Below are 142,273 nucleotides of genomic sequence, written 5' to 3' on the forward strand. Positions count from 1 at the left end.
GGAGGCCTGAAAACAGCACCGGGTTTCAAAATCACAAGTAGAAAGACCTGACTCAGGTGAAGTGCCAGGCTGAGGGTCGAGGTGAGGCGGGGGAGGACAGCAGGGAATCGCTGCAGGCTTTTGCGCAGAGAATGACAATATTGAGAGCTACATTCTGTCTCACTGTGGCTGGAGCACGGACTGAGTGGCTTGGTATCTAAAGGGAGCAGGAATAGCTGCAACTAGGTAAGAAATTCCTAGGGACCGTGGCAACGGGAGTAAAACAGGGTAGGGGAGAGCACTACACTGGAGTTTTGCAGAGTGGGCCACCCCTTAAGTTTTATTCTTGCTGATTGCTAAGAAGTGAAGGGCCTTGCAAAAAAATGAAAGCGCCCGCCGGAGCAGAAGCTCAGCAAACATGCATTGTGCGGGAAGGAAGTGAATTCAGGCCGCCTGCGGGAGCTCGGGCTAAGGCCACACACCAGGCGGCCAGGGCCCGGACCGGGTCCCCACCGCCCGCTCACCCGGCTCCCGGGGCACCCGGCTCCGCCCAGGGCAGCCCTCAGCGCCTTTGCCTTCAGCCAATAGTAAACGCGGTCGCAGGTTCTTCCGCCGGGGCGTGGGGTCAAGGGTCACGCAAGATGGCGGCGCCCAGGAGCCGCTGAGGCGAGAAGCAGAGGATGGCGCTGGCGGCGCTGGCGGCGGCATCTCGGCCCGGGCGTTGGCTGCGTGGGCTGGGGCCGGGGCCGGGGCCGGGGCCGGGGCGAGGGCACTGGACAGCGGCCTGGCGCTCGCGGAGCCGGCGCGAGGCGGCGGAGGCTGAGGCGGACGCGCCCGTGTTCCAGTACGTGGGCGAGCGCGCGGCTCGCGTCGACCGCATCTTCGTGTGGGGTTTCAGCTTCTCGGGGGCGCTGGGCGTGCCCACCTTCGTGCTGCCCGGCTCCGGGCCCGAGCCCCGCGCCGGCTTGCGGCCGCGCCGCAGGATCCAGCCCGTGCCCTACCGCCTGGAGCTGGATCAAAAGGTGCGGGCCGCCACTCCCCTCTCCCTTCTCCCCCCTCCCGAGGCACGGGGCCTCTTGGAGGAGTTAGCGATACGGGGCGGCCCCACTTCCGGAGGACGACCCCCGAGGGGGCAGTAGGCCCAGGCGGGGAGGGCGGTAGGGGCGCCGCGGACATTCACCCAGAGGCTGAACCAGGGGTGGGCAAACTTTTTGACTCGAGGGCCACAATGGGTTCTTAAACTGGACCGGAGGGCCGGAACAAAAGCATGGATGGAGTGTTTGTGTGAACTAATATAAATTCAAAGTAAACATCATTACATAAAAGGGTACGGTCTTTTTTTTTTTGATCCGGCCCGCGGGCCGTAGTTTGCCCAGGGCTGCAACTGTGCCAGCTGTTGGGGCCCGCTGGTGTCATTCGCCCGTCACCCCGGGAGGCGGGGCTGTCCCCCCAGTTAGACAGAAGGAAAGGGAGGCCCCACAGGGGGTAGGTGCACGTGCAGTGGGATTCGCACTGGGACCGAGAGTCCAGAAGGTCCGAGAAAATGTGGGCCAGCTGGAGTCGGTGAAGAAGGGAAAGGAAACGTTAGCTGGGGCGGGAACGGGAGTGAAGGGGGCGTGTCCGAACACACTAGTGATTCTCACAGGAGGCCTTCACGCCTCTCGGATGGAAAAGATCGCAGCGAGGGACCGCTTCCGCCCCTATTCCGCCTGGCGCGTATCCGGAAGCCAGCGCTCAGAGAAAGGGAGGCTTAGGGATGGATGGTTGTGGAAAGCTCGGTGGGGGATGAAAGAGAAGCAGGTTTAACCAGTTTGGCTCCTGACTTCTGTCAAGGATAACAAACGATTTTTTAATGGAAAAGAGGAGCTCAAGATAAACAGGGAATTTAAGCTCACGGTGAATGAAAAGTTGGGTTGTTTACTTCTTAATATTGAGTTGTAATTGATGTATTCTGGCTATAGGTCCTTAATCACATATAGGATGTGTGCAGATATTTTCTGCCAGTTTGTGGCTTTTTAAAAATTAACAGTATGTTGCTGTATTAACAGTATGTGTTCTTAAATTGAATAAGTTACCGGTCATAAATTGCTGAATAAAACTTGATATCACAAATTGGGAACTCTTTTTCAGATTTCATCAGCTGCTTGTGGCTATGGATTCACATTGCTGTCCTCGAAAACCAAGGATGTTACGAAAGTTTGGGGTATGGGCCTCAACAAAGATTCTCAGCTTGGATTTCACAGGAGCCGGAAAGATAAAAGTGAGCATTCTCACCTTGGATTCTTTCTGCTGTAACTAGTCTGAGAGCTCCCTTTGGATTTTCATGTGTATCTATATATATATATAAAAGGCTAATATGCTAAGTGTCCCTCCGAGTCTGACTGGTCGCTATGACATGCACTGACCACCAGGGGGCAGACGCTATGACGCGCACTGGCCATTTACAAAGAAACAGCACCGTGGACATGTGCTGACAAAGCAACACTTGGCTTCCCCCAAGTGGGACACAGGCCCCAACACCACCCTGAAGTGACAGCCCACCAAATCGCAGCCGACGCTGTCAAGACCCCATGGCACAAAATGCGGCCCACAGCTCAGCCCAGCCCAAAACGGTGGCTGTGGGCGCCGGGTAATGACGTCACGTAGCAACATCTGGCTTCCTCTCCGTAGCGACGACTAGCCTCCTTGGAGTTTCTTCCACCCAGGAACACGGCTTGCTTTATAGCCAGGTGCAAACATTTTACACTTTAACCAAATGTCTGTGAAGCATTTTCCCATGTCTCATCTCATTTGATCCTCAGAAGTCCTGGAGTAGGTAGATAGGAGACTTGGTAGAATCCTATTTTCTTTTCATTAGCCGAAAAATGGAGATTTAGAAAGTTTAGAAACTTGACCGACTGAAAAGAAGTAAGAAATGGTGGACCTTGAAAATGACTTCAGGTTTTCTGAATATAGTCAAACACTGCTGCAGTTAAATATTTTACCCTTTTGTTCTCCCTGCATGATCTACAATAATAATGTGCTTCGTGTTGATATTTACCGCTGTGTTGCTGACAATTACCTGAAAGAGAAGTTGGGGTGCTTCACTGGGCTGGAAAAAGTTTAGCTACATCAGAAAGCAGTTCTAATTAAGCAAGTTTATTCTATCCTATATAATAAAAGGCTAATATGCAAATCGACTGAACGGTGGAACGACTGGTCGCTATGACTTGCACTGACCACCACGGGGCAGACACTGAACGCAGGAGCTGCCCCCTGTTGGTCAATGCGCTCCCACAGGGGAGCACTGCTCAGCCAGAAGCCCTGAGCTGGGCTCACTGCTGGCGAGTGCAGCGGCGGTGGTGGGAGCATCTCCCATCCCCGTGGCAGCGCCAAGGATGTCCAACTGACAGCTTCAGCCCACTCCCCATCAGTGGGACATCCTCCAAGGGCTCCCAGACTGCAAGAGGGTGCAGGCTGGGCTGAGGGACTGCCCCTCCCCCCCCAAGTGGACGATTTTCGTGCACTGGGCCTCTAGTATATATATATGTATATATATATATATATAAAAGGCTAAGTTGACTTGCACATGCGCGATACATATAAAGCATGCTTGTGTTTCGATCTGTCATTGTCGATTGTGAATTTGGTTGACACTTCTATTGTAGAGAAAGGGCGAATAGCGATATTAAAATATTTCTTCTAATTAATTTCCTTTCAGTGTGTGAATCTGTGCACCAGGCCACTAGTCATTACATAAACCAAAGCATAACAACAAAATAGATGCAGTCTTGAAGGATGTTGTTTGAAATCATTTGGGCTAGATTGTTTTTCAGCCTCTTTGGTGTAATTAAATTGAATCTTTAGGCAAAAAGGCATTTGCTGATAAGTGGAGATGTTCCTTTTTGACCCCTAAGAGATGACCTTTCTTTTCTATCTTGCAGAGAGCCTGCAATACTTTACAGTACCTAGGATATGGTCTGGGGGGGAAATTCAATTAAATCCTTAAGATGGAATCTTTATTCCAGTTGTTTGAAAGTTGGATTGTAAAAAATTATTTATAATGACATTATAAAGAAAGTATTTATAATGACATTCTTAAAAGTACACATTATGCCCTGGCCGGTTTGGTTCAGTGGATAGAGCGTCAGCCCACTCCCAGGTTTGATTCCGGTCAGGGGCATGCACCTTGGTTGTGGGCACATCCCCAGTAGGAGGTGTGCAGGAGGCAGCTGATTGATGTTTCTCTCTCATCAATGTTTCTAATTCTCTATCCCTCTCCCTTCCTCTCTTTAAAAAATCAATAAAATATATATATATTTTTAAAAAGTACACATTAGCCAAACAGTATTTTAAGAACAATAAGAGACATTTTTTAAAGTAAGGGAGAAATTACCTAGATATACATACTAGAACAGACCTTTTTGTTCATTTTTTTCTGTTTTCTCATTCATATACAAATACATATTTTATTTTGATCACAGCATATGTTTAATTTTCTGCCTTTTTTCCCGCTTAATTTTATATCAGAATTCTTATTTAAGTTAGTATTGAAGTCTTATTAGCTGTAAGATGTGACATTACATTTTTTATACCATTAAGAACAATTTTAGACATATGCAGAAATGGACAGAATAGAGTAATGCATCCCGTGTACTGTCACCAGCTTCGGCAGTCATCAGCTCATGTTAGTCTTGTTTTATTAATTTCCACCACCTTCCCCTCAATACATTTGAAGCAAATCCTAACGTTATTGATTTCATTCATGAATATTTCAGTACATATCTAAAAAAGTAAGGACTTTTTAAAAGAAAGTAAAACAACATTGTCACACCTAAAAATAATTAACAATAGCCCTGGCCAATGCGCTCAGTGAGTTGGAGCTTCGTCCTGTACACCGAAAGGTTGAGGGTTCAATTCCCAATCAGGACACATACCTAGATTGTGGGTCCGATTCCTGGTCAGGAGGCAACTGATCAATGTTGCCTCCCTCTCCCTCCTTTCCTACCTTCCTTTCTCTAAAATATCCTCAGGTGAGGATTAAAAAAAAGGAATATATTTTTAAAAGTTAATAATATAATTCCTTAATATCATGAAATATCTAGATAGTGTTCAAGTTGCTAGTTGTCTCACAAATGTCATTAAATTTTTATTTTAAAAATTTATTTGAGTCTGGCCTGTGTAGCTCGGTGATTGAGGATTGACCTGTGAACCAGGAGGTCATGGTTTGATTCCCAGTTAGGGCACATACCTGGTTTGTGGGCTTGATCCCCAGTAGGGGGCATGCAAGAGGCAGCTGAGTAATGATTCTCTATCATCATTGATGTCGCTACCTCTCTCTCCCTTCCTCTCTGAAACCAATAAAAATACATTAAAATTTTTTTTATTTGAATCAAAATCCAGATAAGATCCAGCCATTGCAATTGGTTGATAAGACTTTTGAAAGTCTTTTAAGTCTGTTTTAATCTTTTTCCTTTGAAATTTATTTATTAAAGAAATCAGGTTGTTTATCCTATAGAATTTTTCAGTTTGGGGTTTGCTGCCTGCATTTCTACTTAACATGATCCTTTATATTTCCTGTCAACTGGTAGTTGGATCTAGAGCCAGATGCCCTTTAAATGTTATGTATTTACAGCTTCCTGGCCCTTAGGGGTCTAGACAGATAGTAGTGGGGCATGTGAGTCTCTTCAATATTCTAAAGTACTGAAAGACTCACATGCCCCACTACTATCTGTCAGCTAATAAGGCTGTATAAACTAACAACATTGTCTAGTTTCTTTGATTTTTGCCTAGAGTCATATAATTTTACTGTGATAAGCATATTATTCCATGCTGATCAAAAACTGTCTGAAAATTATATTAGCCACTAATGAAACAAATGGGCAGGTCTATTGCTAGAACAGTAATCATTTATTTGGTAGGCAAATTTTTTTTTGTTTTTTTCCCTCCTAAATATATTTTGATTGATTTTAGAGAGGAAGGGATTGAGAGAGAGAGAGAGAGAAACATTAATGATGAGAATCATTGATCGGCTGCCTCCTCTACTGGGGATTGAACTTGCCACCTGGGTATGTGCCCTGACCCGGAATCGAACCGTGACCTCCTGGTTTATAGGTCGATGCTCAATCATTGAGCCATGCCGGCCAGGCAGGCAAAATCTTTTTTAGCATGGGGTTCAAAAGAGAAAAATAGAGTGGTTATTTAGTGGAGTATAAGTTGAGGAGTAGTACATTTGCAGATTTTCTCCTTAACTCCAGCCTACATTTTAAATATTCAAAAGCCCATCATTTAAAACCTACAAGAGGAATTCTTTACATAGACCAATCTGGCTTCTTTAGTAGGATTGTAAAGAACAGTAAGGTTCTTCTGTAGAATGACTTCTAAAAAATTTCTCCTCTTATTGGAATATTAAAATTTTCTTCTTTGTATAATTCAGAATCCTAAAGGCTGTGTAGAATATATGATGAAAAGTCTGCTTTCCACCTCTGTCCTCCCAGCCACAGGTCCCTGAAGACAGCCTGTGAGTGGTTGGACTAGGATAGTGGTCGGCAAACTCATTAGTCAGCAGAGCCAAATATCAACAGTACAACAATTGAACTTTCTTTTGAGAGCCAAATTTTTTAAATTTAAACTATATAGGTAGGTACATTGTTATTAACTTAATTAGGGTACTCCTAAGGCTTAGGAAGAGCCACACTCAAGGGGCCAAAGAACCGCATGTGGCTCGCGAGCCACAGTTTGCCGACCACGGGACTAGGATCACTTTTGAGACCCCCTTCCAGTCCTGACATTCTAGGATTCCATGAATCTGAAGAACTGATTTAATTGGGGGTGTTACTTTTTAGTTTTTAGGTTATCCTTCTACAGTGATTTAATGTATATGCAAGTAAATGCATCTACGTATTCTTTTTGCTTCCTCTTAATATAACAATGTTTATTGTTGTTCACAGAAGTTTTAGTTGGTATTTCAGGAAGAAAATGCTTTTACTTTCCTTAAAAATGCAAATGGTATTAAAAGATTATTATGCTTTTCAATAACCCAATGTGTAATGGAGGCAATGGGATGCAGTGGGTTGGGAGTTGGGGACCAGTCCTAGCTTGGCTACCAGCTTATGTGCCTTGAGTAAGTCATTCCGATGTCTTACTGAGTGAAAACGAGGCCGTTCAATGATACGATTTCTAATGCTGGAAGAGCTGTGACTCTCAATCAGTGTAATAAACCCGGTTGTTTTTGTTCCAGCGAGGGGATACGAGTATGTTTTGGAGCCCTCGCCGGTTCCACTGCCTCTGGACAGACCTCAGGAGACACGGGTGCTGCAGGTCTCTTGTGGCAGAGCCCACTCGCTTGTCCTCACCGACAATGAAGGAGGTAAGGACTAATGGAGGAGGGGGACTTCTTTCTTGCCATTGGGCCCAAAGTGGCTCATTTGATTGAGCCAGGTCTGTTTAGTGAAGCTGTTGGCATTTCCTGAGCAGATCAGTAGGATGCTCAAGAGAGCTGTATTGGGCAGACCTTGCTAAATCTCTTATGCTCTCTGCTCTCTGTGGTTCTTTTTTTTTTTTTTAAACATATTTTATTGATATTTTTACAGAGAGGAAGGGAGAGGAATAGAGAGTTAGAAACATTGATGAGAGAGAGAGAAACATCGATCAGCTACCTCCTGCACACCTCCTACTGGGGATGTTGCCTGCAACCAAGGTACATGCCCTTGACTGGAATCGAACCTGGAACCTTTCAGTCCGCAGGCCGAAACTCTATCCACTGAGCCAAACCGTCTCTGTGGTTCTTGGAAAACCTAGGTTATCTATAGGTGTGACAACACACATCAGGCAGCCTTACCAAGGCCTCTCCCTTCCTTTGCATAACTCACCGAGCTGGGCTGCTTCTGAAAGAAGTCTGTTTGCTAAACACTTCTTCCAGGTGGTGGGGCCTTTTAGTGTCCAGACTTCTGGGTAACCCCCACCCTCTCCAGAACAGCAGTCTCTATGGAAAGGCCAACTTGACTAAATTTTTCAAATTTCATTTTCTGGCTAAGTGTGCTTTGTAGGAAAAGGTGAAGAGAGTGTTTAGGAGCTTTTTCAAGAGGAATTTTTGCATCAAGGGCAACCTAATGACAGGTTTAAGAAATGGTGGTGCTGAGGCCTTCACAGGAGGTGCTTACCTTGTGTAAGGTGGGATTTCTGAGAGGTGGAACTAGGGCCCAGAGGGGAGGGCAGAAGGGACAGTAAAGGTGGCGCACACTGCTGTGGCAGGTCTAGACCCCAGCATGCCTGTGGCTCTGCCTGTGCAGGATGCGAATGTTGGAGAAGGAAACGAAATGGCAGGTAGGGTGAGTGGTTGGACTGGGTTCACTTTTGAGACCCCCTTCCAGTCCTGACATTCTAGGATTCCATGAATCTGAAGAACTTATTTAATTGGGTGTGTTACTTTTTAGTTTTCAGCATGGGAAACAATGCTTATGGGCAATGTGGAAGAAAAGTGATCGAAAATGAAATTTACAGGTAAGTTCCTGCTATCCCTTTCCCCAGTTGTGTTAAACATTAAACATTTCTTTTTTTTTTTAAACATTTTATTTATTTATTTATTTTTAAAAATATATTTTATTGATTTTTCACAGAGAGGAAGGGAGAGAGATAGAGAGTTAGAAACATCGATGAGAGAGAAACATCGACCAGCCGCCTCCTGCACATCTCCCACTGGGGATGTGCCCGCAACCCAGGTACATGCCCTTGACTGGAATCGAACCTGGGACCCTTCAGTCCGCAGGCCGACGCTCTATCCACTGAGCCAAACCGGTTTCGGCTAAACATTTCTTGAGTGATAGATCCACAGAGCAGTAAGAGGGTTCCTCATGTGTGTGAGGAGCAGTGAGAACTCACTGGAAAGCTGTGGAGAAGATTGTTCCATTGCAGGTTGAGCGCCATGCATTAGCTAGATGGGAGGGGAGGGCGCATGAGCATTGATTGTGATGTGTAGAAGTTTTTTAAATTAGTTTTGTATTTTTAACCAAATTGATTAACTTAAAAAATTCCCCTCTATTTCAGTCTTACTCATTTAGTCTAAAAAAACAAAAAACAAAACATTTTCCCTCTAGTTCATTGCATTGTGCTGGTGGTTCTGAATACTACCAGTCTCAACTCTGGCAGCATATGAAAATCATCAAAGGGTTTTGTTTGTTTTGTTTTACTTTAACACCTTGGCCTAATTCTGCCTTATATTTGACCTTGAAAGTTTCTCTAATAGTTACTATATATGGGGGCCACAGTTAAGGGTGACAGGGGAGGGGCCAGAACCCCACAGTGCTTGCCATGAACATACCTCTTGCTTCTCCCCAAATTGCTCCTGGTGTAGTGAAAGTCACAAGGTCCATAGGATGCAGGACTTCGATGGACAAGTGGTCCAGGTAAGAGGCATGGGCTGAAAGCCACTCATCCTGCTCCCTGGGGCACTTTGAAAGGGGGAAAGATGGGTGGAGTGATGGCAAACTTGGTAGGCGGATTTTCTGAATTAATAAATCATTCAGTAAAAATTACTGCTTGCTTACTGTAGCCACAATTCGCTTACTGTAGATCGCCAGCAGACAAAGTTTAATCAAGTTTGGGGGATAACACTCTAGTCTGAGACACAGGTTAAGAAAGCTAGCTGTATCAGAGCACTGTGTATTAGAGCCTGGCTTTATGTTATTCCCATTCCTGACGTAGTGCCTGGCACATGGTCGGTACTTATAATGAATACCCAAATAAGTGAACGTATACAGAAAATGCTATAGAAGTAGCAGCAGGGGAATTGTTAAGTCTAGCAGGCATGGAATGGAAGGGAAAAAAAGCACCATGGGAGAGGTAGCAGAGGAATTGACCAGGTAGACTAGGGAAGGATGGGAGGAAAAGTTTTCTGGCAGAGGGGAGGGAGCAGCTGGAGGCGCTGACTGCTGAGAACGTGCAGTGGGGCTGGAGTTTGGTATACTTATGGGGGAGTGGTGTGGGATAGGCTGGAAGACAGGTTCAGAGTGGACAGTTCGAGGTCTTGAATGCCTTGCTAAGGAGTTTGGACTTCATCCTCTTGACCGTTGGGGCCTATCAAAGGTTCTAATCAAGGGGAGTGACAGCCAAATCAATGTCTGTTTAGAAAGGTAACTTTGGCCATGGTATGGAGTAGAGGGGCGAGGAAGGGATGAAGGTCACTTGGGAAGCTGTGGGGAGAAGGAATGGTGGGAGACAGATAAGGAGAATTGACTAGTTTGGGCCTTGATTAGCGGGGCAGGGAGCGTGCTAGAGGGAGCTGAGCATGATTGCATAGGCAGATGACTTGGCTGCTCATGTTCTCAGCCTAGATAGGGACCTATTGGAGGAGGCGCAGGCGTGGGTTGGCTGGGAGAGGGGGTGCCCGGAGGAGTGAGAGAGTGGGTTTGCACTGGAATGTAGTGTTTCAAAGTCACAGGGATGTAAGTTTAACTCCTTGCTTCTCCACATATTAACTGGGTGACTTTGGATAAGTTACCAAACTTCGCAGAGATTCAGTTTCTTACTGGGTGGTCTTGGTTATTGACTTAGCACAAAGTGCCTGACATATTAAGTGTTCAGTAAAGAGTGCTTTCCATTAGACAGTTAGGAAAATAGGTCCAAACTCAGTAGATTTGGTGGAACTGGAGGTAACAATGCGGAGGTGACAGCGAACGCCTTGGGAATGGATGCAGTCTCCTGGGAAATGTGAAGGCAGGAGAGAAGAGGGCAGAGGACAGAACTTTGGAGGAGTCCACCACCGAAGGGTAGGAAGTAGAGGCTTAGAGAGGCAGAAGGGGAATAGTGAAGAGAAAGGCTTTTGGAGGAGGGAGTGGCTCCTCAGGTCTGGAGGCAGTGGAGGAGCTCTTAGGCTTGCTCCTTAGGACACCTGGCACTTTACTTTAGCAAGAGCAGTTTCATTGGAGTGGGAGACTGCTAGGTGCAGTACATTGAGAATGAATAAGAGATGGAGACAGTGTGGGGCATCCTCCCTGGCTGGACCCCGTCTGCTTGGTGCTCCGGAGCGGTAGGGAATGCTACTGGGCTCAGGTCCATTGACTAGGATGCTGGGCTTCGAAGAATTCTCATCAACCTTACCTCTGTTTGTCTGATAGGTCACCTGTGGTCAGGACCATAGTCTCTTCCTAACGGATAAAGGAGAAGTCTATTCTTGTGGATGGGGTGCGGATGGGCAAACAGGTATTGTACCTTTCACCCCTGGGGATAGTGCAGTATGGCACTGTGAGCTGTAGGGTTCTCATAGGCTAGAACCCATCTTCCTTAATTTGATTCTTACTTCTCTTTATACCTCCTGGGGAACAATAATCGTTTCTCCTGTCCCCGTTCCCATAGGAATGAATTATAAAGAATTGGATAGAGGATTGGAGCCACTTCTCAACAAAGGAGTTCTGAGCCTTGTAAAGAAACAAGTGCCGCCTAAAAGGAGCTCCATTTTAACTGATTTCAGAAGAGTATCATTAAGGGAGGAAGGAATGAGGGTTAAGCTTTCACACCTTGTATATTTAATCTTTTTGTTTTTGAAATTTATCTGAAGGGCCTTTAAATTTAAGATTTAAATCTTGTTTAAATCCTCAGTAATCCTACCATCACCAAATTGTCTTTGTTCCGTCTCATGTTTTCTTCCAGTCCTTGTTCATATAAGTATATCTTTTTATGTTGTAATGATAGCATTGGTGTGATTTTTATATGTTTGTTTTATCATTTAAATTTATATAAAATAGTTTTTCATGTTAATAGAACTTTCACAGTTAGGGCTCCATCTGAACCATTTCGAGACGTACAGTTCACTGATATTAAGTAACATCTGCATTGTTGTGCAACCTTCATCACCATCTATTTCCAGAACTCTTTCATCTTGTTAAACTGGAACTTTATTATACCCATTAAACAGTAACTCCCCATTCTTTCCTCCTCCAGCCCCTGGCAACTGTTGTTCTACTTTCTGCCTCTATGAATTTGACCATTCCTGGTGCCTTGTATAAGTGAATCATACAGTATTTGTTCTTTGTGTCACTAGCTTATTTTACTTAGCATAATGTCTTCAAAGTTCATCCATTGTGTAGCATCTGTCAGAATTTCCTTTCTTTTTAAAGCTGGATAATTTTCCCTTGTATGTATATAACACATTATGCTTATCCATTGATCTGTGGATAAACACTTGGGTTGCTTCTACCTTTTAGCTATTGGAATAATGTTGCTGTGAACATAGGTGTACAAATATCTCTTTGAGACCCTGCTTTCAACTCTTTTGGGTATATACCCAGAGGTGGAATTGCTAGATCATATGGTAATTCCACGTAAAAATTTTTGAGGAACTGCCATACTGTTTTGCACAGTAGCTGTACCATTTACATTCCTACCAGCAATGTATGAAGTTCTACTTTCTCCACATTCTCCCTAACATTTGTTATTTTTGTGTGTTTTTTGTACTAGTGGCCATCCTAATGGGTGTGAAGTGGTATCTCATTTGTGATTTGCATTTCCTTAATGATTAGTGATTTGAACATCTTTTCTTTCTTTTTTTTTTTTTTTTAAATATATTTTATTGATTTTTTACAGAGAGGAAGGGAGAGAGATAGAGAGTCAGAAACATCTATGAGAGAGAAACATCGATCAGCTGCCTCCTGCACACTTCCCACTGGGGATGTGCCCGCAACCCAGGTACATGCCCTTGACCGGAATCGAACCTGGGACCCCTCAGTCCGCAGGCCGACGCTCTATCCACTGAGCCAAACCGGTTTCGGCTTGAACATCTTTTCATATGCTTATTGCTTGCCCCTTTGTATATTATCTTTGAAGAAGGTCATTTTTTAATTGGGTCATTTGTTTTTGTTGTGGTTGTTGAATTTGTTGTATATTCTGAATATTAATCTCTTATCAGATATTTGATTTGCAAGTATTTCTCCCATTTTGCCTTTTTACTCGGTTGGTAGTAGCTTTTGATGCCAGTATGACCCTGCTTTGAGCCCCTTGTGAGGAAGCCCCTGGTAGCCAGAGTCTGTGGTTTAGTGTTTTGCCTCCCTATGCTGCTCAGGGATTACCCTCCATTGAAGTGCTGATAATGACATTGTCCTTCAGGCAAGCCCTGTGTTGTCCTGTTTACTGTTTACCACGCTGATTTGCCTGTTTCTGTTTACTTTTTTTGGGTGGCTGAACTGTAGAGATTTCCTTGATTTTTCCAGCAAGCTCAGCAGTGCATTAGAAATTGCTCGTTTTAATATATGCAAGGTCTCATATGTTCATTGTATAGTGGGCTTTCATCTTGAGAACTTTTCTAACTTGAATTGGACCTAGAAAAGTCCAGGAGTTTTCATATGATCTAGTTACACTGATGCCTTTTTCTGCCTCTGAGAGCACATGGAGACGGAAGTTGCCTGGCATGCAGAGGAACAGTTAGGGTTTTTGATATTTGTAAAGAGCTCAAAATGTGTTTGGCATATAGTAAGTCTGTGTAAGTTGTAGAATAAATTATTAAAAGTATTTTCTATTGTATTAGGTCTGGGTCACTATAATATCACCAGTGTACCCACCAAGCTGGGTGGAGACCTTGCAGGAGTGAAGGTGGTCCAGGTTGCCACCTACGGTGATTGTTGCCTGGCTGTGTCGGCTGATGGAGACCTCTTTGGTTGGGGCAACTCTGAGTATCTGCAGCTGGCCTCTGTCACGGACTCCACACAGGTATGAGGTCGCTTATAGCATGGTGCTAGGAGGTTTGTAAATATAGCGTGTTAAGGACATTTCTAAGAGGTTCTTCACCAAAGTGTAATGTATAAAGTGCTAGAATGTTAGGACCTAACCTGTTGTAAGACTGCCTCTTCAAGGCTCTAAGATCTTAAAAAAAAAAAAAAAAAAAATATATATATATATATATATATATATATATATATATATATATATATTTATATTGATTTTCAAAGAGAGGGAGAGAGAGAAACATCAGTGATGAGAGAGAATCATTGTTCGGCTGCATGCCCCCTATTGAGGATTGAGCCCGCAACCAGGGCATGTGCCCTGACAGGGAATCGAACTGTGACCTCCTGGTTCATAGGTTGACACTCAATCACTGAGCCATACCAGCCGGGTAAGGTTCCAAGTTCTTGACAATTTCATTGGAGCCCAGAAAGAAAGCTTAAGTGCAAAAGCCATTTTTTAAATCAATACTTTGACGAGATAGTCCTGGTTTAGGGCAGTATTTTAGGTATGCCTGGATAACGAGGCTATTTACCTAAGTTCCTACGATGTCACACTGTTGTGTTTTGTTGCAGTGTAACATATGCCCCAAAAGCACACAGATCGTATGCATGCAGCTCGATTAAGACACCTGTGCAGCTTCCACCTAGGTCAAGTAGTAGAATACTAGCAGCCCTTCAGAAGCCAGGCCTGCAGCCTCTCCTCACCACTAGCCCATCCTTCTCACTGAAGCAAGCCACCATGATTACAATACAGAAGAATTTTAAATGTTTTATTAAGGAAAAATTCAAATTTAAACAAAAAGTAGAGCTCACTGCTTAATTAATCTTTATATACCCATTACCCATGTTCAACAATTACCAACTAATGGCCCATTTGAAAAATTGAGATATAATTCACAATTTTAAAATATATAATTTAGTGGTTTTTAGTATAGTCACAAGGATGTGCAACCATCACCACTATCTAATTCCAGACATTTTCATTAACCTCATCTGCCCCCCTAATAGACCCCCCCCCCCCCTAAAAAAAGCCCATACTCCCTAATGGCCAATTGTGTTGCATCTATAATTCCATCTACTCTATCCTAGGATTATTTTAAATCCTAGGTATCATATTTCTTTTATAGAAGTTTCAGTATGTAGCTCTGAAAGATCAGGACTATTTAAAAAACATACTACATTCTTTAATATCAAACTTTGACAAATACAGAAGGTTGTGTTTGTTTTTTTCTTCAGAAGGGATTTTAAATATATGTTAATGATAAACTTGCACAAAGGAAAACTAAGATCAGCTAAGATGAAAAAATGCATTCTCTGTGGTCTGGCTCAGTGGCTAGAAGTGGTTGCAGATTTTGTCTGAGTTTCCTAGTAGCCAAAGCAGAGAGAAAATGGTCAGTGAAATGATTCATTGTTTCTATAAAATAAATAGCAAACAAAGTGTTCAGGAGAAGTACTGCTCTTCCTAATGCCGAGGCCTGAGGAAAAGGTCTCTCCGGCCTTCCTGTGGGGGACAGGTCCAGGTCCTGTCATTGCTGCATATTGCTGCATAACAAATGACCCCGACACTTAGTGGCTTAAAACAACACACATTTATTACCTCACAGTGTCTGTGGAGCAGGAATCTTGGGGTGGCTTACCTGGGTCTTCTGGTTCTAAGTCTTTCAAAAGCTGCAGTCATCTTAGGGTTCACCTGGGGAAGGCTCTGCTTTCAGGACCACACTGGGGTTGCTGGCAGGATGCAGGTCCTTGTGGACTATTGGACTGGGGCCTCACTGCCTTGCTGCCAGTCAGCCAGCTCAGAGTTGTTGGCCAAGCCTCCCATGGTTCCCTGCCATGTAGGCTTTTCCATGTAGTCACTCGCAACATGGCGTCTGGCTTCATCAGAGTGAGCACATGAGAAGGCAAGAGAGTGCCAGTGAGACCGAAGCCAGTGTTTTATCACTTCATCTTGGCAGTGACTTTCCCTCCCTAATGCTGGTATTCTGCTCATTAGAAGCAAGTCAGGCCCGAGCCAGTTTGGCTCAGCAGACAGAGCGTTGGCCTGTGGACTGAAGGGTCCCAGGTTTGATTCTGGTCAAGGGCACGTGCCTGGGTTGCAGGCTCGGTCCCCAGTAGGGGGCGTGCAGCAGCCCATCAGTGATTCTCTCTCATCATTGATGTTTCTATCTCTCTCCCTCTCCCTTCCTCTCTGAAAAAAAACACACAAAAAAACAAAGAAAAAGAAGAAGCAAGTCAGTAGGTCCAGCCCCCACACAGGGCAGGGATTACACATGGGTCCGAATAGGAGGGGACTGGGATTATTAGGGGTCATCTTAGAAGTAGCCCATCACAACCAAGATTCTTTACTGTGGTCTAAGCCTCATCCTGTCAGTGACAACAGTGGTATGTTCCAATGGCTCTGTGCGAGAGCATTTCTCAGTACTTGCCGAGGGCCTCGTGCCAGGGCACGGTGAGGTAAAGCAGCTCTCTGAGAGCCAAGCAGCAGAGGCCCAGCCCCATCCTGACAGCCCCACTTTATCTAGGCCTACGTTTTCTGGGTTGGTAAGCTCCTTTATTCCTTTGGAGTCAACTTAGGGACTGTTATCTTTCAGCTGTTTCCGTTTGAAAGTGAATCTATGAAGATTTGTGGCTCTCACTGAAGCACTTACAATCTATCTTTCCAAAGTTATTTCTCAGTAGAGGCGCCAAGACCAAATCCTGCTGGAAGGCTAAGCTGGCCACATTTCACTCTCCAAACCCCTGACCCTCCCATCTCTCACTCTCAGCAGATCTTGCCTCCTGTTTAATAGAGAAAACAGATGCTATTGGATGAGAATGCCCTCAGTTTCCTGCTATGGCTCACATACACGTGCCTGTGTCTATACCACCCTAGACCCATTCCTTTTCCAGCGGTGGAGGAGGTGTAGCTCTTCCTGCTGAAGCGGATTTTTCTCTCTCTGCCCTGGATCCCATCGCCTTCCACCTTTTCAGGAGCCATCCTCTATCTGCTGGGCCTTCTTTCCCAAAACTTTACCCTGTCCTTCTCTGCTGGTGCCTACATCTGTCTTTTCACCTGACTTGTATGTCTTCCATCTTAAAGCCCTAGGTGGCTCCTCCATTTCCGTCCATTCTCCCCATCCCTACCCCTTTGCTTTACGGCCTGCTTCTCAGGAGCTACATTGACTTACTATCTGTTTCCTCATTGTCAGTCCATTCCATTTAGTTTCCACCCTTATGAGTTTGCTGAGTGGCTCTTGATAGGGATACCAGTGACATCCATGTTGCAAAGAATAATAATAAAGAATCTAGAGAACATTTCCACTCTGTATCTTTCTTGACCTCTCAGCAGCATTTGACATTGACAGTGACATCTTTGTGAAAACCATTTTTCCTTTTGCCCTATGACTAGACTCTTCTAGTGCTCTCTTAGCTTTCTCAGTGTCCCTTTCTGGTCTCATTTTTTAAAAAAATATATATTTTTATTGACTTCAGAGAGGAAGGGAGAGGGAGAGAGATAGAAACATCAGTGATGAGAGAGAATCATCGATCGGCTGCCTCCTGCATTCCCCACACTGGGGATTGAGCCCACAACCGGAGCATGTGCCCTGACCAGGAATTGAACAGTGACTTTTTAGTTCATAGGCCAAAGCTCAACCACTGAGCCATGCTGGCCAGGCCCTTCTTGGTCTCATTTACTGTGTCTCTTCTTGTGCCAGGCCTTTAAATGTTGAAGGTCCTCATGGCGTGGATTTTGCTCTTCTTTTCTCCATAGTCCCCCTTTAGAAGATCCTAGCCATACCCATGGCTGCACTTACCATCTGTGCTTACCCATCAGAGTTCCAGACATCACTAAGTAGCACTTGACATTTCCACTTGGTCATCTCTACACACTGCGAGTTCAATACATTCAAGAGTGAACTCATGCTCCTCCCCACGCTCTGGTCCTTCTCCACTGTTACCTAAGTCCACGATGTTTCTTCCCCTCTAGCAATTCCACAGCATCCTGCATGATCCGGCCGCCCTCTCCCCACCGGCATCTTGTACTATGTGTCCCCTTTCCCCCGCCCGTTTCCCTGCTTTAGCCACTCTGACCTTGTTCAACCTTCCCGAATGTGCCATGCTCACCTCATTCCCTTTACACATTCCATCTCCCCTACTTGGAATATCCTGTTCTTCTCCCCTCCCCTAGTTACCTCTACTCATCCTTCAGATAGCAGGAGAAAAATGAAGCCTTCCCTGACTGCTCCTCCCCTCAGACTAGGTCGGTCTCCCTGACATTCATTCTCAGAGATCGTGTACTTTCCTTCATTGCATTGAACACAAATTACTTTTATGTTAATTTAGGCTGGCAGCTCCTCCACTAGACTAAGAGAGGGACCAGGTCTCTTGTTCCTCCTCATTCCTAATACCTAGTTAGATAGGTAGCATATGTTCAATGTTTGGGAAATACTTGTGGGATGAATAAATGAACTGGGTCTTATACACTCTGTACACAAGACCAGATTATTTCCAAGTTCTCACTGGTTTGTGTTCCTAACAGTGTGGACCCTTCCTTTGATTTAGGTGAATGTCCCTCGGTGCTTACCCTTCTCAGGAGTGGGCAAGGTGAAGCAGGCTGCGTGTGGTGGCACTGGCTGTGCTGTGTTAAATGGTGAGACCCTCTTGCAGAGTCACTGGGCAGCTCTAGGTGGGTTGCATAGAGAAAGGTCGGTGTCCATTGGACTCACAGGCAGCAGACCTTGGCCTGAGGAAGGGAATGTGGCTGGGGGGAGGAGGGGGCGGGAAGATCTAGTTAGATTGAGTTCAGCTAATAGAGGGTGCGGTGACATTCTTGACAGAAAGATAATAGCCGTGATATATAAGTAGACAGCACAGAGCTTAGTAATTCTGTAGCAGACCTCTGAAATGGAGAGTGAACTTTCTCCCTGTCCCTTAGCCTGGGCCAGAGGCTCCAGCCTTCTCCAGGGAGGCTGCCAGGAAACAAAGGCAGAGAGGAGAAGAGCCTTAGGGTTTAGATACTGAGATCCATGGCTCTTGGATTAAACATCTGGTACCACTGATGAGTATTAAACTTTTTATAACCAAAAAATCATTTTTAGAGTTTTAGGAATCTGCCCAAAAGTTGTTTAGTTACTTGGCTTGGTCTTTTGATCACTGTGAAACACAGAGCTGTTGGGAGAAACTGTCCTTCGAGGGCTCTCCTGTGTTCACATGGGGTTTCTGGGTGATTTATGGATTCGTCCTGTCCAGGTTACTTTCAGGATGTAGGAAGTTTGTATTCTGAGATTGGTGAGCTGGCTAGACATACTCCACAAACAAGAATTTGAAAGAGGAGAAAAGAAACATGAAATATCTGTCAGCATGTTCTTGCCAAGCAAGGAGGGGAAAAATGCATGTGGATGTAATGCTTCTTGGTGGTGCAGTTTGAATTTCTAGTGAGTGAGGGCTGCTCTTGGTTTGACTTACTGACCGTTGTTTTTCCTGTAATGTAGGAGAAGGACATGTTTTTGTCTGGGGCTATGGAATTCTTGGGAAAGGACCAAACCTAGTGGAAACTGCTCTTCCAGAAATGGTTCCACCCACTCTCTTTGGCTTAACGGAGTTCAACCCAGAAGTCCAGGTTTCCCGCATTCGATGTGGACTCAGCCACTTTGCTGCCCTTACCAGTAAGTGACCAAGCCATGCGGCCCCGGAGACTGACAGAGCTTCACTCTCTCAGGTTCAACCTCAGACTGTGGCAGCTCTCAGTTTCCATCCATCCAGCGGTGCGGTACCCTTGTATGGATAATTAAAGAGAGCGGCTAATCCAGAAGTTGTTTGGCCTGGGGTTGTATAATGTGTATCTTTTTTTCATCCTGGAGTTTTGTCTTGGTTCATTTGGTTTGTGGTCAGGCTAATGTGAAAGTGAGTTTTCTCAAGAGGATGCCAGTTGGTGGTAGGAGAGGGGACCCGTGAGTGTGTTGGGGTTTGGGGGGAAACCAGCAGAGGTTTGGCAAATCCATGGTAGATAATTAGGAAATGAATGTGTGGGGCTTAATCCCACTGCCTGACGAAGCCCAAACCCCAGTCTGACCCAGGAACGTGGGATGGCAAGGGGCAGACTTGTAAGACTGTCCGTGGTTTTGTGGAAGTAAATCTGCCCAATTTCTCCAAAGTGCTGGGGGAGAGAATGATCAAAGGGAAGGCTGAAATGGAGATTTTTGCAAAGGTTTGCCAAATGACACAGCCATAACATATCCAGTTACTCTGCAGACCTCTAGAATGTGTGCTTTTCTTGATTACATCTCCTGTTCCACCACAGTGACTGTTGGTTCAATTTGTTCCTCTTTAGTTGACTTGAATCATCAGACTGTATTAATTTAATTTCATTTTGTGATTCTCAAGCAAATTCACTATTTCCTTGTCTCATGGTAAGTAATTGTTTTCTTTTAAACATCTGGCTGGGACAGTCAGTTCGGGTCATTCTTGTTTGTGTGCTCTGGCCCCATGCTATGTGAGGACTGCTCCAGATGATCACCATTCAGGATTGTCTGAGCACCAGGCTTCGGGGCTGCAGTGCGGACCATTGTGCTGGTGGTCGGAGTCTTGCCTGACTGTGTGCATTAAAGCACCAGGTGGTAGCAGCGCTGATGGGTGGAGGATCGCTCACTGCCACTCAGGCAGAGTCAGCCACTGCCATTTGCAAATGAACCTAATTCCTGGGAGTTTTTAAAAGCTACTTCAACTTAGTAAATAAGAGTCATTGTGGACTAATTCTGGAGGTGTCAGTGATCTATTTTCCAGACTGTTCTAGGTATGCGAAGCCACATACCTGGAAACCCACATGAAGTGTTCCCCTAGAGTAGACTGTTCCTGTTTGGTGTCATCCGTGTGGTCATTTTGGGTCACACTGAAATGAAATCCCTAGATAGCTCTCCCCCAAGTGCCAGTTACTGTCCCTCAGTAGAGAGAACATCAGAGCTTGGGTTTCTCCCCTGACTGTATGCTCAGCGTTTGCATAGGCCAGCTGGGAGTTGGGATAGGTTGGTTTACCCTGAAGTCTAACAGTTTGGGACCAGACTGAATTGTTCTGTTAAACACGTAAAATCTGAGGCTGGAGGACAAGGGTGTTGGACAGACCAGAGGGGCTCTGACAGCTTGTAACGAAAGGATTCCTTATTTAATCAGCCCAGATTATTTTGGTCCTGGCTTTCCCCTGCCTTTTCTACTTCTGCTTGCCAGATGTGGGGGAGCTAAATAGGGCCGCTGCATCAAGGAGTGCCCAAAGCTGATGGGGATAGAAGTCAGAACTGAAGGCTGGTTGTGGGAGGCTGCCCTGCCATGTCTGGGTCCTTTCCTGGAGGTTGACATTCCCAGAGCTCCGGTCTAGATGCAGTCCCCTGGGCTATCTCTATAACAGCCTCTTGGTCCTTTTCCTTCTTGGTACCGTTAGTGTGTGAGCATGTATGTATTGGTTTGATCATTTGTTTATTTCTAGCTGTTCAACTAGTCCCATGAGGACAGGAACCAAGCATGTGTAGTCACTGTCCTGTCCCACCTGCTAGCACACAGACCTAGACCTGGCCCATAGAGGTACCTAGTCACCATGTGTCACTCACTTGACATGCGGAAACCCAGACAAGGAATGGCAATCTTCCTACTTTGAGGATGCTCGTATTTCAGGATTTGTGGAAGCAAGGTTTAGTTGGACATAGCTGTGGGTGAGGGGCCACATGGGGTGCGAGCAGAGTGGTCTGTGCAGGAGCCTCCTTGACCCTCTGCTCCACGCACATTCTCATCTCCCACATGATGGACACTCTAAGTCTGGGCTTGGACATGGTTTTGGTATGGGGCAGTATACTTTCCCTTCAAAAGGAAGCATTACTTGTCTGGTAGAAGTTGAAGTTTAACATTGGACTCTGTCTGTACCAGGTTCTGGAAAACCTGTTCTCATGACCCTTCCTCTTCTTGGAGACTTGGCCTTGGCCTAGTCCCAACCAAGCCACCATTTTCCTTTCTTTGCAGACAAAGGAGAGCTGTTTGTTTGGGGCAAAAACATCCGAGGGTGCCTGGGAATTGGCCGCCTAGAAGACCAGTATTTCCCATGGAGGGTAAGACTGGGTTGGGCGGGCTTGCGGGCGGGCCCACAGGGCAGATGGACCTGATGTGGCAGCAGCGCTCCAACACCGGGTCCCCAGGACTGCCTCCCCGCTTCCGGGTCCCAGCTGCCCTCCTCCTGCTCTGTGGCATCAGGTGAGGCCTCAGAGCCAGCGCCCAGCACCAACTTCTCTGGCTGTGGGCTCATTGCCCTTTGCTCCTTCCTGTGGCCTGTTGAGTGAGCAATGGGAGGAATGGCCTGTGTGGGTTCCATCCCTTGGTGCTCTGTAAGAAGCCTCATCGGAGGCTGTCCTTGGGGATGTGGAGCAGGAAACAGAAGCACGCCTCTGAGAGGAGCTAGCTGCAGGCCGGGTGCCGTGAGGCTCCGATGCTGACAGGGAGAGATTTGAAATGGAGAAGTTGGCATGCCAGGAGCTGTTTGCAGAGGCCTGTGCCGAGGAATGTTTACAGTGAATTTAAAAGAAAGCCGGATGTTTAATATTTAGAATGCCTGACCACAGGCACCAAAGTGAAAAAATAAAGGTTTTTCTTAGGGGGAAGATGCAATTAGAAAAAAAGGCTCATTTCAAAATTAAAGGAGAAAAAGTTCTTTCTTCAATTGTAGTTTATCTTAGTGTTGTTTACTAGGTTTTTTAAGTTCTAAAAAAAGCTATTTTTTTGAATACAGAACATATGTCCTTGTACAAAGTGTATTATGAAAAATCAGTTTCCCATGTCTTATCCCAGAGGCAGCCACCAGAATTGGTGTCTGATGTTCCCTCCAGAGACAGCCTCTGCCTATGGAAGTGCGTGTGTGTATGCGTGCATGCGCGAGCGTGCACATGTCTAAGTATTTAACAAGTTTGATTTTAATAATGTGCTTTGAAATTGTGTAAAATATCTTTTGAAAACACATGTAAAAATGAAAAAGAAATGAACTAAGGCTTTGTCCAGAACTCACTGCAGAAGGTTTTGAGGCTCTTTGTTATTTTAGGGCAGTGATGGCGAACCTTTTGAGCTCGGTGTATCAGCATTTTGAAAAACCCTAACTTAACTCTGGTGCTGTGGCACATATAGACATTTTTTGATCTTTGCAACCATTGTAAAACAAAGATTTATATTTTTGATATTTATTTTATATATTTAAATGCCATTTAACAAAGAAAAATCAACCAAAAAAATGAGTTTGCGTGTCACCTCTGACACGCGTGTCATAGGTTCGCCATCACTGTTTTAGGGCCTTGTTTCCACTGGCCCTCCCCTCGGCTGCTGACTCTCCTGGTCCCTGTGAACTTGGCAGGCCATGACTCCTTTATAAAAACAGTAGGTGCAGTTTCTAAGAGAATAGGTCAAAATAGAGACTTTGAACTTGTTAGAAAAACTGGTTGTGGACCAGAGTTGTCCCTGAGCTGGCTGGCGCTCCCTCGCTTATTCCCTGAGCTAGGAAATGTCATCATGTGTGAGGAATGAAGAGGCAGCTGACGGACAGTGGATGGTACCGCAGGTAATGGAAATGCCAATAATGTGATTTAAACATCCTGCTTGTTTTCTTGGTAGTTCCTCACTGCCCTCTCTCGAACCCCACCAAAAGGCCTTTCTGCAGGGGAGCTTAGGAAACAGTAAAGCACCTGGGGTTTGGAGGAATGACTGCAGTGACGAGGGGCTCCTCACCTGCCTCCATTTCCTCCAGATTAGAGTGAAGACGTGGGACAGCCATAAACTGAGATTTGAAATCTGATAGCATGTTCCTTATTGAAATGGCTGGGCCAGCCCTGCAGTGAAGCTGGAAGGAGCAGGCTGCTGGGGGCTGACACCACTTGCCACTCAGACCAGACCCCCCTTCACTGACTCATCACCCATCAAACCTCCCTTTGGGAATGTTGTTCTCTGCATCTGTACCATCAGCAAAGGGACAGTTGGCTGCTTTCTTGCCAAACTATTGTCCTCCTTCTTGTACATTTGTTGAGCTGTTTGTGGATGGGTGAGGAGAGAGCTTGAAGAATGGTGCTGAGATCTGGTGACCTGGCCTTTCTACTCTGCAAGCTTGAGGTGCAAGGCTGAGGCTTGAGACAAAGGTGGTGGCAGGAACCAGGTTTTGGATCAACCAAGCTGGATTCCTTAAATATTCAATTTGTCTGTTGTTGGGTAGCTGGACCTTCTGTCTGTTCTGTTGTATTCACTTAAAAAAATTACAGGAGGTTTTTAAGCTTTAAAGCACTGTATTTTGTTCTTAATCTTCAGTGGGGGCTGTGTTACATCATTTAAAAAGGATTCCAAGAAAGAAAAAGGAAGAGTAAAGTCTTATTGATAGCACCTACAAGGCACTAACTAGTTGTTCTTGGACTCACAGAACCTGGGCTTCTCCCTCAGTTTGTAGGCCCATGTAATGACATCAGAGCCCCCCGATTTAAACCTCTCCTTCCGAAGCTTTCCAGGATGTTTTCCTGCTGCAGGCGGTGCTGCCCCCTCGCCATGACTCCTGGTCAGTACCAGGTTGGGTTTGGGAGCACAGGCTGGGAAACCCTCCGGCCTTCAGGCCTCCTTCTTACATGGCCACCTCGGGAGAGAGGTGCACTGTGGCAGCTGGGCGCTCTGGGGCAGTGCCTCCTTGCCGGTCAAGCTCTCTTCCTTTCTCAGCCTGCTCGCTTGTGCCAGGAAGGAAATTTCAGAAGCAGCCAAGTGGGAGCAGCAAGTCTGCTGGGCCCGGCCACTGCCCAGGGGCAGTGCTCTCAGCCTTCCCGTGTCTTTCACCTGCTGGGCGCTTGTTTCAGGAACGTGTCCTTGTGGAGAGAGATGTTCCTACACTGAGTTTGCTCAAACCTTTCAGTCACTCAGGCTAAAGGTGCTTTTGGTTTTTAGAACTGTTTCCATTTGCAGTAATGTTGTGAGCGTAAATTGGTTTAGAATAGAAGCTCCATTTAACCTTGACAAGGACAAAAATAAAACATGGCTGAGGGCATTCTTCTTCTGGACTCGGTTCAGAGAGACTGCGAGTGACTGCGCCACAAAGAGGGGGGCCTCCGAGGCCAGGCCATAGTCCTGGCAAGTAAACCAAGGCAAGTGGTCTACTCTGCATTGGGCACTAATGGCTAGAGCACTTGGGGAACAAGGACAGAGGTGGTAACTGCAGTAGCTGGGCTGCAGGTTAGTGTGGAGAGGGGCACTTCCCCCGCCCACAGTGGTCAATGAAATGTGCTCTAATGGCCCTGGGGGGTTGCTAAGAGTTCGCCTGGGCCTGGTCACCACAGAGGCGGCATGCTTTCCCCCGCGTCCCTGGCCAGCCTGGAATGCTTTCTGCGTCTCCGAGCCTTTGCGATGAGCTGGGGCAGGGCTTCTTGTTTGTCTAGTGATTTCTCTAATAGGCTTTGCCAAAGACGTTTGTTTAGGGAGGGAGGGAAGGGGAGCACAACTTGGTTACTAGCGTCCATTTGTTTGTGGCCAGGAGCCCTTAATGGACTTGTCTCTCCATGCCAAAGGCGCCAAGCTGCAGGGTCGGCAATGCTGCCTCTGGGCTTTTAGGCCAGGCCATCTGGAGTAGGCCTCTCCCTCTTAAGCTCAGTAAACTCCACAGGCTGTTACAGGTCCCCTTCCAGCTGTACACTGCCCACCCCGGCAGGATGGCAGGATTCGGATCTGGTCAGAAAAGCAGCATCGCATTGTAGCTGAGGGCTGAGGGCTGAGGAGTAAGTGGTACAGGTGCGCTGTCCTAAAACTTGCCATCTAAGAAAACAGTGTACGTGGCATTTGCTTCTCTTTGCACCAAGTAGAAAGTGCCCCTTTTCTGGAGAACTGGGGTGGCCATGTGGGTGTGGAAATCCTTGAGTCGTGGACACACCCATTTCCAAGGCCAGGCTATGAACAATGAGTCATTGAAAAAAAAAAATATTTTATTGATTTTTTACAGAGAGGAAGGGAGAGGGATAGAGAGTTAGAAACATCGATGAGAGAGAAACATCAATCAGCTGCCTCCTGCACACCTCCCACTGGGGATGTGCCCGCAACCAAGGTACATGCCCTTGACCGGAATTGAACCTGGGACCCTTGAGTCCGCAGGCTGACGCTCTATCCACTGAGCCAAACCAGTCAGGGCACAATGAGTCATTTTAAAGGCAAACAGGCAGGCCCTGGCCAGTGTTGCTAAGTGGTTAGAGTGTTGGCCTGTGCACTGAAGGTTTGCAGGTTTGATTCCCGGTCAAGGGCACATACCTGGATTGCAGGTTCCATCTTGCACAAGTGGGAGGCAGCCAATTGATGTGTCTCTCTCACATCAATGTTTCCCTCTTTCTCTCTCTCTCCCCCCCTCCCTCCCTTCTACTCTCTCTCTCTCTCTCTAAAAAAAAAATATCCTTGGGTGAGGATTAACCTAAATAAATAAATAAATAAAGTCAAACAGAGGCCTCCACATCCCAGGAGGCTGCTGTTACCTTGAGAGTCGGGCCTTCCTGTGCCGAGTGTTGTCAGCGTGGATGGGCAGTGTCGGCAGGACTGCTGGCCAGGCCTTGGGCGCCTTCTGAGACACAGTCAGTGTCCCTCCTTGAGGGTGACAGGACTCACGTGCCCGTGTCTGGAGCTGGAGCTGGGGGCAAAGTGGGTAAAGACCCGGGGCCAGGGGCCTAGTTCCCAAAGTGGACCTGAGAGAAGGAGAAAGGGTTTTTCTGGCCGCTCTAGTGAGCCATGGTGGTGCTACTCAATACCTGGCCGGAGAACAGGGTTGCCCTCTGGCGGGGTCATACTCGCAGGGGACTGACCTCTGTGGGATGTCACTCAGGGTTCGTGCTTGTGCCCACAGCAGCCTCTTGGGGGCTGGACAGTAACGCCCACTGACCAGGTGGGGAGTTCAGATGGCCTTTCCTTGGTGATTGCGTTTGCTCGGCCCAGCAGACCTGCTAGGTAGGTTGTAAGTGTCCCCATTTATCACCCAGAGGAGGGAGCCAAGGCTCAGAGAGGCTAAGTCACCTACCAGGATGCAGGGCCCGGATCGGGCCCAGCTGGGGCCACCTCCAAGCCTGTCTGTCCCCCAGTTGGCCATTTCCCTTCACTGTGTGCTGGCTCTTGTTTTTCAGGTGACGATGCCTGGGGAGCCCGTGGATGTGGCCTGTGGTGTGGATCACATGGTGACTCTGGCCAAGTCATTCATCTAAATCTCCTGCTGACCCAGGTGAGCCTGCCCTGGCCTCAGACCCACTTGGATTGCTCAGCAGAGGCAGCCCGCGGGGTTCTGATGGGGCTCAGAGACGACCAGAGCCCTCCATGAAGTGTGACACTCTCTCCTAAAGCCCTTAGGAGGTGCAACCTGAAGTCCGGAGACGTGGTCCCTGCTCCGGTGAGACCTGCCAGTGCAGCACCTCACAGCTGCCTTTATCGGGCTGGTCCGCAGGAAGATGGGCCCCAGGCCCTGCGGCCCCAGCGTGGTGAGGATCATTAGAACGTCTCGGCTCTTTCCTGGGAGCACAGGATGGCCTCTGGTGTCACGTCTGGCCCGAGAAACTGGTTTTCACAAATATTTGCTCATGATATGCATTTTGTTTGATCTTGAAAGGAGCCTGACAGAGTGCAGTGCTCAGGGGGCTTCTGCAGCTCCTGGAGCACAGCAGAGTTAGGGTGAGCGTGTGTGGGCACGGGGCAGCCCAGCCTGACTGAGGGAGCCGGCTGGCTTCGGCCTGGGGTGTTCATTTAGGTCTCCCCTCCCAAAGTGGACCCTGAAAGCCAGCTTGCTGGTGGGACATGCCGAAATCCTTTGCTTGGATTGGGGTTCTCCCTGAAAACATAGTGGGTGCCAGCTCGGCACCCCATGGGCTCATGGCTGTCATCAGCCTCGTAACCATTCTCACTGCCTGGCTGGGAGAAGTGGAGAAGCCCCCGCGGGAAGAAGATCGAGGCCAGATTCTTGTGGCTGAGGGCTCCGAACACATCCGCAAAAGCTTGGCTGCAGTGCCAGTCCTGGAGAAGAGATCCAGAAATTGTGGAAAACAAAGAGTAATGTAACTTGTCTTATTCTTTAAAAAAATATTTTAAAAACCTCTTTTGGAATAAAGTCTATTTTCTGCATTTTTATTCTTAAGAGCTGGAGAGGTCTTTTTATTTTACTTGCTCATTTATAGAGATTAGCTTTCAAAAACAGGGCATTTGATAAAGAGGCTACTAGATGCCAGTGAAAAATACAGTAGAAGACAGTCCTGTTTGAAAACTATTTTCTAAACTGTCTACTCCCACAGTTCAATTGGAAGAAAATAATGAAGTATAAAAATAACTTAATGAAGTATAAAAATAATCCAGTTAAGTTATTGGTTATAGATAACTTGAATGATTTGGATATTTCAGCCTTTAGGTCAAAAGATTGTCTAGGACTAGATTTAGGAGTAGATGTCAGAGGACAAGATCCCCTAGGCCAGCGGTCACCAACTGGTGGTCTGTGAGGTCCGAAAGGTTGGCGACTATTGCCCTAGGCCAGTGGTCGGCAAACCGCGGCTCGTGAGCCACATGCGGCTCTTTGGCCCCTTGAGTGTGGCTCTTCCACAAAATACCACGTGCGGGCGCGCACGTACAGTGCGATTGAAACTTCATGGCCCATGAGCAGAAGTCGGTTTTCGGCCTGGGCGAGTCTATTTTGAAGAAGTGGCGTTAGAAGAAGTGGGGGGTGGACATATAGAGAGGATGAACGAAAGGAGATAGACGAAACAGGTATACAAGATGAGTGTGGATGGGAGAGTTGGAAGGGGTCGACCTCAGCAAACGTACCTCAATCAGATTGAGGACGTTTTTAGCAAAGGCCAGCTTAGGAGTACCCTAATTAAGTTGATAACAATGTACCTACCTATATCGTTTAAGTTTAAAAAATGTGGCTCTCAAAAGAACTTTCAATCGTTGTACTGTTGATATTTGGCTCTGTTGACTAATGAGTTTGCCAACCACTGCCCTAGGCCACTGCTGCCATCGTGCATATAGAAGTAGGATGTAAGGGAACGAATGCCTGGGTGGGATGGATTAAACATTCTGTACACGCCCTAAATAAAAGTGACTTAACGTTTGCACGGCAGGAAGGCCAGAAACCCAGGTGGTCCCATTTCCATCCGGATGGACCTCAGACAGTAATGGGATGGGATATGTGCTTGCCCTGTATCAGGAGGAAACCGCCTGGGGAAATGCTTCCTGCAAGATTCTTGCCCTGTTGTTCCCATCCAACCGAGGTAAAGAGCAAGGACCCCCCAAAACTATCCGGCCCCTGTCCTCCGACGTAAACTATACCTCCTACCTCTCAAGGGTGGGGAACAGAAAAAAACCCACCTGGTAATCATGTCACAGACTGAGCTCTCACTGTTGCCTTGTGTGCCAGGCACTGTTTATCACTGAGTCATGGTAACAAGAGTTTCTGTAAGCAGGTCTCATGAAACTCACATTTTAGGGGGCAAAGTGGACAGTAAACAAGCAGAATGCAAAGTATGTTAGATGGTTGTGTGGGCTGTGGCAAAAAACAAAGCACAAGGAGAGGTGATGTCAAGACAATTGCAGCTTAAAGTGGAATTGTCACCGAGCAGATTGCTGTGACCTGAGGCAGCAAGAAGCAACCATGTAGTGTCTGGGGGAGTGGCCCCAGGACCCTTACCTGGGCTCACTTCTTTGTGGGGTCCAGTTCTTACGTTATTACAGCAAGGCTTTTCCATAAACTTGAAATAAAATTGAAAACGATTTGTCATATTTGTCATTTTCCTTCCTGAAGCTCCTGGCTGGGCCGAGTACCACATGCCCCAGTGGTGAAGAACGGTCCAGCACCTGAGGGGGCCTGGCCTTTCCTGACCAGCAAGGGAGCCGCTCAGACCATTCTGAGGGACCTCCTGGTTCATAGGTTGACGCTCAACCACTGACCCCAGTCCCCACCCACCTCCCCCACAGGAGAAGCAGCATGGTTTAACCACGCAGTCTGCTGGGGGACACCCTTTCAGATGGTCTTGGGGGTAGCACCCAGCACTGGTCCCCGAGAGGCAGCCATCACCCCAGGACCTGTCCTGCCCTGCGATGGGACCCCAGCGGCTTACCCCTTCCCCAAACCCTTTCTCTCTCCCAGGTGCACTCCCCAGCTGCCCTTGGACTCAGGTTGTCCCAATTAAGGAATCAACCAATGAATGCATAAATAAGTGGAACAAATAGATGTTTCTCTCCCTCTCTCTCAAATCAATGAATAAATTAGAAATCCCAGTCCTACTTGGTTTGGTTCAGTGGCTAGAGCCCAAGGACTGAAGGGTCCTGGGTTTGATTCCAGTCAAGGGCATGTACCTCAGTTGCAGGCTCAATCCCCAGGCCAGGTTGGGGTGTGTGAGGGAGGCAACCAATCAATGTGTCTCTCACATCGATGTTTCTCTATCTCTCCCCCTCCCACTCCCGCTAAAAATCAATGGAGCCCGGCAGGTGTGGCTCTGGTTGAGCATCAACCCACGAACCAGGAGGTCACACAGTTTGATTCCTAGTCAGGGCACATGCCTGTGCTGTGGGCTCAATCCTAGTAGGGGGTGTGCAGGACACAGCCAATCAATGATTCTCATCATTGATGTTTCTGTCTCTCTCCCCTTCCTCTCTGAAATCAATTAAAAATATTAAAAAAATAAAAATCAATGGAAAAATATTCTTAGGTGAATATTAAAAAATCCTAGGCCTGTATGTAGTTCAGTGGTTGGCCTGTGCACCAAAGGGTCATGGGTTTGATTACCGGTTAAGGGCACTTACCTGGGTTGCAGGTTTGATCCCTGGCCCAGTCGGGGTACGTGCAAAAGGCAACCAATCTCTCTTTCTCCCCTTCTACTCCCCGCTTCTACTCTAAAAATCAATGGAAGGAAAAAAATCAATGGAGCTGGGGACCCAGATGAATCTGATGTCCGGACCTGAGCTCCACAGTAGCCAGAGCTTCCTTGGGCTCAGGGCGGGTGCACGGGTGCTCCAGCCCCATCTCCACTCCCATCTCTAGTGCTGCTTCTCCTGTGGGGGAGGTGGGTGGGGACTGGGGTCAGTGGGCCGAGGGCCTGGCAGCGTGGCCCAGTGTCAACCTATGAATGAGAAGGTCACGGTTTGATTCCTGGTCAGGCTTTGTGCGGGTTGCGGACTCAAACCCCAATGCAGGAGACAGCCGATCAATGATTCTTTCTCATTGATGTTTCTCTCTCTCTCTCTCTCTTCCTCTCCTTTCCTCTCTGAAATCAATAAAAAATATTTAAAAAAAATATATCCTCAGGTGGGGATTAACAACAACAACAACAAAATGCCGGCCTTTCACACAAACGCTGCTGTTGAACATGGAGCAGCAGCAGCTGAGGTTACACTTGGTCCGGAGACAATGTCCGCAGTACTAGCTGTGCTGTTCTCAGATTTTGGGCCACACGGAGGTGCATGCTCAGCAGTCAAGTTTAAAAGGATAAATCCAGACTGTTGTCACCTCCTCACACCAGGGGTTGTGTTGCTAGGGAGGCCAGCAGGTGGGCTGTAGCTGGTGGTGGGGAGGCTGCCCCTGGGGGAGCAGAAACGTCTGGCTATTCCTCTGGTGGCATTAATGCAGCTGAGATGCCAGGAGACCAGGGAACACAAGGCCATGGCCATCAGACAATGCCCGGTTGGAGTCCACCTTGGAGCTGGAAACAAGTTCAGGTTCATGGCTTTAGGATGTCCCACAGCTGTAGCTGTCGGCCCTCATTCCAGCGAGAATATTGCGGGTGATGCAGAGGCTTGAGGGGAATGTATCCGTACTCCTGGGCACCCACTGCACTCCAGGCCCTGCCAGTGCTGGGACGCGGTGGTGAGGTGTCTGTTCCAGCTTGTGCATCGGGGGCCTGGCTGCCTCTGGTCGGCCTCCAAGTGAGGCCACCTGCCCACAGAGCTGCCCAGGAGGGGGAGTTCATGACAGAGCCGTTGGGCAGACTGTACCCTTAACCCCGGCTTCTCAACCCTGGCTGGACCATGGGGTCACTGGGGGAGGTTCTTTCTTTCTTTTTGATATACCACATTGGTTACTCATTCATCAGTTGATGAATGTCATTTGGTTCCACTATTGTGAATAGTGCCAAAACATTCATGTGTCAGTTTTATATTGGCCCAGCTTTATATTTTTTTGTACATTCCCACACAAGCATTTGTGTGAATGTTTTCAATTTTCTTAGGTCTATGCCTACGAGTGGAATTGTTGAGGCATTCAATTAATTTTTAACGTTGACACTTGGATCAGGTAAACCATAACACACCGTTATCTTGAGTTCCAAGACACTGAATATTTCTTTTCCTGAATCCAGTGTGGCTGTTCCCCACCGGCCGGCTAGGGGCTCTGCTGCTTCTACAGGCCTCTTCCCATCAGGACCCTCTCTGCGCCCGCCCGGGGCTCCCCAGTGTGGAGACATGGGCTGCAGGTCTAGCTGACAGCTTCTGCTGGTTCAGCTCAGGTGCAGCTCTGGGAAACACATCGCAAAGGAGGTGCTCCCCTACCAAGCTTTGCAAGGTAAGGACCTCCCTCCGTGTTCTTCCCTTCATCTCACTCCCCCTCCTCCGCGCTGTGCTTCACGGTGTTTACAGGAACTTCCTTTAACTGCAGAGAGTGGTCAAGCAGCACACAGTTCTTTCTTGGCCATCCTTCATGCTGTGCATCCACACCTGTTGTACTTTCTACCACATTCCCTTTTTCAAAAAACTGCGATGTAAGTAGCAGAACATAAACCATTTTATGTTTCTGGTCTGCAGATACCCCTCTGGAGCCATGACATCCACGGGGACTCTTCATTGCCCCCATACTCTCCAACCAGCTGCAAAGGCCTCCCTTCCCACCCCTCACTCACATTCACGGTCACCCAGGCGGTGCCAGACCCGGGCCCGGAGCTGGGGACCCAGATGAATCTGTGATGTCAGGGCGAGCTCCCCAGTAGCCAGAGTTTCAGGGGGGTGCACAGGTGCTCCAGCCCCATCTCCACTCCCATTTCCAGTGCTGCTGCTCCTGTGGGGGAGGTGGGTGGGGACTAGGGTAGGTGGGCCGAGGGCAGGCAGAGTCCTGCCCTCCATGGAAAACATCAGAGAGGTCAGGGTAAAGGATGTCCAAGTCCCAGGACCTGCTGGTCTCAGGCTTCCTGCCAACAGGGCAAGAGCCAAACGTCAGTGCCCCTGTGTGTGTGGGGGGTGCTGATCCCCCCATCCCCAGCAGGGCCCTTCCTGCCTGACCCCCAGGCCCACCTCTGGCAGAGGCTTGGGGACGAATGTGGGTGTTGCAGCCAGTCTCCAAGATGGCCCATGATCTGGGCCTCTTGGTTTTCACATCTTTGTGTGGTCTCCTCCTGTGTCAAATCAGCGGGGTGAGGAGGGTGGTGATGGGGCGTGGATTCTGAGCCTAGGGGAGAAAACATTGGCCTTGGCCCTTGAATCCTGTGCTCCGAGGGAAGCCAGGCACCATACTGGGAGGACACTGGGGCAGTCCTATGGGGAGACGCGTGGAGAGGACCGGAGGCCTCCTGCCAACCCAGCCGTGGAAGGGATCCTTCATCCCAGCCAAACCTTCAGACTGCAGCCTCGCGAGGGGCTGAGCCAGAACGGCCCAAACGCTCCCGAACTCCCCACCCACAGAAGCTGTGGCATATAAACCACTTCAGCCATTGAGTTTGGGGCAACTTACTCTGCAGCACCCGGTAACGAATACCCGCCTCTCGCTCTGGGGCTGGTTCCTCTCCGATTCTGGTGTTGGGCTGGAAGGCTTTCCTGCTTCCTCCCAGCCCCTGGCCTGTGCTCCCCAGACCGCAGTATGGTGAACGGGGAGATGAGTGGTGGCTCTGGGTCCGAATAAAGTCAGACAGCTGTCAGCCGAGATCACTGTTTTCTCCATTTTAATTAACACTTTACAAAGTACAAAATATACTGTCTTTTTTGGGGAACATAGGTATGTTTTTCTCTCCGTCATACAGTACATGAATCTCGAGGGTTCTTTTTTCTTCAACAAAGTAAGCGTGAGGGGCCTTGGTGTAGGGCTGCCCACGTTTCCCCTCACCCAGGGCCGGGCCCAGGTCCAGATGCCAGTGAGGGCTCGGTTCCCCAAGATGAGGCCTGGGCAGGCGGAGGCCCCTCAGAGCCCATGCACCCAGCATCCACTCACCCCCATCTCAGGATAACGGAAATGGTTTTGGCATAGAGTAAGAAGAGGGCTTGTCCACTGCCCCCACCCCAGTTTTGGAGCCAACCCTGCTCAGTTCTTCCTGGACCATTTTCTGAATATAAATAGGTAAACCAAGGCAATGGACAGAAAACGCAATGAGCTTGGTCTCTGAATTTGGCCTGTTTTTCATCTTTCTGCTCCCCTGAGCCCTGGTCTCCAGCGTTGCTGGATGCCCTTCCCAGAGGAGCCCAGCAGGTGAGGGCCCGGCACCCACCGCTCTCCCTGGGAGACCTCAGGACTCGATGCTTCTGAGGCGGCGGCTTGGCAGGCCCAGGCTTTCAGGCCGGCTGTGCGGACAGAGTCCCTGCAGGGGACACCTCTGCTCCGACCACAGGGCTGTGCTAACAAAACCAAGAGGCCTGGGCAGCCCTTCCAGGTCTGCCTCCACCCCCTCCACACGTGGCCACAGGTGAGAATGCTACCAAGGCCGCAAAACACGGTGTGAGGCAGTCCCTTAGCTCAGACTCGGACTCTGCACACGTGCTCTTACACACACTAATGTGTCTGACACAGCACACACACACATGTGTAAGTGCAAACATGTGTGGCCGTGCACAGACCAGTGTCCTGACTCTCACAGCCTCCCATCCCCTTGAACCGAGAGCCACACACTCCCTCACCGCCAGGCCAGCCCTGGTGCCATGAGCCCCAAGGACAAGCAGCTACCTTAGCCAACAGCCCCCGTCTTCACCTTCCCAATTCATCAGGCTTCACAGGAGTGTGCAAATGTGAAGGCTGAAGGCCACAGCCCACCCTTCTTCCCTCCACAACCTATGCAAACGGTATGACAGACAAGTAAGGGTGTCCTTTGGCTGCCTCTAAGTTGAAAATAAAAAACAAAACTAACCAAACCTGGGATAAGCTCTGAGATCCAGCTATACCAGGGCTCAACTCTCCTGGCGACAACCCTGGGCCACTCCTCCCAAGCCGGCCTTCCGCTGGCGTCTGGGTTGGCTCCCCTCCCGGGCGGCCTCTGAACGGAGGGCTCCTGCCTGAGCCTGCTGTAGGCCTAGCCCCTCCTTGGCACGGCAGCTGGGATGCCTGAATAGCCAGTCTTCTCATCCTCCTCAACCTGACCACCAACTCCATCGCTCCCCAGCCCTGACTTACAGCGGCACAGATACACTGGGGGTGTTTTCTTCCTACCCCCCCACCCAGTGTTCACTCAGGAAGTGGCCTCAACAACTTCTCAGGACTGGCATGCTCTGCTGTCAACAGGGAGACAGAGCCCCAACGTCCCCTCTCTTAGCTGGGGCTGTGAAGGGCCCTCGTTGTCCCACATCCGGACCCAGAGGCTCAGAAAGGTGGTCCAGGTGGCCGCGGGGAAATGTGACCAGGAGGGACCGGTGGTGGGTAGGCAGGCTTATTATCGATTATCAGGCAAATGGTACCCTTGGCTTGACACTGGCCTGGCCCCTCCCAGCTCTGACTTCCATGGCATTCTGTCATCTCAGAGGGTGAAGCCCCATCAGACTACACTGGTCCCCGAGGCCGTGCTGCCTGCTGGGGGGACCTGGGGCCTGGGGGGGTGGGAGAGAATGCTGGTGCTGGGGGGCTCTCGACCCCTTGAATCTTGGGGAGGGGGGTCTGCATGCCTCTCCAGCTTGGGTGTGTACCCTGAGCTGAGGGCAGTGGCCTGGGTGGCACCTCTTGCAGGGCTCTGGAGATGCCCGGGGAGGAAGGAGGTGCAGAGCTGGCACTGCCTGACTTTGCTGGGTCAGGACTGGGGGGTGGGGGGCAGGAGTTTCCCAGGAACCAGGGTAGCCGGGCTGAGGATGGAGCGGAGGCAGGCTTTCACAACTGTGGACAAGGGAGAAGGGGTGGTCATGTGCCCCTCCCTCCCTCTCCTCACTGTAGTGTATGGTGGGGGTCGGGTGGGCAAGGGGCGAGGGTGGCATTTAGACAGTTTGAGCTTTTCTTTCCAGGGAGTGGCACCGCAGCAAAGACACAGGGCCTGCCTACTCCCCCCGAGCCCAGCTTCCCTCCCCTGTTGCATGCCCACCAGCCAGAGCCAAGAAACCCTTGGGGTCACCTCTATGGCAGGTCTGGGCACATGCTCCCTCACAGGAGAGCCTGGGAGGGGGTGAACAGCTGGCCACTGGGGAAAAAATGCTCACTCCCACATCCCAATGCTGTGGACACCAGACCACAGACCCTGCTCATCACAGGCACGCACAGACCCGAGGACTCGCCTGCCCGGCCTCCGTGGCCTCTTCACACAGCAGGATCGGGACTGGGAAATAAAGGGCGGGTTTCCGGGTGGAAGGCGCCCCATCCCCTCCCTGGACACACATCCAGGGCACACAAGGGCCAGCCCCGGAGGAGACCTAGGAAAGAACCCGAGGCTTCTAAGCTGCAGGTGAGATCAACCAGGTGAGCCGTCAGCATGAACGGAGCCATGCGGGGGGGTCAGGCCTGGGCGGAGACTCGGGGTGACCACCCAGCAGGCGGGGAGAGCTGAGAAGGGGCCTGTTCTGTTCCACGCCTCCTCTCCGGGCTCTACCATCTTGAAATACAAGGATGTCAAGGGTCTTGGCCATGGAGATGGGAGTTCAGGAAGGGGTTGAACCCAGCTTTCAAGAAAGAAGGGGGAGAAACCCTCGATGCCCCCTCTGGGGCTCAGCCCCTGGGCTGCTGGTTTTGTTTTTCTGTCAAGTCAGGGCTGAGGCAGCAGCCAGCTTCTTGCAAAGTCGTATTGCCTATATACTTGAATTAAAAATACACGGTGGCTCAAACGTGCCTGTGTGCACGGCAGACACGGCAGACGGAGGCCCTCACGCACACACGCATACACACATACGCAAACGCACATACACAGTGGGGTCTGCGTCCACGTACCGCACACACACACATGTGCGTGCCCACAGTATATATTAACATATATATTGCTCAAGTATATATGCTATTTACAGTATATATCTATATCAACATAAAACACAGGTATTTATACGTGTGTACAATAGATACGCCCTAGGGGCCTGGGGAGCACGCATTTCTGGGGTCACGGGGCCTACACACTTGCTCAGGAAGGAGGAAAGGGCAAGTGACGTGATTAGGGGGACAGACAGGAAGGGGCCGGGAGAGGTGCGCCTCAGAAAACCAAGGCCTTCCAACGACAGAGAGGGGACTCGGGGCTTCAAGTGCCGCCCTAGCCACTTGGCCACCCCCATTTTGGAACCAGCAAGCAATTTACACGTTTTGGTTGTTATGGAGTTTTGTGCAAAATGAATTAACTTAAGAAAAAAAGGTGGGTTCCTACTCAGTGCATGAGCCCCCGAGATCTGCCAGGATCCAGCTGCACAGCTACTGCACTGGGGCCTCCAGGGCACGAAGGGTCCCACAGAGCTCAGAGAAAGGGGTGGGGCTCACGCAGCCCCCCACCAGACCAAGAGACCGGCCCCCCTCCTCCGAGCTCCTCAGGGACAGTGCGAGTCAGCTCATGCCCGAGGAGGAGCACCAGCAGGGCAGTGGCCACGGCAGGCCCTTCGCACACAGAAAGCACCCCCAAGAGAGAGGAGGCCGGGGCTCACCCTGTTCTGCCTGGGAAGCCTCCAGGGGACACACCTGCCTCAGCTGCCTGCCGCCTGGCTGTCACCTCCCTGTGGCCCTCGGGTCCCGACACTCACGACCACAACTGCCTGGGTACCTGTCACTGGGCCCGGCGGGGCGCCCGGGGGCCCGTCTGGTAACAGACCTCTGCTCCCAGGGTGCTGCTCTAGAAAAGGCTGCCAACCTCAGCCTGGGCACAAATACATTAAATACGAAACTAAAACAAAGTACGGTTTTCTCTATTAAGGCTCAGTTAAGCTGCCTCCCAGATCAAGTACTCATGAGTGCCAGTCCCAGAACCGAGGGGCGGGCGGGCAGGTGAGTTAGGCAGAGGCCTTCTATGTCCCCCAAAGCGAGGCAAGGGAGACAGGACGACAAGGGAGCCTGTGCTGGTCTAGTCAACTGTTGGGGAGGAGGGGGTGATCTAAGAAACCCCAGGCCCAGAATGCTGGGAAGCCGAGGCTCCGCCTCCTGAGTAGGGTCCAGGGAAAGCGGAGGGTCCAGGAGCTCACGCCCTAGGCTGGTGGGTCTGCCAGGCACCACCTCCCAGGAGTGAGTGCTTGTGGTGGGGAGGGTCTGGACAGGGTCCCCTTGGCAGTCTTGCTGGGAGTCGGGGCACAAGCCCTGTGATTGGCAGGTGAGGTTCTGGGTGGCGCGGGTCTTCCCCAGCTCGACCCCCCCCGCCCCCCAGCTCTGCCGGAGCCTCACCAGCATGTGTCGCGAGGGCCGCCCAATGGCCTCCACTCCGGGAACCAGCCCTGAGCTGATGGAACCAGAGACCAGCAACCACAGTATCCAGCTTGCCCCCTCACCGAGGCCTCCCCAGGCTCCATGAACTCAGTCCTGCTTAGACTGCTCCCCAAGGTAACATGCAATTGGTACCCCAGTGTCTTGTAGGAGGTGCCAGCTTACGTCAGTGTCTGCCCCTGGCTGTGGGCAAGGCCGGGTGAGGAGGCGGGTCAGCTCATCAGCTCCCCGGGCCTCAGACATCATTTTCTGGAGTGGGGGTGGGGAGCACGGGGGGTTATCTGGAGGCTCTGGGAAGGGAGGACATGGGGAGGCCCTGGCCTGGGCCCCAGGCCTGGTGAAGTCAGCAATTGGGGGTGTCTCTGAGGCCCCTTCTTTGGGGGACCTGCGGCTGATTTTCCAGTCTGTTGAAAATACTACAAGAAGAATCTTCGGGCAGGGCGACGGAGGAGTGAGACCCTTCTAATGCTTCTCTGCTTGGCTGACCTTCAGGGCGCTGATGACGCCGTTAATGTTTTCTTCTGGTACCTGAAAGGGCAGGAGGCAGCCAACACGTGAGCCCCTGGAGCCAGCTCCCCTGCCCCGGGCCAGTGCAGGACACTCACCAGTGCGTGGTCGAACTTGAAAGTACTGATGTAGTAGGCGGGGATGTCCGCAGCGGCCAAGGGCTCGGAGATCTGGGCCACGATGCCACACTCATCTGGGGACAGAGGGGGGACTGGCTCAGCCTCCACGTGGTGGCATCATCACCCGGGGTGCCAGCCAGTGCTCCCTCTGCCCTCTCCCTCCCTCTGCCAGCGGTGCCTGTCCCACATCCACCATCTTCCCGGGGAATTCCCCCCACACCCGAAGGCTTAGTGCAAAGGCCCCTCCACCAGGAGCCTTCTTGATGCCCCCGCCAGCAATGAGCTCTCCACTCAGTTCTGTCTGACTGGCCACCCTCTGCCTGTTCCATGCTCTGTAGCCACAACGCATCTTCCCTGCCAGCCTTCGAGGTCTCTAAGGCGGGCCTGGAGGCAGTGTGGGCTCGAACACATGGGCCAGGCCCCATTTCTAGTCAGATAACTGTGGCCAAGTCACTTCCTCTCTGAGCCCATGTCCACAGCGGAGCCCCACTGGCAGTGTCAGGCATTTGGTGGGGCTGGGACGTGACTTCCTACTCCCTGTAGCATCTGAAGTGGGAGTCTGTGCTGCTTTTCTCGTCTACCCCAAACCTTATCTGATAAAGCAACCTTAGGGTTGCCTGGGGCTGGTCTTATCCTCATTGGCAGCTTCCTCCCTGATTTAAAGGCACCACTCAAGGCTTCCTCCTACAGGAAGACCTCCAGGAGCTGAGGACTATCTCACTCCAACATAATCCTGTGTGTTTCCTAAAAGCTACTGTTATGATTTTGGTGATGATGCCTTTCCCCAACACTGTCCCCACAAATGTGGGCGAGGTGCTGGGTGGAGCCCAGGTCTGGTCGCCAGCTCCCATGGGATTCTGAGGCCAAAGCCTAGGAATTACCCCGGGTTCCACCTCCATTATCACTAAACCCAGCGTCTGATCTGACGCTCCCCTCCCTGGCCCTGGTACTGCTCGTTGGCCCACCCGTGCAGCGACCCTGTAGGTCTCTCAAGTTCCTGCTTCCCCTTGGTCTGCGGGCTCCTGGCTGGCCCCCAAGCCCCTTTGGTGGCTGTGCAGGCCTCGAACCTACATTCCTGGGGACTGTGTGCTACATGGTGGAGACTGGCTGTGTCCTGGACACCTGCTCTTCCTATAAAAGGAGGAGGGGAGGAGACCAGGGTCTAGAATGGTGCACTTTAAACTGCAGGCTGTGGCCCACCTGTGACATTAGTTTAGAAGGCTGGTGACCAGGACAGGCCAAACGGCACAGAACCTGGCTAGGTGAGTGTGGTGTTGTGAGACTGCAGATTGAGTTGTTTGGGTATGTGTGCGTGCTGGGCTATGATGTAAAATATATTTATTCTAACCACGGCCAAACACATGCAGAACCCGCCGGTCTAGCCCCTGTCACAGTCTGTTATTCTTCCTGCAGGACTCTCTGTAGCCATAAGCACGGCTCTCAACCCGCTACGTCCTGGCAAGGCAGCTGCTGCCTGCTCGGCTCATGCTGGAGTCCTACAACCTCCCTTCCCCGTCCCTATCCACAAGGCCGAGCAAACAACTCCCCTACAGCAATGGGCAGAGGTCTGCCAACGGAGAGACGGTTGTTTCATCTACTATCCCACCCTTATTGCTTCTTCGTTGGCCTCTTGATGTGAGCAGAGTTAGGGGCATTGTCCGTCCATCTGCGAGCTCATGAGAAAGGTGAGGCAGGTGGCAGAACCTGGCTTCCTCAGGGACCCCCTCACCAGGTCCAAATGCCCTGCCAGCTCCATGTCCTGTCCCAGGGGAGAGCCCTCAGGCTGCCCCGCTGCCCCTGGGGCAGTGTGAGGGTTATCAGGAGCACTCTGCACCCCGTCTATGAGATCAGGGTGACCACACCACTGGGCTTGCCGAGGGCCTCCCTGCAAACAGCCGCTCTGATTTACCAAGCCGCTTCTGGGTGCAGCTCTGGGTCTCACAGTCTAGCTCAGTGGTCGGCAAACCGTGGCTCGCAAGCCACATGCGGCTCTTCGGCCCCTTGAGTGTGGCTCTTCCACAAAATACCAACTTCTGCGCATGGGCCACGAAGTTTCAATTGCACTGTATGTGCGCACCCGCACATGGTATTTTGTGGAAGAGCCACACTCAAGGGGCCGAAGAGCCGCATGTGGCTTGCGAGCCGCGGTTTACTGACCACGGGTCTAGCCCAAGGAAATCATTTCTAATCACGACCGAGCTCTAGTCCCAGGCACACTGCAGTCACTCCCAGCAGGGCGCAGTCTGCACCCAGTGCTGAAAGGGTGCGGGCCTCGAGGGGTCCGAGGCCTGGGGCCCCGCAAAACGCTTATGGGAAAAACACCACAGACACTGCGTGGGGGACCGTGGAAGCGCTGCTAGGCTGAGTGTGGGGAATCACGGCGATTTCTCCCGGGAGCAGGTCGCTGGGTTCTGTAGGAGGAAGTCTCCTTCCCAGGACAGAAAAGGGTAAGTGCTGGGACGTGAGATGATCCGAGAATACTTTCCTCCAGAGGCCTGTCCCTCCCTCCTGCACTGGTCAGGGGGGCCTCAGGCTCCCCAAGCTTCCGTCTCCCCATCTGTACCCCAGGGCACAGACAGGCTGTGACTCCGGGTGACGTGAGTGCCCCAGCACTTGGAGGCACTCGGCAAGCCCCCCCCCCCCCCCCGAACCCCACAGGGCTCACCGAATCCCAGGGGCTGGCCTCCGATCCGCACCATCTTCCAGAGCTCTCCGGATGCGCTCGTGAACAGCAAGTTACTAGGAAACCTTCAAGGAGCAAGGAAAGCCCCAGAGGCTGATGTTCAGCTGCTCCCTGGCCAGGGCTCCAACCGCCACAGGATGGGCCCCAGGACCCTGCCGAGCCCTCCACCCATTCTCTCTGCACCCCCCTCGCCTGGGGGTGGGGGGACAGGAAGGCAAGGTTGGGACTGGCTGTGCAACAACTGCCCCTCCCCAGCTCCACAGAGGGGACTGAGGGGCAAATGGTACTCGAATGACCCAGGGCCCTCGTCTCTGTGAGTTGCCTGTCATCTTGGAGACAGGGCCCACCCACCTGCAATGAAGGGTTGTGGTGAGGAACTATTAGGGACAGAGTGGGTGATGTGCCCACCACGGAGCCCAGCCCACCCTGGGTGGCCCGGCTCACCTCTGCTGGGTCTGCACGTCCATCACCAGGGAGATGTAACCCTCGATGAGGGAGAAGGAGAAGAAGCGGATGTGGCCACAGTCGTCACTGGCAGCCATGGGGTCCTTCACGCTGGGGGCGGGGGGTGCTGGTGAGGATGGAGTGGGGGCCCCAATGCACCCCAACCCCTGCCTGTCCTGCGCGGTAGCTTCAGCACGGGGTGTTGGGAAGAGCACTGGCCTGGGAGAGCCCCTACCCTGCCTTGCTGAGTAACCCCGAGCCAGTGTCCCCGCAGGTCTCTGTGCAATGCACACAATTCCACGCATTCGTGGAGGTGAGCCCCCGCCGGCCCCCAGGGCAGGCTGCACGGCCCCTTCCCGGCAGGTTCTCTGTCCTTGTGCTGGCCCACACCTCAGGGCACGGTCTGTGGCCACTGCCAGCTCACTGGAACCTGCACCCCCCAACCTGGTGTTGGCCTAAAGGTAAAGCCGACTCTGAGGGAAACACAAAGCCTGTCGTCCTCGAATGAAAACCCCGAGTTTGAAGCTCAGGGGCAGTGGGGTTTGTGAGCATCACCAAGGTTCAAGGTTCCCAAAGGAGGCCCGGCTGGTGCTGCTCAGTGGGTGAGCACTGACCTACGAACCAGGAGGTCATGGTTCGATTCCCGGTCAGGGCACATGCTCCCGTCGTGAGCTTCATCCCCGGCCAGGGGTGTGCAGGAGGCAGCCGATCAAGGATTCTCTCTAATCTCCCTCTCTCTCTCCTATCTTCTCGGAAATAAAAAAAATAAAAAATAAAGATTCCCAAGGAAGAAAGTCTCCCTTCTTAGACGGGGCCATGTCTCCCACCACCGACCCCGGACAAGTGTCCAGGGCAGGTCTGTGTCTCCTCCCTCAGACTAGCTTCCAGGGCAGGTCTGTCTCCTCTGAGACGGGGGCTCCGTGGCACAGCCATGTTCCTCTTGGCCCGCCCCCCCGCCCCTCCTGCAGCCCCTCACACCCAAGGAGACCCTACCCGTTGGAGTAGAACATGACGTCCATAAGGAGTGTGGCGACAGCAGGCAGCGTGTCGGGGTCCAGGCTGGTGACACAGAAGCTGTTGCTGGGGCTGGACAGTGGGTGGATGACGGGCCTCTGGACTGTGAGTGCAAAGACAAAGGTGCCAAGCCGGTTAGAGGAGCAGCGGGGGCAGGTGGGGGCAGGTGGGGTTTGCTGCAGACGCTCTGGGAGGCCTGGCTCCAGGCCCTGTAAGCCCTGGTCTGTCATTTCTTCAGCCTCCACCACCACCTACAGCTCTTCTGCTAGTCCAGGCTCACCCAGGCCCGGGGCCCTTGCACATGGCATATCTCCTGCCTGGAGTGACCTTGCCAACCTTCACCACCTGGCTGAGCTCCTACTTGTGCTTGAGCGTCAGCTCCACAGTGGCTGCCCCTGGAAGGTCCGCCCTGACACTGCGGGCCAGGTTGGGAGTGGCCTCTGGTCATCGCCGGCTGTGCCCGCACTCACCACCCTTACTAGACCTCGGGCACAGGGTCTGACCAGGACGGCTGAACCATGTTCTGCCTGGAGCTCAACTGATGCTCTGAGAATGGGCTGTTCTGGGGCAGCACCTGGTAACTTTTTTAAAAAATTGAATTTATTAGAGTGACATTGATTAACAAAATTATATAGGTTTTAGGAATACAACTCTGTCGTACATCATCTGTATAGCCCATCACGCATTCACCACCCAAAGCCAAGTCTCCTTCTGTCACCACTTAGCCCTTTGACCTTCTTCTACCTCCCTCCACCCCCTGGCCCCCTGGCAATTACTGTCCTGTTGTCTATGTCTGTTTTTTTCTTAATCCCTTCACCTTTTCCACCCCAACCCTCCTCCCCTCTGACTCACCCATCTTGGGCTTCACGAAGCCATTGGTGATGCCAAGGTTCTCGGCGGCCACCGTCTCACCATTGACGACCCGCAGAATAGTGAACTCTGATGACAGGGTGTGGGTGACAAAGGGCAGGTCCCGCTCACGTACCTGGGACAGGGAGTTGAGGACATGAGTGTCTGGTAGTTCCTGGATCGAGCGGGCCTGGAGGCAGCGACCCGCCCTCCCCTCCCCCCCACTCTGAGATGCTGCCCCAGAACCAGCTTTCCCGGTCCTTGCCTCTTGCTGCTCTGGTGGGGGGTGGGAGCCTGGGACCAGGGCACACCTCTCCAGGGCAGCAGGAAGGATGCAGAGGGGAGAAGACACGACACGGAGGGCTGGGAGGTGCAAGCCGGTCCCCCCACCCCACCCTCTTGAATGCTGTGCCCAGACCTGTCCCTGCCCCTTCCCAGGCCCATGCTCTTGAGGGTGGCCATGGCCCATGGGAGGAGAAAGAATGACTTGGTGGCCAGGAGCTGCTGCTGGCCCCAGGACCAGACAGACTTGCCATCCCAGGGGGTGTGGGTGGGGAAGAGGGGAGACAGATGTCCAGCTGGGACGATACCCCACCCACACGAGCTCCCCAGACCTCACTTCCTGGCTTCCAGGTCAAACCAAGCATGACCCCCATAAAAGGCAGGTGGAGGGCGCAGGAGGGCAGAGACCAGCTTGGGTCATGCTAACATTTGACTGACGACCCTAAGGTCCCCCTGGCCTCTCTCTGAGCTGATCAGAGAATGGGGACCACAGAACTCTGCAGACAATGCCTGTGGGGGGTGTCCCTGTCGCCCGAGAGCTGCGGTTACCAGGATGAAGTCCGTCTGGTAGGTGGAAAGCATGAACACGGAGATGTTCTGGTCGGCCAGCGGGGCGATGACCGACTTGGCGATCTTGGTCACCCCGATGGGCTGGGAGCTGGAAAAGCTGCCACCACCGGACACGACATTGAGGGCCAGCCAGGTGGCATCTGCCACGCTCAGGTGCTCCGAGGAAGGCAGCTCTGGAGGGGACACAGAAGGCAGGCCTGTGACTGATGGGCCACAGGTCCCCAGAGCAGAGCAGGCCAGAAGTAGGGACTGACACGTGGGACCAGCTGTGTGACCTTGGCCAGCCCACCCTCTGTGCCTGAGTGCCCTCATCTGTCAGAGGCGAATGGGACCGGCCTCAAAGGCTCTGCTGTGGGAGGACCAAGCCGGGAAGCCCTCAGAGGACTCTGGATATGTCAGACGGCTCAGGAGGGTGGGAACTACGGGGACATGTGGTTTATCTGTGTTGGGCCTCAGTTTCCTCAACCGTCAAAGGATGAGTATTAGCAGTCAGCAATGATTTTGTTATTTTCAGTCCTCACTACCCTCTGGGTGGCAGGTGCTGCCATCACCACCTACACCAGTGGAATGAGTCCCATGGTTTTCAAACTGGGTTCCCAGGAACCTCCCAGGAGGCTGGGGTTGGAGGGGAGCCAGGAGAAGACAGGATAGGGGCCTGGGTTTCCTCTTTGCTTCAATCAGACCTGCCTGCTGGGCTTCTCTGGAAGAACGCCCAGCTCCAGGAGGGCTCCTGAGGGTGCCACCGCCAGGTGGGCAGTGACGGTCATCCAGTCCTTCCTGAGAGCCAGCAAGCCCTGGGGGTTGGCACTGGCAGGGGCAGCGTGGGGGAGGCTCAGAGCGACAGCAAAGAGCAAGTCTCCCTGACCAGCTCGTAAAACCTGGGCTCCATACGTTCGGACCGTCCCTTTCCCCCATCCTGAGAGCCCCTGGAGGAGCCTGTGCCCGGGATGTGGGCACACGTGTCTCCAGGAACACACAGCCACGGAGCTGACCCTATAGGCTGGCACAGGACTCTCCACGTATCACAGGCACCTGCTCAAACCCACCCCCCAGAGGGACTGTTACTCCCCCTGAGAACACCACAACCAGAGCTCCGAGAGGGCGGTGATTTCATGGTCACTTAGGGAAGGACAGTGCCAGGACCCAACCCAGATCTGACAGCCTCATGCCCTGTCCTGGGCGCCGACCGGGAGGAAGGGTCAGGTCCCCAGGAAGGAGAGGGGCCCAGACATTGGTGAGGAGGATGGCGATAACCAGGGAAGGCCGCATGGGCCTCAGGCAGGATGGCGTGAGGCCCCACCAGGCTCCTACCTGCCCAGCTCTGGTCGTCATGGCGACCACAGCCCAGCGAGCCCATTGGTCATATCAGCTGAGAAGGGCCAGTCTTTGGCCAGGCTGGCTGGAGAGGCAGGCAGCTTCCCAGAAAAGGGAAAAGGTTTGGGAGGAAGAGCAGGAGAAAATGTTTTAAAAGGCACTAGGTCTCAGGTAGCCATGTCTGGTCTCTCTACCCATTACCCAAGGGGTCAGAAGAGAGACTTCTCGGCCCCAGGACCGAGAGCAAACATGCTCCCAGAACCGGAGGCCCAGCTCGGATGTGAAATGCGAATAATCTCGCTCTGGCTCTCAGCCCTGGACAGAAGCCCCGAGGTTCCTCAATGGCAGGCCCGTGGTCACCGCGGAGGCTTCCCAAAGGGGGCGGTTGTCAGAGTGGCTGGAAACCACAGCATTTACTGCTTCCGGCCCCGTGGACACCCAATGCTGCCCTGGCATTCTGGGGGAGAGGGAAGGCTGAGCGGGCCCCCTCCCCACCCCGGCCAAACCTCAGGGCGCTCAAGTGCTGCTTTGGGGCTGTGGGGACGAGCTGCCAGGAGGCGGCACACTGGTTCTTCCCTAGAGGAAAAGTGGACCCATTCTAAGACTGAAGTGGGTCACTGCCCATCGCCCCAGACCCTAAATATAGCTTCTCGGAGCTGAGGACGCTCCCCGGTAGAGGAGGTAACAGTGTCTCGCCACCCTCCTGGTCACAAAGTTGGGTGACTCTGTTGCTGGGTGGGGCTCCCTCCTCCCCAGGAGTCCCCCGTTTTGGCCGAAGGACCTGCAGGTCCCTGCGCTATGTGGCCGTGTCCTCCACACAGAGCCTGTTTCTCAGGCTCCGCCTGCCCCGCCTGCAGCAGGGTCGAGTCCTGGCGCAGGGCAGGCGGGTTTAGTCCTGGCTGTGTGACCTTGGACCCTGGGCTTTTGTTTTCAAATGTGGGATGATGAAATCAGGAGCGACTGGAGAAGGCGCTGGGAGGATTAAATGAGATAATCCGCCTGGAGCGCTCAGCTGAGTGCCTGGCACCCATCTGAGTGCTCATCAAAGGCCAGAGCCTTTCTGGTCACACTGCTGGTGTTTTGCTGGTTCTGGATGGCAGTTGGGTCAAGGGAATCAAGAGTTTAAAAAATGTCCACTTTCACTGTAAAGGAGCACAGCTGACCCTTGAACAGTACGGGTCTGAACTACGTAGGTCCACTCATGTGCCTTGTAGCCACGAGCATGCCTTACAGCACTGGGCGGGAGGGAGGCGATCCTGTGTTTGGAATGAGGCCATGGAGGCCCCAGGGGCCTGAGCAACTTGCCCAGAAAGATCAGCGGCGAGTAGCAGGGCTAGATCCGAACCTGATCGTCTCATCTTAGCCCAGGATGAAGCCAGCAGTTAACTCTCAACATCTTCCTCCTTCTACCTTTTGGCTAGTCACGGTCCAAGGAGCATGTTACAGACACCACTGACGCAGGGAAGGGCCCTGTGACGGGCGGGGGCCAGTGAAGGGGTCCTGATTAGCACTGCGCCCCGCTTAACTGCAAACTAAGATGCTGCCCACGACCCAGAGGTCAGGGCAGGGGCTGCCGTGCATATTGTTTTCGGTCCTCACGAGCATCTAACAATTGCACATAGTAGGTGCTCATTAAACATGTAAAAGACCAAACGACACACATGCACACAGACCCCTCCGGTTTGCCATGCAGATACATAGCATCCATTTGAGCCAAGAGCCTCTGAAATTCCACACGAAACAGGAAGCAGTCTGGTTAATGTCACTGACAACTGTCCCACCCTCCGAGGACAGGCTCCGCATTTGATGCACATGTGAACTGCAGACAGCTGCTGGCTCCTAACAGAGAAAGCTCCGCGCTGATGATATTGCCAGCGAACCACAATCAAGGTACCCTGGCCGAGGGAGGCCCTTGGGTGAGAAGCACCGTTTGCAGAACTGGGAGACGGGGCCCCATCTTTCACACAGCATGGCACAACCGTAACCCCTCCCCGTCCCACGGGGGCAGCCACAGCCCAAATTCCCTTTCCGAAGAAGAGAACCACGCCCAGAGCTGAGGCGAGAGGGTGAACTTGGCAGCCTCCACCCCAAATCTTCCCCTCTGGGGGCCTTCTCACACTGCCCTGGCCACACACTGGCCCATCCCCCGTCTCCCATGCCCCTGACCTTGGTCTGTTGGGATTCACCACAGCATTTCCTGTTTCAAATGGGCCCCCGTCACTCAGGGACTGTGGGCACCTTAATGTCAGTTTTCCCTTTTATAAAACGGGTCTTTACTGATTACCCTCCGGCCACCGGAATGATCCCAGGTGGTGACGCATCTCTGCAGCGGGTACAGGGGAGTCTTATTGTGTGTACTTGCCCCTGTAACTCTGCAACAGGAACATGAGAGATACTTCACTTCTTTAAATGTACATATTTTTTTTCTGGGGCAATAACAGCTATCTAAGCAGCTTGCTTTGCTAGCCTGGAAGGGAGACCCTTACCCAGAAGCCACAGAGCCCCGAGGCTCCTGGGGTCAGAGATGGTGTCTCTCAATTCCAGCTACATCTCCAGGGCCTACAAGATGCTGGCACACCCCAGGTGCTCAGTAAACACAGCTTCCTGCAACCCTGGAGGCTGCTCAGGTAACCAGCCACTCCTCTGCAGGGCATCTCCCTGGTTAGTGAGAAATCCTGCAGACATGGCCTTCCAGGGCCTGCAGAACCGGCTTGCCAGGTCCACGGCCTCCCTCTCTCCTTGCTCATGGTGTCTGCTCATTAGCTGCCTCAAGAGGTAGAGACTTCAGTCTCGTCTGGGGAGGAGGATTAGACAGAATATCTATTACCAGAGAACAGATACTCGGGAGCGTTCAGATGCCACCCTTCTCAGCAGTTCTGCATGAGAGGCATGATGAGTGCCCATAAGAAAATGGAAACGTGTTTGGTTTGCCCAAGCAGTGTCCGAGTATCCGTGGCTCCTGTACTCAGACGACGTCTGCTGAATAAATGAGTGAATGACTACACGGGTGCCTTCGACGACGAGGCAGGGCCTCCTGTGGGGCCTGCCCTCTCCCTGCCCTAGCCCCGAGATGCCCCTCTGAGTCAGGAAAAGAAATGATGTCCTTGTGGGGGGGGCGGGGGGGGGGGAGACCATCCCCACACTGGTCGGTGCTCTGGAGCGCCTGCGGGTAGGATGACAGAGTCTAGCTGGGAGGTCGCTTCCCCGGGGTGTCAACAGGAGAACCGGAAAACAACCAACTTCTGACCATGTGCCATTTCTCAGACCCCATTTTAGGAATCGACCTGCATAAGGACAAATGTTTCACGTTTAAAGAGTCTATAATGTTATCACTGGAGAAAAATTAAAGTAAGTTTAAACCTAACCGTAGGGGACTGGGAAGGCCGCGCGGCAGCTGTGAGCGGCTGGGACGGCACAGGAAACTTTAAGGTGTAACGTGACATCAATGTTAAGTGAAAGCACTTCTCCACATGGCATGGTCACAAGGAAAGTAAAAAGAGACAACGAGCCCTGACCGGTTTGGCTCAGTGGATAGAGCGTCGGCCTGCGGGCTGAAGGGTCCCAGGTTCGATTCCGGTCAAGGGCATGTACCTCTGTTGTGGGCACATCCCCAGTAAGGAGGTGTGCAGGAGGCAGCTGATCGATGATTCTCTCTCATTGATGTTTCTAACTCTCTATCCCCCTCCCTTCCTCTCTGTTGAAAAATCAATAAAATATATATATTTAAAAAAAAAGGAACAACGTGCACAGAAAAAAGCTAGATAGGAAGTACCAAAAAGTTACCAGTTGTCTTTGGGGTGGGACTGTTTCTTAAAAATGTCGGACGTGTTGTGTCCTCTGCACGTTTTGAAGAATGTGGTTCAGACACCAGCTTTGGGGGAGCCCAGCTCCATGCTGCGTGGACGCCTGGGCAGTGACATCCCCTTCCTGTTCCCAGCTCCTCATGCACATACCACCTCCCCAGAAACTACCGTGCGTCAGGCAGCACAAGGACAAACATAAGAAACTGTAATAATACAACTGCAAGGATGTGGGGGGAAGGGAGGGTGACTGCTGACAGGTAATGGGGTTCTTTTGGGGGTGATGAAAATGTTCTGGAGTCGGGTGGTGATGGCTGCACCACCTGGTGAGCTGCCGAGTTTTACCGTGGTGAATTCTATGGCATGCGCATGGGATCTCAATTTAACGCGTGGAAAAAAGGCGAAGGGACATCATGAAGGATGGCACCTGGGGCTCGCGCCAATGGGGACAAGGACTGAGGACAATTTAAAGCGCCTCACTCACAGCAGATGCTCAATGAAATGTGTGGCTGCTTTAGTTCTCGGCTGGGGAGGCACGGTGTCGCGGACCCTGTTAGCTCGGGGCCTTCCTGGGCAGGCTCCCGGGCAGAGAGCGAGGGGCCACTAGCCAGGAGACTGGGAGAGGAGACTCTCCATGGGGTGTGGGCGGGGGGCAGAAATAAGGAGGCGGGCAGCCGGCCTCGATGGCAGGGCACGGTCCGGCCACATCCCCGGCGGGAGCAGCACTCACCCAGGAAGCCCTCCTCATCGACGATGATGGTGTAATCCTCCGGGGTCTCAGTCAGACTGAAGAACTTGCACCTGTGTGGATGGACAGACAGACAGACACGGATGTCACATTAGTTCTGCATTAGTCCTGGCCAGACACTGTGGTGACCCAGCAGATGAATCGGTTTACCCAGAGCTCTGACTGCAGGCTGCCGGTGACCTCCAGTAAGCTGTGCCTACCCCCCTCCCTCCTGACTCAGGAGGTCTCAGAGAGGCCTAGAGATGGTGATCGTCCCCTCTGCACCCCTAGTCGGCAAGCCTCTGGGATCCTGTATAGGCTCAGATCCCACTTTCTCAGGGAGGAAGTGGCTGAAGGGTAGGTCTGGCAGGGGCCATGCAAATGAACTGTCTTATCCATGGGTCCCCACATTCCAACCTCTAGGTCTCTGTCCTGGCCCCCTCCTCACCAACTGAAGAGCTCCCACTGTCATTTAAGTTCTAATTCACATCACCCAGACGACAGCCCAGCCTCAGGCTACTCTTCTCTGCATGGGAGGGGGTGGACGTCTGTGCTGGTTTTGGGACACAGATCCCTGAACGGCCACATGTGACCTTTGGCAATACTACTTAGCCTGGGGTGTATGATGCTCGTCCCGCCCCCCCCCAACTCCCCATCCATTTCCCAAGGCCAGGCAGGGACTGGTAATCACTCTGCCCCCTTTTATCTCATCCCTGCTGTCTTGCCCTAAGCATGCTCTTGGTGCCTGGCAGACTAGCGGGGCTCCGTGTCCAGGCTTTCCGTCACGGGGTAATGGGGTCCCCACCCCTCAATGCCTGTCTCTGTCCCCCTCAGCCAGGACGGCCCCCAGAACGGCAGCTGCAGGGAGAGACGGTGTGCACAGGAAACGTGGTCACTTATCTGGCATCGCTGCTCTGGAGCGTGAGGCCCAGCACGGGCTCCATGCCCGGCGCGTAAAACCCATCCATCACGGGAGCCGTGACAGAAAGAGGCCCCACGAGTAGCCCCAGCCACGGCCGGATATCACTCCACAGATTAAATGGGAAAGGAATCTCTAGGGGATGAGCACGGCAGGGACCGGGTGGCTGGAGTGCCCACAGCTCTCTCCTCCTGGCCGTCCTCTCCTGCCAGCCGCCCCGTGACGACACTGAAGCCCGACCACGGAACTCGGCAGCTCCCTTTTACTTTAGCCTTTACATTTTTCACAAGGAACGAGAGCAACTGGAACTGGAAGGAATGCAGAATGATACTGCCGTTTGGAAAACAGTCTGGAAGTTTCTACAAAGTTAAACGTACAGCGACCACACGAATCAGCTATCCCACTCCTGGGTACTGACTCCAGAGAGAGAAAACCTATGCACACACAGACCTGCATGCAAAGGTCTGCAGCCTTTATGTGTGATCACCCCAAAGGGGAGAAACCCGACGCCCTCCCTTCAGCTAGAGACTTGGCCGAGCGGAGGCTCAGCCACACCACGGGGTCCTGGCTGGCAATGAAGAGGAACGAATTACTGATTCCTGCTGTCATGTGGATAAATCTCAAAGGCACTTTGCTAAGTTCAACCCGGACTCAAAAGGTTGCAATATATATGATTCCATTTACGTGGCATCTGGAAGGGGCAAAACTGTAAGGACTGAGAGCAGATTCGTGGCTGCCGGGGGTTGGGCCGGGGTTGACTTTGGAGGGGAACCCAGGAACTCTTGGGGTGGTGGGGTGTTTGGCATCTTGATTGTGGTGGTGGCTACAGGATTATACGCATTTGTCAAAACTCAAAGAACTGTACCCCGAGGGTGAATTTTACTGGGTGTAAATTATACCTCTGTGAACCTGACTTTGAAGGAAATGCCTGTGCCAGCATTGTGAACAGGGTGGCACTTACTCTCCTCCCTCTGACATTCTGCCCAACCGACAGCACACTCTCTTCCACTTCCCTCCAGCGCTTTAGTTTGCAAATGCCATCTCTGTCCCTGCCTGTCCACATCCAATTGGCAACGACTGCCTGGACAAGTGAAATCTGTAATTGCTCGGGACAACGGCAAATTATCACCTTAGTGCGTGGCAATCACTGGTCTGGCCCAGCTCCTTCTTGGGGACTCCTGTGCACCCAGAATGAGCCTTGGAAAACCCCCCCCCCCAACCCCCGTCCTTGGCCTGCCATAAGCAGGTACTTGCTGGGTGGGGGAGAGAGCCCTGTGAAGGCTAACAGATGTGGCATTTGCTCCCAATGCCCTCTCGGCTGTGAGGGACATTCCAGAAATAGACCATATAAATCATCCTGGAGGCACAGGCACCAGCAGAAGGCAGCATCGGCCTCTGTGTAAATGGGGTATGAACATGTCGATGTGACCGTCTCACCCTTTAAAACCCAGTTTAAGGACTGGCACCAGCCACCTCCTCTCCCTCACCTCCCACCGAACAGGCGGGTCCTCCTTGATAGCCTACAGCCTTACACCGTGCACAAGAGGGTGTTAAGGCCACTGTGGGCTGCTGGTGCCTCACAACTCCAGGGGAGAGTTCGCTCGCCTCACAGTGTATGTGAAGTTGCCCTCAGACCTGGGCAGTGCTCGATGGGAGCAACTGTGCATGATGAGAACTTGCCACAACCCGTTACGAATACTTGTTTCCCCAGCAGACCATACACTCTCACAGCAAGGGCTGGAGGCTCTCTGTACACACACCTGGCTGGGCACAGGACCAAAGCTCACTGTCTGATGAGCAATAGAGTAGACTACAGCCACATACCTACCTCCAAGGCCAGAGAAGCCCTAATCGGAACAAGCCCTACGTGCTCTGGCGTGGCACTGCCCTGATGTACCCTCTGCTGAGAGACACTAAAGTCCCTAGTCCCAACTCTGTGCTCTCCAGTGAGTCGTGGCTACATCCACACCATAGATGCCAGGCCCCGCTGTTTGAGGCCTCTCTGCACTTGGTCTACAAGGAGCGGGAAAGAGGACCCAAGCCCAGCAATCAGCCAGCCTACTAGGAAACCTGAGGAGGAGGAGATCTGCTTGCCCTCTAGATGCCCTCGTGGTACTTAGGAACAGGATGAAATGACAGGAGAGAGCAGCCTGGAGAGCGAGAAGATGACCCTAGGCCTGGAGTCAGGGGCCTGGGTTCCAGTCCCAGCCTGGCCCCGGGTGGTGAGCCCTGGGCTGCTTTATTCCTCTGTACAACGAGGGCAGCTTCAGGGTGGGCTAGTTCCCATCCAGTTCCAGCCTGGGCAGTGCCTGGGCCACCGGGAACCCTGCCAGCTCCATAGCAGGGTGGACCAACAAGGCACGTAGACACGATTCCAGAACCGCTGAGTGTCTGGAAAATACCTTTCGAGGTGAAGCAAAAGCCCCAACCAGAACCCAACACAGATCTATCTGCTGCCCAGGGAGCTGGGCAGGTGGTGTCCCAGCTCGGAGGAGAGGGCTCATCCATCTCAGTCTGTGTGAGGAGTGCCGCAGAATCGAGAGGACACAACCTGTGCAACTGTGTGCCATGGTGACTGGGCAGGTCCTGCAGGAGCACTCAGGTAGATGGGATACAAAACTCTAGAGCTCTCACCAATGGAGGAGGGAGACTGGGGAACAGCAGCTCTGGGTGAGCCCTGGCTCGGGACACACCCCAAGAATCACGGAAGTCCCCTGTCTAGGGGGTGCAATGCATCGCTGGGCTCCGTGAACAGAGCATGGGGACTGGATGAGAGCAGGCCACACCAGGAGCCATGTCTGTTCAGAGTGTCAAGGCCAACACGGAGCCTGCCCACAGGAGCTGAGGGGACCCTGGCCTGCGCCCCTTTGGCCTGGGGAAGATTCCAGCCACCGCCTTTAAGTCTCTGTGGTTATTGTGGACCATGGGTTGTAAGCCACGTGGCTGCTTATGGCTGTGTGACCTTAGGCAAGTTACTCCCTGTGGCCCGTTTTCTCATGTGTACAATGGGGATAATAACAGTATCTACCTATGTCACAGGGTTGTTGTTGAAGAATAAATGACGAAAACCCCGTATGACTATGGTGAGCACTCAATATGTTGGCTATTTCTTCTTGGTGCGCAGACAGAGCTAAAGGGAGGCAGCAGGGAGGCCAGCTTGTGTTCCGCGTAAAGAAAAGCTCTACAGCCAGCTGACTACCGAGACCAATGGGCTGGCTTGGGAGGCAGTGCATTGCCAGTTCTCTGAAGGGTACCGCTGCCTCGAGGGGGAGGATGGATTAAGCTGAGTCTCTGATTCTCTGAAACACCTGGTTCCCACACACTGAGCCCAAGTAAAAAGCTTTGCTGAAAAGTCTCCATTCACCTCCCCAATAGCTCAATTCCCAACAGGTAGGCAGGGAAGGAATGATGATGTATGACGGAAGAGACGGACCCAGCTCTACACGGCCAGGGAATCTGCGTTGCAGCCAAACCTGCAGCCCTGGGCCCAACCCTGCTCCCTGACACACCACACAAAGGCCTGGGCCATCTTCAGACATCTGGTGTGTCTGAGGACAGCGGCCATCCAGATCGCCATTGAGTGGAAGTTCCTATTAGCATCCATCCCGCCTTCTCCACTCACCTGCCGGCTGTGCTCACTTCCTCTCGGCTCCAGACCACAAAGACCCCTAACGTAGTCAGGGCTCAGCAAAGGCTGCCAGTACGTGGGACTCTCCTGCAGGACCCAGGGCGCTGGGAAGTGGGAGCTAGCTTTGTGGGGCCGGGGCCTGCTTCCTGCAGGCCAGAACACCCTGTGCCAGCCAGGCCCTGCCAGCTCCTCAGAGAACAAGCTCAGACCTTTGCCGTCACAGCCTGACCAGCCAGGCCTTGAAATGAACCCAGAGCCTTCACACGCTACCAGCGGGACCGAGAACAGTCTTCCAGCACGTTCTGGGTACCTGTTTACAAACCGTTCTTGTTTTTTTTGTTCAAGTAGGGCCTCTGAATGCCCATGAGCCCATTTACAATTTCAGCACCAACCGGGAAAGCCCGGAGTCTTTCTCGCAAAGTGCAGCCCATTCGGACTGGAACCAGGGAGGCTTGGCCACGTTCTCTGCAGGACGTCACAGTGGGGACATGGAGGGGCTGGGTCTGACCCACTCTGCTGCCCCCTGCCGTGCTGCACAGGAGGCTCACACAACCTGGCGACGGAGCAGAGTGCGTCGCGCCTCCCCAGGGTGCTGGCCTGGTGTGTGTCAGCCTTTGTTCTCTTAACTAGCAGCAGCGTTTTCAGGTTTCTCGTGGGTCCTCCCTCAACAGATCTCTCGTGTTATTTACATTTCACTTCTACTGTCTTTAACAATTACAGGCGACCGTTTCCAACTGTAGTTAGAAAGAAAGCCCGGGTTAGTTCTGTGATTTGAAGGGCAATCCTGAAGAGGAGGTTCTTTTCCATTATGGACGAAAAGAAATCGGCTTATGTCACGGGCGGCCAGGAGAATCAGACAGTGTGGGCAACATCGCTTGTAAATTCTAGGGGGACTTGCACAGGTAGGAACTGCAGAAAAGGGTCAGTAGGGCAGAAGGAATTAGTAGGGTCTGGATAAAGTCCCTGAGACCCAGGCAATCTTTCAGTCCTTCAACAAACCAGTCAGTCACTGTTTCAGGTGCTAGGGACACACCTTAAATAAGACAACTGGAGTTTATATGTGGTGGGGGGGGGGGGGGGAGGGAGAGATAATAAAATAGTGGATCAGATGATGGTGCATACCACAGAGCAAATAAAACGTGCAGGGAGGCCCTGACCGGTTTGGCTCAGTGGATAGAGCGTTGGCCTGTGGACTGAAGGGTCCCAGGTTCGATTCCGGTCAAGGGCATGTACCTTGGTTGCGGGCACATCCCCAGTAGGGGGTGTGCAGGAGGCAGCTGATCGATGTTTCTCTCTCATCGATGTTTCTAACTCTCTATCCCTCTCCCTTCCTCTCTGTAAAAAAAATCAATAAAATATATTTTTTAAAAAAGTGCAGGGAGGACAAGGGCTAGCACAACAGGGGTTTACAATTTAAAGACGGAGCAGGAAGTGGTTGCTAGGGGCTGGAGGAAGGGGGAGATGGGGAGCGATTGTTTAATAGACACAGAGTTTCAGTGCGAGAGGATGAAAAAGTTCTGGAGTTGGATGGTGGTGATGGTTACACAAACAATGTGAATGTACTTAATGCCACCGAGCTGTACACTGAAGAACAGTTCAGATGGTACACCTGTGTCATGCATATCTGGCTACAATAAAAAAGTCGAGCAGGGAAAGGCAGGTCCCCACAAGACCTGTGAGAGGTGGAGCATGTTGCTGTCCCCGGGAGGCCAGAGCGAGGAGACGGTGCAAAGCCCCGAGGCCAGGAGTGACAGAGGCCAGATTGGCTGAGTGGCCGGGGCAAGGGAATGACAGGCAATGACTTCACAGGCAATGGGGGCAGGATGATGCCTTGTGGCCCCCGTGAGGACGGGGTGAGGACCCCGAGACCAGTTAGGAGACTACTCTTCTTCAAGGAGCTGGCAAGAGCCGACGGTGGTTTGGCCCAGGCTGCCGGCGGTAGGCGTGGGTCCGCTTGTGGCCAGGAAATAATATTCAACAAATTGGGGGAGAAACATGAGGCCAAGGCAGGGAAAGACTGTGTCCCACGGCCAGTGTTCTGGTTGGAGGCACCAGGAAGGTCGGCAGGCAGAGGTGGGGCCCTGCATTGGCCAAATCTGCTCACTTTTAAATCTGGTCCCAACTGCTTTAGTCCTTTCCTCTGTGGAAACCTGGGGCAGGTAAGACACCTGGGGCTGTGGGGCTGCCCCGAGGCCTGGAGCAGAGACCTGTGGAGAGCTCTGGATGGCTGCCTGTCCCAGGGGCCGGGCAGGGGGCAGGGTCGGAAGGGTCATCCAGGGTAGGACAGTCTGGGAAAGGCCTCTGGCTTTGGGAACACACACATACCCCAGTGCAGGGCACACGTGGGACAAGGCCTGGAGGTTTACTTTCTTCCTTGGCGGGGGGGACCGAGGTGGACAAGGCCCCAGTGGCAATCTTGGCTTTACCACCTCCCCGAGATGAGGCGGAACAACTTATTGGTCCTCAATTGGCCCCAGGTTCCTGACCTGTGAGAGAGGCTTGGAAATACCTCCCCTGCAGGTTAGGGTTTAAGGAGGGACTGAACATACATGGATGTGCTCGAGACGGCTGAAGTGTGGTCACTCGATGCAGCCGAGTGGCGCAGCTGGCCTGGGAGTGAGGGGAACGGGATGTCCCTGGCAGCGTTCCTGTCTGGAGTGCTCAGGCCTCGCAGACAGGAGCACACCTTCTGCTTGTGGGCCCTTGGCTTCTCTGTGTTCAGAGATCTCTTTCTGGTTTCAGATCTCCCCATTCCTGTGGCCCCCACCCCAGCCCTCAGCAGAAGTCCAGCCATCTCACGAGGGACCGCGGGGCCTGGCCCAGCTTCCGCCCTTGCACCCACCAGCCCATTCCCAGCGAGGGGAACACCTCGGGTGCTGCTGAGATGATTCAGGCCTGTCTCCGCTGCGCCTGGACCGTGGTGGGGCCAAGTCTTTCTCAGCTAAGTCCCCGTGCCCAGCACAGGACTAGACACTGGGTCTGTGCATAATCAGCACCAAGTGCATGTGCGGTATCATTAATTAGTGTTTTCCAGACAGGAGCACGGATGCCCAGGTAGATTAAGGCAGTGACTGCCCCGGGTCCAATAGGCTGTGCAATCTCTAAGGTGAGGGCACCTGGAGGCATGTTCCCCATGACTCAGCTCTTCCCGGCGAGATTCCACCTTCTTACATATGTATAATGGGAGACACTGACAAGAGAATTTGTAATAGCCTGTTCCCAGCAACAAAAACCTGGCCACGCCCCAGATGCCCATCACTGGAAGAGGAGGGGAACGACGACAGAAGAATATTACCCAACAGTCTAAACAAACAATCTATGGTGACTTGCAAAAATGTGAAAGAATCTTAGCAATGTAATAGGTGGAAAAGTCCCCAAATATGACATACAGCATGGTCCTCTTTTTAGAGTTAAAAGCAGCTTAAGAAAAACCCCAAAATCAAATGACTAGAACACCTTTACAACTGCCCGTAGTTGCAATAGAATGACACGAAAAGGAAGCAAAGCAATGAAGAACACAGTTCCCTGGGCATGAGTGGTGGACGCAGGAGACCTCTGGTTGAATGTAGGGTACCGAGAGGTCCTATTTCTGCTCTGGCTTAAACACGAGCTGATTACATCATTAACTCTGATTAGTTAGATAAATGGATAAGGAAGGCCATGCAAGGACGCTCGATGGGTCAGGGTCACGAACCTGAGCTGAGGTCCCCTGGGGCAAAGGAGAGACTGTTCTCTGGGAACCTGGGCCAGGCAGAAGTTTAGAGGGAATGGGCCTGGGGTCCGGCAGAAGGGCGTGGAGGACCCAGCCACAGAACTGGAGCTGGCTCAGGCTGCTGGGCGAAAACAGGTGTAGGGCACTCAGCAAAAGAGCCTCCAGAGGAGGTGGCCTGGCAGGTCCAGGTGCCAGAATCAGGCAAGGGGCCCAGGATGAACGGGCAGGACTGGTCCAAAGACTACAATCTCCGTCATTTGGGTCATTCAACTTGACTCTGGCCAGCTGCACAGATGTATTGTCACCCCTCAACTCAGTTCTCACAGTCCAGCCATCTACCTGACCCTCCGAGGGTGCTGTGGTAGTGGTTAATGCTTGGCAAAAAGCACCGCTTTAGAGCCAGGGGGGCCAGGGTTGGAGTCCCAGTGATGGTATCAGCTCCGTGGTCTGACATTTACACGGCCCTAAGCCGGTCTCCCCATTCGGAAAGGGGGGCATAACCCCACTGATTGCTGGACCAGGGGACAGGCTGGCATCTCTTCAGGTACAAGCACCGGGCACACACGCGTGCTCCAACAGCACCAGTCTCTTTCCTTCCTTTCGGATGAGGGCACTGACATTCCCCTGGTTTTCTCCTGACATAGTGGAAGCTTATTCCACTCGCCCTGTGCCACACACTATGGTGAGGACACACACACAACCTCCTATCCCCCCAGGGGGCAAGCAGCTTTTTGTCAGCGCACTGAAAACAATAATCTAAACAATCTGTAGTACGCGTCCCCCCCACCCTTCCAAGTCCCTGACACTATTAATTGGGAACCGACAGTCCCCAGAGGGCTGCTATTACAGGACTTTGGAGCCAAGCTGGGGTACTGTGTGGAGTTGTTGTCCTGTTGCCTGGTAACCCTGAGTGCCCCTGGCTCCTGGGTCACCTGAGCGCCTCTCATCTCCTGCGGCCGCTCCAATTCTGTACTGGCTTTGGAGCAGGGTGTCCTGGGTGGCCCCCTTAGCTGACCCCAATCCTTAGATAACCCCTGTCTAGGACTGTCCTCCTCAGCTATGACCTCCAGCTCAGAAATCTCCACAGGGCCTAGATCTTGCCCCTGCCCGTTCCCCCCTCTCCGCGCTCCCCCCCCCCACCACTCCCATCGGCTCAACCCTGTGTCTTGGCTCTTGATTGGGCATGTATGATCTGAACCCCAACCTGCATCGTCTTCAGTTTCCTAATATTTAGGCCAAGTGGCGAAACCCCCTCCCCCTCTCAAAACATCTGTTTTTCCCATCCATCTTAACCCTTCTCTCTGGTCTCAGAAAAACTATCAAGGCAATCTTCCTTTTCTTTCTCCATTCCCACGGGCGCCTCGCTCATACTTGGCTTCCTTGTCTTAGTGACATGCAGGCTAATGTTTCCTTCATCTTCATCTCCTCCTCAGGCCACTGCCTTCTTCACTCCCCTTTATCACCAAACAGGCCTCCAGTTGGTCACTATCAACCCTCTATTGCCACCGGCTGGCCTCACCTTCCATCTGATCCTGTTCAGCTCACCAATGACCTCCACCAGCCAAATCTGACAGCCTCTTCCCTCATGCCCTCCTGTCCTTGACCTATTGGCTGGACCCCACGAGGCTGGCCAACATCTTCCCTTGGACGCTAGAAGCTACCACATAGCCTCCTCTAACTTCTGACACTGACACTCCTCTTTTGTTTCCTGTAGTGACTTCTCTTCTCCTCCCATGCAGGTGGCTCTCAAGGGGGCCTTACAGGACACCCTCCCTCCAATTCTCACTGGGTTCCACCACTGTGGCCCAGGCTCTCCCAGGGCTTCCGATGGGCACTCCTCTGCCTACACTGGCTGCAATGGTCTTAGCCTCATTTCTCACACCCACCCTCTGAGCCAGGAATGGTTGATCCCCATTTCGCAAATGAGGAAACTGAGGACAGCAACCTGTTAGGTAACCAAGACTGTGGCTTGTGCCCTCATCCTGATGGGATGCACGGTAACTGCACACCACTCACTCTAAAGCTCCACTGCTGCTCCCCTTGGGCTTGGCCTGCCGCCGACCACCAGGGCAGAGCCAAGGCCTGGGGCTGCCTCTACCCTGGGGCCGAGAGGCTGAGTCATCTCAGAGAACATTCTCATTTTCAGTTGCTGTGGCCAGCTAACACTGGAAACTTGATCTGTTTACTCTCAGATTCCTAACCCAGCAGAGCTAGGCCCTCACACGGGCCTCTCCTCGGGCATCCTGGGCGACAAGCCCTGCCCATCAGAGCTCTGTTCCAACAACAGACCTTAACGGGGGAGGCGGGGGGGGGGGGGGGGGGGGTGGGGGGGGGGGGCGGGCAGCAGACGGGGAGGGCCATTTCTAAGCAAACTCGTGCAGCAAATCCACTGAGATTTATGAACCAGATAAATGAATTGAGGGGAAAGAACTGCAAGAGTTTGTTTAATTTGTGGAACAGTTTACCACAGGTTCTGCATCAAAACCACAAAAGGAACCTTCCTGGAATCACCCAGATAGGAGGGCGGGGCACAGGGAGGCCTGGAATCAAGGCCGAGACCACTGTGTGCTGCCTCCTTCAGTAATGCAACCTGGACAGATGGAGACCCAGCCTCTATTTGCATACCCCTCGGGAGGGGGAGCTCACTCCTTTGCAAGGCAATTCATTCCATCATGGGGCAGCTTATTTCTAGAAACTCTATCCATGTAGCCTCTTTTTAACTGACACCTGGCTAGTCTTAATTCTGCCGTCGGGAACCTATGGATATTTGCTCCAGCTGGAAAAATGACAGGGAAGGAATCCAGTAGGACCACCACCACTCTTCCTACAACGGGAACAGAGCGTGGGCAAAAGCCCTGCATAAAACCCAGCTTTTTACTGCTTAACGCACTGGCTCTCAACCTTGGTTGCACACTGAACTCACCTGGTGAACTCTAAAAAGTACCCAGTGGGCCTGCTGAGGGTGCAAAGCTGAAGTTGGAAAGCCAGAGAGACTGCGGGCCAGCCTCCCTTGCCGGATGCCTGGGCCGACTTGGCTAGGAGAGGCTTAACCCGGGGCTTTAGCTCAGTGAATCCGTCAGCACATGCTGGTGGCTCCCTGGGCGAGCGGCTCATGTAAGGAGCCTCTGCGTGCCACTCTGAGGCCTCAGCCTGAGCTCCCCCCGCCGCCCCCAATCAATGTGAGCACCCAGGGTGGCATGTTTAAGCTGGGCACAGCAATGCCTGTTCACCTTAATGCCAGCAGGGAGATGGCTGAGGGACCAGCCTTCTTGGCTTGTCTGGGAACATCCTGGTTTTGGCACCAAAAATAGGCAGAATCACATCGAGGCAACTGAAGTTGGGATAGCATGCAGGAGAGGGAGTGGTGGCTGGAAGAGCGTGGTGGGGAGGCTTCTGGAACCCTGGGAACCTTTTCCTCCGGTCTTGCCTGGGTGCTGGTTCCCCGGGCCTGGTCAGTCTGTGGGACTCAATGGCCGCACACATACCATCTGTGCACGCCCCACGCGGCTGCTGCTTCACTAGCAGAGAAGGAAAGTCCTAGCCTTTCTTTCTGTCCCCCTTGGGTCTTCATGTCAGTTGAGCAGACATGCTGGGTGGTCTGCCTGGAGGTGGTCACATGGCTCCTGCCCCACGACGGGCCTCCAAGGTCCCCAGAACAAGAGTTTGAGGGGGCAGAGTTGGTGATGTGAAGACGCATGAGGAGAAAGGATACTTGACCATCGCCTGGACGATACCCTGCTCCCTGGGCCGGGGCTGAGCAGCAGCTCCAGAATGGCACTCGTCATTTTAGGTGAGAAATGCTTTTCATGAGATCACGTCTGAGCTGGCATCACTACCTCTTCCAGGTAACATTCCCCCCACAAAAACTCTTTATTTGTAACTCTGGCATAATTTACAGTAATAAAACGTGCAGATTTCAGGTGTGCAGTTTGATGAGTTTTGACAGATGTATACGGCCACTGAACCGCCACTCCTTCATGCAAGGAGCCCTGGACATCCTCTCCACGGCAGCCTTCTCCGCCCCCTTCCCTCAGTCCTGACACCCACGAGGGCCACCCTGCTCCCGTTTGTTGTCATAGGTTCCGAGCGCCTGCTGTAGCTCTCAGAACCACGGAGTGGGCACTAATTTGTGCCTCGCTTCCTTGGTTCCATGTATTGATTTTGAGATTAATCCGTTTTATTATATGGGTTGTAGTTGTCTTTACTGGTGAATATACATGTATGTTTATATATATTAATAATGTATTATAACATATTCTTATTTATCTTCTCTCTTGATAACATTTGGTTGTTTTTAGTGCTTGGCTATTATGAATAAAGCTGTTATGAACATCTTTCTTAAAAATATCTCCTGGCTGGTTTCCTAGGCCCTTAATTCCTTAATTTCAGCTCAAGCTCGCCCTACAGAACTGCTCTGCACACCTCAGCCCATCCAAGCCGGCCTGAGCCCCACCCTCTTCCTGGGGTGGGTCCCTGTGCTGAGGCCGAGCCCCTCTGAGATGGGAGGGGTACCTGCTGGGATGGGGCCCTGGCAAAACCCAGCACACAAAGCATATCACAGTCTGTTGTGGTCAGGCTGTGCCACAGGGAAAGTTTGGATAGGAAGCAGTGCAAGCCCCCCTCGGTGCAGGTGTCTGGGCAGGGCTCAGGGAGGGATGTGTAAGCGGAGGCCTGGAGGACGAGACGCAGGCAGGGGTGACCCAGACCTCAAGGAAGAGAAAGGACCCCCGGCAGTGTGGTAGGATCACTACAGCCATGGGCAGGTTGAACATCTTCTACACATTGTCACGCGACGTTGAGTGAAGAAAAGCAAGCCTAGAAGACGACACACAGCCAGATGCCCTTCTCAGGTACACACAGGACAAAGCCATAGCGTCAAGGGAAAGAGAAGTGTGGGTGGACTGCAGTGACCGTCAGTGTCATGGTCGCAGTGGGGGTAATACTATTCAAAGAATAAAACAAAGGAAAGAAAGAGCAGGATCAACACGTCTGTCACAAACCAAGGATGATGAGGAATCAAGTTCGGTGCACCTGAGATCCATGAAAAATAAAAAGGCTCTGAAACGTTTGAGCGACAGGTGGGGCCTATGCAAAGAGCAGCTCACGTTGGCTGTGGAGGGGAGAACTGGTCCTGTGTCTCACAAGGATCCTGCTGTTTGAGCTCTGCTCCTGCTTGGGCCCATCTTCTCTCGGTGGTGGAAGCTGGGCTCAGGCTCCATTCACTGTGGTCCACAGCGGGACCCAGGGGAAGCTGAGATGCAGGACCCAGGAACAGAAGCCTGTGTCTGTGGCCAGGTCAGCACCGAGGCAGCCTCTAGCCCTGAGCCCCTCCAGCCGGGAGCCTGGGAGGATGGTCAGGAGTACCAAGAACAGGGATTACAGCTCAAAGGCCTGCAAAATACTCGGGCCAAAGAACCAGGAGCGAGACGCGCTTTCCATATTCAATACCCAGGAACATTCTTCATTTGCACTGAGAAACATGTGGCCCCCTCAGCCCATCTTTCTTCCTTGTACTTTTGGGAAAGAATATAGGGAGAAACAGTCCGGTAAAAGCATGACGACGCATGGGCCTGGTCCTGGGTCTCAGTGTGTGGGGACACAGAGTGGAAGGGACTGAGGGTGCTAGGGGTCGGGGGTCCCCTCCCTACTGGAAGGGGGCAGCTGCCACTCAGCTCGGATCAGCTGCTACCATGTGGGTCCTGGATTGCAAGAGCTTCCAATTTTTCAAGGAAAAACGGAAATCCAGATTTTTGTGATCTATCTCAATGTTGAAATGTTGGTATAATTTTGAAAAAACACACTGGATGGGCCAAAGAAAACACTTCTGGCCTACAAATGCCCTGTTTTCCTTTCCCAGACCCCCAAAGTTCTCAAGTGTCTTGGGTTTTGGGGGCAGTCAATTTCCTGAATGGCAAGAGGTATGTGTGTGTGTGACCACTCCTGAGGTCAGCCTGGAACATCACGGCGGGGGGTGTGGGCTGAGGGCCTGAGGGACTCCTCAGACTTTCCTGGGCTGCCTCGGAGGTCAGGAGCAGGTTAAGCAAATGGAAACCAGATAAAACAGAAGTGACCTGCGATTCCTGCCAGCTCTGGACACTAACCTGGGAGACCTAGCAGCTCACTGCTCCAACTGGGCTGCGGCCTGACTCCTGGAATTCCCGGTGCCCCAGCCCAGAGCCGGGGCAGCCGCCTGTTCAGCCCTGCCCAGCGTGTCAGGCCTCCCTGTCACTCTCCTGGAAGAGTCTTAGCTGTGAGTTGGGAAGAAGGGTGAGCCTGGGCATGTCTTGAACCTCCCTGTGCCTTGGGCTGGCACCCTGTCACTCCCATGTCAGAACACACGCCTGTGATGGTAGAATTGTGGTTCCAGCTCCTCAAGCCAGTGCCCTGTCCACCGCAGTTCCACGGCCAGCACTGTGCCTGCTGAGGAGGCAGATCTGCTGGTGTCTGGGGTTCAGGGAAGGCATCTGGAGGGGGTAGTGCCTGAGTAGAAAGTGGAAGAGCTCATCTGCGAGTGGCTGGGACTTCAGAATGCAGCCAAATCCTGCCAGCCTGCCAGCCCAGGCCCAGGCTCATCCCACGACACCACACACGACTGCTTGGTCCAGAGGCCCACGGCACGCATCCGCAGCACCTGTCTTCCAATGGCAAACACGGCCAGGTGTGACCCCGCTCTGCCCAACGCTACGTCAGGACAGTCACTGCCAAAATGAGCGTGGCATTCTCTGTCACTGAGTCCCAACACCCTTCTAAAACAGCGCTGCTCAGCCTGGCTGTGGTGGCTCAGTGGTTGAGCTTCAACCTATGAACCAGGAGGTCATGATTCGATTCCTGGTTAGGACACATGCCCAAATTGCAGGCTCGAGCCCCAGTGGAGGGGCATACCGGAGGTGGCCAATCAATGATTCTTTCTTATCAATGTTTCTCTCTCCCTCCCTCTCCCTTCCACTCTGAAATCAATAAAAAAAAAACAACACACCACATTTTCCTATCCTATATAATAAAACCCTAACATGCAAATCAACCAAACAGCAGAATGATTGGTCGCTGACATGCACTGACCACCAGGGGGCAGACGCTTAACGCCGGAGCTGCCCCGTGGTGGTCAATGTGCTCCTACAGGGGGAGCACCACTCAGCCAGAAGCAGGAGAACACAGCGGCTGTGGTGGGAGCCTCTCTCGCCTCTGTGGCAATGCTAAGGACCCCTCAGAGGATGTCTGACTGCCGGCTTAGGCCTGCTCCCTGTGGACATTCTCCAAGGGGTCCCAGACTGCGAGAGGGCACAGGCTGGGCTGAGGGACCCCCCCACCCCACACCCTAGTGCATGAATGTCATGCACCGGGCCTCTAGCTAAAAAGTAGAAACAAAACAGCGCTGCTCAGTAGAGCTTCCTGGAATGACAGAAGTCGTCTACAGCCACTGTCCAGCTAACAGCCACTAGCCACAGGTAGCTATTGAGAGCTTTGAAATGTGGCTTGCGAGGCCAAAAAACTGAATTTATTTCTGTTACATTTATTTATTTATTTTTTAAAATATATTTTATTGATTTTTTACAGAGAGGAAGAGAGAAGGATAGAGAGTTAGAAACATCGATGAGAGAGAAACATCGATCAGCTGTCTCCTGCACACTCCCCACTGGGGATGTGCCCACAACCAAGGTACATGCCCTTGACCGGAATCGAACCTGGGACCCTTGAGTCCGCAGGCCGATGCTCTATCCACTGAGCCAAACCGGTTAGGGCAATTTCTGTTACATTTAAATAGCCACATGTGGCAATTTGGACAGCAAAGTTCTAGAATTTTCCAACCCATCACTCACTCAAATTCAGGCAATCCCCACATTAAACAGAGCCCATGTACCATCCCTGGCCTGCAGCTCTGGGATCCACTCCGCCTGGCCATTTGGCTGTGGTTCACCTCCAAGCCATTGACACTGGGATTGTTCCAGCCTTGAATTCCATCTCTGGCTCCGGGATCTTGGAAATTTCAATGAGGCCCTCAAGAGTGAATGAATAGCTACTGGCATGAGGCAGGGTCTCGAGTTTGATGTTCACATCATCTCACTTTCCCAGGAAAAGTTCCCTTGTTGTTTGCTCAGCTCATGGGAGGAAATATTAGCATCGACACTGAGCTCAACCTTGAGCCAGAAAGAAAGGGCCTACGAGTCGCTGACTTACTTGCCCCTTTCTTCACCCTCCCATTTCCAAGATGGCACCAACGAGGCTGGGGACCTGCCCTCATCAGTGGAAGGAAGAGATCTGAACAAGCCCAGTCCCTGAGCTCTTTCCACCAGTCCCACTGCACGGCTAGGGGCCCAGGAGGACTGGGGTGGCAGGGAGACAGAGGGCAGCAACAGCCGGAGCTGCCAGAACCTAGTAGCAGACACTGGGCAGCTTAAAGAACAGAAATGGATTTTCTCACAGTTCTGGAGGCTGGAAGCAGATCCAGGTGCCTACTCACCACCCTGAGGTGGGAAGGTGTTCCTATGGGGTCTGATACACTAACTCTGGGACAGCTGTCAGCTCCATGCTCCAGTGGCCTGCAGGCCCTGGGGAGGACAAAGCTCAGGCCCAGCTGACCCCAAAGCTGGAGCCTCCCAATCAGCTAAGGGCAGCAAAAGGGTGGGAAGGCTGCAGTGTCGGGACCTGGGACAGTTCCCAACATTTGCAGAGGAGAGAGGTCTGGACCTGGGAGGGGACAGCCCCTGGGTCAAGGGGAACCAGCTTCAAGGGCTGGGCACCTAGGAGATGGTTGAGTGTAGGTCTGGCTACCTGGGCCCAGGGCCTGGCAGACAGCTGCCTGCACCTGCTGTCTATGAATCGATTATCTATCCAAAAATTTAAAATGAGAAACAAAAACAAAATAGAGAGGGAGGGTGGCCTTCCTGTAGGAGACAGCGGGACTATGGTGGATTGCAAAGGCAGGGGAGCGGGGTCAGAGTGGGGTGGGATGAGAAGGTGCAGGAAGGAGGGCTGTAGTGGTTATGGGCATGGCGTGGGGAGGCAGAAGCCCTGGAGTCAAAACCCAGCCCTGCTGTGTACCTGCGCCTGGCCCTGGCCGTCCCAACCTTCTCCTCCTTCCTTCCCAGGGCCTTGAGGACCTCCCAGCCACAGCCTGATGCCAGCAGAATGAAGAAGCCTCACAGGATGATGGGGTTCCCTGCCTCTCCCATCCATCTGCAACCCTCTATTTGGTGGGTGGAGGGGGGGCGGGGGTTCTGACCCTGACCCACCTAACAGGCCAGGTGAACTAACAACCTAAAGCTGACCCTAGCCCCTGCCTTCTCTCTATGCAGGGCTCCCAGGAGAAGTTGCTGGAACCCCCCTGGGCCCTGCAAGATGGGTAAACAATGGATGGGGGAGATCTCCCAGATCTCCAGATTCAACATGAGGACAAACAGCTGGCTCAGGCCTTCCTGAGGCCTGACCCATGCCCAGCCTCTGCTTAAAGACCAGAGTACTAGGCCCAGCTGGAGAGGCCCCAAATCACAGCCTGTGGGTGGGGGTGGGGGTGGGGGGTGGGGGAGGGGTGGAGTGGACATCTCCCAGAGCCCCAGACCTTCAGGGACACCTGAGGGTGTGGAGTCTGGCAGATGCTCAGGGAAGGCCGGCTGGTGATGGCTGATGCCTGCTGAGTACCTCCCAGATGCGGGGCCCTGGACACACGCAAGCACATGAGATTCCCACAATAACCCGGGGCTGGCAGCACCACCCCATTTTCCAGATGAGAAAACTGAGACACTGAAGTGAAGTAAATCTCCAAAGTTGATATTAAGGACTGAATGTCTGTACCCTCCCCACCAATCATATATTGAAATCCTAACCTCCAATGTGATGTTATTTGGAGGTGGGACCCTGGGGGAGTTACTAGGTTTAGATGAGATCATGAGGGTGGGATCCTCATTATGGGATCAGTGCCCTTACAAGAGGAACAGAGATCTTGCTGGCTTTCCCTCTCCATTTGCGTGCTCCGACGGGAATCCATCTGAGGGCACACAGAGAGGGGGGCCATCTGCAAGCCAAGAAGAGAATGTCAGCACCTTGAACTTGGACTTCCAGCCTCCAGAACTTCCAGCAATAAGTTTCTGTTGTTAAACCACCCAAACTATGGTATTTGTTACTGCATCCGGAGCGGACTAACACAGGTGGCACAGTGAGAATTCTAACTCCAACCTGAAGACTCCAGGATTCATACTCTTTCTCACTGACAGTGTTTGTGCAACTATCACTACTACCCATCTCTATAGCTCTAATCCCCTCACACCCCCCAACCCTCAACTTTCTCCTCCTTCTCATTAGCCTAGATTTTTTTTTGGTTGCTGTTCACTATGCATTTCATTGTATTGAAATACATGTAATATACAATTTAGAATTTAACCATTTTTAAGTTTACAGTTCAGTGGTATCCAATACATTCACACCTTTGTGTAGCCATCACCACCATCCCCGTAACTCTTTTCATCTTGTAAAACTGAAACTTTCTACCCATTCAGCAGTAACTCTCATTCCCCCCCCACCTCCCCAGCCTCTGGCATCCATCATTCTACTTTCTGTCTCTATGAATTTGACCACTCTAGCTTCCTCATATGAATGGAATCATATGTAGTATTTATTCTTTCATGACTGTCTTATTTCACTTAAGCATGTGCCAGCATTTCCTTCCTTTTTAAAGACTGAATAATATCCCACTGTATGCATATACCAATTTTGTTTATCCATTTATTGGTCAACGGACACTTAGGCTGCTTCCACGTTTTAGCTATGATGAATGCTGCTGCTATGAATATGGCTGTACAAACATCTAGCTGAGACCCTCCTTCCACTTCTTTTGGGAAGAATTTCACTAGCCTAGATCTGCCACACCATATTCTCGTTCACTCCCTTCGCATGGGCCACTTCTCTGGGCCCTTCCCCCATCTGTTCTCTCCTCCCCCATGAGCCTTCTTCAGTCCTGGGATTAGACCAGCCATCTGATCCCGCCCAGGAGCCTGGACAGAGCCCTTCCGCTCCCATGGCCAGCCCCACCCTCCCCTTAAAAGGGCTCCAGCCCCCAGGCTGCTTCTGCACACCACGGGCCATAGGGGCCAGGCCTCAGTGCTTCTGCACATGCTGTTCCTCCTTCTTGGAAGTCTCTTCCCTACCCTCATGCTTCAAGCCTGGCTCAATGCCACCTCTCCTGGAAGCCCCCCCTGACTCACCCCTGTACCTCAAGCTCCCCCATGCCATGAGGATTTTCCTCTTCATCAAACTAGAGCGTGATCAAGAGCATGTACAGCTGTCTACAGTGAGTCGGGGGTTGGGTCTGAGCCCTCACGGGATCAGCCCCCGCTATGGGGTGGGTGTCAAGACATATTTGTGAACTAGTGGAAAAGAAGGAAGCCTCGAGGGCCAAGGGCCCACACCAAGTTTAAGGGAACAGCAGACAGAGAGCACCTTCTCCCTGTGCAGCCTCTGCCTTCCCCAGCCACCACCAGTGGGCCTGACCCTGCTCAAGGGATGGATAAGCCTTTGGAGGACTGGATGCACAGAGAGGGGGCCCCTGGCTCACAACCTCACCTGAATTGCTCCCTTGGGCTCCTCCTTAACTTGTTCCTGGGAGAACGGACAAGGTGTACAGGAAACCTGTCCTCACGGGACAGACACGTGTGCACGGGTGGGGGTGGGGGTGGGGGTGGGGGGATGCAAGAGCCTTCATTGAATGCAAGAATTCAGGGGTCCCAGCTTTTGAGAACCAGCACTCTCTGAGGCAATAACACAGGGCAATTTTCCAATGGCTTGATTTTTCATGGAACATTTTCACAGCACAGATGGTGTGCAAAGCGAGGCCCGAAGTACAGGTGGACACTGTGGAATCGCAACTGCCACCATCTCCCAGCCCCACAGCCTACGTGCTCGGACTCCAGACCACATACAGACCTAAGCACTTTACCACTTTATCTATATGATCTCACTGAATCCTGGGACAGCCCCAGGCTGCAGGTGTCACCGCCTTCTCTGTTTTCCAGTGGAAACTGACAACTAAATAAAGGGAGTTCCACCGGGATAATTTGGATGGAAGCACTGCAGGAGGGGAATGGCTGGAGGGAAGCTGAGGGGGGACGCTCTGAACAGAACTACTCTGAAGAGTATTCAGAGAAGAGCAGATAAAACAAGTGGTTCCAGTGTCCTCAAGCCAGCACGCCCTACATCTGGGCTGGGGCCTGCAGAGCCTGGCTTGAGGAGCCCCTGGGACACCTTGTCATTTCAGGTGCCCTTCCCAATGCCTCTCCAGCCCCCTCATTCCCAACTGTGACTCTGGGTGGACGACCCATCCAAAAAGACTGCTCAGTTCAGGGGGTCCAGCCTGGGTGGATGCATGAGTTCTCCTAGGCCAGTGATGGCGAACCTTTTGAGCTCGGCGTGTCAGCATTTTGAAAAACCCTAACTTAACTCTGGTGCCGTGTCACATATAGAAATTTTTTGATATTTGCCACCATAGTAAAACAAAGACTTATATTTTTGATATTTATTTTATATATTTAAATGCCATTTAACAAAGAAAAATCAACCAGAAAAATGAGTTCGCGTGTCACCTCTGACACGCGTGTCATAGGTTCGCCATCACTGTCCTAGGGAGTTCACTACGGGATCCTCCCACACCAGTGCACCTGCCTGGGGCCAAGTCCTGAGTAGCTGAGACAGTTCACCTGGAGGCCCAGGGGCCAAATGGGGAAGGGGGATCCCTCCAGGGAAGGGGACAAATGAACCAGAGACAGGTCCCAGGCCCAGGTTGTAAGGGTAGGGTGAGGGAACGATAAGGGGGAAGGGGGAATTTCTATTCCTGAGAGCCCTGCCCCAAGCTTCACCCTCATGCAGGTAAGGGGGATCGACTCCAAAGGACATCTGAGGTGCCGAGGAGGGATTAGAGAAAGGGCCCCGAGATAGGCCGGATGTGGGGAAGGCAGGTGGATGTGGGGACACAGAGGAAGGTGGGACCAGGTCCAGGTGGGAGCACCGTTTGGAACATGCCAAGTCTGGGGTGTCCCAGCTTCAGTCAGGCAGAGCCAGGGTGAGGTGCAGGGGACGGCCCCCAAGGCCTTGCTGGGAGCAGAAAGCTCCCACCACTAAAAGGCCGTCTGGAGGACAGAACTCTAGGTTCTGACCAGCTGCTCTTACAGAGGGCCATCTGCAGGCCCCCCCGGCCCCCAGGCCTCGGGCCCATCTCCATCAGTCCCCACGGCTCCCCCAAATCTGAAAAACTCCCCTCGTCATACAAAACCTGAATCAGTCATTCCATCCTATCAGATCGACCTTTCCGATGATTCTAAAGCAGGACAGGCTGTCAGCGCCGTGGGGCAGAAGCCACTGCCGCCCCCTTGCTAGCACCTGCCATCAGTGAACACCTGCTGGATTCATACATAAACCAGTTCTCTGTGTGTCACACACCGAAGTCCCTGACATAACATTTCCCAGCGAAGGCTCACCACAACCCAAAGAGGTCAATTATGACGTCCACTTTAAAGAGGGGGAAACTACGCCTTCTCTGAGGCTCCTAACGGCTTGCCTATATAGTCACACAGCTGGTAAGTGGTAGACTTTGGACAAAAGCACATTTTCTTGACTGTTATGTGCACATCCCTGGAAAATGGCCCTCAGCATAAGATCTTGTGTCTAGAGTTAACGGGGAATGAGCAGAGTGGGCCACAGGCGGAGAGTGAGGAAGGGGGCGTCAACCCCAATCTGCTAGTGTCTGCAGCGTTACTTGGGGCAAGTTACTGATCAGCTGTCCCCTCTGCCTGGTGGGGTGGGCAACCCCTCCTTCCTACCGAGCTCTGGCGAAGGTAACATGACAGGAAGCCCCCGTGTGGCGGGGCATACAACCTCAATAAAGATTTCCGAGATTAAGCTTTGTTTGTTCTAAATCCGTCACATCAGTCGGTGCATCGGTGACTTTTGAGCTCTGAAGGGAAAAGACTGAACTTTGAGAACAAATTTCCACTTTTCTGCTCAAGAAAGGGAGTCAACCATGGGGTGGGGAGGGGATCAAAGGGAAGGCAGGCCTGGTGCAGAGGCCCTGAGGGGCAGAGGAACATCCAGGTGAGCATCCAGGAGGCCCAGCCCGGTGTCGGTGGAAAGGCGGGCTTTGAGGGGGAAATAACCCTGGCTTGAAAATGAGCACTACTGCTCAGGGTGAGGGGCCAGTGCAGGAGGAGGAGGAGGCCTGACCTAACCCCCCTTTCCTCCCCTCCCTGCCAGGGCTGCTCATCTCCTGGCAGCCTCAGCTCAGATCCAGTGGCCACAGCTGAGGCTGGGGCAGTGAGGGACCCTGCCCTCCCCTGCCATACCGGGGCCTCCAGGTGTGGCCACCCCAGCGTTGATGTACCCTCCCAGGGTCCGCCATTCCAGCAACCACCTATTCAAGAGGTGTGAGGTAGAAGGTAGGCACTCACGCCAGAGCAGTCTCCGAGGGCCCCAGGAGCCACTGGAACGCACACATACACAACACTTTGTACTAGGATGACGGGAGGAGCCTGCTGTGGACCACGCGCTTTACTCAGGCTATTTCCCCCATAACCCTGTTTGCCAGGAAGAAATCAAGTCTCCCAGATGTTCAGTAGCCCAGACTATGGTCACCCAGCTGGTAACGGCCTCCAGGCTCCTATCCAAGCAAACCTAGTGATGTTTTAAGAGCATAGACTCTGGGTTCAAATCCCTATTCCTCAGGTATGTTACATGGTACAACCATTGTGTAAAACAACCTGGTGGTTCCTCAAAATGTTAGAAACAGAGCTACCACATGACCAGCAATTCCACACCTAGGTATATGACCACGAGAAATAAAACATGTATTGACACAAACACTGTGCACAGCTGCTGACAGCAGCTAAAATGTGGAAACAGTACAAATGTCCATCCATGGATGAATAAACCATAGGTAGTATAACCATACAATGGAACATTATTCAGCCATCAAAATCAATGAAGTGCTAATACATGCTACACCATGGATGAACTCTGAAAACATTCTAAGTGAAAAAAGTCAGTCAAAACAACCACATAGTGTAGGATTCCATTTATACAAGATATTCCGAATAGGCAAACCCACTAAGACAGAATGCAGATTAGTGTTGCCAGGGGCCAGGGGTGAGCTGGAAAACGGGAATGACTGCTTAATGGGTAGACTTTCTTTTGGGGTGATGAAATGTCTTGGAATTAGACAATGGTGATGGTTGCACAACTCTGTGAATGTACTAGAAGCTATTGAATTGTAAACTTTTAAGAGGGTGAATTATATGGTAGGTGAATTATATTTTAATAAAGCTGTTGTTAAGACATCCCTATTCTTCACTTAGTGTTTTTGTGATCTTGGGGGAGCACTGAACTATTTAATGCCTCAGTTTCCTCATCTGTAAAATGGGGCAGGTAACTGCATCTGTGTGGTAAGGGTAGTTGTGAGGATGAAATGAGTTAATAGTAACATGCTTAGAGCCGCTGCCTGGCTGGGTTTGTCTTTCTTTCCTTTGGCCTTAATCTGTTCTAGCTCATTGGCTTCCGCTTGCTCTCGCCACACTGCCCTGTGGTTCCCCACACTTGCTAGGCTCCTACTTACTTTTCTTTTTCATTTTCGTAAAACATACATCATACAAAATTTGCTATCTCAACCATTTCTAAGTGTATAGTTCAGTAGTACATATAGTCACACTGTCGTGCAACCAATGTCCAGAGCTCCTTTCATTTTGCAAAACAGAAACTACACCAGCGGTTCTCAACCTGTGGGTCGCAACCCCTTTGGGGGTCGCCTAAGACCATCGGAAAACATATATATAATTACATATTGTTTTTGTGATTAATCACTATGCTTTAATTATGTTCAATTTGTAACAATGAAATTACATCCTGCATATCAAATATTTACATTATGATTCATAACAGTAGCAAAATTACAGTTATGAAGTAGCCACGAAAATAATTTTATGATTGGGGGTCATCACAACATGAGGAACTGTATTAAAGGGTCGCAGCATTAGGAAGGTTGAGAACCACTGCTCTACACCCATTAAACAAGTCCTCATTCCCTAATCTCACCAGCTCCTGGCACCCACCATTCAACCTTCTGTCTCTATGATTTTAACTACTCTAGGCACCTCGTGTAAGTGGAATCATACAATATTTGTTCTTTTATGACTGGCTAACTTCACTAAGCATGATGTTCTCAAAGATCATCCATATTGTAGCATGTGTCAGAATTTCCTTCCTCTTAAGGCCAAAGTATGTTCAATATATTATGTTTAAAGCACAGACAAATATAAGGCATCTAGAAGTGAGTTTCCCTTTAGAAGTTTCCTTTTTTTATAATTTTATTTTTCCCCCATTGATTTTTTAGAGAGAGTAAAAGGGGGGCGGGGGAAGATGGGAGAAAGACACATCAATTGATTGCCTCACACACACACCTAGACTAGGGCCAGGGATCGAACCTGCAATCCAAGTACCTGCCGTTGACCAGGAATCGAACCTGCCACCCTTTGGTGCTGGCCAGGGACCCTTTAGAAGTTTTAATTTAACACATGCACACCAAACTAAGTGGCTAAAGGTTTGGGTGACTTGTCAGCTTCTGGAGAGCTCGGTGGGCATGCCTGCCCATGCCAAGGCACAGCACAGGGCCTGGGACAACCAGAACCGACTGTTCCAGCTCTGGTGGGACTAGGCTGGCTTACTCAGGGCTGGTTTCTCATACAGAGGTCTGTGACGAGAAAAAAACTTGCCAGCCATGTGCAGGTTCAGAAGAGACCAAGTCAGTCCTTCACAATGGCCTCTTCTGATCTATAGGAGCTAAGTCAGTGCCATGAAGCACTGGTCCTGAGGCCTGGGCATGCACCTGGCGTAAAGACAGGGGGCACCAGCCTTCCCAACCTCCATCCCAAGGCACAGGTAGTCCCAGGAAGCCACTCACCTAGCTCTAGGGTGGCTTCCTGAGGGATCTGAGGCTTGTACTGACTCCAAGAAGAATCTGTGATAGGTTATAGTCACAGAGTAATAGTCAGCTGGCAATCCCACATCCCGGTTTGCCCTGCTGTCCAGGGCATTTGTTCTTAGTGCCCCCAGTTATTCTCAAAAGGGTCCCCACTAGCTATCTACTGCATAGCAAATTACCCGAAATCTTAGTGGCTTGAAGCAATAAACTTTTATCTCTCCCATAGGTCCCATGAGTTAGGAATTTGGGTGTGGTTCAATTGGTTGAGGATCTCTTATGAGGTCAAGTCAAGGTGCTGACTGGGCTGCTGCCTTTGGAAGGCTCGCCTGAGGGGAGGATCTGTTGTCAAGGTGACTCCCTCACAGGCTGGCTGTGGGTGGAAGGTCTCCGTTCCTCTCCACTGTGGGCGTCTCCACAGCGCTGCTTGAGTGTCCTCACAACATGGCAGCTAGCTTCCTTCAGAGCAAGGGATCCGAGAGAGAGAGAGAGAGAGAGAGAGAGAGAGAGAGACAGACAGACAGACAGACAGACAGACACACACACACCAGGCAGCAGCTATCCTTTAATGCCCTTGCCTCAAAGACTAGGAAGTCTCGCTTCTGTCACCTTCTACCAGTTAGAAGAAAAGTCAGTAATGCAAACTTCACTTAAAGGCAAGGGAGCTCCAGCTTTTGAAGGGAACAGTGTCAAAGAATTTGGGGTATTTAAAAACTACCAGAGTTACTAAAAAAATAGGGCATGTGTGGTATTGATACAGGACAATATCAGAGAGGACAGGAGTCAGATCAAGGAATATTCACAATGCCAGGTAAGGCAAACAAATCAGGAACATAGCACAGTCTGAGAAGGGCTTTGAGCAAGGCGAGCTGTGGTCAGGGGTTCAGAGTGAACCCTGACATCCTCCAGGTTGGGCTCCAGGTGGCAGATGGTAAAGTCAATGATGGCTCCCGAAGCGGTCTCCTCCAGCTGGGCCTCTGGACCGCTCATCCTCCAGCTTTGGCAGAGAGCACAGCTTATTTTCTCACAGGACAGAAACTCCTTTTGTGTTTCTCCTTGGGCTCTGCACATAGCAGGTGCGTGCTGCAGGGTTTCCGCATGAACAAAACACACCTGTTTGCACCAACCCCATGCTGGGGTCAAGGTGGGCCCCAAGTCATAGTCACTCTGCATACAGCTTTCTCCTTCTAGCCTCCAGACCTTTGCTAGAGCAGCGGTCGCCAACCTTTCGGACCTCACGGACCACCAGTGGTGCATGTACCACCGGTTGGTGACCGCTGTGCTAAAGGACTCTGTGCTAAATATTTGCACTGCTCTGGAGGCAGACACATAGGAGACCTGCAGGATTGGTGTGTTTGTGGGCATGTGCTTACTGCACACCAACCTTGGGAACTTTCAACTTCCTGCACCTAATACATTTCAGGATAATGATCTTGAATCCCACTTTCCCCTTCCTTACTGTGGGGAGGGCAGCTATGGCCTCTTTTAAAATATATATATATTTTATTGATTTTTTACAGAAAGGAAGGGAGAGGGATAGAGAGTTAGAAACATCGATGAGAGATCAACACCGATCAGCTGCCTCCTGCACACCCCCCACTGGGGATGTGCCCGCAACCAAGGTACATGCCCTTGACTGGAATCGAACCTGGGACCCTTGAATCTGCAGGCCGACACTCTATCCACTGAGCCAAACCGGCCAGGGCAGCTATGGCCTCTTGGCGACATCTCTGTTGAGTGAACCTTGGGGAAGATGTGCCCAAACTGGTGTGCTGTTAGGCCTGGCCTAGCAGCCATCAAGACATGTTCTACAATCAGACTTTCTGGGTTAGAACCCTAGTTCTGCCACTTCTGTGTGTCCTGGGGCACTCAAGTTCCTCGGTTGCCTCATCTGTAAAAGGGGGACAATCCAGCCAATTTGAGTTGTCATTATTGCTTTTACTGTAAACTTATTATTCCCAGTTTTGCCTTACAGTAGGGGTGGGGAACCTTTTTTCTGCCAAGGGCCACTTGGACATTTTTAACATAATTTGTGGGCTGCACAAAATTATCAACTTAAAAACTAGCCTGCTAGCCTGGCCGGTATGGCTCAGTGGTTGAGCACCAACCTATGAACCAGAAGGTAACGGTTTAATTCCCAGTCAGGGCATATGCCCAGGTTGCAGGCTCGATCTCTAGTAGGATATGTGCAAGAGGCAGCCAGTCAATGATTCTCTCTCATCATTGATGTTTCTATCTCTCTCTCTCCCTCTCTCTTCCTCTCTGAAATCAATAAAAAAATATTTTTTAATTAGCCTGCTATATCTGGTCAAACATTTAGTTAACTCACCCCTAATGCCTCGGCAGGGCCAGACCAAATGATTTCACGGGGCTTATAATGGCCTTTGGGCAGAACATTCCCCACCCCTGCGAGTCCCAGAAGGATGGCACTAGCCTCCACCTCCAGGTGGCCGAAACGGTCTCTGTGATGGTCTCACTCCCTGTGCATGTGATTGGCGCAGGAACACTCATGTGACCCAGTCTGATCAGCGAGATGAGGAAGTCTGTGCAGGAGCAGGGCATGTTCCTGGAAAGGTTTTCTCAGAGACACCTTGAGACAACAGCCCTTTCCCTCCACTAGGTTTTCTCCCGACTGCCCATAGGCCTGGGGCTGCCCCGGCTCTCCCATAGGGAGCCACACTGTCAAGCCAAGAATAGCCAAATAGAAAGACAGGAAGACCTGGGTCCTTGATGACAGCATCAAGCCTTTAAGTTACCTAGAACAGCCTGACTTATAACTTATCATACAAAGTTCAAACTTCTTATTGTCAAGGCCAGCTAAGTAATAGCTTTTTGTTATTTGCAGCCCAAGGCATCCTGCTGATATTCTACAGTGGGTCACATTTCATCTTCAGATTAAGCCCATTATACCAGAGCTTGAAGAGTCTGAGCTCAGCTGTGCACTCAGGGAGGACTTCCTGGAGGCAGTGGGGCTAAAGTGGAATCTAAAAGAATGAACAGGTGACAAAGGTGGCAGGACAAAGAGTAACATTCCAGGCAGACAGAAAAGGACATGAGACACCGTAGGGTGGGTGGAGGTCTGCATGGCTGGAAGCCATGAGAGATGGGGCTGGAGAGAAAGGTGGGTTGGGCTGCAGTGGACCTTCAACGAGGCTACAGAGCCTCAGTTGATCACAAGGATGGAGGAGCAGCTCTGTGGACAACCTTGATTTTGCTCACCCAGGGTCTTGCCATCCAGCTTTGTGCCTAGACTAAGTGCACTCAGCTGGCCTCTGCCCCTTATTCTGATCATACCCAGATGCTGTCCTGAGCTGGGGCAAAGAGCTGGGGCAAGGGCGCTGGGGTTTGCTTCTCTGTAGGTGTGACTCTGTCTGCCATGTTTCTCCCAACCCCCAGGGCACTCGTAAGAGACTCTGGCTGAAATCTGGGTCACTCTGTGCACGAGTGGGACATCCATCAAACAGGCAGTTACTAAATGCCTACAAAGCAGTGTGCTAAGCACAGTGGAGAGAGGACCCGGTTCAAATCCCAATTCTGTTTCTTTCCAGTGGTCTGACCTTGAGCAAGGCACTTTACTTCGCCAAACCCAGTGTCTTTACCTGTTTGTGAGAGATGGTAAAATCAATGATGGCTCTATTATATCTGGTACTAGGGGGTGGGGGATGGGGTGGAGATAAAAAGATGCAAAAAAACTTCCTGGGCATAAAGTTTATAATGTAGGTGGGAGAATAAGACAACTAAACAATATGCTCTTGTGGACAAAAGTTGAGAAGTGATGCAAGGTTACGCAGAGGGAGCATCTGGGCTGGGCTATCAGGAAGTAGAAAATCCAGATGGGAGGTGATGAGGGACAAACATTCCTGCTGTAAGACTAGGCCCACAAAGGCGGGCAGAAGGGATACAGAAAGCCCGCAGGTGCCACTCTGTGCTCCTAAGGCCTTGGGAACAGTACGCTGCACACAGAAGGGCTGGACATACTAGCAACGGTTGTGTATGGCATCATTTGCATGCTGCAATAGCAAACCTCTGAGCTTAAGTCAGAAAGATGCAGATTCAAGTCCTGGCTCTACCACTTACTGTGTGACCTTGAGCAAGTCACTTAACCTTTGAGCCTCAGAGTACTTTGCAAAACAGGTGTAAAACCTAACTCACAGAGTTGTACCAGGGTATAGTCAGCGTCTGGGACCAGGATCCCCTTTCCTACCTAGCTAATTCCTATTTTAAAGCCCTAAGATCCAGTGCTACCTCCAGTAGGAAAGCCTACATGCGTCCCTTGGGCAGTCCCTCAACAACCTTTACCCTAATACCGCCCCCCTTTCCCCGATTCCCTGCTGTATTGTGATCACTTCTGTTTATCTCTCCCACAAGGCTCTGGGATTCAAAGAGGGGAGGATAGGGTACTTCAGTATCTCCTGGATCCAGCGGCATCCCCACACTGAGTGGGTATCTAGCAATGCCATATTTCTCCCCAAGCCTCCACTCAGGTAGGTACCAGAGGGAGGCAGTGTCGAAGTGTGCTGGAGGTGGAGGAAAGGGGGTTTCAGGGAAGTTTCAGAGTGATATCACTAGATCTTGAGGACTGAGTAGGAACTTACTGGGGAAGGGATTCCAGACAGAGATGGAAGTACTAAAGCACAGAGGTGTGAGGGGAAGGATAAAGTAAACTGTGAGTCACCAGGGTGTTTGCCAGAGAGAATTGGTTAAAGAGGATTCTGGATCCAGATCTGGAAAGGCCTCAAATGCCAGAGCAAGGAGTCGACCCTATAAGGGAGTGATTGAAAACTTGTAAACAGGCAGCATAGAGACCCTGGGGGGAGGGGGGAGGGGGAGAGAGGGGGGGGGGGTAGAGGAGGAGGATGCTGTACTAGTTTGGGGTGAACTTAGGTTGGGGGTGGGATGGGGAAAATGACAGGGCTATCTATGGGCCAGCACTTGGCTTTGGGCACTGAGGGGAAAAAATCAAAAGAGGACCAAAAATTCTACCTGGATGACCAATTATTGAGAATAGCTTAAACAATATACCCACACTCCACTACACCTTATACTTGCTAAACAGCCAACTTCCACAATCACTCCATGCTACACACAGAGAAGCTCCCTGGAAACTATCGGGCCAAGTGGTGCTATCTTCATTACAGAGGAACAAAGTGAGAACCAGAGAAGGAATGGGACCCCGCCTCCTCCACGCAGGCAGTGAAGGTGCTGACAACAACCTGAAGCCAGTGTCCTGGCCCATCAGGAAGCAGCTTTCAGCCATTTGACAAATGAACTCGACACCTTTTAGAGTCGGACCCTGGAGACATGGAGGTGACCTTTGACCTCTGAGTCATCTTGAGACTGGCCTGGTCACCTGGGCCTTGGACCAGCTGCCTCCTGCAGAGAGGGAGAAGTGGGACCTGCTGATGGGTAGGTTTTTCATGGTTAGAAAGGTTGGCAGGGGCTCACCCCCAGGGCATGCCTATCTCTGAGTCCTCCAAAGTGGACCCTGGGGTGGGGCTGGAAAAGGGCCAGTCCCTCTACAAAGGGAAAGGGGCAGTGGCTCCTATTTGGCCTTTCTAATAAGCCCTCCAATGCCCCCTCCTCCTGGCACCCAGGCCCTGCACAGCCGCAGCCTGAGTCATCAGCCCAGTTTGAATGGGAGCCGAGAAATCAGCCAGGGGGCTGCCTGGGGCTGAGGGCCAAGGGTTGGAAAAACAAGGCGGCTTTCTCTTACTCCAGCCTTGGAACTCAAGGCAGGGTAGGGGGTGGGGGGCAGAGGGCAGGTAGCTGCAGGATGGTGGGTGTCAGCAGCCAGAGGGGCTGCTGGGAGGGTGGGGGTGGAAGGGGAGATTCAGAATCTGAGCTGTGGACTTTTGTTTTCAAATGACCTGTTTAATAATTACCTTGGCAATCAAAGGAACCAGGGCCCAGCAAAGAAAAAGATTTCAACCCTCCATACCCCCTTGGAGCAGGCGGAGAAGAAAGTAAACAAGATGCCACTGGCAGATAGATCTCCTTCCATCTGGCAAACAATGGCCGGACTGAGCTCCCCGCTCAGACACACACATTAAAGTGAGATTTCCAGGCAAGAACTTTACCAGGGAGATAAGAGGCTCGGATTGAATCATTTCCCTGCAACCCCAGAGCTCCACTGAGCTCAGTGCCCAAGGGGGCAGCTGAGGGGTCTGTCATTTTAACGTTAACCTTGACCTGTAATTTATTCATTCATTTTGCAGGGCGGGCGACCAACCTCCGCCTCAGCCTCTGAAAAAAACCCAACCAGCAACAACTTCATCCCTCTGAATAGTCACAATGGTTGGCAAACAAGAGATTTAAGTTACAGAGGCTCACACTCCAATGGGGCTCAGGCTCCTTAAAAAAACACAAAACAAAAAAAACACACACACACCCTAATCCAAGCACCCACCCGGGCTCACAAAGTCAGACCTGACCTGGCACGGGGAACATCCAACTTGTTTTTTTTTCAACCTCCCAAGGCCCTTCAACTATTTTTCCCCCTGCAGCATCCAAGCCCAGCCTCAAGGCAGAGCCATAAACATGCCTGCTCCTCCCCCTTCCACGGTTCGGCACAACACCCCCTCCCACCTCCCGGACCCCAAGGATGAAGAACCACCGCGACCGTCACCCGCAGCCCCTCTCTGGCTCTCTCCCAGCCCCCCCGCACCGTCAGCAGCCCTTGCAGCACCTTGAGATAAAACACCCACTAATGATTTTATGATTTTCTGCTCCGGGTAGCCGCGCTCAGCAGAATCCCTCCCCGCCGCCCTGGCGACGGGGGCCGGCCCAACCGAGGGATTGGGGGATGGGGGTGGTAGTTTGTTTTTTCCACCGCCGCGTCCCCACACCTGTTTTTCATTCATTCATTCGTTCGCTCATTCATTCAGGGATTCGTCACTGCAGCCTCCCCGGCCCTCGGGATCTCGGGGAGGGATTGGGAGGGAGAGGGCTGAGATGGGGGGGAGACAGCGGTGGGGGTGCATCGGGGGGGGGGGGTCGGGGTGGAAGGAACCCCGTTTGAGGGCAGATCGGGTGGCTTTGTCCAAAGCCAGGCTAGCGGCGGGGCGGGGGTGCTCCCCGGGCTCGAAGTTGTTTTCCGAGCGGCGGCGGCGAGGACAGCCGCCCGGGTGCGCCTCTTTGTCTCTCTCCGCCGGCGCCGCGTCCCCGCACGCTCACCTGGTCTTGGAGGACAGGAAGGCAAGTTTGATCAGGCCGTAGGTGAAGAGCGGGAGACTCTCCTTGGCGACGCTGGCAACTTGCAGCCGGTGCTCCAGGATGTGGAGTTCCATCGTCCGCCCGCGCTCCGCGGCGGCTCATCCGCGGGGGGCGAGCCGCGGCCCCCGCCCCCTGCGCACCCAGCCGGCACCGAGCGCCGCGAGCGGGCGGCCCGGGGACCAGGAGCTCGGCGGCGGGCGGGCCCGAGCGGACAAAGGAGAGGCCCGCCAAGCCGCGAGGGGCGGCGGGCGGCGGGCGGCGGGCGAGGGCGGCAGCGCTGGCGGAGCGGCGGCGCACGGCGCCCGGCGCGGAGAGCAGCTGGTGTTCGCTGTAACAAACAACTTGCCACTCAAACGCCGGCCCGCTGGGCATGCGCGGCCGGGCGGGGCGTGCCGGGACTTGTAGTCGCGCGCTGCCCGGCGCTGCCCGCCGCTGATGTCAGGGGCTGCTGGGCGGCCGCGCTTGGGGTCGGCCGGGTGTAGGGGAAATGCACGAGCGCGACCTCCCCCGGGCCCGCCGGGTAGGCGGAGGGCAGAAATGGGGGCTTTCGAGCCAACCTGAGCCTACTACGTGCCAGCTCGGCCACTCTGCGCTCGGCGCCGGGCGCGCTGGGGTCAAAGCGAGTAGCCAACGCCGCTGCAGCGCTGGAGGAGGCCCGCGTCTGGGAGGGGAGAGATTTGGAGAAACCAGTCATTACCGTGCAGAGAAGCAAAACAGAGATGGGTGCTGGGGACACAGATGGGGCCGAGGGGTTGAAAGGGCTTTTTTTTTTTTTTTTTTTTTTTTTTTTTTTTTTTGAGGAGGGACATCCAGGCTGGGTTCTGAAGGATGAATGGAAGCTCGCCGAGGAGGGGGGCGGGGGCTTGCGGGGATGGAGGCCAGGGGCCTTCCAGGCAGAAGGAACAGCGTGTCCAGAGGCACAGAAGCGTGAAAGCCTCCACCGTGCTGTGTTTGGCTTTGTTGGAGCGGAAAATGTGAGGGAGGAGAGGCAAAGATAAGGCAGGCCCAGTCACCGGGAGTCCGGTCGAGAGGGGCTATGTGTGCAGAGCTAAGGAGGGGGCTGTTTATCCCGCGGGAGGGGGGCTGATGGGGACGTCCCCTGGAAGGCCGAATGGGGGCAAAGTCTGAAATACATTCGAAAGGCTTCCCACCTCAGGGCCAATGTGCCAGTAACCATAACCCTCAATGGTTCCCCTTAATGGCTGAGCGATTTTGAAATTTTCTAGGTTAAAGTTACTGGTGCTTTGCCATTTGGCAGAGTAATTTGGTGATGTGATAGGCAACCTGGGAGTCTCTTTTTGAGGGAAGTTCTGGTTGTCCTCTTTCACACCCTCAGCCCTTCTCTGTTAGTTAGAAGCATATTAGGCTCCCTCATTTCCACAAAAAAGGTGTGAAGCCTGCATGCTGATCTTAGAGCCTGCTGGTCCCCTTCCTGTTTTATTGTCATTCGAGAATTTATTACCCTCTAATAAAGAATGTATTTACTTTTTATTTTTCTGTCTTCCTGTTCTAGAATCTCAACTCTATTAAGGCAGTGGCTTTGGTCTGTTCCTTGCGGTATTCCCAGTGCCTGCAATGTGACTGGCATGTGCGAGACACGAATTCAATGTTTATGGAATAAATGCATACATCTATTCCTTTGGAATCTAGAAGGCCCAACAAGAAATGCACTCAGGGGTCAGTCAAGTGACATAAGTGTGTGAAGCAGTTGGCTATCAGTCAGAAATGGTACAGGGGAAGGGAGGCCAGCCTGAAGGCATAAATTCAACTTTTAAATCAACAACCAACAGGTGAAACCAAACAAGCCTAAAGGCAGGAATCAGCCAGTTTTCTGACTTCTGCTCTGGATGGCAGAAATCTGTAGGCCATGACCCCTGAGTGCATGGTGAAATTAACTTAGCAGGCTATGAATTCATTGAAAAATAATTAAATAGGGAATGGCACAGAGCTTTGCACACAGTAAAGTTACCATTATCGTTTCTATGTTTTTTTAAAATAAATTTTATTGATTTTTTACAGAGAGGAAGGGAGAGAGAGAGTTAGAAACATCGATCAGCTGCCTCCTGCACACCCCCCACTGGGGATGTGCCCGCAACCCAGGCACATGCCCTTGACCGGAATCGAACCCGGGACCCTTCAGTCCGCAGGCCGACGCTCTATCCACTGAGCCAAACCGGTTTCGGCTATCATTTCTATGTTTCAAAACACTTTCATCTGGCTGTGTGTGTACATGTGTGCATGTATGCAGGTGTGTGTGTCTGTGGGCACTGGATCTTGATGTAAAGGTATTCCTTACTGTGGGTCTTGGTCAAATACATTTGAAAACACTGTGGGCTTTCCATTTAATCAAGCCAGACTAGCATCAAGTTTACAAGTTTAGGCCATTTTGATTGACTTGTACAATTGCTTTTGTATTTGAAGTTGTAATTGGTGCTTAAGGTTTTTGTAAAACTGACTACTGAACTTAATGTTGAGAAGTTAAAGAAACTGGCCTCTGGTTTGCCAAATCCAGAGGATGGTTTCAAGCTGGGACTAGGGTGAGACATTCACTCTCAAGGTCATGCAAGTGCTGGCTTGGCACTTTCCCGGTGGAATTCATTCTCTCTTGATTCTTTAGCACTGCACTCTTCTCTAGTATTCTGGGTTCCATCTTTAGTTTCTGCTCTGCCCAACCCTAAAATCAGTGGAGGCCCACCTGATGTTCCTTTTTGTAGTGTATTTTTGCAGTAATAGCTGCTAGAGAATCATGCCTCCTGGTAAGGCAATCCACATTGACTTGTTTGGTCATGTGATTTCTTTGGCGAATGAGGTATTAGCAAATGTGCTTGCTAAGTCCTGTGAATTGGGACTGCCCACTTAGAATGTTCCTCTGAGACCATCATCCTGTAGAGAAGCCCAGATGAACGACCACATGGAGAGAGGTCCGAGTGTCCCAGGCGTTCCAGTTGAGCCCAGCCCCCTGCTGACAGTTGGCACCAACTACCAGACATGTAAGTGAGACCATCTTGGACCCTCCAACTCAGTGTTTAGCATGCAGCCATACGAGTGAGCCAGGTAAAACCAGAAGATCTACCCAGCCAATCTATAGAAACATGACAAATAATAAATCATCATTTTTAGGCACTAAGATTAGGAGTGGTTTATTACACAGTAATAGATAGCTGATATATACTCTCACTCAATGGGTGAACCCAGTCTCTGGCTTCTAATATGTTGTTGGCCCCCAAATTGATAGTTCCAGCTTAGAACATATTCCTTTGGCCTATGTTCCAGTTTATAACACACTAGGGCTGGGAGACTGCAGTGGGCACAAGAGTGGGTCTCAGCCCATCTTCTGCCCCCTTGCCCAGCCCCTCCCGCTGTCCCCCCCCCCCCCCCCCCTCCGCCAGCAGCCCTGCTCCTGCTGCCACAGCTCTCACCCGCTGATGGCACGGAGCTATTGGGGCTGGCGCCAGCAGCGGGTTCAAGTGGCAGCTGCTGCCCCTGATCACTCCTCAGGATTGCGGGGGGCGGGGGGTGGGGGGTGGAGAAGCCCTGAGGGGTGATCGGGGCCAGCAGCCACTGCTCACACCAATTTTTAGTAACCACCAGAGGCTTGCCTGGATGACAGCCACTGGAGCCCTGCCTTGGTCTGCGCCCCTGCTCACCTGCTCCACCATCCCGCAGTGGTTGACGCCCGCCATGTTCCGTGCTTTGCCACCTGCTGCCGACACCCGCCATGGTCCACACGCACCCCCCTGGTGGTCAGTGCATGTCATAGTGCCCGGTTGTTCGGTTGTTTGGTTGTTCCGCCATTAGGTCTATTAGCATATTCAGGCTTTATATCAATATCAATATCTATATCTATATCTATCTATATTCCTGTGGCCTATTCCTATGTTAAATAATTCACATATTTAACTTCCTAGTGGTTAGCTACATCCACCTAAATGTTCACAGGCGTGGCCAACCCAACCTGTTTAAATCTTACCTCCTCATCTAGACCACCTCAGACCATCAACTCTTCTTCCTGTAATCTCTGTCTTGGTTAACAACACCATCTCCAGTCCCTCAATTTACCAACCTGGTATGGCACACTGAATTTTCCAAGATGCCTGCGACAAGATCTTCTATTCTACATGCTCTTCCCCCCACCCCCACAATATTGAGAATCACCCCACTAGGAAGTGGGTCTATGTTTCCTCCCCTTGAATCTGAGCAGGCTGTGACTACAGAGGAAATGACCCCAGCTGACTTCTTAAGCTTGGCTTAATGGGTGATACTGCTGCCACCTGGTCTTCTTGGGACATTCATCTTGGAACCCAGCTGCCATGCTGAGAGGAAGCATGAGCCACAAGGAACGACCACAAGTAGGCATTTGCATCAGTTTGCTAGAGCTGCATAACCAAGTACCACAAACTGGGGGACTTAAACAACAGCAATGTATTTTCTCACAATTCTAGAGGCTAGAAGCCCAAGATCAAGGTGCTGGCAAGGTTAATTTCTTCTGAGGATTCTCTCCTTGACTTGTAGGTGGCTACCTTCTCCCTCTGTCCTCACATGGTCTTCCTTCTATGCATATCTGTCTTAATCTCCTATGGATTAGGGCCCACCCTAATGACCTCATTTTAACTTAATTACCTCTTTAAATACAGTCACATTCTTAGGTGCTGGGGGTTAAGGCTTTAATATATGAATTTGTGGGATGGTGGATGCAGTTTGACCCATAGCAGTATCCCAGCCAATAGCCTCAGCTGAGGTTTCAGCAGACAGCCAGCATCACCAGCAGGTATGTGGTGAGAAAGCCTTTGTCAGAAACTCATGAGAGGCCCTGAGCAAGAACTACTCTGGTGAACTTCATCAGCCTCTAGAACTGTGAACGATAATAATAAAATACTTATTGTTTTAAGCCACTACATTTTGGGATGGATTGCTAAGCAGCAATAGATTACTGGAACATCCTGGAATCTACTTGGTGGTGGCGGCGGGGGACAGGGGAAGTTGACCAGGGAATCGGCCTAGATTGCTACCTCTTGCTTCCTGTTTGCCTCTGCCCCAGTATCTCATCAGTCACCCAGTCTTAATGATTTTACATATTGCATACCTCTGTAATCCTGTTTCTCTCTCTATCTGGACCATCATGATCTTAGGTCAGGACATAACTTTCCTGTCCTAGATGGGAACATTGGCCTCCTAACGCTGATTGCATTCTCATGTTGCCATGGTAGCTCTTCAATGATGTGGCCCTATTTCTATAACTCCTCTGGTTAATGCCCTCTAGGGACCATGAAGAAACCACAGGCCTCTTAAGAAAACCAAGCCCAGCTCGCCTGGCGTGGCCCAGTGGTTGAGCATCCACCCATGAACCAAGAGGTCACGGATTCAATTCCTGATCAGGGGCACATGCCTGGGTTGCAGGCTTGATTCCAGTAGGGGGTGTGCAGGAGGCAGCTGATCAATGATTCTCTTTCATCATTGATGTTTCCATCTTTCTCTCTCTCCCTCTCCCTTCCTCTCTGAAATCAATAAAAAAAATTTTTGTTTTTAAAGAAAAAGAAAACCAAGCCCAGATCCTCCATGGCTGATCATATGTAAAGTAGAACGGGCTTCGTGACTCCTAGACCCATGCTCTCCAATTTGCCAAATGTGGCTATTGAGCACTTGAAATGTAGCTGGTATCATGAGAAACAAGTTTTAATTTTAATTAATTTAAATTAAAAAACTGATACTTGATTCAGGTATTAGAAAGTGCTCAAGTGTCTTTGGAACAGGGTGACCAACCATCCTGGTTTTCCTGGGACTGGTTTTAAAACCAGGATTTGGATAAACTGGGAAGAGTTGGTCACACCACTTTGGAAAAAACTTGGTTATAGAAATCTGTGAAACCTGAATACAGATGAAAATAAAACATTCGAATGGCAACGAGCTAGAAGTGTCAAATATACCCTCGCTTTTAAAGACTTGGTGTGGAAAAAAGAATGTAAAACATCTCATTAATAATCTTTTTTTACATTGATTACATGTTGAAATGATAATATTTTGGATATTGGGTTAAGTAGAATATATTATTAAAATTAAGTTCATCTGTTTCTTTCTACTTTTTAAAGTTCAAAATGACATATTGGCTTGCATTATGTTTTTATTGGACAGGGTAGCTGTGGAGTGGTGATTCTCAAATGTGGTTGGTGTCAGAATGACCAGGGGCACTTAGTAAAAGTACCCAGGCCCAGGCCCTGTCCTGCTTCCAGCACCCTGGGCCTCTCTTTCATCAGCTCTCCAGGCCTCAATCACGCTGCTGGGATGGGGTGGGGTGGGAGAGTATGGACTCCAGACACCCTTTCCATTTAAGTTTGGAGTCTCTGGACCCAATAAAGCAACACCCAGAGACGGGCAGGTCTTCTCTGTCTGGCTAAGGCCTAGTATGGGCTTTACCAGCATGGGCTGCTCAGACAGGGTGGGAATAGAAAAAAGAAGGTGAAAGAGAGGCTCAGGAGAACTCTATTTGGGGCTCAGGTTTTTTTTTGGATCCTAGGTGAGCTGACCTTGAATCTTCTCCCATAAGTTTGACAAACAACAGTGAGGGCCATGGGGTGTCATTGAGGGTTCTTGAGCAAGGGAGAAGCCTGATGCCCTGTTGGTCTATTCTGAAGGATCCCAGGCCTCAGCCACCTGCCTTTCCCACACTTTTCTACAGGGCTGTAGAAAGAGATTTCTCTGATTCCTTGCTAGGGATGCCCCTCCCATATGATCCCCACCCCATACCCCTTCAGGAAAGGATTACTGGCCCCCAAAGTACAGTGGACTGGATTAATGTAAGTAGTCATAGCTTTATCCCCACCAGCCATTGTCCTGATCTGAGGGACAGGGTCTTTCTGTCAGCCTTGCCAGGAGCCCCCACGGACCAGATGTTAGCTTCTCGGCTGCAGATCCACACTTAGACTCAGACACTAGGCATCACTCAGCTGTACCACGGTAGACAGTGTGGGCTATGGGAAACCAACCAACCAACCAACCAACCAACCAACCAACCAACCCTGCATCCTAGAGAGCCAGACCTGGTCTGAATTTGGCCTCTATCCACTTCTGTACTGAGCAAGTTAAATCTTCTTTCTCTGGTTGGGTTTCCTTATATGTAATATGGGCATAATAGTGCTGCTCTCATAGGATGTGCACATGTGCATGTGTGCGTGAGTGTGTACATTAGTGCACATGTGCAGAAGTGTGCGTGTGTGTGCGTGCATGTGTGTGTGCTTGTGCACGTGTGCACACCTTTGCTTGAGGAGTAAATGAAAGAATGCCTTTGGGAAAGTATCCAGTGCTGTTCCTGGCACACAGTAGATACTCAGTATTTGTCCAATGAATGGATGGATGGATGGGTGGGTGGATGGGTGGATGGATGGATGGATGGGTAGGTGGGTGGATGGATGGGTGGATGGGTGAATGGATGGATGGATGGGTGGGTGGGTAGGTGGATGGATAAGCAGTTCTTTGACAGTCTGGCCTTAAGGGCAGGCCGCCTCTGTGCCTCCTATTCTCTACTCCTTGCTGGCTTGCGTGGTTCCCCTCACTGAAGGAGGGAAGGAAGGAAAAGGATGTGTCCAGGCCTTTTCCTTGGTGCTAGCATGGATGTTGGTGCATCTGATCCTCAGGAGAGGCAGGGATCCGTATGCCCAGATTGGGAGACTAAGGCGAGGGGAGGTGAGGAGAAGAGCCTAGGGCACAGGTCTTCTTGGATTTGCCAAGGGCCTGTGCCAGGGCTGAGCATGCAGAGGTACTTAAGGAATGCCCATTGGTTGAATCAATGCATGTATATTAGGTGCCATGGTGACAGCAGCAGCCCCATCCCCTTTCTTGTGCCATCCTTGGGTGGGACTAGGGCAGGACAGAGGCCACTGAGTCTTTCCATCTTCTTTCTCCATCTTGAATCATTTCCTTCTATACCCTCTTTCTGTCTCCCCCTCCTTTCTACATGCTTCTTAGCTTGTGCTCTTTTGACATCTTTCTCTCTCTCTCTCTCTCTCTCTCTCTCTCTCTCTCTCTCTCTCTCTCTCTCCCCCCTTTCTTTCATGTGATAATCTGTCTCAGGACCAGCCTGTGTAGTCTCTAAGAAACAAAAGGTTGACATGATGGAAATTACAGCTGAGGAGCCTCCAACCCCCTACCACTCATACTCCCATGCCTAAGCTTCCTTATCTGTAAACTGGAGTGGATGTAAGGATTCGTGGTGGTGTGTGTAGGGGCTGAGTACAGGCCTGACCAATGGGAAGTGCCTGATAGATATGAATTGATGCTGTTGTTATTCTGCCAGTTCCTAAGGCTGGCCCTGCTGCAGCTCTTTAAGGCCCTGGGAACTAATTCTGGAGACGGTCAGGGCCTGACATTCTCAAGGTGTGATTATGGGTGAATTGTGCCTCAATTTCATGTTGACTAAAATGCAAGTCACTGGATGGCTGCCTCCCGGGAGGATGGTGAGATGTTGGTCATTAAATCACGGGACAGGAAGACCATAACTGTATCCTATGGAACTAACACAGAGCCTAGTTCGAATTGTAGGTCCAGGAAAGGCAGAGCTGGGACGATTTGTTGGCTCCCCTGCAGTGGTGTTCATTCAAGGTTGTGGAGTGACTCACCCTGCACCGATACTGACTGGCAACTGAGGGTGTGTGAGCCCAGACCCAAGGCAGCCCCAGAGCTCCTTCTCAGGAGAAGGAGCCTGGCCCAGGGCCACTCTTTGGACATTGCAAAGACGACTTGCTCTCTTGGGAGGTGCTTTGGTCTCTTTAAAATCCTTTGTGAAGATGCAGAAACAGCTGCAGTGGATGCTGCTGGGATCACTTATGAGATATTAGCCACATCTCGGTGAAAAGAGCAATTTATCAGGGGATATTCCTTCCAGCAACGAAGAACCTTTTAGAACTTGATTGTAGTTAACGCACCCGCCTTTTCCAAGTGTTTTATTCCACTTTCAATGAGATAATGAAGCCCTTTAATTTACTGTTCAACTTCCAAACAGAGTGAGCAGGTCAGGCGTCGTCCATGCCCAAGGCCTCAGTAGATGGAAGGCTGGACCCAGGCTCAGGAGGCTGAGTGCGTGGAGCATGCTGATGGCCTTCTTAGCTGGAACTGCCCATCTCCTGGTGGGAGTTGGCATGGAGTACCGGTCAATGGCAACCTATAGCTTTCTTCCTGTGTGTCCCCAAGAAAGTCACTTACTCTCTCTCTCTTTTAAAAAAAAATTTATTCTCACCTGAGGATATTTTTTCCATTGATTTTTAGAGAGAGTGGAAGAGAGAGGGAAAGACAGAGAGAAATATTGATGTGAGAGAAATACATCAGTTGGTTGCTTCCTGCATGAGCCTTGACCAGGGCCTGGGCCATGGAAGAGCCTGCAACTGAAGTATGTGCCCTTGACCGGAATCAAATCAGGACTCTTCAGTCTGCAGGCTGACGCTCTATCCACTAAGCCCGTGGTTCTCAACCTTCTGGCCCTTTAAATACAGTTCCTCATGTTGTGACCCAACCATAAAATTATTTTCGTTGCTACTTCATAACCGTAATGTTGCTACTGTTATGAATCGTAATGTAAATATCTGATATGCAGGATGGTCTTAGGCGACCCCTGTGAAAGGGTCGTTCGACCGCCAAAGGGGTTGCGACCCACAGGTTGAGAACCGATGTACTAAGCCAAACCAGCTAGAGCGTCACTTACTCTCTTGAAGCCTCAGTTTCATCATCTGTGGAATGGGGATGATAACACCAACACGGGAGGGCCTGGCTGAGAGGGCAAGGCCTACGTGGTAGATGGTCAATAAACGGCAGTTGTCATTGGATAATGAAATTGAGCCCTGTGACCCAAAGTTCACAGAGAATTTTGTACTTGCTGCTGGTCCTTGGAACATTCACATCCATGGCTCTGCACTGGGATCACAGCATCAGAACAAAATAAAACAGCCTTTAAGGCCTTCATCTCCTGCTTGTCTGCCCATCCTATCTTTAGTAATTCAATAGATGCAGCCACGGACAACATCCGACCTCTTCCCTGGAGCTTGTTTAAGCCTCTGCCAGCCTCCCATTTGGACCTGTGAGCTCCTTGAGCTCACTTTCCCTGGTTCTCACCCCCTGTTGGACACACATGCAACACATATAATGTGGTATAGGCTCTGGGTACATCTAAGGGGCACCATTAGATTTGTGTTACTTATAATACTGTCCCAAGAAAGCAGTAAAGTTGCTCGCTCTTATAAAATCAGTGCATTATGATAATTTCCCAAAGATGGAAGTAATAGGTCCAGAGGTCATTATGGGTGAATGGCTTTCTCAGCCTTCCCCCATTGCTCCAGTGGCCTTCTCCTGCTCAGCCATGCACTCCCCTGTGGTAGGATTCTGCCATTTGCCCTCTGATTCCTGCTCTGTTTGGGGGGGGGGGGGGGGGGGGGAGCGGGGGAGGGAACCAGCAATTGGGCCTCATAGTCCTACTGTTGGCCCCATCTCAGGCTGGCTTCCTGACCTGCTCTTGTTTCCTTGGTTCCTGACCCCAGATTGGTTCCTGTTGACATCCCTTCCTCTCCTCACTCTCTACACTTAGCTCTCCACCTTGATCCTTCTGCTCTGACCTTAGCCTCCCTCCTGATGATATTTCAGAATTATCCATGTGTCTATGCTTGTGGTGGCTGATAATGGCCCCAAAGATACCCAAGTCCTAAACTCTGGAACCTATACTGTTACCTTCCATGGGAAAAGGTCTTTGCAGATATGATTAAGTTAAGGATCTTGAGATGGGGAGTCACAATGTAATCACAGTAACTTTACAAAAGGGAGGCTGAGGAAGATTTGGCACAGACAGAAGAGGGGAGGGTGACATGAGCGCAGAGGCATGGATTGGAATGAGATGATCATAAGCCAAGGAATGTCAGCAGCCACCAGCATCTAGCCACCAGAATTCTTCCCTGGAGCTTCTGGAGGGAGCACAGCCCTGGTGACACTTTGATTTCAGCCCAATTATACTGATTTTGGACTTCTTCCCTCCAGGCCTGTGAGAGAATAACTTTCTGTTGTTCTAATTTGTGGTCATTTGTTATAGCAGCCATAGGAAACTAATACAGTGTTCTCTGATCATTGGCTCTTGGGCCTGACCCTGATCTGTTCCCCATGGTCCTGTCACTGATGGGAGCTGGGGCCTGGACACTTGATGCTGCAGTGCCAGATCTCAGTCCTGATGGGGTTTGGGGACTTTTGTATCAGCTGCTTACACATTATCTGCTGGTGATCAGCCACTAGGTGGTGGACCCCTAAGAGAACTTCAAGCCTAGCTTTCTTCTATAATAGAACTAGAGGCCCAGTGAATTGGCACATGGGTGGGGTCCCTCGGTCTGGCTGGTGATTGAGGCCTATCGGGGGGCCGGCTGGCTGGGGGAAGGGACCCCAGGAGGTTGGCTGGCCAGGGGGAGGGTATGAGGGAGATTGGCCGGCCATGGAAGGTTGGCTGTGGGAGCGCACTGACTACCAGGGGGCAGCTCCTGCATTGAGCGTCTGTCCCCTGGTGGTCAGTGTGCATTATAGCGACTGGTCGACCGGTCATTCCTGATGGGCACTTTACTTACATTCTGTCTTGTAAGTTACCTTTCTCCAGGCTGGAGATAAAAATGTGGTTATATCAATGGCAGTAGAAAGTATTCCTCGGGCTTATTTCCTTTCTGCTATAATGGGACCTCTATGCCTTTTAAAGTTTCTGCTGTTTATTTCCAGGAGCCTCGGGGGGTGTCTCACTTGTGCTCACAAACATTCTCCCACTGTGTGGTAGTGACCTTTTCCCTCCTGTGATCGACTTCCAAGCTGGGCGGCTGCTTTCAAGCTTTCTGCTGAGCCCAAGGCAGATGTGCTGTAGCTGAGTCTCCTTCCCCCGCTGCGGCCCAGACTTCTGGGAAGGCTGAGGACCTCTCCTGCGTGGCGCCTGGCTGGGCCACCGCCCCGGCCTCTGAGCCGCCCCCACCGGCCTAAAAGGGAGTTTCCTCGCCTCACGTGTTCCCTCCAGGCTGGCTACCTGTGGTCACACAACTGCAAAATGTGCCGCATCAGCTCGCAGACTTGTGCAGAGGTTTGGGGGGAAGGGCTTCCAGCAGATTTTGTATTTTCCAAAAATATCTCCCCACCCACATGGTCTTCATGCAAGGTGACTTTCAGACACTTCTCCCTCTCCGCGTCTACGTCTTTAGTTCACTTGTAATTGTTTTTTTTTGTGTGATGTGGAGATCTAATTTTGTTTTTCCTTATGCATAACCCTCCACCATTTACTGAAGTGGCCACCCTTTCCCCATTGCTTTATATATGCTGCTGGGCTCTCTATTTTATTGGTCCACTTGTCTATCCTTGCACCCATTCAACACCATCTTAATTATATAAGAAATCTTTCTATCGCCGAAACCGGTTTGGCTCAGTGGATAGAGCGTCGGCCTGCGGACTGAAAGGTCCCAGGTTCGATTCCGGTCAAGGGCATGTACCTGGGTTGCGGGCACATCCCCAGTAGGAGATGTGCAGGAGGCAGCTGATCGATGTTTCTCTCTCATCGATGTTTCTAACTCTCTATCTCTCTCCTTTCCTCTCTGTAAAATATCAATAAAATATATTTAAAAAAAAAAGAAATCTTTCTATCTAATAAATCGGTGTAGGGCCGTGGTCGGCAAACTGCGACTCTCGAGCCACATGCGGCTCTCTGGCCCCTTGAGTGTGGGTCTTCCACAAAATACCACGTGCGGGCACGCACGTACAGTGCGATTGAAACTTCGTGGCCCATGCGCAGAAGTCGGTATCTTGTGGAAGAGCCACACTCAAGGGGCCAAAGAGCCGCATGTGACTCGCGAGCTGCAGTTTGCTGACCACTGGTCTAGGGCTATTCTTGGCTCTTTGCTCTTGTATATATATTTTAGAAGAATTTGGTCAAGTTCTCAGAAGAGTGTTTTTTATTTTTTTGAAATTCTATTTAGTTTATAGATAAATTTGGGTAGAATTGACACCTTCATGATAGCGAATCTTTCCATCTATATATACATGTGGCCTAGAAACTCTTTTGAGTCTTTAAATAATGTTTTGTAATTTGCACCATAAAGGTCTCCCACAACTTCTGCTAGAATCATTCATTATTATTATTTTTTATTTTTTGCTATGGAAAATGGAATTTAAAAAATAATATCTAGTTATTAGTGATACATAGGGATGTTATTGATTTTTTCCCCTTTTTATTGAATTTACTGGGGTGACACTGGTAAACAAAATTTTTAAAGAGAGAATGTTTTTAAAAGAAATATTTTTATTGATTTCAGAGAGGCAGGGAGAAGGAGAGATGGAAACATCAATGATGAGAAAGCATCATTAATTGGCTTCCTCCTGCATGCCCACTGCTGGGGATGGAGCCTGCAACCCGGGCCTGTGCCCTGACTGGGAATCGAACTGTGACCTCCTGATTTAGTATAGGTTGATGCTCAACCACTGAGCCATGCCAGCCAGGCTGATTTTTATATGTCAATCTTGCGTACAGCAATCTTGCTGATTACAAGTTTGCACATAGGTTCTTTTGAATTTTCTATGTAGATCATCAGACTTTCTCCAGATACACGTTTCCTTTTCACTTAATGTCTTTTTCTCACTTGCCTTCTTTCGTTGGCCAGGTGCTTCAGTGTAATGCTAAAAGGAAACAGTGTTAGAGGACTCTATTGTTCTGAGTTTAATTGAATTGCCTGTACAGTTTTATCCTTAAATGTAATAATTGAGTAAGTTTTGAACAAATACCCTTTATCACATTAAGGACATTATATTCTATGTCTAGGGCAGTGATGGCGAACCTTTTGAGCTCGGTGTATCAGCATTTTGAAAAATCCTAACTTAATTCTGGTGCCGTGTCACATATAGAAATTTTTTGATATTTGCAACCATAGTAAAACAAAGACTAATATTTTTTGATATTTATTTTATATATTTAAATGCCATTTAACAAAGAAAAATCAACCAAAAAAATGAGTTCGCGTGCCACCTCTGACACGCATGTCATAGGTTCGCCATCACTGGTCTAGGTTGATGTTCTTTTTCTATTTTTAAAAAAAACAACATATTTTTATTGATTTCAGAGAGGAAGGGAGAGAGAGATAGAAACATCAATGATGAGAGAGAATCACTGACCAGCTGCCTCTTTCATGCCCCCTACTGGGGATCGAGCCTGAAACCCCAGGCATGCACCCTGACTGGGAATCGAACCATGACCTTTTGGTTCATAGGGCAATGCTCAACCACTGAGCCACACCAGCTGGGCCTTAGTTTTTAATAGTATGACTGAGTATAGAATTTTATTAAATGCTTTTCCTACAACTATTGAGATTATCTTACATTCTTTCCCTCCTTTAATCCTATAATGTGCTATATTATATTAATAGTTTTATTTATTGTTAATGAGATAAATGCCACCTCACCAGCAACTATTATTATACATATTTTTTACTGGTAAATTAAATTAGATGGTTTTTACTTAAGATTTTAAAATACATGTTTAGATTTGTATTTTATAGGAATAGAGAAGTAGCCCCAAAGAGGCAAGTGTAGCCCCTAAAAGCCTAGCTAACGCTGATGAGCCAGACCTAGCTCTGAAGGTCTGCGCCTAGCCCTGAAGGGCTGAACCTAGCCCCAAGAGCCACACTTAGGCCTGAGAGCTGAGCCTAGCCCTGAGGGCTGAGCCTAGCCCTGAGGGCTGAGCCTAGCTCTGAAGGATGAGCCTAGCCCAACCCCAAGGAGTCCAACCTAGCCCCGAAGGGAGAGCCAAGTCCAGAAAGGTGGAGCCTAGCCCCTAAGAGCCTAGGGTAGCCCCAAGGAGTGAGTGACCCAGCCCCTAAGGGCCAAACCTAACCTGGAAGAGTTGAGCCCAGACCTGAAGGACGGAGCCTTCCCACCTGAAGGACATGAGCTGGATAGTGATGGGTTGCATGGGGGTGGGCTGGTGGTGGTGAGGGAGTCCAGGGCCCAGCTGTCACTAGGAGGGCATGGAGGTTTGGAGACAGGCCCTTGTTTTGCTCATCTTTGTCTAGGTGAGACCCTCCCAGAGAGAATTCACTGCTCTTGACCTGAGCCATTTCAGACTGGCTCCTGGGGATGAGGTCTCAAGTGGATCCGTTGTCCTGTGGGCCCCAAGAATCCTGTCCCTGCCCAATACTAACCTCTTCTCTGACCCACTGGGTGTGTTGAGTCGATGCTTCTGGGCTTGTGCCCAGCTGGGAAGAATGCCGTGGTTAAACCTTGGTCCTGAGCCCTGGCCCAGTTGCCCAGACCTGACCAGACCCCTCTTCTAGGGCTGAACCCTGATTCCACGTCTTCAGGCCCAGCTCTAATCTGGACAGGATACACAATAGGATCCTGAGCCAACACCAAGTGAACAGCTTCCCTCTCTGGAGACTCTGCTGCTGGGCTCATCCCCAATGGCCAGGCTGGTCATCATCTCCGGCCTGCGTGAGCCAGGCTCCCCCACCTCTGGGCCACCTCCGTCCAGGCCAGATGATGAGGTGGTGGTTACAAGTAGCCCCACCAGTTCTCAGCTTTCTCCTCTTTCTCTCGGCTTAGTCTGGGTTCCCTCTGAAGCAGTCCCTGAGACAAGGATTCAAGTGCAAGTCGCCCCAGAAACCCAGGTAGGACTGTGGAGAAGCGAGGCAGGGAAAGGAAGGCAGCCAGCGTTACCAAGCAAGTTGCAACTGTGGCAGCTGAGCTGAATCCAGTGGGTGCCTCCTGGAGACTGTGTAGAAGAAGGGACTTGGAGCGGCACCCCCTGCAGGCTGAGGTTGCCCAGGTGTTTGTGCACCAAGTCCCATCAGTCATGGTGAAGGGCAGCCTGGGGGCCTTTCATTCCCCAGCATTTGCACCTGCCCAGCCAGGCAGAGCAGACGCAGAGGCCAGGGAAAGCCTCGGCAAAGAGCATGCTGGATCCTGAGCCCCAGAATGGGGACCCAGGGCACCTTCTCAGCCTGACCCAGAAGCTGGAGCCCCATCTGCAAAGCAGGGACAATGCCACCCGCCTGTAGCCTTGTGGTGAGCCCACAGTGACGTCACACATGCAAAGGGCCCCAACAGTGCTGGACACAGAGCAGCTTCATAAAGCTGAGGAGGGCGGGTCGCCTTCCGTGCTGTGCAAATGAGCCCTAGATATTCGGCCGCAGACCCGAAGCTCTGAGGCAGGCCATCACCTCCTTTGCTTTGCGTCGCCCTCCCCCCATCTCTGGACACTGGTTCCTGCTGATGTGATGTTCTTGTTCTAAAAACAGACATGTAACACCTCAGGCAGATTTGCAGTCCCTTGACAGTCTGGCACATGAAGGGCCTTCGCCTCTTTATTTCCTAAGGCCGTACTGTCCCACTCAGTAGCCTCCCGCATCCCAGGGCCCTGGGAAGAGGTGAGGACCAGTCCAACGGGGCTGCTCTGAGGGCAGCCTGGTGCCCCACCCCACCCCACCCCACTCTGGGCAGTGCCTGGAGTCAGAGCCCACAGCTCTGGTACAGACTGCTGACACCACCAAAGGCTGATGATGTATCCTTGGTGTTTGTTTCTTTCTTGTCCCTAGCCTCTCGGTTGCTTCAGATGACAACCGAGAGCATGTCCTTGAGGCCGGGGGCTTGCTGTCCAGAGTAGAGGGGCGCCACCCTCAGATGGAGGCCCTCCACTTCAGGGCACTGAGGCCCATGGGACTCAGGCACCTTCCCTGTCCTGCTCCCAGGAGGCAGCCTGCACCAGGCACTTTACGAAGCAACCAGGAAGCCGGGAGCAGGCCAGGAACAGGAGCAGGCCAGGAATGGCCCAGGTGCTGGCGTCTCGAGGCTGCCCTGGCACTCAGGCCCTCTGTGATCCCGAGTGTTCCTCAGCCCTCTGTAGCTAGGGTCACGGAGGCCTCCCCAGTGCGGGAAGGGGGCACGGGGCCCAGTCCTGGCCTGGGCAGAGCATGGCTCGGAGCCCATCTCCTCCAGCATCGGAGCTGGCCTGGGTCACATGGCCTCAGCCCTGGTACCCAGTGGATGGGGGAGCCCTGGGCATCCGTGGGTGCACTTAGATGAGGCCCCCCACATGTAAGTGTACAACTCCTCATTTCCCATTTTGTGTTTGAGATCCCTACTGGTCCCTGAGACCAAGCTGATTTGGCTGGGCCCCTGAAGCCAGCTCCTGAACCGGGGACTGTCCTTCTCCCCTTGGTCACTTGCTAGGAGCCTATACCATTGAAGACTCAGCTTCCTTGTCGTTAATAGGGGTGGTGTTACTGCCCTGCAGAACTGGCAGCAGGGCCAGTGGTGCTGTTTCTAACACATCTAACGCAGCCCCCAGCATGTAGCAAGAGCTGGGTGGAAGGTGGAGCTGATGGCTCCGGGTGTTGACGACAGTGTTCGCTCTCCCTCTCTCTGCTCCCACCGGCCTCAGGGATGCTGCTGCCCCTGACCCCAGAGGAGGCAGCCCAAGAGAACTTTCTGTTGTGATGAAAATGCTCTGTGTCTGTGCTGCCCACTAGGCTGGCCCCCTGAGCACGTGTCCCAGGACCTCTTGAGCACTTGAATGATGGCCAGTTATTTCAAAAAATTTAAATTTAATTAATTTAAATGTAAATAGCTGCATGCAGCTAGTGGTACTGAGTGGGGGCAGTACAGCCTTACAGAGCAGGACTGGCCTGGTTCACTCATTAAACAGATACTTAGTGAGTGCCGACTGGCTGCCTGCTTAGCTGCCGGGACTTCAACAGTGGATAAGGCAGGCAAGATCCTTAAATAAATAAAGAAATAAATATATATATGGTAATTCAGGCAGTGATAAGGGCTGTGGAGCGACCCCAGAGTGCCATCAAGTGGTCTGCAGTGACAGGCGCGCACTCTGGCCTGGGTGGTCAGCAGAGGCTTCCAGGGTAGGTCACCTGGAGCACAGAGCCCAGTGACAAGGCAGAGCCAGACTTGAATGCGGGAAGAGAATCCCAATACAGGGAACAGCAACTGCAAAGGCTAATAAAAAGAGTGTACTTAAAACAAGTATTGATTTCATCTATGGAGATTATTCCCTTTCCTTTATTTCCAAAATTCCTGACCCACATAGAGAAATTCCATTCTCTCTGTTAAAGGAGGTTTTGTTATATGGTTTTGCCTCTTGATGGACTAGTCCTGTTTACTAAACCTTTTTTTGTTTGTTTCATGAATAAGCTTTATTGAAGCTTTCAATAACACATAATTTCCATTACTTACATTATTCCAAGGCCAAGAAAATGATGGACAGGGCCCCAATTCGTTACATGAAGTCATAGTGACTTACGTAGCAAACCTTGATATAGTATCGAAAAAGAAAAGTAGATACCAATCTCACATATATAGAGAGATGTATAATTGTTAAACATCAACAAGTAGAATGAAGCAATGTATCAAAAATACTTCACTGTTAGCACAGAGGGTTTATCTCAGGAATGCAAACATGGTTCAAGAAATTAATCAACATAATTTGTAATATCAACAGATTACTAGAGAAAACATTTTCTTTTTTTTTTTTTTTTTTTTTTTTTTTTTCGCTAAAAGTATTACAAAGTGTATTACATAAGTGTCCTTTTTTCCCCCCCGCCCTTGACAGACCCCTGCCCTCCCTTACCCCCCAGTGTCTTATGTCCATTAGTTATGGTTATATGGATGCATACAAGTCCTTCGGTTGATCTCTTAATCCCCTCCCTCCTCCCCCCCAACCCTCCCTGGCCTTCCCACTGCAGTTTGACAATCAGTTTGAGGCAGCTCTGCCTCTGTATCTATTATTGTTCAAAAGTTTGTAATGGTCTTTATTATCCATGAATGAGTGAGATCATGTGGTATTTTTCCTTCATTGACTGGCTTATTTCACTTAGCATAATGCTCTCCAGTTCCATCCATGCTGTTGCAAATGGTAAGAATTCCTTCTTTTTTACAGCAGCATAGTATTCCATCGTGTAGATGTACCACAGCTTTCTAATCCATTCATCTACTGATGGGCACTTAGGCTGTTTCCAGATCTTAGCTATGGTGAATTGTGCTGCTATGAACATCGGGGTGCATATATCCTTTCTGATTGGTGTTTCTGGTTTCTTGGGATATATTCCTAGAAGTGGGATCACAGGGTCAAATGGGAGTTCCATTTCCAATTTTTTGAGGAACCTCCATACTGCCTTCCATAGTGGCTGCACCAGTCTGCATTCCCACCAGCAGTGCACAAGTGTTCCTTTTTCTCCACATCCTCTCCAGCACTTGTTTGTTGATTTGTTGATGATGGCCATTCTGACAGGTGTGAGATGGTACCTCATTGTTGTTTTGATTTGCATCTCTCGGATGATTAGTGACTTTGAGCATGTTTTCATATGTCTCTTGGCTTTCTGAATGTCCTCTTTTGAAAGGTGTCTATTTAGATCCTTTGCCCATTTTTTGATTGGATTGTTTATCTTCTTTTTGTTAAGTTGTATGAGTTCCCTATAAATTTTGGAGATTAAGCCCTTATCAGATATGACGTTGGCAAATATGTTTTCCCACGAGGTGGGTTTTCTTGTTGTTTTGTTGATGGTTTCTTTTGCTGTGCAGAAGCTTTTTATTTTGATGTAGTCCCATTTGTTCAGTTTCTCTTTAGTTTCAACTGCCCTAGGAGCTGTATCAGTGAAGAAATTGTTTTGGCATATGTCTGAGATTTTGCTGCCTTTGTATTCTTCTAGAATTTTTATGGTTTCCTGTCGTACATTTAAGTCCTTTATCCATTTTGAGTTTATTCTTGTGTATGGTGTAAGTTGGTGGTCTAGTTTCATTTTCTTGCATATATCTGTCCAATTTTCCCAACACCATTTATTGAAGAGACTATCTTGGCTCCATTGTATGTTCATGCCTCCTTTGTCAAAAATTAATTGAGCATATTGGTTCGGGCTAATTTCTGGACTCTCTATTCTATTCCACTGATCTATATGTCTGTTCTTGTGCCAGTACCAGGCAGTTTTGAGAACAGTGGCTTTGTAATACAGCTTGATATCTGGCATTGAGATCCCACCTACTTTGTTTTTTCTCAGGATCGCTGCAGCTATTCGGGGTCTTTTTTTATTCCAGATGAATTTTTGGAGAGTTCGTTCTAGATCCTTGAAGAAGGCCATTGGTATTTTAATGGGAAGCGCGTTGAATGTATAGATTGCTTTGGGTAATATGGACATTTTAATGATGTTGATTCTACCAATCCAAGAACATGGTATGTTCTTCCATCTGTTTATGTCTTCCTCTATCTCTTTTTTCAACGTCCTGTAGTTTTCTGAGTAGAGGTCTTTTACCTCTTTAGTTAAGTTTATTCCTAGGTATCTTAATTTTTGGGGTGCGATGGTAAATGGGATTGTTTTTATAATCTCTCTTTCTGAAAGTTCACTATTGGTATATAGAAATGCCTCGGATTTCTTGGGGTTAATTTTGTATCCTGCTACATTGCCAAATTCATGTATTAAGTCTAGTAGTTTTTTGATGGAGTCTCTAGGGTTCTGTATGTATAATATCATGTCATCTGCAAATAAGGACAGTTTTACTTCCTCTTTTCCAATTTGGATGCCTTTTATTTCTTCTTCTTGTCTAATTGCAATGGCTAATACTTCCAGGACTATGTTGAACAGGAGTGGAGAGAGTGGACATCCCTGTCTTGTTCCTGTTCTTAGGGGAAATGGTGTTAGTTTTTGTCCATTGAGTATGATGTTGGCTGTGGGCCTGTCATATATGGCTTTTATTATGTTGAGGTATGACCCTTCTATTCCCACCTTGCTGAGAGTTTTTATCAAAAATGGGTGTTGGATTTTGTCAAATGCTTTTTCTGCATCAATTGATATGACCATGTGGTTTTTTTCTTTCAATTTGTTTATGTGATGTATCACGTTTATTGATTTACGGATGTTGTACCATCCTTGCATCCCTGGGATAAATCCTACTTGGTCATGGTGTATGATCCTTCTGATGTACTGCTGGATCCGATTTGCTAAGATTTTGTTGAGGATTTTGGCATCTATGTTCATGAGGGATATTGGCCTGTAATTCTCTTTCATTGTGTTGTCTTTACCTGGTTTTGGTATTAGGGTGATGCTAGCTTCATAAAATGTGTTTGGAAGTGTTCCATCCTCTTGGACTTTTTGTAGTAATCTGAGGAGGATAGGTTTCAGTTCTTCCTTAAAAGTTTGGTAAAACTCCCCTGAGAAGCCGTCTGGTCCTGGGCTTTTGTTTGCTGGAAGCTTTTTGATGACTGCTTCAATTTCTTCCATCGTTATTGGCCTATTGAGATTTTTAGATTCTTCCTGATTGAGTTTTGGAATGTTGTATTTTTCTAGGAATTTGTCCATTTCCTCCAGGTTGTCTAGTTTGTTGGAGTAGAGTTGTCCGTAGTATTGTTTAACAATCATTTGTATTTCTTTGGGGTCTGTTGTTATTTCGCCTCTATCATTTCTGATTTGGTTTATTTGGGACCTCTCTCTTTGCTTCTTGGTGAGCCTGGCTAGGGGTTTGTCAATCTTGTTTATCCTTTCAAAGAACCAGCTCTTGGTTTCATTGATTTTCTGTATTGTTTTTTTGGTCTCTATTTCATTGATTTCTGCTCTAATCTTTATTATCTCCTTCCTTCTGCTCACTCTGGGCTTTTCTTGTTGCTCTCTTTCTAATTCTTTGAGTTGTAGAGTTAGATGATTAACTACCATTTTTTCTTGTTTTTTGAGGTAGGCCTGTAGAGCTATAAACTTCCCTCTCAGGACTGCTTTCATTGTGTCCCAGAGGTTTTGGATTGTTGTGTTTTCATTGTCATTAGTGTCCAGGATGTTTTTAATTTCTTCTTTGATGTCATCGGTAACCCAATCAATATTTAATAACATGCTATTCAGCTTCCAAGTGTTTGAGTATTTTGGGTTGTTTTTATTGTGGTTTATTTCTAACATTATGCCATCGTGGTCTGAGAAGATGCTTTTTATGATTTCAATCTTCTTGAATTTGTGGAGACTTTGCTTGTGACCCAATATGTGGTCTATTTTTGAATATGTCCCATGAGCACCTGAGAGGAATGTATATTCCGCAGCTGTGGGGTGAAGTGTTCTGAAGATGTCAATTAAGTCCATCTGATCTAGTGAGTCATTTAGGATTGCTGTTTCTTTGCTGAGTTTTTGTCTAGCGGATTTATCCAGTGATGTTAGTGGTGTATTAAAGTCCCCTACTATGATTGTATTGTTGTCGATCTCTCCCCTGATACCTTCCAGGAGTTTTCTTATGTATGTGGGTGCTCCTGCATTGGGTGCATATATGTTTATCAGGGTTATATCCTCTTGTTGTATTGATCCCTTTAGTATTATGAAGTGGCCTTCCTTATCTCTGGTTATGGCCTTCACTTTGAGGTCTATTTTGTCGGATATAAGTATTGCTACCCCAGCTTTTTTTTCATTTCCATTTGCCTGAAAGATATTTTTCCATCCCTTCACTTTCAGTCTGTGTGAGTCCCTTCTAATGAGGTGGGTCTCTTGTAGACAGCAAATGTATGGGTCATGTTTTTTTATCCATTCAGCCACTCGATATCTTTTGATTGGACCATTTAGTCCATTTACATTTAAAGTTATTATTGAAAGGTACTTGTTTGTAGCCATTTCTATTTTTTTGTGGCTGCTTTCTTTCTGGGCTTTTTATTTCTTCTTTTTACACCAGTCCCTTTAGCATTTCTTGCATTGCTGGCTTGGTGGTGATGAACTCCCTTAGCCTTTTTTTGTCTGTGAAGCTTCTTATTTCCCCTTCAATTTTGAATGATAGCCTTGCTGGATAGAGTATTCTTGGATTCAGTCCTTTGCTTTGCATCACTTTGTAGATTTCCGTCCATTCTTTTCTGGCCTGATGTGTTTCTGTTGAGAAATCGTTTGATAATCTGATGGGGGACCCTTTGTAGGTAACTCTCTGTTTCTCTCTTGCAGCCTTTAAGATTCTCTCTTTGTCTTGTACATTTGCCATCGTTATTATGACGTGTCTTGGTGTCAGTCTTTTGGGGTTCATCTTGCCTGGGACTCTCTGTATTTGTGTAACTTTTTTCTTCCCCATATCTGGGAAGTTTTCTGTCATTATTTCTTCAAATAGATTTTCTAATCCTTGCTGCTCTTCTTGTCCTTCTTGCAGCCCTATTATGCGTATGTTACTTCGTTTCATGTTGTCCTGAAGCTCCCTTAGGCTCTCCTCCTGTTTTTTAATTCTTTTCTCCAGTTGCTGTTCAGATTGAGCTTGTTTCTCTGCCTTATCTTCTAACTCACTAATTCGGTCTTCTGCTTCTTCTAGTCTGCTGTTGAAACTTTCCATGGTGTTTTTGATTGTAGCTATATCACTTTTCATTTCTTCCTGATTCTTGCATAGGTTGTTGATTTTCTCATCCATCCGGTGAATGAATTGTACAACCATCATTCTGAATTCTTTTTCTGTCATGTTGCACGCTTCAGCTTCATTAATTTCCTTTCTTGGTGATTCTTCATTGTCTTTCCTCTGGGTATTGTGTCGTCTCTTCATTTTGATTATCTCCTGATGGTTCAAAGGTTGAGTTGCGTGGGCCTGGGCCGTGCGCAGTGGGAGGCTCCCACCACCCTAATGTCACTGAAGAGCTCTGACACTAAGATGTGTGGTTGTTGTTGGTTGGTGGGAACCAGGCTCGCTCTGTGTCAGTGTTGCCAACACTCAATGTGGCCTCGCGCGTGCCCTTAGAATTAGGGACCCTGCCTGCACTGTGCTGAAATAGAGGCCCCCCTGACGCGTGTTTAGCACCAGAGCAGAGCCCCCTAGCTTGCGCCAGGAGTCAGAGTTCCCCAAGAGTTCAGTATCAGAGTCTCTGTTGCTTCGCGCAACCTCACCTTGAGAATCAGGGTCCCTGTGTGCCCTTGCACCAGGAATTGGATTCACTGGCTCTTAGTATGAATGCACAGGAAATCAGGATCTCAGGCGCAGGTGATAAGAAACACAGTCAAGTCACTGGTGCTTGGTGCTGCCTCCTGCCCTGAGAAACGGGGTTTCTGGGCCTGTGCTAGGCGGACAAACTCCCGTTCGCGCGATTGCTCCCAGCCCAGGGCTCTGATGCCAGCAGTGCGCGCAGGATTAGTTCCTGGTGCTTTGCGCGTTTTTGCTCCCAGCCCAGGGCTCTGATGCCAGCAGTGCGCACAGGATTAGTTCCTGGTGCTGTGCGCGTTTTTGCTCCCAGCCCAGGGCTCTGATGCCAGCAGTGCGCACAGGATTAGTTCCTGGTGCTGTGCGCGTTTTTGCTCCCAGCCCAGGGCTCTGATGCCAGCAGTGCGCACAGGATTAGTTCCTGGTGCTGTGCGCGTTTTTGCTCCCAGCCCAGGGCTCTGAAGCCCGAAGTGCGCATAGGATCAGTTCTAAGGTGCTCGCGCACTTTCAGGCCAAAGTTTCTGCAGTGCTGAGGCCCCGGCAAGGGGTAGGTCTATCAGTTAGTTACTCTGGCACTGCCCGCGATCCTGGGGGAAGGGGGGATGGGCTCCGCTACTCACGGATCTGCAGCAGGGATCTCCGAACTTTCCGTGTCTGCAGGTCTGTAGCTGTGGTCACAGGTCTCTGTCCCCAGTGGCTGCAGGGTCCTGGTATGCGTCTGAGATCAGACTGGGTGGTGCTGAGGCCAGGATCCTAGTCTCAAGCAGCTCTGTTTCCCAAGATGGCGTGGTCGCTGTGCCTCTGCTGGCCGCCCAGGAGTGTCCGCCCCTCCGTGGAGGGGCGCAGGCCTCCTCTGGGCTCCCGCAGTCGCGCCGCCCGCAAGTCGCCGCCTCCGGGTTAGTAGCCGCTGGGTTAGTAGCCGATCTCTGGATGCCGATAACCGCCTCCCAAGATGGCGCGGTCTCGCCGCTGCGCTGGCGCCCAGGGGGAAGTTTCAGCCTCAATCTCTAACCATCCGCATTTTTCAGGAGTTCTCTGTCTTTCCTGGCTGCAGACTGTCTCTCAGCTGAACCTCCCCAGCTTGATCGGGCTGGTTGTTACCCGTTTCAGCTGCTCGCCCCTATCTGCTCCGGGACGAAGGACCAACACGTCCGTCTAAGCCTCCGCCATTTTTTTTCTCCTCGAGAAAACATTTTCGTACTGTAAAAACACTTGATGTAATCCATGTTCATTATGTTTTATATATCAAAGGCTTTGCCTTTATGTGAGGGCTGCCATAACAAAGTCACAAATGGTGGGGGACGGGGCAGAGACTTAAACAACAGACATTTATTTTCTTACATTTCTGGAGGCTGGAAGTCCAAGATCAAGGTGTCGGCAGGGTTGGTTCCTGTGGAGACTGCTGTGCTTGGCTTGCAGATGAACAGTTTTTCCCCTGTGTCTTTACATGGTCTTCCCTTTGTGTGTGTCTGTGTCCTAACCCCATCTTCTTAGAAGAATACCATTTAGATTGGATTCAAACTCACCCTAATGACCTCATTTTAATGTAATTGTCTCTTTACAGACCCCCATCTCCAAATACTCTCACATTCTGAGGTGCTGGGGGTTAGGATCTCAACATATGAATTTTAAAAATATATATTTTTATTTCAGCGAGGAAGGAGGAGGGAGAGAGAGATAGAAACATCAATGATGAGAGAGAATCATTGATCAGCTGCCTCCTGCATGCCCCACATTGGCATGGAGCCCGAAACCCAGGCATGTGCCCTGACCGGGAATCGAACTATGACCTCCTGGTTCAGAGGTTGATGCTCAACCACTGAGCCATGCCAACTGGGCTCAACATATGAATTTTGGGGAGATACAACTAAAACTATATCTATCTCCAACCACAGGTGTTAAAGCACATCTCTAAAAACAGTATGTAAACCCTAGCTGGTTTGGCTCAGTGAATAGAGCGTCGGCCTGTGGACTGAAAGGTCCCGGGTTCGATCCCAGTCAAGGGCACATACCTGGGTTGTGGGTAGGGGGTGTGCAGGAGGCAGCCGATCAATGATTCTCATCATTGATGTTTCTATCTCTCTCTCCCTCTCTGTTCCTCTCTGAAAGCAAATATATATATAAAATTAAAAATATATATATATTAAAAAAAATAAAAACAGTACCTAGCACTGAACTTCAGCTACTCAATTTCACAGCTTGCAAAGCTTATGCTCTTGGCAGCACCTTTCGTAACATGTCTCATGTATGCATAAGGGCATTTAGTGGATCACGCAGGTTGTCTTCTCAACCAGGTCACAGGTGAAGGTCACGGAGAGTTCCATTTGGCTTTGCTTTGTGCTTGCTAGCTGACACCTAAGTAAAAAGTCCGCTCTCCCCACACTACAAACACCGACTCTTAGAGCCCCTTTGTCTCCTTGGACACGGTGCATAGAGGAAGCCCGGACAACAAGCCCACTGACTGTCCCTGGGCATTAGAGCACCTGAGATCCATCTGGTGGTGGCAGGTCTTAGCATCTGAATGGATGTTGCAGCCCTTTTTTTAAAAAACAAACAATTTGAGATAAAAAATCATGGACTAAATGTTGAGCCATGTGGCATCCCCAGGTTGTGTGTATTGATGACATAATTGCTGGTGAATTACACCGCCTGAGGGGTTGTATTAGAGCAACCCATATGGCCTGCGATGTGCACAGGGCGGAATAGCGCTAGATTTGGAGACACCGAGGCTGACAATATATTTATTAAGTAACTCAAACTGAGAGGCTCTGAAGTATTACATGTCGTGAGACAGGCATCAAAAATCTGTGTATACATTTGGTTTTATGGTAACAAGGCAGCTTGCACACTTTAACATTGAAAATGTAATATCTTTTTTTCCTTTCCAGCAAAACAAAAAGAAAAACAAGGAACTTTTTATAATGGGAAATGTTTAAGCAGGTGCAGGAGCTGAGCGAATAGCACAATGAACCCCCATGGACCCATCTTCCAGCTTAAGTAACGATCACCATGCTGCCAGTCTTGCTTCATTTACTCTCCTTACCCCCTATTTCTTGGCTGCAATATTTTAAAGACATGTCATAAAAAGAAAAATTGAAAATAAAGCAGAACCAAAATTACAATGCAGAACGTCGTTTCCAAAGAAGATCCTCTACGTTCTCCTGGTGCTCCAAGTGGCAGGGCTCCAGCTGTCATTGGAGAGCGTTTTATTGTTAAAGGGACAGCTTACATGGCAAGAGCCTCCATTAGGCATCACCCAAGGGGAAGCTATAGTGTCAAAATCCCCACGGAACTCTCCCAAACGTTTCCAACCACCCTCCTCTGACCTTCTTGAACCCTGCTTTTTTGTTTCACACACAGGCAGCAGAGATCTACGTGCTAGTATTTGCTCATCGTCCATAGTCACATGGTTGCAGATGCAGAAAAAGAAGGGAGGACGCTGGGAGGACGGGCAGGGCCAGGGGAGTGGCTGGCATTGAGCAGAGTGGCGTGTAGATTCTGTAAAGGTTTTACTGAAAAAGGCAGGGACCACGAGGGGGTTGGAGCAGAAAATAGCCCCCTCCTCCAAATAAGTCACGTTACCAAGGTGTACAGAGGTCAGGAGGGAGACTCTAGGAGCTCCAGGTGAGGGAGAAAAGAGCAGGTGATTCCCTTGATGCCAGGACCCAAAGGAAAGGAGAAAAACTCATCAGAAAAGGAAGGTTGGACCCCATCAATATTTTAGTCTCCCTCTCTCTCTGCCCCATCCCCATCATCTTTACCTTCATCTTTGTTTCTTCCTTCAATGTCCTCCAACCTGCCTACTGCGGCCAACACTCCCTCCCTCCCTCTCCCTCACCTCCTCCATTCTATTTCCCCCTCTCTCCTCTGGTTCTGGTTATTACTGTTGCATAACAAGTTACCCCCCAAATGGAGCAGCTTAAAATAACTGTTTTTTCTCTCCTACTTTGTAAGTCAGGAATTGGGAAGTGGTTCGGCGGGGCAGCTCTCACTTGGGGCCTCCCAGCCTCCCACTTGGTTGAGGTTGCCGCTGGCTGGGAATGCAGTTGTCTGAAGGCACAACTGGGCTGATGGCACAGTCACCTGCCTGGATTTGATGTTGACTGGCTGCTGGAGGCTCCACATGGCCTCTCTAGTGTGTCTGTGAGTAGTCAAATTCTCCCTTCCTCCCTCCCTTCCTTCCTTCCTTCCTTCCTTCCTTCCTTCCTTCCTTCCTTCCTTCCTTCTTTCCTTCCTTCCTTCCTCCCTCCCTCCCTCCCTCCCTCCCTCCCTCCCTCCCTCCCTTCCTTTCTCTCTCTCTCTCTCTAATATTTTATTGATTTCAGAGAGGAAGGGAGAGGGAGAGAGAGATAGAAACATCAATGCTGAGAATCATTGATGGGTTGCCTCCTGCACGCCCCATACCAGGGATTGATCCTGCAACACGGGCATGTGCCCTTGACCAGAATCGAACCCAGGACCCTTCAGTCTGCAGGCTGGCGCTCTATCCACTGAGCCAAACCAGCTAGGGCAGTAGTCAATTTCTGATATAATAGTTAGCTTCCCCCAGGATGAGCATCCCAATAAAGCCAGGGGAAGCCACATTGCTTTTTCTGACCAGAACTTGGAGAGTCACAGTGACTTCCACGATACTATCTTGGTAGAAGCAGTCACAAGCCTGCTGGGGTTCAGGGGAGGGGCCTGGACCCCACCTCTTGATGGGAGAGTGGCAAGTTCACACTGAGGGAGGGCATTTGAGATGGGAGAGACCGTCGTGGCCATATTTGGAATGCAATCTGCCACACCTTCTGTATCAGTCCTGTAGGGGTTTGGCCAAAATGCCTTTGAAGGCCTGTCCTAGCTCATGCGCACCTGCCTCCGCAGGGTCAGGGCACCAGGCAAAGGAGCCTCCTGCTGCCCCTTCCTGCTGGCTCCTTCCGCCCCCCACTGGAGGCTTGGCCAAGTTCCTCCCAGATTCCCACTAATTTCATTTGACTTTGAAGAAGGCTCACCTTTCTTAGTTCGATGAAACCCTGTGCAGAGGCCCCTATTCCCAAGTCAGGGTTCTCATCAAGATGCAATTGTATTTACTGACCCAATTTAATATTTGCTACTTAATATTCTGTTAAAAAAATTCAGCACTCTTGCCCTGGCCGGAGTGGCTCAGTTGGTTGAGAATCGCCCCGTGCACCAAAAGGTGGCTGGTTCGATTTCCCATCAGGCACATACCCAGGTTTTGGGTTCGATCCCCAGTGCAGGAGGCAGCTGATTGATGTTCTTCTCTCCCATCGATGTTTCTCTCTCTCTCTCCCCCTCTCTCCCCCATCTCTCCCTCTCTCTCTCTCTCAAATCAATCAAAACATATTTTTTAAAGATTCAGCCTCCTCTCCAGGCAATGTGGACCTCTCAGAGGGTTGACAAATGTTGTTTCCTGGAAATCTGGGACTTGGGCAATCAATTCTGACATGATCTGAAGAAGGGTTGGTGGAGTTCGGTCTGGTGAGGTTCTACTTTCAAAATGTCCTTCCTCAGACCTCATCAATATGCCCCGTTATTCCCTTTTGTGCTGTTCTTCCCTGAACAGCGGATTTTCCTTCCGCATGGGAGTTGGAACCGGACTCTGTTACTAGGGACATGGTTGACTTAGGTTTAGGAGCCGTGATTCAAGGAAAATTTATAGAACCAGGGAGATGCTTCAAGGACCTAGGGGCGGAGGGGAGTGTCCATGGCAGTGTCTTGCATCGGAGACATTCCCATACGTTCTGGTTCAGCTCCCGAGCCAGGCCCGGCTCCCGTCTTCAGCCTCATCTATTCCCATTCCCACCTGGTTTGAGTTTCGTAATTTTGGGAACAGAAACAAGGCTAGTGTGGCTGGCGCATAGTAGGTGGCAGAAGAAAGAGACAGAAAGTGGCTGGGACCCTGATGACATCATTTAGACACTAAAATAACCCTGGGATCTCCCTAATGTTGGACTTCTTGTTAGGAGGAATAGAAACCTCTGCTTGCGTAGGTCCTTCTGAATTGGATATTGTGTTACTTTCAGCAAAAAAAAAAAAAAAAAAAAAAGCATCATTAAAGTACGTAGCAGGTTTGGGAAGACCAAGCTCGAGGAGGGGAGAGTAGTTCAGCTGTACTGTCTGCAGTTTGCCCCCAGTTAATCCCAAGCAGCCACATGACCCCCCTGACTGAAGTCCCAGGATTGAGGTCACAGGGCTGCTTGCCTCCTCCCTCAGAACAGGACGTCTACCTCTCTCAGAATGAGCCTGCTCAGGCCAACACAGGCTTTAGGTTTACAGCCCACTTCACAATGCCCTGAAACCATAAATATACATACATACATACATACCTACATACATACAGGGTGTCCCCCAAAACATGTATACACGCTTTAACAGTCGATAGCTCAATTGGTGTTTCTTTTCAGCCAGACTAAGCTTTGAACAAAGGAAGTTCATCCTTCTGGAAGTTTGAAAACACAGTTGAAGTACAAACACTGCCTTTATAATTATTCAAAGTGTCCTCCCAAAATGTATAAACAGCTGATAACTCACTTAATTTTTACTCCCTTTCAGGTTTAACTGATTTTAAATAACGCGTGAAGCCAGCCTAAGCTTTGAACAAAGAAAATTTATTTACTAGACTTTTTTATGGGGATACATAAAAGATAAAGTTTACGGTACAAAACTGGCAACAATTGGTGAATTGAGGGCACACTAATACTGAACAAAATGATTCTTGATGTTCGGGATTCCATTGCTTCGCATTATCAGCAGTGCCTGGACCAGAATGGTCATCACTTTGACAAAAAAAAAATTATTCATTTCTGTAGATTCTTTTAAATTTTGAAAATGAGCTGTATGTTAATAAACACCGACTTTATAAACATTCAAAGTGTGTTTACATTTTTTGGAGACACCATATATATGCTTTTATTGACTTTAGAGAGGAAGGGAGAGAGAGAGAAAAAACACACACATTGATGTGAAAGAGAAACATCGATTGGTTGCCTCCCATATGCATCCCAACCTGCGTGGGGATCCTGCAACCCAGGTACTTGTCCTTTACCGGGAATTGATTCCTCAGCCCCTTGGCCTGCAGGCCGATTCTCTAACCACTGAGCAACCAGCCAGAGCTGAATTGCCTTTGTTTCTTTGTCAAAGATCAGTAACTATATTTTGTGTGGGTTTATTTCTGGGCTCTCCATTCTGTTCCATTGATCAATTTTTCTCTCTTTCACTAATACCACACTGTCTTGAATACCCTAGCCTTATAGTCAATCTTGAAGTTGAGTAGTGTCAGTCTTTCAACTTTGTTCTCCTTCAACATTCTGTTGGATATTCTGGGTAGTTCACCTTTCTATATAAGCTTTGGAATCAATTTTTTGATATCCACAAAATAATGGGTTGAGATTTTGATTTGGATTGCATTGAATCTATAGATCAATTTGGGAGGAACAAACATCTTGGCAATACTGAGTCTTCCTATCCATGGATATGGTATATCTCTCCATTTACTGAGAATGCCTTTTATTTCTTTCAATAGTTCTGTAGTTTTTACCATATAGATATTATACATATTTTATTATATTTATACCTAAGTATGGTGTTAATATAAGTGGCACTGTGTTTTTAATTTCAATTAAAATAATTTGAATTCTATTATATCCATTGCTGATATAAAAAGAACCAATTGACTTTTGTATATTACTTTCTTATTCTGCAACCTTGTCACAGTAGCTATTAGTTCCAGAACTTTTTGTTGATTTGTTGGGATCCTCTCCTTCTTGGTTGCTTCCCATATGCACCCTGACTGAGGCGGGATCCTACAAACCAGGTACATGTCCTGGTCAATAAAAGACTTGGACGTTTTCATGTTGGTCTCTCTCGGACACTTGCTCTGGGGGAAGCCAGCTGCTGTGTTGTGGGGGCTCTGAAGGAGCCACCCCTGGATGCGTCTCAGTGGTATGTGAATTATTTTGAGCTAAAGGCAATTTTATCTTCAGACTGAAGATAAATTTCTGCTCCTTCCTTGAATACTTGAATTAGAGGCCTTGCCCCCAAATGGGAGATTAACAGAGATAATCTTTTGACCTACCTATACCTCAGGGCAACTTCTTTTTACTAAACATCTGCTCTTCTTATCATTCGGTAATGACACTTTGAAGCCCCCAAGGCACCTTACCTCATCCCTAGTGCAGGATGTCTTGTATGCCTATGTTCCTTTCTACCTCTGAACTTCTCACACATGTGGAGTTTCTGACTCTCTCATGTATGTGGGGTTCCCGTACATATGTATGTATTAAATTTGGTTATTTTCTCTTGCCAATCTGTCTCATGTCTATTTATATACTCGTATATAAAAGGCTAATATGCAAAGTGTCCCTCCCACTGTCCGACTAGTCGCTATGATGCACACTGACCACCAGGGGGCAGATGCTCAACACAGGAGCTGCTGAGCTGCAGTGACTTGGTAGCAGCAGTTCTCGGGTGACACATCCTGAAACCAGAGAGGAGGGAGCCCGATTCCTCGCGGGGCCACATGATTCCACCTTTGGCCGTGGGTTATGTTGTTGCTGGGGCACTGTCGGCCCTGAATCTGGTTTACTGCACACTTGTGTTTGCGTTCCACACCCTGTACGACAGAAACTTTGCAGAGTGCCCTCTCGCACGCCGGGACCCTTCGGGGGATGTCGGAGAGCTGGTTTTGGCCCGATCCCTGCAGGCCAGGCTGAGGGACCCCACTGCCGGAGGGACCCCGCTCACTCCGCAGACTCCGGAGGGACTGGGGGAAGTTGGCTCCAGGGCGTGTCCAGCCCATCTCACCCAGTCCTGCCCTGCTGGCCACCTTCTAATTAATTTCCTTTCAATGTGCACGAATCTGTGCATTGGGTCACTAGTTTGAGTATAAGACCAGCCAGAAGAACCTGGAGGATAAAGGAAAGTTTGTTTCTCTCTCTCAGTATCATGGAGATACTCAAACTGTGCTATGGACAGGCCCATGGGGAGAGGAGCCAAGGCCTTTGCCAATGGACAGTGCCAACTTGCCAGGCGGGTTTTCTGCCCCTAGTCAAAGTTTTGGGCGATGACAGGCCCAGCCAACAACTTGATTTGCAACTTCATGCCAGGAACTCCCACCCAAGTCATTGTCAAGTTCTTGTTCTATAGAAATGATGAGAGATCATCAATGTTTATTGTTGGTTAAGCCACTAAATTTTAAGGTACTTTGCTACACAGTAGCAGATGAGTAACACAAACTGATACAAACTGCTTACTCAGGATAGAAACTCCCTGCACACCACTTCCTGACATATTTTTCTCCTGCCTCTGCACAAATGCTTGCAGACACGCGGAGTCTGCAGCTCATGTAATTTCTGGGCGGGAATATGGAAGTGTTTACCACGCGTCCCCTCTGTGGAAGGGCTGGAGAGCTTCTTAGTGTCTGCTTTTGTCATCCACTCGAATTCAACTGACGTCTGTCGAGCCACTGCAAGGACATGAAATGGCTAATCAGCAGCTAGCCACCACCGGGCAATTCAAGCCAGTTAGCTTAGCACTATGGAGAAGCCTGTAACAGAGGGAGGAGCGACCTGTGGATAATGGGAGAGGGTCTTTCAGGTCTTGAAGATACTTTTGGTTTATTATATTGAAAAACACAGCCAAGTGTTTATCGAGGGCCAGTCTGTAAGACAGGGGTCCTCAAACTACGGCCCACGGGCCACATGCAAATACAAATATTGTATTTGTTCCCGATTTGTTTTTTTTACTTCAAAATAAGATATGTGCAGTGTGCATAGGAATTTGTTCATAGTTTTTTTTTAAACTACAGTCCGGCCCTCCAACGGTCTGAGGGACAGTGAACTGGCCCCCTGTTTTAAAAGTTTGAGGACCCCTTCTGTAAGAGATGCAGGCAAACAGTTCACTGAAAGGTAGAACTTGCCACTACAGAAACCATTCGACTGCCAAATGTCCAAACATGATCGCTTAGCAAGAGGCACGTCGGAGGAATCCCAGCACCCAGAGTGAAGGTGCTTGGAAATCCAAAACTCTGATGGCTCCTAACAAAGTCGACTGCAAAATAAGTTTCTGTGAACGGAATCGCATCTCCCTGTACATTCTAACGTAATTCTAAAGTCAGATAATGGGGCCCCATAAGCAGGGGCTGTCCAGCCGACCAAGTGGACGTGCTTGTGAGCAAGCCCAGGACATGCTACTGAAGGCGTGGTAAACGCACATTCGGACTCCCCGTGTCCCTTCTCCCACTGGCTCCCTCTTTTGCCCTTGTTTCTTCACATGCTTGGATCTTGGGAATCCTCTACTTGGGGATGACCTAATTCCTAGACTAAATAGCTATATCAGGGCCTGGCAAATTGTGGCCTGGGGGCCAAGGCCGGCCTGTTGCCTGTTTTTGTAAAGAAAGTGCTGTTTTGCACTTCAATAGCACAGTGAATGAATAGTCTGACAGAGACCATAGGGCCCATAAAAACCTAAGCTATTCACTATTCTGCCCTGTGCAGAAGATGATGGCTACCCCTGGTGCGTATTCCTGTATTCCCACCTCCCTCCCCATCCCTGCCCCTGCACCGAGGCCCTCTTGGCGCCTGCCTGACCTTGTGCACAGAAATTCTAGCTGGTTAGTTGCATGGAGGTCATCTGGAGGCTAGACTGGGCTCACAAACCATGGCCTGGGAGTAATTGAGATGGGGTCAGCGAAGGCCTTGCTGATGGGGAAGCGTTTGAGCAGCAGCCTGGGCAGTAGGAAGACGCCAGGGAGAGGCTGTGGAAAGGCTTTGAGGTTTCAGAGCCCTGAAAGGAGGCTGTTGAGGACGGAAGAGGTGGAGGGGCCTCAGCGGGGCGGGGGCAGCAGGAAGGTGGACCCACCCAAGCTGCAGGGCCTTGGGGTAAACAGCTGCAAAGAGTGGTGGGCTTAGGTCAGATTGTGTCTCAGTATTTTTTTTTTTTAAATTTAAAAATATATTTTTACTGATTTCAGAGAGGAAGGGAGAGGGAAAGAGAGATAGAAACGCCAATGATGAGAGAGAATCACTGATAGGCTGCCACACACTGGGGATGGAGCCTGAAACCTGGGCATGTGCCCTGACAGGGAATCGAACCCAGACCTCCTGGTTTATAGGTCGACACTCAATCACTGAGCTACACCAGCCTGGCTGTGTCTCAGTATTTGATTTGCAGATTTACTGGTGCTCCCTGTGACCCAGACAGCTCCTCAGTGGCCAGGCCTCTGGCCAGATGTTGACCAGCTGGTTGAGATGCAGAAGAGGGGTCAGCCACCCAGATGGTGGAAGAAAAGGCCCATGGGAGATGGAGGCAGAGGGCATGTCTTTCAGGCTGACTGTGGCCAGGGGTCAGCACACAGCAGGACCATGGCCTTGGTGGGCAGGGCTCAGTGGCCCCACATTGCTGGCCAGACATCCTGAGTCTGCAGCCTCCACAGCAGGGGCCAGGCGGGCCATAAGGAGGCTCCTAGGGCTGGGCTGGGGACACGGGAGGCAGTGGATGGTCCCCAGGACCCACTGCTGAGCTAGAGGGGAATAGAAGCAACAGAGAGGGTTTTATTGAGATACTAGGGTAGGGTCCCTAGGCCTGGCCGGTGATCGGGGCCGATCCGGGCCTTCTGGCTGCCGGCCAAGGCCTTTCTTACGGCTGTCATCTGGGGCCTTCCTGCCCCGGCTGCCTTTCTTCATTCTGTGCCTCCCCCTGGTGGTCAGTGCACATCAAAGCGAGCTATTGGTCTCCTGGTCAAATTTCCCTGGGGACAATTTGCATATTAGGGGACAATTATATATATATATATATATATATGTATAAAATTCGCAAATAAAATTGTAAGATATTTAAAGTGTACATCATGGTGATTTGATACACATTGTGAAAGGATTCCCACTGCCTCATTAATTAACTTCTACTATGTGACACATGATGTGTACCATATCATCTTTCTAACATAAAGAATATCTTGACTTCTGAAACACATTTGGCCCTGAGGTTTTGTAGAAGGGACGGTGGGCCAGCACTGGCTTGTTTTCATATTGGGAAACTGAGTTTCAGACTGGCCCCAAGGAATTCAGGTCCCCAGCATTGGTGTCCGGTAATAGAGCAAATGGTGCAACCAAAGGCAATTACTTCCTCCTGTCAATCACCACATCCTAACACTCAGAAGACACGTGTGCAAAGTCTCATCATGGTCCTGCCCTGGCTCCACCTGTGCACAGACCTTCCTGTTTGTGGTCTCTCGATCCCAGAGCATATTCCAAACCTCAACACGTCTCCTGGTCCTAACCTACCTCTGGAGCCAACCACCAGATTCAGTTACACCAGACAAGGGCCCCTCCTAGAGCCACCCCTTGCTTTGTCCTCAGAGGGAAGGAAGGAGGGGGAGGGGAAGGGGGAGATACAGAGGGGAGGGGGAAAGAGACGAAAAGGGGAGGGAGTTGCCGAAACCGGTTTGGCTCAGTGGATAGAGCGTCGGCCTGCGGACTGAAGGGTCCCGGGTTCGATTCCGGTCAAGGGCATGTACCTGGGTTTCGGGCACATCCCCAGTGGGAGATGTGCAGGAGGCAGCTGATCGATGTCTCTCTCCCATCGATGTTTCTAACTATCTATCTCTCTCCCTTCCTCTCTGTAAAAAATCAATAAAATATATTAAAAAAAAAAAAAGAAAAGGGGAGGGAGTGAAGCTCCAGAAAACAGGTGTCAGGAGAGAGAGAACAAGGATGGGGGAGGGAGGTGCCAGTGGGATAGCCCCGAACTCGCTTGCATACGGTCGTAACATCAAGACCTTTGTAAGCATTTGTCACCGTCTCCCCCACCCTAATATATATGTTGAAGTCCTAACCCTCTGTACCTTAGAATGTGATTACATTTGGAGATAGGGCCTTCACAGAGGCAATGAAGTTAAAACGAAGCATTTGGGGTATCCCCTAATGCAATGTGACAGGTGGCCCTATAAGAAGAGGAGGTTCAGGCACAGATATGTGTGCACATAGAAGAAAGGCCATGTGAGGGCCTGTAAGAAGGGGGCCTCCTGTAAGCCAAGGAGAGAGGCCTCAGGAGAAACCAGCCCTGCCCGCATCTTGACTTGGGTGTCCAGCCTCCAGAACTGCGAGACAATACATTTCAGGTGTTCAAGACGCCCACTATGTGGCCCTTGATGATGGCAGCCTGAGCAGACTAACATAGCATCTCAAAGAAGCCTCCAGCTCAACTCCTCTCCCGCCCTCAGGAAGGAATCACAGAGACCTCACAAAGTCAGCACAGTAAGTCTGTCTTCTTCCATAGACCAGACCCATGGGTGTGAAGTGCATGCCCGTCAACCCCTTTGACAAGACATCCCCTGGACATGGCTTGCTCTGTTCTCTGATGCTGGTTGGGTTTTGTATGTAAACCTCCCTTTACCTGCCTTGGGGTCATATTTCAGTTGTGTCTCTTCAGCTGGACCTTGGCAACCTTGGTGTCCTTTGTGGGCAGTGGTGGGTGCAGCTGCTCTGATGGCTCATGATGCCGTGTGTCTCTTCCCAACACCATGGGCAATCATGTCGTTCTGGTAGCCAGAAATTGGCTACGGTGGGAATGTCTACATCTTGGCACACAGTACACAGCAGGGCTTTTCCCTCTGAAAGTTGACATATCAGCACGTCACTGCCAGCAGCCTATTCCCGCTGCCAGCCTTTTATGCCCCCAGCCCAGGGTCTGAAGCCCTCTGTTCCGCTCCCCTGGTTAACTCCCAGGGAAAGGGATCAGGCAGCTCACACCTTGCCCTATTGGTGCCTCAGGAGGAGGGTCCTTGTCGGCCAGGACAAAGCTGGTTCAGCCTGATGACCAAGGACAAGCAGGGGCGTCTCTCCGGAGGAATCTAAACACCAAGGAAACAAGACTCTGATACCATGGTCCGCAGCCTAATGGCTTCTGACGATAGCCACTTCCCAGTCCCTGGGATTTGTGAGTGTCCCCACGTGGAGGAAGGGATTCGCAGATGGGTTAAGTGGGGGATATGGGAAGGTTACCTGGGATTATCCAAGTGGGTCCAGTGGAATCACAAGGGTCCTTATAAGAGGGAGGATGAGGGTCCAAGTCAAGAGGAGGTGATGTGAGGTGGAGCGCGAGCTTGCCAGACTGTGAAAGGAGGGGCCACCAGTCACCTCGAAGCTGAAAAAGGCGAAGAGACAGATCCTCCCTGAGATCTTCTAGAAGGAACCAGCCCCGCCAGCACCATGGCTTTGGCCCAATGAGACAAATTTTGGACTTCTGGCCTCCAGAACTCAAGATAAAAAAAAAAAAATTTATTTACTTATTTTGAGGCAAAAGGTATGGAACATAAACATAGCCACGTTGAAGTGTAGAGTTCGGTGACATTTAGTGCATCCATCATGATAGGTAGCCACTAGCTCTGTCCCTTCCTTTCATTATCCCGTAAGGAAGCTCTCACTTCCCTTTCCTCCAGCCCCTGGCAACCGTGGACCTGCTTCCTGTTGCTATGGATTTACCTACGCAGGACATTTCCTATAAAATGAATCAGACAATATAACTCTTCATGTCTGTCTGCTCTCACTTAGCAGAATGATTCCCTTTTTGCGGATGAATAGTATTCCACTGTGTGGGCAGGCAACGTTTCGCCAGTCCTTCACTATTGGATGGCCATCTGTGCAGGTTTTTTTGGTGTTTTTTTTTTGGCTCTTGTGAATAGAGCTGCTGCGACATTTGGGTACAAAAATTTGTTTATCTGTTTTCAGTTCTGACGTGTGCTGTTTAACATCGCCACGTTTGTTACAGCAGCATCAGGAACCTAATACAGACATTAAACCAAAAGAGAGACACCCTACTCCCCCAGTATTGAGTCACAGTCTCAGTGTGGGGCTGGGCTCCATGAGCACGCGCTTGTTCAGAGCCCAGGACGCCTCTTGGGCTCCCAGAGAATATTATTCCAGCTGGCTGGCCCTTGGCCCCGCCAGAAAGGCCGAGTCTGAGACCCAAAGAAAAAAGAGAGAAAGCCAAGGCCAGGGTGAACCGAGGGGCAGGCTCCTCTAGGCCTCCCTCCCCGCTCCCTGACCTCCACGGGGCTGGCTTCATGGGGATCTCATGAACTCCTTAGCCCTCGGCAGCTTTTAACCTCATGGGACTCTCCTTTGTGGTCAGAGAGCGATCAATGTGCCTTCTGTTGTGGGACAGCCTGCAGCCTGGCCCTGTTCCCCTCCTCCCATTGAGGCGGGCCACCCACCCACCACTGACCCGGCAGCGCGACCCTTTCCCAGCAGAAGGCGCAGATTGTTAACGCACAGGTCAAAGGCCTTGACCCCGCCATGGTTTCCTCCAAAGATCATGGTCGCGTGCACGCTGACCCAGACTTTGGGGCCCGACAGCAAGGTTGCTCCCCCGCCTCTGCCTCATCCTCTGCTCATTGAAGCAGCCATCCTTCATGGAGTAATGCATTCAGACCCGCCTCCCGTTTATCAGCTTTATTAACCTACTTTCTATTCCAAGGCCGCACAGACATCCCCAGCGTTTCATCCCGAGTAACTCGACCCCACGGCGCACCGCACTCCCTGGGTCCACGCTCCTTTGTCTCCCTGCGGATTCCCCCCTCTCCTCCTCCTCTCCTTGGCTGAGAGGGTTTTCTCTCTCTGAGGCGCATGACTCTGTGGCCTGCAATGATTTAAACATTCTTTCTGTCATTTTAAAGAGGGATTTCTCCTCCCCTGCTCGTGGGTCTGAGAGGCAATTGGGAGTCATGTTCAGTCACAGCTTGGCCACTGTGGGACCTTGAGGACTGTTCTGTTATCTCTTGTTGCTCAAACAAACCCTACAAAAGGCCCTAAATGTAGAGACATGAAGTGGATCGCCCCACACTTAGTGCCTGTCATGGTTTCTATGGTTGGGAATCCTGGACGTGCTTGGCTGGGCAGTTCTGGGCATGAGGGGTCTCTCTCGCACTGCTTCAGGCCAGAGTAGGGTGGTGGGCAGAAGGAGTGAGGGGTCAGGAACAGGGGCGGGGGGGGAGGGGGAGAGGCGTGTGTGTGTGCGTGTGTGTGTGTGTGTGATGAGGTAGCTGGGGATTGGTTGGGGGTGTCTCTTCATGTAGGCAGATCTGAGGGGTTGGTTTGGGTTTCCTCACAGCATGGTGGCCTCAGGGCAGTCAGACTGTTTACATGGCAGCCCCGGGCTCCAGCACAAATGTCCTAGAGAGGATCACTACCCCTGCCCCACCCGCACTCGGTTGCCTGAGCTGTTGCTAAGGTTGCTCCAGAGTCAAGGGGAAGGGACATGGACTCCGCCTCTGGATGACAGGAGTGTCAAAGAATTTGCAGCCATGCTTTACAGCCACCGCAAGGAGGTCTCTGAGTCTCAGTTTCCACATCTGTGAAATGGGGCCAATAATCCCTCACTAGTTGTCGTGAGGGCTCCATTTATATGAAACTCTAGGAAATGCAAACTCATCTATCTTATTAGAAAGCAGATCAGTGGTTGTCTGGGCCCAGGAATGGAGGGGGGAGGGGAGTGGGGAATAGGAGGGAGGAATCACAAAGGATCAAGGAAACTTTTGGGGTTAATGAATTAACTCACTATCTTGATTGTGATGATGGTTTCATGGGTGCCTACATGTGTCAAAACCAGTCAAATAATATACCTTAAATATATGCAGTGTATCATATGTCCATTATATGTTCATAAAGCTGTTTTTAAAAAATATATATTTATTGATTTCAGGAGAGGGAGATAGAGGTAGAAACATCCATGATGAGAAAGAATCATTGATCGACTGCCTTCTGCATGATATGGGGATCGAGCCCGCAGCCCGCAGCCTGCAGCCCGCAGCCCAGGCATGTGCCCTGACTGGGAATCGAACCGGGACCTCCTGGCTCATAGGTCGATGTTCAATCACTGAGCCTCATGGCTGGGCCATTAAGCTGTTTAAACATAACAATACAAAAGGGCTAAGAGTGGGGTTCTAGGTGCCCGGGGAGATTTCTGGCTGGAGGTGGGTGAAAGGAGTTCCTCCAAACCCTAACATCGCATGGCCAGCGGCTCCGCCTCCTGGTAGGGCACCCTCTGTCCGCCTGCGCCCGCCCGCAGGGAGCGAGTATTTACTGTGCACCACGCTAGACTCTCGGAGCAGAACGGCTCCCTGAAAGCAGCCAGACAGCCCTTGTGAGGCTCACAGGCCATATTTCCTGGCCCCTGGAGGCTGCTCTGTACCTTGACAAAGGCAGCGTTTATGAAAAGTCAACGTCTGGTAAATAATCAAGTGGATTCTTGAACATTTCAAGATTTTCTGGGAACAGATTTTAGAAGCATACGTGCCTTCCACCATCCCCACACCTCAGGTGCCCAGCGAGGGCAGAACTTGCAAGGTTTAAAGTCATTCTCCCCTCTGCGACGCCTCTGAACTCTCAAAGCGTGTTGCTGGAACTCATTTTGCTCTGTTGGGAGGTTGGCTGGGCCCGCTCCTCCAGCCTGGGGGTGGGGGACATAGAGAGGGAGCGAGCCTTCCAAGTCTGGTCCAGCAGAGGCCAGGGGACTGGCCGGGGATGGCGGGGGCAGCGGCTAGCACAGGGCCGGGCTCCGGCTGGTCAGCCCCGGTGCTCACTGTGACACACAGGGAGGGCACTCTCCAGCAGGCAGACCCAGGCGTGGAAGATGCTCTGAAAAGCTGGTGTTTTCAGACAAAGACCAGCCAGCTTGCCGACACCTGGGCTGGTGGGGCCGGGGCTGCAGGCTCCCCAGGCCAGCATACTTTGCCCGTTAGTACAAATCGTGGGCCTTCTGGCAGCATCCATTCAAACTGAAATGCACATGCCACCTGACATAGCGGCTCGGCTTCTAGGGCTTTGTAATACAGATGTCCTGAATCATATAAGCAATGACAGGACCGAAAAGGATATTTTATTTTTATTTTTATTTATTTATTAAAACATATTTTATTGATTTTTTACAGAGAGGAAGGGAGAGGGATAGAGAGTTAGAAACATCAATGAGAGAGAAACATCAATCACCTGCCTCCTGCACACTCCCTACTGGGGATGTGCCCACAACCAAGGTACATGCCCTTGATTGGAATCGAACCTGGGACCCTTAAGTCTGCAGGCTGAGGCTCTATCCACTGAGCCAAACCAGTTAGGGCCAAAAAGGATATTTATTGCAGTGTTGTTTGGAATAGTAAGAAAAGAGAAAACAGCACAAACCTCCATGCAAAGGAGAGACATTAAATAAATGAGGGCCCGCGTGCCATGGACTGTGCAGCCATGAAAAGTGAGGAAGCCTTTCTGCACCCACGGAGGCCCGTCTCCGAGAAGCAGCACTCACGGGAGAAGGGCAGTGCTGACATGAACACGGTAAGTGGCATTACTGTTTGTATAGACAATGTGCACACACAGGCATGTGTACGTATGCATGGACAAAGGGCACATGCCTGACGAGAAAGGGGGCAGATGGCGGGGAACTCTCCCGCCTCCCACATAGCTCCTGCCCCAGCAGCCTCTCCCATGCTGCAGGGGAGTCGAGGACACCCCTTTCCCACCCCAGGGTCAAACCCATCCTGACAGAGACTCAGTCCCCAGAGACACGCAAGACCCCTTGCTGCCGGCCTGACTCAACGATCTCTCCCCACGTTACTGCGGCTGCCTCAGTTCAGGCTTTCATTTCCCACTGGATGCCTGTGTTTGCCTCCCTGAGTCTCCGCCCAGCCTCCAGAGTGATCCAGCTGAAACACAACCTGACCACGCCACTCTTTCCTCAAAACTCTCCGTGGCTCCCCATTGTCCTCAGGATGCAGTCCAAACTCTGTCTCACGATGTGAAAGTCTACCATGACCTGGCCCTGGCTCCCTCCTCCTAACTTGGCACCCTTCCCCCCTCCCCCCTTACTCCCTACAAGCAACTTGCTGGCCTTGTAGAGTGTTGGTCTCTTAAAACCCCTCCTTGCCACGTCTCTTCCTCTTGGGGCTCCTTTCTCTCATTAAGGGGTTGCAGAACTCTCTTTGGTTATTATTTTAAACTAGAGGCCCGATGCAAGAAAATTCGTGCAAGAGTAGGCCTTCCCCCGGCTGCCAACACCAGCTTCCCTTGGGCCACTGCAGGCACCCGGACCCAGGCTGGCTTCCCTCTGGCCTGGCTACGTCAGGAAGGATGTCCTGAATGACATCTGGAAGACGTCCGGTCTAATTAGCATATTACCCTTTTATTATTATAGATCCTTACCTGAGGATCTGTTCTTCATTGATTTGAGAGAGAGAGAGAGAGAGAGAGAGAGAGAGATCAGTTGCCTCTTGCACTCCCTGACTGGGGATTGAACCTGCAACCTAAGTATGTGCCCTGACTGGGAATAGAACCTATGACCTTTCAGTGTATGGTACAACCCTCTAATCCACTGAGTCACGCCACCAGCCAGGCCATTTGGCACTCAATCTTGGTGCTACATTCTCAGGATGGGATGTCCCTGGACAAGATGTTCTTGTTCTAGGACCCTATCTCTCTGCCAAGAAGTCCCTTCATTGCCTGAGGACCCCCAAGAGGCCGTTGATTCATCTCTATGTGCTTGGCACATTCTGGACACATTCCCCTGGAAGGGTTTAAATGAACACGTTTGGCCCTTTCCTGGGGCCACCAGAACTGCTGCACATCTGCCCTAGGCCCGCTCTGCTGAGGCACCTCCGGGCCTCCAGGCTGTGGGAGCTGCCTGAGGCCAGTGTTGGGGTGGGGGAGGGAGGCTCCTCGTACTTGGGTTTCTCTTTGTGAGGGGGCCCCACAGCAGTATGACCTGGGCGAGTGTGTAGGTCGCTGTGGCTTCAGACAAGGTTCATTAGGTGTTTGTCCTCCCAAAGCCGACCTCAGGACAGAGAATTCGCATCCTGAGGGGACCGGGATGACAGTGATGGTGCATCTGAAATAGTTTACCCGCAGGGTAGCATTTATCGTGTGTTAGGGTTTTAGACGGCTGAAAACAAGAAAACAGGCCCCGAACTGGAGCCACTTATGCTAAGCCCCATGTCACCAAACTGAGCTTTCACTTAATTACAGTTTCATCCTCTCAGAAACGGAACCTTAAGCCAGCCAGCCAGGAGTCACCTGACCAGCATGAAGTAATCTGACTGATAGGCCCCTGCTGTTCCCTGTAAGGAAAGTCATCTTCCAATAACTGGTCTGCTTGTTCTGGCCTCGCACAAATGCCTCGTTCCCGCGTCTCCCTTCTGTCTAAAAGTCTCTTGCCTGCTACAGTTCTTTGGGTCTCCTTTCTATCTGCTAGACTGGATGCTGCTTGATTCTTGAAGTTGAATAAAGATTAAAAAGAAATCCTCATCCGAGAATATGCTCATTGATTTTAGAGAGAGAGAGAGGGAGGAGAAGAGAGAGAGAGAGAAAGAGAGAGAGAGAGAGAGAGAGAGAGAGAGAAGGAAAGAGAGAGAGAAACATCAATGTGAGAGAGAAATACAGCTTTGATCAGGGTTTGAACCCCCACCTAGGTATGTGCCCTGACTGGAAATTGAACCTGAAATCTTTTGGCATACGGGACAATGCTCCAATCAACCGAGTCACCCAGTAAGATCTTTAAGATTTACTCAGTTGATTTTTAAAAATTGATTTAAGAGAGAGAGAAAGACAGGGGGAGAGAGAGAGAAACATCAATCGGCTGCCTCCCATATTCGCCCTGATTGAGGGTATGTGGCCTGACTACTGGGGATTGACCCTGAGACCGCTCAGTGTATGGGACGGCTCTGCAACCCACTGAGCCTCACCAGCCAGGGCTGGGTTTTTTTTTTTATTTTTTTAACAATACTCACAATCTACAAACATGTTGTGTTTTACTCTATAATCCATTTACACTTGATTTGTAAGAAAATACTATTTAAACCTTCCTACTGGAAGTCTGGGCAGTGGACTGGAGGTCGGCCATACTCAGGAGTTGCTAGACATTCTGAACCTTGGGCCTCCCCCCACCTACGGAGTCAGGATGTAACGGGGCTGGCTCCTGGGTCAAACTGGCTTTTCCCCCTGGGGGCCAGTTGCCTTTTGGGAGGGCTTTTGTGGTCCATCCTTTCAGTCTGCCAGATTACAGTTTGAGATGCACTTTGAAATGGGTGGTCCCGCGTGGAGGAGGCACCCACGTGGAAGGGTACTTAGAGCTGGTCTAGGCCAGTGGTTCTCAAAGCCTGGTACCAGGACCAGTGATGGCAGCACCCCCTGGCAACTTGTCAGAAAGGCAAACGCTGACATCCCTTCTCCGGGGGTGGATCTGTGCTTGCACAGCTTTTCCAGGGGATTCTGGCGCCCGTTAGAGTTTGAGAGGCATTGATCCAGCCCAACGCTTTCATTTTCTATCTGGGGAAATGGGAGCTGGGAGCAGAGAGGGGGCTTGCTCCCAGATGATAAATGGAAGAATCCAGACCATGAGTGCTCTCTCCCACACTGCACTGCTTCTCCAAAAACCTCCGCTTGTTCAGCTCACCCAGTGAGGCCGCACGGTGAGGCCTGGCTCAGGAAGAGGGCTCAGTAGCTCCTCGTGACGAGAACCTACTCTGCTCTCAAGAGGCAGCGTGTCTCTGGTGGGTGGGTGGTCCGCCCTGCAGCTCGCCTGAGCCAGTCTTGCTCTGCGGGCTGGGAGGGCACAGAACCAGGTGCGCAGGTTTGGTGCTCGTGCAGCCTTCACCATTCACTAGCTTTGGGACCTTGAGCCAGTTACCTTAGCCTTCGGGGGCTGCGACTTCCTCTGGTCGATAGAGATGTTCCCCGCCTACATCACAGCGCATCACTCTGAGGACTGACCGAGGTGGAACGGGCTCATCAGCAAATGTCCCCCCTCCTGGGACAGAGGTGGTCCAGGCAGAGCTGCCGCCAGTCCTCTCCTGGAGGGAGGGAAGTGAAGGGTTTGAATTCCTGGCCTGGGATGGGGCCAGAGGCAAAGTAAACGAAGGCAGTGCCGAGGGTCAGCACCACAGATAACTAAGCAGAATGGCGGCAACAGTTAAGAGAACAAACAGTTTGCTTAGGATGAGCTGCAGAAAGGACAGTGCACCACAGCTAATTGAGCATCAGCTGACAGTCCATTTTCTGTAAACATTTAAATTTTGTTGTTGTTGATTTCAGAGAGGAAGGGAAGGAAAAGAGAGATAGAAACATCTACAAGAGAGAATCATTAACTGGCTGCCTCCTGCACATGCCAGGCTGGGGATCGAGCCCGCATCCCGGGCATGTGCCCTGACCGGGAATTAACCATGACCTCCTGGATCATAGGTCGACGCTCAAGCACTGAGCCATGCTGTTCGGGCGGTCCAGCCTTTGTCTCCGAGGAAAGACAACCGCTGTGCGTTATTTCCCCCCAGTGTTGATTTAAACAAGCACTCGGAGTGCCTGAACACACGCAGCAGCTCTGCGGTTGCTCTGGCCATTTAAGCGACTGTATTCTCAGAGCACCCAAGAGGCCCCGAGGACTTGCTGACTTTAGGAAATATGTTCCTTTCCTGCTGCAGGCCTGTCCCGGGAGGGGCTGACCACTGCTGCCACTTGACAGATGGAGCGAGTGGAAGGCCACGCAGGGAAGCTGTGTGCTCGCGGGCACACCGTGACAAGAGGACGGTGTTTTGCGGGAACTTAGAGCTTTTCATCCAGGGAGCGTGGTCCAGTTGGCCACCCCACCTCCCAGCACAGCCCAGGCACAGGAGTCTCTGGTGTGGCTCCCAGCATTCCCTTCAAGACGCTCCTTGGCCTGACCCCGGAAGAGACTTTAGAGTTTTATCCTGAACTGACCCACTTCCCTGTCTTCTCATTGCCCGCCCACGTGCCTTCCTTGGCACTAGCCTCTGTTCTGTCCTGCCACTCGATTCCTGGTTTGTTCCTTCCTGGAGGGAGCATGGTCTCGGCAGAAAGAGCGCAGCCTGTAGGGTGCGGCAGGCCAGGCTTGATTGTCGGTTTCCTCACTCACTAGCTGTGTGACTCTGGGAAAGTCACTTAACCTCTCTGCGCTTCCAGTTCTCATCTGTGAAACTGGGGACCAGAGTACCTAGTGATTGTTGTGAGGATTAAAATCATGTAAACAAGCCACGGGCACATCCTAGGAGCTGGTTATTGCGATGTTGGGGGTGGAAGTGATGGCGGTGGCAGCCTGCCCTTCTGGTGGGGCCTGATGTGGGTGGACGGGCATTCAGGGACGCACCGTCACTTGACAGACCGAAGGACCTCCCTCTTTGTGGTCAGCGCCTGTGGGCATCCTGCCTCTACACCCCACCCCGCTCCTCTCTCCTCCTGGTACACCCCTGCGCTGCAGGCCCTCCTGGCCCTCCAGCCCCATCCCCAAACCAAATGGCTTTACCTGGTTTCCCTGGGGAGACAGAGCCTGTCCGGGGTCCTCCACAGAGGGAGACACTGGGGGAGATGAAGCCTGAAGGAGGGGTGAGGGGACAGATGCAGGAACAAGCAAAGCAGGAAGGAGCACACACTCACACTCACACCCGGATGCACACACACGCACGCACGCACGCAAGCACGCACACAAGGAGACGGAGAAGCAATCACTTTTGACAAGCTTATCCAGAATTTTGCCATCAGAAAATTGATAAAGAGGCTGTTTTACTTCCAGCGTTAAGGCAAGTTTCGTGTCGTTCTGAAAAATGCCATTTTGTTGTGAACTGTAGAGAGATGGGCTGGTCATCAGGCTTAGAGCCAGTTAAGGACTTCTCCAGCCTTCGCAGGCAGGATCTCCCAGGGCAGGAGGACCAAAAACACTGTTCAGGACCTGAATCAGCTGGTGGACAGAGGACCAATCAGAGACCGTTGCTGGGGAAACACTGCTCCATGCAAATTCCTCTGGATTGGGGAGGGGGCCTCAGCCAGCCTGCCCTCCTCTCATGACCTCTCAGTAGCCAAGTGTGTTCTCTCTCTCTCTCTCTCTCTCTCTCTCCCTCCATCCCTCCCTGCTTTTTTCCCTTCCTCTCTCTGTCATTAATACACGTTACTGCATAGAAGTAGGTCTATAGTGGATGTAGGATTAGGCCAGCAAGGCTGACATACCAGATTTTTGTGACCCACGCATCCCTCTGGGGGTGAATTTAACATTACCCCACACTACACGGGGGCCTGGCTCAGTCCAGCATTTTCCAGGACCTTTGCTGAGAGAACAGAGCCACAGGCTGAGTGCCAGCCATCCATGGGCAAGATTGGGACCAGCCCGTTAGCCGTCCTGAGCTCTGCACCTGCTCTGACGGTGGACCCCGCTGGGCTCTGGCAGCCGCGTGTCCTGAACTGCCGTATGGTTCCACTTTCACGGCCCAAGCTTTCACCATCTTTCCACAATAAAACCACGACGGAAGTTAATTGCCTGCCTCGCTTTGCGATGGAACAGGTCCATAAAATGTTTATTAGGTGCAATCGCAGGGACTGAATGAGTGGCCAGTTGCTTGGCCTTGGGCTAAGGGAGGGAGCTAACATCTGGGGGGTCCCTAGGCAGGGAGCTAGCTTAGAAATGGCTGACGTGGAACATTCAGAATGACTTTTCTGAAGCTGTTCAAAGCTTTCAGGGGATAGACTTGGTCATTTACTTGGGATTTCTTGCTGATGGTTATTGAGGCGCTAACCTCCCTCCCAGTTTCTCCTAATAACATTCAGAGCATTTCAGTTTCTCAGAGATATTTGGAAATAAGTAGAAACCACTTGGTGTGCAGATGCATTAGTCAGAGTAATTACTGCTAATCAGTACCATCCTGGTGCCTCTCCAGAGAGAGCTGACAGGAGCCTCTGCTCCATATAGTCACTCAGGGACCCAGGCGGAAGCAGACATTGAGGACATGCCATGTCCGAGTCTCTGTGGAAGTAGAAGAGAGGGATGCTGAGATCCGCTGGCTTTAGCTGCCTTGACCTGGAAGTGACACATGTCAATTTTGCTCACAGCCCATTGGCCAAAACGATGAACAAGGGTCCAACCTACGTGTAGGTGTGTCTGGAAGACACAGGGGGCACATCTGGCACATTGGGTAAGTACTGACTTCGCTCTCACAGCAGTGCTCCTCGTGGGAATGGTGGGCACCCTCCCCATCAGACCTTCCTGTGGGTTGGTGTCCACATCTGGCCCCAGGGGTCAGCCCACCTGTGGCAAGTAATGAGCTGCATTGATAAAAGACAAACCCAGGGGCACCTGCTTTCTGGGCATGACTGGCCTCCTGACTATAGAAAACCCAGTCTCCCCAAGGAGCCGTAGCCACGCCAGTGTTATCCTAAGATCAGAATCACTTGAGGAACGTAAGACTCGTCGCCCAGCCTGGAGGTCCGAAGCGGCAGGTCTGTAGTGGGGCCGTGTTTGGAAAACAATCCTGGCTTGATTATATCCATAAGGAAAGGTCCATGGGTGAGCCATCCTGTGGGGCCTGAGGAGTGAGTGACAGTGCACCCTGGCTGAGCCCCCAGAGGCCACAGGCAGAGGCTTCAGCAAGCATTTCACAGTCCACAAAGCACTATTGATTATTCATTTAACTTTCACCGGGTACCTACGGTTATTCGAGTCTCACATGCTCTCTGTGGCAATATGCAAATGCCGGTTATGATGATCCAAATAGCAGTTATTATTATCAAGGCAAGTGTGTCCTCCATGCCTTATGGGTCAGGCGAGGAGAAGTGATTGGATGAAAATCGCAAAGCCCAGTGACCAAGCTGGGTCTAAAACTCGTTTTTCTCAACTTCATAGCCGTCAGTCTCTCCATCATGCCAAGCCACCTCCCTCAGGTTCTCTGCTCCCGGAGAAAGGCTTTCCCCCCCGCTTCTTCTGTCACATATTCTGCTCCCGATCCTCTCGTGCACGTTGGACAGGCTGACGGAGAAGGACTGACATCTGGTCTTTCCTCACAAATGGCGGTTGGAATAATTGGTGAGTCATCGAAGACTCAAGATTGCTCAGCAGAGCACACAGCGTGAGGATCGAGGTCGGGGCGGACACTGTAGGCAGGTGAGGTCTGCACACTTTTTGTGACAAGCTTGGGACAGGTAGCAATAAAGTGCTTCACACTAAAAGAAGTTGGAAGATACATCTTGTACTAAAAGAGTCAGTATAACACAACAGCATGAATGGATCTGAAAAACATTATGCCATTTGAAAGAAGCTTTACTCCAAAGACTCCATGATGGATGCTTTCCTTTATGGTAAATTCTAGAATGGGTAAGATCAATCAATAGTGGTTGCTTCGGGGACTAATAATACAGGCAACTTTCTGGGGTGATGGAGTGTTCCAGGTATTGATGAAGGTACAGCTTCCCTGGGAGTCTGCATGTGTTAAAATTGATTGGGTTATAAACTTAAGGTCTTCATATTAAGTAAGTAACACTGAAAAGGAAAAGTCAGTTCACTAAGCCAATTTTCTGGAGGGTAGATGGGACTCCGGGAACACTAGTATTTAAAGGCTGGGTAGAGGAAAAGACGTGTAAAGACAACTGGGAAATGGGTAGAAGTAGGGGCAAGGTCACAGAGCCTGAGTGTATTCCTAAAAATAAGCTAAAACAAATCCTAGTTTTAGCCCTAACCCCAATCATAACCCTACACCCAGCCCGAGTGCTAGTCTTAGCCCTAACCCAACTCTAACCTAACCCTAGCCTAGGCCTGTCTTTAACCTTAACCTCAAACTTAACCTCAGTCCTAAATGTCACTGAAAGGCTAATCCTAACCCTAAGCCTAGCCCTAAACTGAAGGCAGTTGGCGCCAGTCGGGAGTGACAGGTCAGCCCGGTGAGGCTGATGTTAGAGGTCCCTGTTTCATTCTGTTTCTCCAGGACAAATGAGTGAGGAGGAGTTGGAAAAACGTGCAGAGGAGGAGTCTTGGTGTCCACGCAGAGGTGACTGTCAGCATAAGTCACCACCTTCCACCAGAGCCAGCGCGTTTTCTAACGAGGAATCGCAATGGATTCTTTCCTGAGATAAGGGGGCACTGTGTTGCTACCGGCACACACTCTCAAATCAGCCACCAGTGTCGGGGCTGGGAGGGACTGTTGGGTCATTCCCGGCAGCTCCTCCTTCGACACATGGGAGACTGAGCACCAGAGAAGGGGAGTGACTTGCCTGAGTTCATGTGGGGGGGGGGGGGGGCGGGGGGACTAGAATCCCATTCTCTGTTCCCCTGACAATGCCGGCTTCCACCATCTGTCAAGTGGAGCAATCCTGTTAAATGTTAAATCCAACACCTCTAGGGTCTCTTATGAACTTCGCCATTGCACAACTCCAGGGGGTGCCATCCTGTTTGCATTACACATGAACAGCAACTTCTCCATGGGATGACATTTACATGGAAAGACCATGTGCATGGTCTCCCCTGGACAGCAATGGCCAAGACTCTCTTACACCAGAAAGCTGGAACATTCCAGCTTTTAAAAATATATTTTACTGATTCTTTACAGAGAGGAAAGGGGAAGGATAGAGAGTTAGAAACACAGATGAGAGAGAAACATCGATCAGCTGCCTCCTGCACACAGCCCACTGGGTATGTGCCCGCAACCCAGGTACATGCCCTTGACCAGAACTGAACCTGGGACCCTTGGGTCTGCAGGCCAATGCTCCATCCACTGAGCCAAACCGGTCAGGGCCATTCCAGCTTTTAAAATTATGGCAGTTTAGCCTGGAACCCAAGAAAGGCAAGAAAATGGTGTGGCATCAGGAAGGGGTTGGCACCAGGACCTGGGCAGTACTGGCCTCAGCCCCTTCTCAATATATCTGCCTTGCTCTTGTCTCTTTCCTTAGCCTGGTTGGTCTTGATGAGAAACCCACCCGCACCTCCTCAACCGCCCATTACCTTCTCAGCAAGGGCACAGTACCTTGCTGTTCTTTGGTTCTGCTCTCAGAGGCCTGGTGGAAAGATTCTAATTGATCTGGTTGATTGCTCTGGGTTTCATCTACTGTGGCAGTGAAGGCAGGATTAGGCCGCAGCGACCAGGGTGGGTGGTTGTGGCAGTGGCAGAGGCGGCAGCAGCTGTGGAAGGGAGGGAGATGCAGACGTCCCACCTGAGGCTCCGAAGAGAAGGCTGGGGTGTGCCCAGGTCTCTGGGTTTAATGATGGATATCACACCAGTATCTTTAAAATAGATATTTATTCTAAACTATTATTGACATATGCAAAGTAACCTGTAGAATAATACATGAGCAACCACAGTACTCAGCACTCAGCTTAAGAAACAAAGCTTCATCAGCAGAGTTGGAGCCCTTGCCTACGTCTCCTGGCCCCCAATATCTTTGGGTGAATCCAAACTGCCACTTGGGGGCTGCGAAAAGAGGTGGTGATGAGGGGAGGGGCTGAACTGGCATATTTGGCAAAGATGGGAAGGAGAGCAGGAAAATGGTTGGAGGAGGTCTGAGAGATTGGGAAGGACTGACACTGGGGGAAAGACAGGGGGAGCGGATGCTGGGAATGGCCAGAAGGGGCAGTAGAATCTGGAAGAGGTGATGGGCTCTTGAGCTGTGCCCTGACTAGCGTGTGCCAGGTCCTGATGGCGGGGCATCTTCAGTGTGGTGGACACACCATGGCAGTGGAGCCATTGCTCCTTACTCTTCCTTCTCCAGACTCCTCCTTCCCCAGGAGCTGAGAATGGAAACTTCAAGGCCCCGTGGCAGGTTATCTTCTTGAAATGTGGCTTCAGCAAGCTTTTCCAGTTACCCTGGCTCTTCCAGAACCTGGCCACTTCCCCATCAAGAGATGAGGTCTATTAGAAAAGGTAATACAGCCTGCACTCGGCCTTCTCTCCAGATGCTACCGTTACCACCCATCTACCCTGTGAGGAAGCCAGGCAGCCATGGAGAGGCCCTGTGCAGGCCCTGCCGAGGCCCCCGCTGATGGCCAGCAGCAACCAGCACACACATGTGAGTGAGCCTCACAGGGTTCCTGCCCCAGCCTCTGAGCTGCCCCAGCAGACACCGAGTAGAGCAGAGATAAGCTACCCTGGTCATGTCCTACCCAACTTGCAGATTCATGAGGAAAAAAAAAGTTGTTTTGTTACTCAGCAGTAGCTAACTGGGACAGGTCCTTTAGTTTAAGTCACCAACAGAACCTGTCCCGAGGAGCCAACTTCTCTTTGCTCCCCTTTCCTGGGTCTCCTGGCACCCCCAGCTGTGTTCTTTTTTTTTTTTTTTCCTTTTCAAGGTTTATTTCATCAGTAACATTCACTCTTGCTCTCGACAAAAACAATTAGATTCTGACTTGTCTCCCATCAACTCAGTTTTTGTATGAATAACCAAAGATTTCTTCTCAACACTTTGTTTTTAAACAAGAAGCTACCAATAAATAAAGCTTTAAATGCTCCTTGGTCCAAGTTAAACACTTCCAGTTCTCAGAGTTCAGGCTCAGGCACGCTGGCTTGCCTGCCCCAGGAAGGGCCTGTGTGGGGAGCGAGGGCCCTCCCTGTGCTGCTCCCCCAGCTGTGTTCTTGTGGGGGAAGAGAATTTCCACCCTGTCAAATCACTTTAAACCCCAGGAGGGAGCGAAGGAGGAGTTTCTTTGGTTCCGTTCTCTGGACCTTACTTTACTCTTCCAACCAGTGGCTCTCCCCTGATGTAGAAATGGGGGATGGGCTTAGCTTCATGTGCCATTTCGTCCCCAGGTGTCCCTTGTGCCCAAGATATAACCAAGGACACTGGGCTTGTCCACCCTCTGCACCAAATCTGAGCAGTCTTCCTGACTCCATACATTTCCCCCCTTTGCTCTGCACACCAAAAAAATGCCCCCGAGTCCTAATGCCTTGGAAAACGTGTACCGGAAGCAATAAAGTCAGGAAACATTTTAAGGAAAATGCTCACATCACAGAAAACAAAGACTGGCATATCACTGCCTCCCAGAGGCCCGCCGCTGGCTGTGAGCACACGGGTGGGTTTTTCAGTAGGAAAGGCGGGAACACGGCTCTGGAATAAAAGCATCAGCTATTGAGGAGTAAGTCTTGGCTGCCACCAAGTTTGAAGTGGGACCCTGGTGGCCCATCTTCCCAGTGGACCGCTTGTTTACTTGGCTCAAGTGTGTTTGAAAACGTTATTTTAGCATGAAATGAACAAGAAAGTCAGGGAAAGACTTACCTATTGCAAGTCTAGCTGTGCAAGAGAAATTTTGTTTTTAGAAAAAAGTGAGCATCCCCAGGCAAACATTTCCGTGTGTGTGTGTGTGTGTGTGTGTGTGTGTGGTGGTGGTGGTGGTGGTGGTGGTGGGTGGCTGTGTTCACAACAGTGGGCTGGAAAGTGTCCATCGATTGGCCAATTGAATTGCCGGCAGGCTTGCCAAGAGGCCCTTGAAAACATGAAAAAGACGAGGCGGTTATTGATCACAATGGCCCTTCACACGCGCGGGAGGGGAGGGTGCATCTTCAGCTTCCGCAGAGGGTGAATGACAAAGGAGACAGGCCGACGCGGTTGCTGCTTCCCTGGAATTTTAGTCTTCCTGTGTCGTTTTGTTCTGTTCAATAAAAGCGGCTCATTAAATCCAAACCCAACTGTGACTGCTTCTTGTTTCCTTGCAGGATTCTTTTCTTTTTACAGGCGACCTCACAAATCGGAACATGTCCTTTGTCAGTATTCTTCAGGTCTGGGGTTTGCATCTTTCAAATATCAAAGACCTGGAGGGAGGTCCTTAGGGGACAGGCAGGGCTGTTCCCCAGCACCCTTGCCAGGAGCGAGGAGCCAGGAGCAGAGCTCTGGTTTTGATTAAGCCGTGGTGCAAGGGGCCACGGGGAGAAAGGCGGGGGGCTTCCCGGGGGGCGGGAAGGGCTTATCCTCAACCCTGGGCTGGAGTGGGAGAGGGTTTACATGGGAAGGTGGCTCCCCCAATCACTACCGTTCAGTTCCATTCAATTCAACACACATTTTTATTGAGCACCCACTGTGTGCCAGGCCCTATGCTGGCATCTAACACTCCCGGCAAAGTGTTCATGCACATGACCTCGCACTGACCATTCTGCTTGCCTTCTGTGGAGGCCCTAGCTCTTCACTTTACCCCACGGGCCTCCTGGCTCCTGAGGGCCTGCGTTTGACCCCCACCAAGGTATATGCCTTGTTAGCCTCGTTGCAGAAGTTGGTATAAAGTAGTTGCTCAGTAAAACTTTTCAGCGATAATAAGAGAAATAAAAGAAAGACTGCCTGCGGTCTACCACCCCGTGTTTCTCCCCTGCTTTTGTTCACGTGCTTTGTTTTTACATTGTTGTACCGGCATCTTGTTTTGTGGTGCTCTTTCAGGGTGTCTTCATAATTATAGGCCCATGTGGCTGCACGTTTCCCCGTGGGGTAGGTGGAGCATAGTGCACTTAACATTTGTCCTATTGTTGTCTGTAGGGGCTGTTCCCAAGCCTTCACTTTGATGATAAAGATAATAAAAATGTCTTTTATATCCAGTTGCAAAAGCAGTTGTGCACATAAATTTCACCCAGTCCCTCCAACAACCTGCAAGGTGAGGCTCCTGTTGTATTGCAAAGGGTTACAGAGAAGAAGTGGGGGCTGAGAGGCTGTGAAGAGGCCATTGGGTGACAAAGAAGGGAAAAAGGCACAATCAGAACTGGAGTCCATTCTTTTCTTCCTTTCTTTCTTTCTTCATTCCTTTCTTTCTTTCTTTTTAAAAATGTATTTTATTGATTTTTTACAGAGAGGAAGGGAGAGGGATAGAGAGTTAGAAACATCGATGAGAGAGAAACATGGATCAGCTGCCTCCTGCACACTCCCTACTGGGGATGTGCCCGCAACCAAGGTACATGCCCTTGACCGGAATCGAACCTGGGACCCTTCAGTCCGTAGGCCAACACTCTATCCACTGAGCCAAACCGGTCAGGGCTCTTTCTTTCTTTTTTAAGCCACACCCTTTTCTACAATATGATGTTGCCTTTTTTAAAAAAATCAGATTTTACAAATAAAACTGCAGGGAGTATTTAAAAGTAGCCTTTTCTTACCTATTGAATAATTTCCTGAAGTCCAGGTGCTAGAAGGGGTGTGGGGAGCTGATATAGGGTTAAGCCTCGGACTGACCTGTGGGCAAAGTCACAAACAATTCCCAGCTTAGAGGGCACAGTCCTCTTAGCATAATTAGGCTTGACCTTATGAGGCTCTCTAGATCTTATCTGGGAAGCTAATGGGCTGAGGGAAGTGCAGGAAGTGTAACTACGGTCAAAACAAGTGAAACTCACAAGAACTGTGTAACTCTAGAAACCACTACCTTGTTTACCTCTCACTATAAAATAAAGGCTCAGCTTGCCTTGGGATCTCTCTCTGTGGCCTCAGCCAGGCACAGGGAAGATCCACGGAGACTGAGGAAAGCTAGAGAGTTCTGAACACTGTCTCCGTGTAAAACATCCTTCGCCGACTCCGTCCACACCTTTGGGAACCCCTGGACCGCTGGGGCTGGACCCCAACAAAGGGGGTCGAAGGGCTGAACGTTTTTGAGGTTCTCTGTGTGCATTGTCCAAATGTTCTGCGAAGGGGTTGTCTCATTTACATCGTTTCAGCAATGTTCAGGAGGTTTTTTTGTTACTGCAATATCACCAGCATCAACTATTACAAAGAAAATTGTTCAGAGCTCATTGTAACACATCTAAACGACTCTTTATTGCAGTTTTAATTTGCATTTCTTTGACTGCCAGTGAGGCGACCGCGTTTAAAAATAGGTATTCCCTTTTGTGTGACTTGAGTTTCTTCCTTTCTCCAATGCGCTTCCCACCGCCAAACATACCTTAGTCTTTTCTAAGACTTGCAAATTATCACTTTTTTTGGCTGTATTAGAAGCAATTATTGACTCCAGTAGTTCCCTTTAAATTTTAATTGTTCTGCTTGCAGGCCTTCTATGTGTTTTAAACTGATGACTTGCATTTGTGATTTCTTCTATTGCTCCAAAGCTTGGGAAGTAGTGTCATAAAAGAAGCGATAATGAGTCTTAATTTTTTTAGTTCTATTATATCTATTTTTTTTTTTTTTTTTCAAAAATGAGAGGTATCCAGGTTTACGAAGGAGGATGAGCTGGAGGATGAGCTGGAGGATGAGCTGGAGCGCCCGGTGGATGGGGAGGACACACTTTCCACCAGTGCATCCTCCAGGTGTTTCTCTATCCAATTCTGCTTCTTATCGGTTAGCGCCTCCGAGAACCGCTGCGTGGCGACTTTCAGGCGGAGGGGCTTATCCGAAAAGGTGAGGCGGAACCAGCCAGGCTCCTTACACATGTAGGCCTTGCCAGGGGCCACTAGGAGCTTGTTGTCCAGGAAGCAGCGATAAAGGAGCTGCTCTTCCTCAAACGTGCATGGGTCCGGGTACTCTTTCAAGTTGACCCAGATATAGAGGCCGGAGCCATGACTAAGAAAAGGGACCTTCATTGTCTTCAACTTGTTGGCGATGTACCTGTGAGCTTCCTGCATCCGGGAGCGATTAGTGGGCAGGTACACGTTGTCAATCCATTCTCTGTCCTGGAGCAGCAAACACAGCTTGTACTGGGTGATGCCAGAGATGCCGTGGAGGAAGCCAAAAATATTATATCTATTTTTATATTTACCTCTTTAAGGTACATGGAAAAAATGACAGTGTTTATGTAGTGCACACACACACATACATACACACACACACACATGGAATGTGAGAAAGGCAGAATAATTATGAAAAAAACATGAGTCATGAATGAATGGAGAAAAATGTGTTTCTGGTTGGGAGATTAAAGACTATAAGAAGGGTATTATTTTCAAGTTAGTGTATACATTGAACATCCTATAAATTAAAAGCTCCAAAGGTATTTTTTTTACTGGATTTTTGTCAACAGGAGGAATGTGATGGGTTATGTTTCTGTTTCCAGAGGGGCAGCCCCCCTTTCTGGAAGGGAACCATACATCCTGTTCATCGCCACATGACTTGCCAAGATTTCTGTGGGAGGACTATGCATCCCTCATCTATCGATGTTGGGCCTGGTCACATGGTCTCTTTGCCCAATGGCATGTGAGCAGATGAGAGGCGCCACAACCTGGTGGAAGCTTTAGGAGGCATTGTGAGCTCCTGGCTGTCCTCTTGCTCCTTTCCCTCTGCTGTGAGCATTGCATGTCCTGACGGGGAATATTTTTCAATCTGGGTCTTGGACTGAGGAGACTCAGGGAACAGTGCCACAGTAGCCTGCACAGCTGCCTTCTGCAGTTGTAAGCCACTGAGATGTGGGGCCTGTTTGTTATTGCAGCACCATCTAGCAAAAGCTGACTAATACAATAAACAAAAGGACTAGACTATAAAATAATATTTTAAGAAAAGAAGAGCATTGGAAGTTACTGAACACATTAGACTCACTAGTTAAACTCAAATTAGAGCCAATTATTTAATAGGCTATACTATATGATACAGCAGACATCACAGATAATGGGAAAAATATTACCTAATATATACTGAAGAGTTGATTAGCAATTTGGAAAAACGTTATGTACATATTTATACCATATATTAAAAGTTCTGAAGTAAACATTCTAAAATGAGTAATAGGTTATTATATTCCTACTAGAGGCCCTGTGCACAAAAATTTGTGCACTCGGGGGGGAGAAGGGGTCCCTCAGCCCATCCTGTGCCCTCTCGCAGTCTGGGACCCCTCAGGAGATAATGACCTGCTGGCTTAGGCCTGCTCCCGGGTGGCAGAGGGCAGGCCCAATCCCTAGGTGCAGCCCCTGGTCGGGCTCAGAGCAGGGCCGATTGGGGAGTTGGGGAGCCGCCCCCTGTCATGCACAGAGCAGGGCGGATGGGGAGGTTGTGATGCCACCCCTAGTCACGCTCAGGGTAGGGCCAATTGGGGGGTTGGGGCACCGCCCTCTGTCACACTCAAGGCAGGGTCGATAGGGAAGTTGTGGCTCCACCCCCTGCCACGCACAGAGCAGGGCCGATCAGGGGGTTGGGGCGCTGCCCCCTGCCATGCACAGAGCAGGGACCATCGGGGGTTGGGGCTCCGTACTCTGTCACACACAGAGCAGGGCCCATCAGGGGTTTGGGGAGCTCCCCCTTGTCATGCACAGAGCAGGGTCAATCAGGGGTTTTGGGAGCTCCCCCCTGTCATGCACAGAGCAAGGCTGATCAGGGGGTTGAGGAGCTCCCCCCTGTCACGCACAGAGTAGGGCCAATAGGGGAGCTGGGGCACTGCCCCCTGTCACATACAGAGCAGGGCCCGTTGGAGGGGGGGGGGGGGGTAGTTGAGGCGCCACACCCTGTCACACTCAGGGCAGGGCCGATGGGGAGGTATGGCTCTACCCCGTCTCACATAGAGCAGGGCCCGTGGGGGTGTTGGGGCGCCGCCACTGTCACACACAGAGCCGCAGGGCAATCAGGGGGTTTGGGCGCTGCCCCCTGTCACGCTGATCCCGGTGCCAGGAGGCCTCGCGGCTCCGCTGATCCTGCCCAGCAGGGTCACAGATCCGGGTCCCAGACCGCAGACAGCCTTGCCTGCTGCCGCCCACCTTCAGTATGCAAATTAGCCGCCATCTTGTTGCTTCAGGGTGGGGGTCCCCACTGGGGTGCCTGGCCAGTCTGGGTGAGGGGCTGAGGGCTGTTTTCAGGCTGGCGGGCGACTGGAGCT

At 50.6% G+C, this 142,273-nt stretch overlaps 2 protein-coding genes across 2 annotated transcripts; one reads left to right on the forward strand and one right to left on the reverse strand.

Moving 5' to 3' along the window:
- The first annotated feature begins 641 nt into the window (after positions 1–641).
- RCC1L (RCC1 like) lies at positions 642–27,786 on the forward strand. The gene is made up of 12 exons (XM_070412829.1): positions 642–1,001; positions 2,110–2,239; positions 7,199–7,327; positions 8,394–8,460; positions 9,311–9,362; positions 11,073–11,157; positions 13,475–13,656; positions 18,213–18,300; positions 19,142–19,315; positions 21,654–21,739; positions 26,789–26,883; positions 27,002–27,786. The coding sequence occupies exons 1-11, from the start codon at positions 660–662 to the stop codon at positions 26,864–26,866; spliced, it is 1,413 nt and encodes a 470-aa protein (XP_070268930.1). The 5' UTR covers positions 642–659; the 3' UTR covers positions 26,867–26,883; positions 27,002–27,786.
- A 5,759-nt stretch (positions 27,787–33,545) lies between these two features.
- CASTOR2 (cytosolic arginine sensor for mTORC1 subunit 2) lies at positions 33,546–83,164 on the reverse strand. Its single transcript, XM_070412830.1, has 9 exons — positions 82,871–83,164; positions 50,497–50,567; positions 44,632–44,825; positions 43,804–43,936; positions 42,931–43,054; positions 41,938–42,048; positions 41,476–41,558; positions 38,790–38,884; positions 33,546–38,712 (listed from the first exon to the last, which is right to left on the reverse strand). Exons 1-9 carry the CDS (start codon positions 82,981–82,983, stop codon positions 38,647–38,649), a joined length of 990 nt encoding a protein of 329 aa, XP_070268931.1. The 5' UTR covers positions 82,984–83,164; the 3' UTR covers positions 33,546–38,646.
- Positions 83,165–142,273: the final 59,109 nt, after the last annotated feature.

This window comes from Myotis yumanensis, unplaced genomic scaffold (genome assembly GCF_028538775.1).
Source record: "Myotis yumanensis isolate MYYU_CA2020_CCGP unplaced genomic scaffold, mMyoYum1.0.hap1 SCAF_4, whole genome shotgun sequence".
In the NCBI taxonomy this organism is placed as follows: Eukaryota; Metazoa; Chordata; class Mammalia; order Chiroptera; family Vespertilionidae; genus Myotis; species Myotis yumanensis.

Bases quoted from the DNA above. Each gene is read 5' to 3' on its own strand.
- RCC1L (XM_070412829.1), top strand. From the start codon at position 660: ATGGCGCTGGCGGCGCTGGCGGCGGCATCTCGGCCCGGGCGTTGGCTG. The intron at 18,301-19,141 runs GTGAGACCCTCT...CCTGTAATGTAG, and splicing joins TGGCTGTGCTGTGTTAAATG to GAGAAGGACATGTTTTTGTC. The intron at 19,316-21,653 runs GTAAGTGACCAA...CTTTCTTTGCAG, and splicing joins CCACTTTGCTGCCCTTACCA to ACAAAGGAGAGCTGTTTGTT.
- CASTOR2 (XM_070412830.1), bottom strand. From the start codon at position 82,983: ATGGAACTCCACATCCTGGAGCACCGGCTGCAAGTTGCCAGCGTCGCC. The intron at 42,049-42,930 runs GTAGGGTCTCCT...CCCCGCCCCCAG, and splicing joins GTCATGTTCTACTCCAACGG to CGTGAAGGACCCCATGGCTG. The intron at 38,885-41,475 runs GTGAGCCCTGTG...CTCTGTCCCCAG, and splicing joins AGGCCAGCCCCTGGGATTCG to ATGAGTGTGGCATCGTGGCC.